The 144,179-nt window shown below is 45.7% G+C and overlaps 1 protein-coding gene, 1 long non-coding RNA gene and 1 pseudogene across 3 annotated transcripts; 2 read left to right on the forward strand and 1 right to left on the reverse strand.

Annotated features, from left to right (window-relative positions):
* Window positions 1–11,744: 11,744 nt before the first annotated feature.
* On the reverse strand, window positions 11,745–42,936 carry YWHAQ (tyrosine 3-monooxygenase/tryptophan 5-monooxygenase activation protein theta). The gene is made up of 6 exons (XM_086325552.1): window positions 42,842–42,936; window positions 41,976–42,348; window positions 16,425–16,548; window positions 14,492–14,655; window positions 13,762–13,857; window positions 11,745–12,823 (listed from the first exon to the last, which is right to left on the reverse strand). The coding sequence occupies exons 2-6, from the start codon at window positions 42,267–42,269 to the stop codon at window positions 12,764–12,766; spliced, it is 738 nt and encodes a 245-aa protein (XP_086181678.1). The 5' UTR covers window positions 42,270–42,348; window positions 42,842–42,936; the 3' UTR covers window positions 11,745–12,763.
* Window positions 42,937–43,281: 345 nt separating this feature from the next.
* On the forward strand, window positions 43,282–68,037 carry LOC147362698 (uncharacterized). Of its 2 annotated transcripts, none has more exons than XR_015136402.1 (2): window positions 43,282–43,408; window positions 66,545–66,760. It is a non-coding gene; the product is annotated as an uncharacterized LOC147362698 (long non-coding RNA). The 2 variants fall into 2 exon arrangements; XR_015136401.1 differs by lacking the exon at window positions 43,282–43,408 and adding an exon at window positions 44,621–44,701 and having other exon boundaries at window positions 66,545–68,037.
* Window positions 45,179–50,727, forward strand: LOC147362699 (large ribosomal subunit protein eL42-like; annotated as a pseudogene).
* Window positions 68,038–144,179: the final 76,142 nt, after the last annotated feature.

Below are 144,179 nucleotides of genomic sequence, written 5' to 3' on the forward strand. Positions count from 1 at the left end.
TTTTCATAGTTGATTTACAATGTTGTGCCAGTCTTACACCGTGGGAACTCCTTAGGCAACTGAAAACAGGCCCCAGCTGAGACAGGCCAGTTTCCGATTTCCATCTGACCCAAGAACGTAATCCAACAGTTGGTAGTAACAGGATCATGCACCCAGCAGAATACAGGAAAAAACAGCTGGAAGACTCGTATTCCACCTGCTGTCATCTCCAATGCCTCCATAACAGGCACTTAAGTTGAGCACTTAATGCAAAATTCAAACAAACGAGACATCTATTTTGAGAGACTGAGAGGGTACGATGCTCTCTTTACAGTTCGTAAGAAGAGAAAGACAGGGAGGGCAGCCTAATCTTTTATTCTGGTTTAACCTGTAAAGAACTAAGGACAAAGAGACTCAGTTCAGTTCAGTCACTCAGTCGTGTCTGACCCTTTGTGACCCCATGGACTGCAGCATGACAGGTCTCCCCGTCCACCAACTCCTGGAGCTTGCTCAAATTCATGTCCATCAAGTCGGTGATACCATCCAACCATCTCATTCTCTGACGCCCCCTTCTCCTGCCTTCAATCTTTCCCAGCATCAGGGTCTTTTCAAATGAGTCAGTTCTTCACATCAGGTGGCCAAAGTACTGGAGTTTCAGCCTCAGCATCAGTCCTTCCAATGAACACCCAGGACTGATCTTTAGGACTGACTGGTTGGATTTCCTTGCAGTCCAAGGGACTCTCAAGAGTCTTTTCCAACATCACAGTTCAAAAATATCAATTCTTTGGCACTCAGCTTTCTTATAGTCCAACTCTCACATCCATACATGACTACTGGAAAAACCATAGCCTTGACTAGACGCACCTTTGTTGGCAAAGTAATGTCTCGGCTTTTTAATATGCTGTCTAGATTAGTCTTAGCTTTTCTTCCAAGGAGCAAGCGTCTTTTAATTTCACGGCTGCAATCACCATCTGCAGTGATTTTGAAGCCTAAAAAAATAAAGTCTGTCACTATTTCCATTGTTTCCCCATCTATCTGCCATGAAGTGATGGGACTGGATGCCATGATCTTAGTTTTCTGAATGTTGAGCTTTAAGCCAACTTTTTCACTCTCCTCTTTCACTTTCATCAAGAGGCTCTTTAATAATTCTTCACTTTCTGCCATAAGGGTGATGTCATCTGCGTATATGAGGTTACTGGTATTTCCTCTAGCAATCTTGATTCCAGCTTGTGCTTCATCCATCCTGGCATTTTGCATGATGTACTCTGCATATAAGCTAAATAAGCAGGGTGACAATATACAGCCTTGACGTTCTCCTTTCCCTTAGCACACTCATTTCTGCTAAGAAGTACTACCTCCCCAAAGTCATAAGGAATCTTCTGCACTTTAAACTGAATAAGTTAGCAATGAGTTTTCTCTAGCTATAGCTGAGTAAAACAAGGTTTTGAAGAACAATAGGAATTTGCTAGGCAGAAAGGGAAGGGAAGGATGTTCTAGACACGGAGAACAAGACTTACAAAGATACACAACCATGGTCCTTGATGTGCTGTGTCATGAAGCACACAGCACAATCACAGGTTTCTTGCCAGGAAAGTTGAACGTGACTCTCATAAAGCCTCTTGAGCTAACTTCCACTTACAGGAGATGTGGATGAGGGCAAAGAAACACCAGCTACATAAAACTACAAGCAGCAAAGGGAGACATGGATAGAATAGAGGGACCCGCTACATAAAAGTACAGGAAGCAAGAGACAAGTCCAAAATGGGGACATCTAACAGAACCTGACTTCAGCACAAGATGACGCTCCCACCCCTCAAAAAAGAGGAGCGTGCTCCACATTAAGAAACATAAGACCCCCTGCAAACAAGCACAATGTGTAGACCCTTTTTGAACCTAGACGGCAACAAATCACTACAAGTATTTTTTCAGACAATTGGGGAAATATGAACTGAATAATAAATGATGTGAAACAATGAATGTAGTTTTGTTAGGTGTGATCACTGTTATTATGAAAGGAAATACTATGTTTAAGAGATATACACTTAAATTTGTATAGTGAAAAGACATAATGCCTGTTATTTGCTTTAAAACACTTAAGAGAAGTAACTTTATTTCATAATAAAGAATGAAAGCAAAATGGGGACAACAGAGGGTAAGATGGTTGGATGGCATCATTGACTCAATGATCATTGAGCAAGTTTCGGGAGATGGTGAAGGACAGAGAAGTCTGGTGTGTAAGCAGTCCATGGGGTTGCAAAGAGTGAGATGCAACTGAGCAACAAAAGCAAAATGATATAGCGACATGAAACACTAAGGTAGACATCTGTTAGGTTCCTACTCCTGCCTGGATCAGGCCCTTGTCTGTTCTGTTCACTTGGCATAATGCATGGCATATCATCATCAGATGTTAATAGTTGCTATACACAGGAGGTGTAAATTACTGCACTGACTCCTCTAAAAATCCTTTGAAGCATTATCTCTATCCTACTTTATTTTCCAGCATTATTCCCAAGGTCACATGGCTACAAAGTGGTGGAGGCAAGATTCAAATCCAGAGTCATCTGACTTTACTTCCTTCACAACAAGAACTATAGGAAATCTAGCGTAACTTCAGGCGTGATCCGTATCAGCAGGTGGTACCAAAAGATCCTAGACGGCATGGGCTATTTGCATCACCTTCCTTTCCCCACATCTCTTCCACACTGTGCTCTCCTCCCACTCCGAAATGCAGACACACCACACACATTTCATCCACTGGGATTGACTGAGCTGCTGCATGGAACAGGCACTGTGTTTCGGTATGTCTGGTGCTTCATATGTTCATTATGCCTGCCTCGTCAGATTACAAACCTGACAGGTGAGTGAGGCCAGCTCTGTATGTCTTCAGAGCCTTTGTTGCCAAATACAGGATTGGAAATATACTAGGTCAGCAACAACTTGAATCACTTCTTTGAAACATTATTCCTTTCACTATCTGATCTATTAGAAGTTTAAGCAAAATTTGTAGAGCTAAACTCAGAATACCTGTTACCCTGCGAGAAACACCTGTGGTTTGGTCTGAAATAAGCATTCTGATCGATAGCTGCAGCCCTGCACCTTACAAGCAAATGAAATACGTCAACACAACGCAACAGTAAATGCCTATGTAATACTTTTTCCATTTTATCTTTGAGAGAGAAAGCTCATTCAAATTTTACTTTTGCCTTGAATCAACAATTTGAGAACTAGAGGGATTAATAAACACAGAAGGAACTCAACTGCTCTACCCCGCAAGAGAAACATCAGGCCTCTAGTTTGATTCATGACCCACAGAGCTACTGATCAGCTCATACGAGGCCCTAACAAGTTTCTAGGCTTCCGGCCCATGGTTGAGATGTTAATACATCCCTGGCTTCCTGCCTCAATCTCCCAACACTGATCTCCCATTAATTCTGAACACAGACCTCTAACCGCATGTCCACCAGCCAGATAGATCCCCATTACCTAAGACCTTCAGGATCAGTTCTAAGTCACCCTCTCAGCAGCTTGTCAAATCACACAATCTGCTTGCTCAGTACTAGACTATAACTGCATGTTTACTTTAATACAAAAACCATTAACATGGGCATGAGTGCGAGGGTCAACACAGAGTGAAACAGAACCTCCTGTGCTCGTCTGCCTATCAACGCAACAATGTCTGTTGCTGAGAGGAAGGCCCTCATTCATCTGCCTCGGGTGGGCACAACTCTCAAGTGTGCTGCTAGATTTGAAAGTGACTCCTTTTTATTCCCCTGCTGTGAAAATCACCTGACCTTTTACTTTGGCCTTATTGTCCATGCTTCCTTAAAGCCGTGGTCTCCTAAGAACCAAATCCTGAGCATCACCATCAGCATGGCATGGGAACTTGTTAGAAAGGCACATTATCTATGGGCCCTACCTCAAACCTACTGAATCAAAAACTGTTGCAGTAAGCCCTCCAGGTGATCATGATGCATGCTAAGGTTTGATAATTATGGCCTTGTGGCACTACAATCACTTACCACAGTTAACTCTTGAGAAACAAAGGCATTTCTTCTTGGTACTTGTTCTCTGGGTCTTTATTCTCTACCTATTTCAACAAAATGAGCTTTCCCCATCTTTTCCATCAGAGAATGCTAATTAGAAGCAAAACCAATGCTTAATAGTTTTTTTTTTTTTAATTTGCATTCCCAAGTTACACTGTCATTTTCTTTTTGTGTCTGCCATGTCCTTGAAAATCTAGGGCAATAGGTCTGGTCCAAGTGTGGTTGGTTTTCTCTTCCACAAGACTGCTTTCACCTTATTAGAACTTTTCAATTCTCAAATCAGGCTGTCCTGCTACTGCATCAAAGTAGTCCTCATCTATGCATCCCACAAATATTTACACCTAGAAATACTTTCATGTATTGGCTCAGAGGCAAGGAAGGTATCTATCTTTCATAGGCAAGAAAACTGAAGCTGAGAGAGATGAGGCCTACAACTAAAAAAGTGGCAAAGCTGCAAGTTAAACAAGTGAATAAAAGAATGAATGACCACGTAAGCTAGATCTCTTTCTGACAGATCGTATGTCTCTCACATGAATCGACAAGTAATCTTGCCCCACTTATGCTCCTAGCTCCTAAGTGGTGGTATTGCTTCAGTCTCAGAAAACAACAGTCTTCAGAAATCTTTCCAGTGAATCCTCCAAGGTTCTAAGTTCCAGAACAGCTGAAAGAACACCACCTGTTACAGAAATGGCTCTGTTTAGACGCTCAGGGCCATGTCTAAAGACCTACAGGTCTCAGCACTAATTCCAAATGGGCAAAAAACCTGGCAACACCAGCAGAAAATGAGAAACAAGTAGTCTGATCTCCTTCATGGGCCCAAGTTAAAGTCAGATGGTGTGGAGTGGCACTCACAAAATGAGGGAGTTTTTTCAATAAATGCCAATTCCTCATGTATACATGTCCTCAGAAATGAGGTTAATCTGAGCCTCAGAGTGGATTTAGCTCCCCTATATTTCCATAGTGGAAAGAAAACCACTAAGTTTTCTTAGTGTATTCTAAGTTAAACTGGCCTTCAACAAACCTTTTCTAGTTTTCTGCTGCCACAGAATGAAAAACTGTGATCCTGTATATACAGGCAAATTTCTACTATTAATAACTACATCAGGGCATTTCCCAATAGCCTAGGTGACAGTGGACACTAACCTCAGGGGCACAGACCATCACAGCCAGGAGCAAAGTGAACACCCGAGTGAGAGAGACAACTAAATCCGCGTGCCACAGCGCAGCATCCCAAACAAATCAGTCTACAGTATATAATTTCATTTGTCTAAATTAGCAAAGAAATTCCTAAGTCTTTAGTTCAAATTACAGTCATTACACAACTTTTTTGATAGGCACTTGGATAAGAACCTCAGATACTCCTCACAGAACTGTATTTCAGCTCAAATAAAAGAACTTAAGAGCCTAGAGTAGTAAGGCCTATTGTACTGATTTTTACTTGGGACTCAACCCAGTTTGAAATCCATTTAATAACTGATGTCTCATGAAAGCCCTTAATAAGCCTCTTTACTAGTGGTTTAAGTGCCTCTTCGATGGTCTTAGGCCAAGGCTTCGATATGTTGCAGAATCAGTGTCTGAGGACAACAAAAAGACAAAAGAATTAATCTTTACAGAATCCCTCCAGCAAGTGAAATAAAAGTATCACTCTCAAAAGGAATCTCCTTTTTTTTCTTTAAAAGGGCATCAAGGGACTCACTACTCAGCACAGTCTAAAGCAGAAAGTGCGCCATTATCACAATACTGTTTAGTGGAAGGGACCCAGCAGTGCCACCATTAAAACTCTGACACCATTAACCACAGTGAAACTATGAGCAACTTGCAATCCTAGGACATGAATCTTGTCAAGAAACCTTTAAGCTCATCTAGAAGAAATCACTCTTAAATTCAGTTGAAATCAATTTTACATCACAACCCACTGTTTACATAAATTGAAAATGATTTCAAACTATTACCCTTATTAACATGCCCCTATTTCTATTAAAAAAGGGGAGGGGATGGCTGTGACTCACTAGGTTTCCATTGTCCACTAATTGGTCATATCTAGTTTAAAAAAAAATCTCACTTTTAATCTCAAAAAAGGGCAACATTAACACAGTAGCAAGTGTACCAACTTTCAGGTAGATTACCCAAGTTTGAATCCTGATATGAATACTCACTTAGCTATGAGACTCAAGTCCTAGAGCATGTCATTAGCTTCCATGCCTGTTTCCTCATTCAAAAATCAGGAGAGAAATCTACCCCCCAAATTTTATGAAACTGAGTTGAATTTGTGAAGATGCTTAAAAACATAACCCGTGAAGATGAGTAAGTCTAGCTCCCAATACAGTCACCCAAGATCACAGGCAGCTGTCAGTGGGGACCCTGGGATAGAACCCTGTCAATGGCCTTACTGCCATACTACAGCGTTAGTATATGATTAACACTGATTATACGAGGGCCTTCAGTGTGAACCACGCGAAATGCTTGGTGATGAACATTATTTTTCCCCTTACTTTCTGAAAATCATTAGATGACTCACACCTTTTAAAAAGACTTATGAGAGAAATATAAACTAAAGCCTTCAATTTCTAAATGTGAATGGCAAAAGAAACAATTTTCATTGAAAATTCTTTTCACTTTACGCAGCAGAGAACTACTGTAAATCGAGCTATTTTCACCTGTTTTTGTCTACTTTGGTCTAGTTTCAGGTCAGACATTAGCTGGGATTTTGGGAAAGTCAGTTGATTTTTTTGGACTTCTTTCCATAACCATGGGTTAGGTTCAGAATGTCCTAATACTGCTTGAGCTGGTTTTAAGGTCCCTCAAAGGTAAAGCTGACAGATAAAGGGGTAAGTTGGGCAAGAGTTAAAATAACAAATCCTCCAAATACGGGAGAAAAGAAACTAATTCTACTTATCTGCCACAGTAAACAAGTAGAAGCACCCACAGCTGGCAACAGTGGCACAGAAATGAATTTGGTCTGATTTCAAACTATAGTTCTGCCATTTAAGACACATAATTTTGGACAAATAACTTCATTTTTTTTTCTGATCAGATGTCCTATTGGTCAAAGGGAAATTTATTTGGCAGGGCAGCTGAGAGGATTAAATATGAAGGTACATGACCCTGCACTAGAATGATTTCAATCAATGTAGATTCCCTGTAACTAAAACAAAAGGGCCAGACTACTTATGGCCATGCTCAAGGTGCTATAATCTGACAATGGTTCAGTCTCCAGCTTCTTCCCTTGTCTATTTATTATTACTTACTCCCTTTAAGCATCAGGTCTGAGGCTTTTGTAAGTAAATGTGGCTAAGCAGTAAGTGGCAAGTCTGCTGTGAACTGGACTTCATGATGGTCTGGACTCATCTTCAGGTACTACAGGTTTCTTAAGCACCTGTTGAATGGATGAAAAATGTTATTGTGGCAGGTTGTTCATACTGATACTTAACTGTGATGGCCTCAAAACTCAATAGTAATGTATATGATATTCATACATGGTAACCGTCCTCTTGCAAAGCTGGTAAAACACAAACTATACAAGGCAAGATGATACATGGCAGAATAAAACAGACAACATAATTGCCTTAATCACTGTAAAACAGACGTCTTCCTAAACCATAAGAATGAGGAGTTTAAGTGTTAGTCTTGTATGTATCAAATGACACCTATCTATAATCAGTACAAATAAAACCTGGCTCATATTAGTAGCTTAACAAAAATTATCACATTTGTTTCCAAGGCAAACGATTCAGTATCACAGTAATCCAAGTCTATGCCCTGACCAGTTATGCTGAAGAAGCTGAAGTAGAAAGGTTCTATGAAGCCTACAAGACCTTCTAGAACTAACGCCCAAAAAGATGTCCTTTTCATTATGGGGGACTGGAATGCAAAAGTAGGAAGTCAAAAAATACCTGGAGGAACAGGCAAATTTGGCCTTGGAGTACAGAATGAAGCAAAGCAAAGACTAACAGAGTTTTGCCAAGAGAACGCACTGGTCATAGCAAACACCCTCTTCCAACAACACAAGAGAAGACTCTATACATGGACATCACCAGATGGTCAATACTGAAATCAGTATTAAATATTAAATATTTAATCAGTATAAATCAGAATATAATATACTGATAATATTCTTTGCAGCCAAAGATGGAGAAGCTCTATACGGTCAGCAAAAACAAGACCAAGAGCTGACTGTGGCTCAGATCATGAACTCCTTATTGCCAAATTCACACTTATATTGAAGAAAGTAGGGAAAACCACTAGACCATTCAGGTATGACCTAAATCAAATCCCTTACAATTATACAGTGGAAGTGAGAAATAGATTCAAGGGATTAGATCTGATAGAGTGCCTGAACTATGGACAGAGGTTTGTGACATTGTATAGGAGGCAGTTATCAAGAGCATTCCCAAGAAAAAGAAATGCAAAAAGGCAAAATGGGTTGTCTGAGGAGGCCTTACAAATAGTTACGAAAAGAACAGAAGCAGAAAAGCAAAGTAGAAAAGGAAAGATATACCCATTTGAATGCAGAGTTCTAAAGAATAGCAAGGAGAGATAAGAAAGCCTTCCTCAGTGATCAGTGCAAAGAAATAGAGGAAAACAATAGAATGGGAAAGATTGGAGATCTCTGCAAGAAAATATGAGATACCAAGAAAATTTTTCATGCAAAGATGGACACAATAAAGGACAGAAATGGTATGGACCTAATAGAAGCAGAAGATATTAAGAAGCAGTGGCAAGAATACACAGAACTGTACAAAAAAGATCTTCACGACCCAGATAATCACAATGGTGTGATCACTCACCTAGAGCCAGACATCCTGGAATGCGAAATCAAGTGAGCCTTAGGAAGCATCACTACGAACAAAGCTAGTGGAGGTGATGGAATTCCAGTTGAGCTATTTCAAATCCTAAAAGATGATGCTGTGAAAGTGCTGACTCGATATGTCAGCAAATTTGGAAAACTCAGCAGTGGCCACAGGACTGGAAAAGGTCAGTTTTCATTCCAATCCCAAAGAAAGGCAATGCCAAAGAATGCTCAAACTACCACACAATTGCACTCATCTCACATGCTAGTAAAGTAATGCTCAAAATTCTCCAAGTCAGGCTTCAAAAGTACATGAACTGTGAACTTCCAGTTGTTCAAGCTGGATTTAGAAAAGGCAGAGGAATCAGTGATCAAATTGCCAACATTTGTTGGATCAAAAAAGGAAGAGAATTCCAGAAAAACTAATTCTAATTCTGCTTTACTGACTATGCCAAAGACTGACTGTGTGGATCACAACTGTGGAAAATTCTGAGAGATAGGAATACCAGACCACCTGACCTGCCTCCTGAGAAATCTGTATGCAGGTCAAGAAGCAACAGAACTGGACATGGAATAGACTGGTTCCAGTCTGGAAAGGAGTACATCAAAGCTGTACTTTGTCATCCTATTTATTTAACTTACATGCAGAGTACACCATGAGAAATGCCAGGCAGGATGAAGCACAAGCTGGAATCAGGATTGCCAGTAGAAGTATCAATAACCTCAGATATGCAGATAACACACATATGGCAGAAAGCGAAGAAGAACTAAAGAGCCTCTTGATGAAAGTGAAACATGAGAGTGAAAAGGTTGGCTTAAAGCTCAACATTCAGAAAACTAAGATCATGGCATCTGGTCCAAGCACTGTATGGCAGATAGATGGGGAAACAGTGGAAACAGTGTGAGACTTTATTTTGGGGGGCTCCAAAATCACTGCAGATGGTGACTGCAGACGTGAAATTAAGACGCTTGCTCCTTAGAATAAAAGTTATGACCAACCTAGACAGCATATTAAAAAGCCGAGACATTACTTTGCCAAAAAAGGTCCATCTAGTCAAAGCTATGGTTTTCCCAGTAGTCATGTATGGATGTGAGAGTTGGACTATAAAGCAAACTGAGCGCCAAAGAATTGATGCTTTTGAACTGTGGTGTTGGAGAACTCTTGAGAGTCCCTTGGACTGCAAAGAGATCCAACCAGTCCATCCTAATAGAAATCAGTCCTGGTGTTCATTGGAAGGACTGACGTTGAAGCAGAAACTCCAATACTTTGGCCACCTGATGCAAAGAGCTGACTTGTTTGAAAAGACTCTGATGTTGGGAAAGATTGAAGGCAGGAGGAGAAGGGGTCAACAGAGGATGAGATGGTTGGATGGCATCATGACTCTATGGACAGGAGTCTGAGTAAACTCCGGGAGTTGGTGACGGACAGGGAGGCCTCGTGTGCTTGTAGTCCATGGGGCTGCAAAGAGTTGGACATGACTGTGCAACTGAACTGATCGCATTTGTGCTTAAAATAAGCCCTCAAATATTTTTGAATGGTTGCCTTAACTCCATTAAAAAAAAAAAAAGCAATCTATTTAAGTGACTAGAATTCTGATCTTCTCGAATTGTTTTACTCTTACTAGAATTTTTACACTTTACATGGGCTTTCCTACTTTTCACGGTTTTTAAAAAACTGAGTCTCTACTCGTAAACTCATAAAGGTGTAGACATGAATGTAGTCTACCAATCCCATCCCAAAAAAGTACTGTTCTTTCCCAATCTAAGCTCTAATAATCAAGGCTGAATGTTGGAAGAGAAATCCCTAATGCTTCGATTCTGGATAATCAGCATTAATATGCAATCCCCCCTTCATTATTTCCAGTTATTAAAACCTAAATGACATTTTAAAGGGAAAACTGTCAATGAAAAAGTTCAACTATTGAGGAATACCCTGGAGTCCAGATGTGAACCCTGGTCAGGGAATGAAGATTCCTGCATGCCACACAGCGTGGCCAAATAGACAAATAAAGAAAAATTCTAACTACAAAATAGATGTAACATTTAGATTTTCTGAACTATCTCAGAAAGTAATTATAAAAGTTAAGAAAGCTTAAATGTGGCTTTAAACCCTTCCTCTATCCCAACTGAGTTCTCTGCAGTACTCTATAAATATTCTCTATTCATCTGGAGGTAATACCATAGCCTGGGCCCACTCTTAAAGATGTTTACTTCTGCAGCAACGAGATAATCTGGGACTAAGCTGCTCTTTAAGAAGGAAGGTACTTTAATAACTCACTAAAGTAGTGGAGTGATTACTTTATCCAGTACTTACAACTTGGTTAGGACTGATAACTGTTGTATTCAATTCTGTCTTTTCATTTTCCCTCAGAAAACAAATCAAAGGTAAATGAAACCTTGTTTCATAGTCACAGATTATTTCCTGACTTTAAATTCTCAGGCCAATACTCAAGACAGGCTAGTGTAATAGCCATGGTGATATTATAAAACCAAAATTATTTGGAATTCATCAACAGTATAACTGTTTACAAAGAGAATCATTTGAAAACTAAAGGTACTCTTAAGCTTTTAACATTCTGCTGGAATAGCCACTGAAGCATAATTCTAACACCAGCCAAAGCACTCACAATTACTTAATTTTAACTTGTCTGGTTTTAAAATGCCCACTTTAACAGTTCACTAATACCCTTTACGTCTAAGGAAGAGAGTGAGTGTCCACAAAACGGATCTGAGGTAAAACACCAACTCGGAAGAAATGCAATCCAGCTTCACACAGGTCCAGGCTCCCCAAGACAAGTGATCGCAACACAGAAAACCGGGCAGCACCGCTCCATTTCACAGAAGCAAAAAGGAAGCAGCAGTAAACTTCGGAAGGCAGTACACTTATCTGTCCCTTAAATGTGAATATGCAACTGTTACAAAGCCAGAGTAAATGGTTTATAAAATGTAATTTTATTTTATGTTACTCTGCTGTTACATAGGGCATAACATTTTCACAAGGCTTTTTTGGGACTACAGTCAATGATTAGCAACATACAATAGTGGTCCAACTCTCTAAATAACAATCACTAGACAAACTGGACACCCTCTCACATGTGCACAAATCTGCATGGAAAAGTACTAATGTTTTAGACTGGACTGTGTGCTTTTTTCCCCCTTTCTAGTGTATTAAGAAATGACATGCACTTTAATTTGCCAAAAGCAATGGTTGTATTCTGGCAGCAACATGCTACTTCTATTACATAGTAAAGTGAATACCAGAACTACAAAGGCAGGAGGTGTAAGTGAGTTTTTATTGGGAAGGGAAGTTGTCAACTTAAACAGCAGCAAATGAAGAGTGAATAAGGAAACTCCCTGTTGTCACAGATACACAAGACCTCCATCACATATGATACAGGAGGCATTTAATCTGTGATTCCCCCAGCCCCAAAATGTTGAATGCTTTTCCATTCAATCTAATACTTCTGGATTCCTACTAAAAAGGAATACATTAAGAGGATGGAAAAGTTGCTCACTGAAAGGAAATCTCTGAAGAAGAGTAAAGGAGGGAATGTAGAAATTAAGAAGTTATGTAGAACACTCTTTAAATTGTAATTAGCTACATTTTCATATCTTCACAGTAATACAAAACACAGTCACTTGCAGAACTGGTTCAGATTACTTAAATACCAGATACATTTTTAGTCTTCTACATAAGTGTTTGGAAGTTACTTATGTTTGTATGAAATGAAGCTATTAATACTTTTCTACAGCAGTAACTGCACACCAGGAAGGCTAAGACAAACACAAATCAAGGAATGGAGTTTTCCCAAAGCTGCAGTGTGAAAAGACTATAAACAGTTGATTCCATACACATGAATGGGTTTCTTTGCTATAGGAAATCCAAATGGAATAAGGAATGGAGATGAGTAAAAAGGTTTCAAGGGGAAGAAAGATGACACCCTGTATGCACTTAGTTTTCTGCCCCTTCTGCCGCATCACATTCTTCTCCTGCACTGTCTGATGTCCATAACTGGAAAGAAAAAAAAAAATCACATTAAGTTACTATTTCTAGATGACAATTATTTCAGGTCCAACTATTATATTAAAATATAATTGTGAAAGCAGTAAATTATTCAAATAGAGACTATGACTAAGATTAGAAGTTATATTTCTCAAAACCTCAAATATCATCAACTCTTCCTAAAGTGTATTCTAGGAGACCTTTCACTGTATATGTGCAAAGTGATATACTCTGAGTACATTTTTAAAGCTTACTGTAATATCAGTCAAAAAGAAGGTAACTAACATCCTTAGAATTTAATGCTAGTTTCAATTCCTGACAGCTCAATGCTATTCTTAAAAAGCATTACTGAAATATAATTTATGAGAGTAATAAGGCCAAAAAATTTTATCTAGCAGAAGAAAAAGCATCAAAACTGGGGCAAGGGGAGGGGCCACAGGAGAACTACATTTATATTAAAAGGTGAATTCCTTCTTCCACATTTTGTGTAAGATGTTGACATACCAAATGTTCTTGAACCTACAAAAGTTAAGTAAAACTCAACCTGTACTTTTTTCTCTATTACTTCTTCCTTGATGCCCTTTCTATACAAGTAGGGTGGAAAACTAAAGAAAAAAACAAATTAAAACAGACAAACTCTCCATATTAACATAATTTATCAACATCTTCATACCAGTGTAACAATAATGTTAATGAGTCCCTAAAATCTTAGTGTATTTTCTCAGGAAGGTCTTGATAAAATGCCTATTCAACTGCCTACAAAAGAAGAGTTGTCCTATACAAAATACTAGCGTGTATTTAACATTTTTGTGTAATTTTTATACATCTGTTTTCTAAGACCAGGTGTAGTTCTACTGTAGCTTCCCTGGAAGACAGAGAGCCTGAATAGATATTGACACTTTTGTCCCTAAACAGGAAATACAAATGAGAAAAAGGGGGACGCTCACTGTGAGGTTGTCTCTCAGCAGCTGCATGATGAGGGTGCTGTCTTTGTACGAGTCTTCATTCAGTGTGTCGAGTTCTGCAATAGCCTCATCAAAAGCCTGACAAATATCAATATCCATGATGAACAATACTTAACATCAACATAAACTGATACTCTACGATCACAGACCATTTTTATGTAATATATGAACAGCCACCTTACTTTCTATTATCCATTAAAAAGAAAACTCAAATCACTTTCTCAGATTCTCAACATAAGAATTTTTGAGGATGACTTGAAATTTATAAAGATATATATACTTAGTCAGTTACACAAGCATTTCTTAGTTCTTTCATAGGACAGACAGCACAGTAGCTATGCCCAATATATTTCTTACAAATAAGAACTAGTATTTATTTGCCAAAATCCCTCTCAATGCATCCATTTTAAAATACTTTGAGGAGTGCAGAAATTCTAGTAATCGCACTTGGTAGGCATTACTTTCTGACCCTCTACATTTCTTTCATACTTTTTTGATTACTCTGATCAATATGCTCTTTAGACAGATCTTACTGCTTACAAACAAAGCTGGGAGAGTAAGGTAGTGGTAGGTCTCATGATGGTAAGAAAAAGGAGATAATCAAATAAATGTAGGAGAAATCATACCTGGCTATCCAAGTAAAATGCCTAGAAATTAACATGCTTGCTATCTCAAATAACCTAAGCAAGGTATTTCTGGATGCGCATCTTACCGTTTTAGCCAGTGTGCAGGCCAGTTCCGGGTTATTGAGGATCTCATAGTAGAACACAGAAAAGTTAAGAGCCAGCCCCAGCCGGATGGGGTGTGTGGGTTGCATCTCTTTCTTGCTTATATCGAAAGCCTCTTGGTAAGCTCCTTGGGAATTATCTATCGTTTCTGTGAAGCGAAAAAAACGAAATAAAAAAACATGGTACTGAAAATATCCCATCTGGTATACAGTCACACCTTTAACACACGCTACTAAGTTGGTAGAACCAGTCTTTGCTCTGCAGCATTCTTTTGAAATCACGGTAGTAAACCCAAAACATTATCTTGTACCAGGTTATTAAAAAACACTAGTTTATAAGGCTGCTTGCTTATACTCAGCTTAGTTTAAAACAACATCAACAACGACAACATAAGAGACTCTATTTTTGTTACTTATCTGTAAAAACAATACTGATCCTTGGTTTCAAGATATATTAATGTGAAAGCAACATAAAAGTGCCAGTATATAATCACAATCTGATCTGAGTTTGATGACTGGCCTAATAAAAATGTCACCTTCCTGAAAAAAATCTTCAGGAAGTACTACCAACACTAATCTGATGATGTCATATCTTGAAAAGGTTAGCTTTTCTGAATGAGGCCACCACGCCCATTACAAGCTCTAAAAAGCCTGACCTAACAGAAATTAAGTTATCCCTTTAGAACCCAAATATTCACTTTTTTTTTTCTCCTCTGAAATGGCACATTTACTGATCTAAACATAGCTGGTATAGCCCTCACACTGAACTAAGGAGCTTGCTCTCTCGCACACAAGGAGGTGCTGCAATGGGAGCACTGAAGTGTCTCAGTTTCCAGACTGTAAATACAGACTATTTACAAGTCCCAGACTGCTGGAGTGTTCTACGTTTAGGACGAGAAAATCCCAAAAAACCAGCAAGGGTTAGATCAGTTAATGCTGGGGCTATGGCCCAGTCTCCAAAGATATCCCTTGATGAGCTGACATTTATAAATGTTCAGTCTGTGCAAACATCTTTCACATACCAGTTTGCTTATCTTTGTGGCAAAATAAATTATACATTGGTAACACAACAGTTTAAGTGTACAGACTGTTACAGCAAAGTACAAAAGCTTTCTCTATCTTCAACTACACTGATATAGGGATAGTAAAACTCACATTTACTTAGTAACTCTTTGTAGAAAAGAGAAGAAGAAGCCATAACTACCATTTTCAGGGGCATGCCTTTTTCGGATGGGGTAAAATTAGGAATAAAATAAACTAATTGAAAAAAAAATGAGTTATGTGATACTTGTACCTAAAACTTCCTTGATAAATTTAGCAGCAGGCACATACATAACATACTACAGTATACTCAACTACCAATACTCCAGAGACTGGGTTCACTACTAATAAATTCACTTCAGCTTTTTTAACAGTCAAGTTAGGAAATTTGGTTCCTCTTTTCCCCATATCTCTGCTTTCTGTGATAAATTATATACCAGCAGTAATACTCTCATCTCATTTCTCCTCTGTATCTGGTTATGGGTAATTAGTCAGTGTTATGAGCCCTCAAAACAGGTAGTAAGAGTTAATAAATTAATATGTCAAGCAGAAGTAAAACGTCTTCTGTATGTAATTTTTAGTCATCTTAAGTTTCAAGATACAAGATGCTGAAGACCACATGACATAACAGAATCACCCAAAGCATATGTAAAGAACTCTGGGGCTAAAAATATGGTGAACCAAATTCTAAAGCCTGAAAGATTATGTTTGTTTTTAATAATATCAGATTATAATCAGAGTTTATGAATTTTTCATAAAGAGCACATAATGTAAATTCATGACTGTATTTTCATTTTTGAGAACATAAGATAACATTACAAACTTATTCTCCTTTCCTTTTATATTTTAGCTTTACCCATAAACCGAATACACTTACGCTTCCGATCATCACCACAAGCAACTTCAGCAAGGTACCGGAAGTAATCTCCCTTCATTTTCAGATAGAAGACCTTACTCTCTGGATTAGTTGCATTGGCTATTAAATACTTATCCAACAATTCCTGAAAGAAATAAGTTACAACATTAGGCACTAGTAAAAACAACTGCCACAGTAATCCACACCATACCACCCTGGACTGGAAGCATGGCTAGAAAGCAGGGGTCAGGTGGTTATCATTAGTTGAATGCTTTGGGATCACAACAAGTCATAATGGTAAAGCTAGATTACATCAAACACTAATTAGAAAGAGCCTGTCTGTCTACTCATCCATTCATTTAAGCAAGCATTTCCTGATACTTGGGCCTCCCTTGTGGCTCAGCTGGTAAAGAATCTGTCTACAACGAGGGAGACCTGGGTTCGATCCCAGGGTTGGGAAAATCCCCTGGAGAAGGGAAAGGCTACCCACTCCAGTATTCTGTCCTGGAGAATTCCATGGACTGTATAGTCCATGGGACTGCAAAGAGTTGGACACAACTGAGCGACTTTCACTTTCACGATACTTGCTGGGTGCTAGGCACTCTACTTGACCAGAGGGGATATAAAGATAAAGTCCCTGCCCTCAAAAGAGTCCACAGTCTAATAAGAAAAGAAGTGAGTACACCATTAACAGGGCAGCTCTGTAAGAGGCTATGGAAGCACAGAGGGAATGTCTCGCTCTATTGCAGATGGTAATCGTTAAGACAGGCTTCCCTGGAGACGGGGTATCTGACTTGTCAAGAAGTTACAGAGGGAATGCAGCAGTTAGAAAACAAGGATGTGCAATCATTTTAGAGAGGAGAAATAAAATATTTAAGACATAGAGTATGAAGAAGACTACAGTCCCAGAACAAGTAAGTCATTATGGCCTAGAGCAGGGCTACTCAGTGTCCTCTGCAGACTAGAGCTCATCCAAAAGGGGGAGAAGTACAGGGGTCGAGAGGAAGAGCTCTAGAAATGTTTCAAGCAATACGAGAGTCATGTCCCTCATGTGGAACTATTTTTTTAAATTGGGTTAATATTTAAGTCTTTTATTAAGACTTAAGATATGACTTAATATATTAAGTCATAATATTTATGTCTTTCTTTCCCTCATTTTGTACTAGGAAATGCCCACTTGATCCAATGAGCCAGTGCCTCTCAAACTGAGGTATTTGCACAAGGTGCCCCTAGGAGTATTAAAAAGTCACAAAAAACAAACATGATAGATCTTCTTGGACTATCAATTTTGCTTGATGTTAAGTAATTTAAAAATCTTTCTGTAATAAAAAATATTATAGAGAATAAAATTATTTTAGAAAATTTAAAACAGTAACACACCTCAGATTTGTTTTGGGAGTAAAATTAACAGATAGTGAAGAAGTAAAAAATGGCTTAGAAAATATACCTTTAACTCAAGAACTTTCTTGTTTATGTGAATAAAAAGCACCTAAACAAAATGCAGTGATTATATGCATGTTAAAGGAAATAAAAACATTTTATATCTTTAATGAAAAATATGTTTAGGTTAAAAAAATGTATTTTAAAAGGGTCTGAAGCTCAAGGGAAGTTAAACTTAGGATTACAGTTAAATTACCTAATGAAGCCCCAGAACCATATACATTATAAAAGTGGCAGCTATCAAAAGTGTGGCTTACATCTGGAAAGCTGCTGGGCCAAGGCCGAAGTAACAGAGGGACCACACCCAAACACTGAAGTCAACTGAGACTAAATGTTGCTTCTTAATTGAAGGCTCATGTTTTAAGAGTTTTCTGTTGCCGGACATCACTAATACAATTTTAATAGTACTGAAACAAACTTGAGGAAAAACTCTTTCCCAGAATTGTACAAAATCATACTACTGTACTCTTGCCTGGAAAATCCCATGGACAGAGAAGCCTGGTGGGCTGCAGTCCATGGGGTCGCTAAGAGTCAGGCACGACAGCAACTTCACTTTCACTCTTCACTTTCATGCATTGGAGAAGGAAACTGCAGCCCACTCCAGTGTTCTTGCCTGGAGAATCCCAGGGACAGCAGAGCCTGGTGGGCTGCTGTCTCTGGGGTCGCACAGAGTCGGACACGACTGAAGTGACTTAGCAAATACTACTGTAACTTATCCCTCGAATGCCATTTTTACATATCATGGATGACTTTTAACTTTAAAATTACATCTATGGGACACTGAAATTTAGGTCTTTTTTTTTTTTTTGATAGGGGTGCAATGGTAAGACAGCCACAAAAAAGTTCTCTGAGTTTCTAAATCTCAAACTGACTCAGTCATCCCTAACTTTAAAAAAAAAGTAAACCAAAAGTAGATTCTGAGAAGCATTATCAAACAACGCCAACACAATATTTCTACTGTGGTAACCAACACCGCTACTTGCATCTGAACTAAGGAACTACAATGTAAAATGAAGTGCCTCTCACTTTTCTTTTTCTCCAAGTGAGATTCCACAGAGGATCTCCAAAACAGTGCCAGCTCTGGAAAACACAGTACTTACAATCAGAAAAAGAAAAAAAAAAGCTACTAGGAACATTTAAGACCTAGATCTCTGTGACTAAGTTTGGCAGAAATGTGGGAGCAGAGGCTCAGAAAAGCCTGACTGGAATGAGGATATGGGGAGATGAGAGAGAAACGTGATTCTAGCTCTCATCACCCCTCCATCACTTGAGGCAATATATAAGAGTGCTCATGAGGACTGTCTTACTGACACACTGGCCTTCCAAGGATTCAGAAAGCTGCTAAACAGCTACTGCATTAGTGGTTACACAGCCACTTATTAAGCAAACTGTACACTCTTCCCTTCTAAAATGATTAACTTTGATCACTAGTTTGCATATAGCCATTACGTACGATTTACAGTGTTGGCTTTTATTAAGTGACTTGTGCATTACTTCCATCCTGGAGTTCAGCCAGGTCATGGTTCTTTGTCAGATGCCACTAGCTCTCTGTGAAGGAAACAACAGGTACAGAATAACTCTGTCTTTTCACGTGCTGTCAAGCAGTAGCCATGCAGATTTTAGCCCAATTAAAAAACATTGGATTCTGCTTTATGTCTTACCAAAATGATCATGGCTATATCAGGTATTATACATACCAGTTATTCATTATTAATACCACATAGAGTAAAGGTTAAACATACTTATGGTATATAGCATAGATATACATTTTTTTTGTAAAAAAAAAAAAAAAAATTAAATTATAAAGAAGACTCAATACAGGTTAGACAGTAAAAACCAAAATGACAAGTGGCTCCCTGGAATGAGAAAATCTTCCTAGATAAGGTCATTGGTAAAAAGTCAGTAGAGAGGAAGTGAATCAATTTTTAACATTAACGTATTTAAAAGTCCCTTCCACTAATTTGTCCTGTCATTACTCTCGTCAATAAAACAGGCGATCCCCTTTGTAACCCTTCAACCAGCAAATTTTATGATCCTGGGAGGCTTGGAGAGCTAAATCCGGGTTCCCTCCAGGGCTGAGTGTCACTTGACCAAGAGGCAGAACCAAGAAGTTACATGCCTTTTTGAGAGACATGTGACTAAGTCAGTGCACTAACTACCCAAAATTACAAGATGTACTAGAAACAGAACATTCTAGACCAAAGAAACTCAAATACGAGCAAAAGTCAGAGGAAATAGCCATTATTATAGAAGTCATTTCAGGAGACACTGACAGACCTTAGAATAAACTTAATCTCAGAAAAACAGGATGGGGATAACAATAAAGAGGATTGTATCATAAAAGTGGTAAAGAACCACTCAAGAAATGGAAACTGTCAAGAAATAAGTGATGCAAATTTAGTACAGTAACTAATTCCTCAACCCCATATCTTAGAGAAAAGATTAGGAATAACCAAACTCCAATACTAATTCTATCTCTAGGAGTGAATTATTTTTACATACAATAGTCCAACCATCACTTCAATTAACTTTTCCAAAGTACTTCATTAGGCTGCAGTGGTTAATAGTCTGTGGCATTCAACAAATATTTTTACCTTAAATTTACTTATAAGTGATTTGTTTTATAGACAAAACATATTCCTCATTATATAGTTTATACACCAAACTGATTTTTTAAGTGAGCAAATAACCAATGAAGAATCTTAAAACACAAACAAAATAATTGACAGGAAATAAAAAAATGTTCTAAGGAGTTTCAATTTCCTATCAGCTTACTGAAATTCATTAAATAAAAATACTACTAATATGTTCAATTTCTAACTTCAGGGTATATATACTAGTAGTCACTATCTGTATATTTTTATCAGCACATTATCACAAAAGATTACATTATTCATTCAACAAATATTTAAGCGTTCAATATGTTAAACTGTGTTTAATAGTTTAACACAGTATGTTAAACTGTGCCAAGCTGTATCTTAACCACTCATGTATATGTTATTTATATAGAGAGAACCATTATGATAAATTTTAAAAATGAATAAAATCACCAAGGAATCAAGAAACTTATACAAAGTCATATAATAAATTAGATGGGACCAGAATCGGAAAATAAAGCTAGCATTCTAAGCACCACCCTATAAACAATGGAGCATATCTATCAGAGATAAGGCTTTGGTCTTAAACTATTCAATTAGTAAATTAGCAAACAAAAGAATATAGAGTAACATAACTGTTCAACAAATGGAACATTTATCTAAGCTATTTATCTAAAGCTATTTTTTTTAATAAATCCCAACTTCAAGAATTATATACAGTATAAAGAACCACTGACAAGTAGGAAGAATTAAGTCTCTAGAAAAAACTGTTAGGTTTAATTCCAAGAGACCAAAATCAAAGTAAAATTCAATACTCAAGAAGGAAGTCATATTTCATCCAGGAAATTCTATTGGATTTTATAAACAGGCAGAAACCATGGAGGAAGAGGACATTTCCAAGGCAGAGCCCATGTCACAGGAAAAGGCACAACTGTACAAACAGGTAGAAAGTCACTTGAAGATGGTAAAATCTTAAAACAAAAAGTAGAAAAAATTGCCCAAGATACCAAAAGTACATTTTAAAAAGGAATCAAATCTCACAATATTCATCATAAATTACAACTGAACCTCAGTTGAACGAATGCTGAACCAAAAATCTGGTTTTCCATCTATAACAAGTTCCTTAATTTCTTCTACAAAATAATAGAAATATTTTCTAGTTTTAATAATCTATGCTAATTCTAAGGTACTAAATCAAAGGAGCAACCTGTTAAGTAGAGCAACTTCCAGATAAAAATGTTTCCTTAATATTTTTCATTCACAAAATTCTGTAAATACGGTATGTTAAACATTTAGCACATTGCCTACCACACAGTAAGACTCATTATTTGTTAAATGAACATTAACCATGACATAGCCACATGGTAATGAAATGGATGCAAAGCAAAAAAAAGTCACACATAGTACAAGTACAGGGCTTAAAATGGCACAGGACTTTTCTTGAATAATTTTTCTAATTCTCTATTTTTATCAAAGTAATAATGTACAATCATTAATTAACCAGAATTCTAAATTTTTTTTTAAGTCCCTCCCATTCTTTTCTCTGTTTAACTCCTTCAGCAAATGTGTGTGTGTGTGTGTGTGTGTGAGAGAAATCATGATCTCATACTAATATATCCACAATTCCAATTCAACCTCACAGGATTCTTCTTCCTTTACTTGGATCTTCACACAAAGACAGACTCTGGTTTCCATTAAAATAATATGTAATACATGTCATCACCTAAAACTCAAAAGTGAAAAATAAACTCTCTCTCCCTTCCCTGGATCCTGAGACAGCCAGTTCTTCCCCTCCCAAGGCAACCATCACCATCATTTTCTTCTACGTTCTTCCAGATATTTTATACATTTTAAATCCACATACATTCCCATTCTCATGTTAGTCTACTATGTACACCTTGCCTTTTCCATATAATCATTCCTCTGAGATCATTCCCTATTCACATGTTATAACTGTCTCACTCTGTAATACATAATAACATTGAAGAGCACTGTGTATGCCTACTATAATTTAGTCTACTCTGATGAACATTTAAGTTGCTTCCCATCTGGTGGTATTTCCAACAATGTACCAAATGTACACTTGATCCTTGGAAGAAAGATGCTGAAGCGTCCTTCCTCAGGCAATTTTAATTTACATCCCCACTAGCAATGTGTGAGTGTTCCAATTTCTCAGCATCCTTCTGAACCCAGGGTATTATCAAACATTTTTTATCTTTTCCAATCTAATAAGGAAAAAATCTTACTATAATTTTATTTACAGTTTTCTTAAACAGTATGTTTAAATCCTTTGCCATTTTCCCAAAGAGTTTTTTCCCTTACTGTTATGTACGGATATATGTTATGTTATACTGTTATGTAGAGATATATGTTCATTTTTCAGATGTATCTCATATAACTTCATGTATTCCAAGATTCTATCTAGCAATAAATTATATTAAATCAGATGTAATATTACCAACATTTCTGACCCATAAATTAACGACTATTTGATTCTAACACAAACAAAATATACAAGCAGAAGACTTAACTGAAATACAAGTCTGAATGTGTGTTTAGGTTCTGCCCACCTGACCAGATGAAATGAGAACACATATTAAATGTGACCTGAACACTAGCATATCAGATTAAAAGATACACACACACCCCTCTCACTCACTCCTATATGAAGTATTTAATAAATTTATAACATCACCTTAAATAGACAGGTAGAAACGTAACTTTCTAGTTGGGCAATACAGTGAGACCAAGCACTTTCCCTTCTAAAAATAATCAAAATGCTAAACAGAAATAGATAAAATAGTAGAAAAAATTATAGCAAAGTTCCAAAGGAAGGAAGGGAGATACTCAAGAGCTAGATAGGAAGATGAAACAAAGTTAGAGCAAAAAGCAAAACTTTGTCATTGCTGAGAAGTAGCAAGAAAGCAATTTCCTGGACTTCTAGGGGTTATGGGCATAGTTTCCCACGAAAAACTAAAAACCAAACACAATCTGTGCAGGTGCTATTCAAATTTTTATCTCATATATGATGTTTGACTCTATAAGCTGAAAGTGTGCGTAAAAGTGGGCTGTGGCTTATTGTGCCCAGCAGAAACAAATCATCAAAACCACTTCCATAATCCAAGGTACCCACACAAGTTCCATAGGAAATACCACATCCAAAATTTTTAAAATAACAAAACTAATCAAGGAACAGATACACCATGATGAGAGATCAACAAACAGATGGTTAGTACCCAAAAACTTAAATGAAACAGTGTGCATTAAAACATAAATTAAGAAAAATGTTTATAAAGACTCTTGAAGAATCCTTTAAGGATATATATTTTAGTATTTACAGATTAAACAGATGATGCCCAGGACTGGCTTCAAAATAATGGATGTGTGTCTGTGGGGATATAAACAAAATTCATAATTGCCAGGGCAGGGTAATGGTACACGGGGAGTTATTACAACATTCTCTTTATTTTTGTTAAGTTCGAAATTTTTCTTGATTAAAACAGCCAAAAATATTGGAGAGGAAAAAAATAACAGAAGTCCAAAGATAGGATATAATAATTCAAAACCGTAATTCAAAAAGATACATGCAGCCCAATGTTCACTGCAGCACTATTTACAATAACCAGGACATGGAAGCAATCTAAATGTCCATCAACAGAACAAAGGATAAAGAAGTGGTACATATGTACAACGGACTATTACTCAGGCATAAAAAGGAATGAAATTTGTGCCTACGTCCTGCAGAGATGTAGATGGATCTAGAGACTGTCATACAGAGTGAAGTAAGTCAGAAAGAGAAAAACAAATACCGCTTATATATGAAATCTAGAAAAATCATACAGATCAACTTATTTGCAAAGCAGAAATAGAGACCCAGACATATGAATACCAGGAAGAGAAGGTAGGATGAATTGGGGGACTGGGATTAACATATATACACAGCCGCTGCTACAGTTAGTCACTTCAGTCGTGTCTGACTCTGTGCGACCCTAGGGACTATAGCCCACCAGGCTCCTCTCTAGACAACAAAACCAGAGCGGGTTGTTATGCCTCCTCCAGGGGACGTTCCTGACCCAGGGATCGAACCCAAGTCTACTGCACTACAGGCAGATTCTTTACTGCTGAGCCACCAGGGAAGCTCCATATATACACTACTATATATAAAATAGATAACTAATGAGAACCTACTGTACAGAACTGAGAACTCTACTCAGTGCTCTGTGGTGACCTAAGTGGAAAGGAAATCCAAAACAGAAGGGATATATGCATATGTAAAGCTGAATCATTTTGCTGTACAGGTGAAACACACACAACATTTTAAAACAACTGTACTTCAATTTAAAAAAAGAAAAGCATCTTGGAGATGGGGGAGAGAATTTTTTAAATTAAAAAAAAGGACTTCTCTAGTGGTCCAGTGGATAAGAATCCACCTGCCAATGCAGGGGACGGGGGGTCTGATCCCTGGTTTTGGAAGATTCCACATGCATCAGGGTAAGTAAGCCCATGTGCCATAACTACTGAACCTTCGCCTAGAGCCTGTGTTCCTCAACAAGAGAAGCCCCTGCAATGAGAAGCCCGTGTACTGCAACAAAGAGAAGCCCCCGCTAACCGAAACAAGAGAAAAGCCCAAGCAGCAATAAAGACCCAGTGCAACCAAAATAAATTATTTTTTAAAAAAGCAGTAAAAGAGAAGGCATGTTTGAAGAAACTCCTCAGAATGCAGAACAAAGAACCAGCAAGATGAAAAAATGTGGATAAGTCAAAAAGATGCAAGATAATATGCAACAGAAATTCCAGGAGAAATTAGAATGAGGAAGAAATGTTACGTAGAGATAACGGCTGAGATTCTTCCAGTTACTAGTATAAATAATCCTCAAAGTGGAAAAGCACACTAAATCCAAAAAAAAAAAAACAAAAACGAATTCATATGTAGACCAGCATGGGAACACTGAGGAATGTCAAAGACAAGAAAATTCTTAAAAGCAACCGAAGAAATGACACATTACCTATAAGGAAAGAAACAACAGTATGGCTGACAAGTTGATTTTTTATGAGAAAACAATCAAGTATCTTAAAAGTGAGGAGAAAAAAACTGTCAGCTAAAATTTCATAACCAAATAAAGTACTATATAAAAGCAAGTGCAAAATGAAGACGTTTCCAGACAAAGAAGTTCCTGCTTAGACCTTTACTGAAGAACCCCTTTAGTTAGGAAGAAAGTAATGGAACAAGAGAAGTCACCAAGTAGAGTAATACAGTAACTAAAATATGTATTTTAGAGTAACTGGAAAATTCCTGGTCATAATCTATGAAAACAACTCTTCCAAAATTGCAATATAGACTCATTACAAGATGCTGAATAACAATACATATGTGACACCTCATGTTTGCAGAGGATAGTATTTCAGATTATTTATAAGGCCAAAAGTTCTTTCATATTAAGTATGTGCAGAGGATTGAGTTGGCTGTTAAGAACATGTGCTTTCCAATCCTCTTTTAGAAGATTATCTAAATTTTTAAGGATAGTTAATATGTTCCCCCTTGTTTAATCCAACAAGTGTCTGGCTTTAAGACTACACTTTGTATTATCATAGTTCAATTGGCTACTAGAAGGAAATATTTCACTAGGATAATCATGGATCTGAAACATTTCAACAGCTCACTATCTATTTTAAGGTAACTGACAAGATGTGGACTCATTTTAGATATTTATTGGCAGGAATTTAGCCAATATTTATATACTAATGCTCACAAAATCTGCCTTTTATCTAGCTAGGTAATTTACTTCTGTAGCTCCTACCTCATTTTACTGCAATTAATGACAATCCCTACTTTGCAGCCTGTTGTGAAGACTGAATGACTCAACATAAATTACTTAGAACACTGCTTGGTACACAAATCTCCATCACCGCGCACCACCACACAAGTCTCTTTAAGCACCGGGCACAGTGCTCCTATCTGTATTTATGGACATTGGGATGGGCCATTGGGACTTCACTCATCCTAAAACATATTAAATTTGCCTTCCAAACACATCTCCTATTAATTCTCCTCCCGTACTAAATTTTGTTTTCAGAAAAGCACTCCCTTGCCCTAGTTAGAAACCTGAGTGTTATCCTAGTGCTTCCTTGGCCTCACTCCTCGATCAGTGATCAGTGAAAAGTCGCTCAGTCATGTCAGACTCTTAGTGTCAGACTACACAGTTCATGGAATTCTCCAGGCCAGAATACTGGAGTGGGTGGCCTTTCCCTTCTCCAGCGGAATCTTCCCAACCCAGGGATCGAACCCAGGTCTCCCATATCGCAGGCAGATTCTTTACCAGCTGAGCCACAGGGAAGCCCAAGAATACTGGAGTGTGTAGTCAATCCCTTCTCCAGCGGAATCTTCCCAACCCAGGAATCGAACCAAGGTCTCCTGCATTACAGGCGGATTCTTTACCAGCTGAGCCACAAGGGAAGCCCAAGAATACTGGAGTGGGTAGTCAATCCCTTCTCCAGCGGATCTTCCCAGCCCAGGAATCAAACCAGGGTCTCCTGCATTGCAGGTGGATTCTTTACCAACTGAGCTATCAGGGAAGCCCTCATATCACTCCCCTAGCACCCCATATTTAGTCACTCAAGCCTATGGATGTAGTATTTTCCAAGACTTTAGAAACTTTCTTGAAGAAGCACAGTATACTTTTGGAACACACATCTCCCCTCTCTTAACTATAAACCACTAAAGAAGACTTTATTTGATCTAGAGTCACACACACACACACACACACATTTGTATAGTAAGTTAACAAAAATGTAAGACAAGTGTAATATGACAGTATGTAAATATACTTTAAAAATAAGGATGAGTCAATCAGACTGAACAGTGCTCAAAGGCATGGAAACAGAAGAAGGATACAGACACTGAAGGAAAAGGATACAATATACAGTCATAATCAGGAAGTTGCTTACTTGGAGGACCAACTGTACTTATTATACTACATCGTTTTATGTGACAGACTTGTATTTGCAGATTTTGGTTTCATGGAGGCTCCTGGAAATCAATCCCCATGATACTAAGGGATAACAATTAATTTATAGTCTTAGGTGAGTGAAAATCCCAATCAATTCACTGACTAATCCATGCCCTACCCAGGAGATGCCAGCCATTAAACATGTGAGCAGCCATGCAATTTCTCATGTCATAATGCCACATTTCCTAAGCAACTCCCTCATTATGACTTGATTCCTATGTGAGCCTGCCTCCTGAATGAGTACTTACTGGTCACACCACACGTACTTCAATCTTTGTGCTAGTTATTCCTCACTGTAAATGAATAAATGAATACTATCTGTTTCATACACCAGTTACATGAGCCTGATTATCACTGGATCTATCTATGAAAAATAGCTCCACCCTGATGTGTTTGAGTCAACAAGGCTGAAGGTCATACAATAAACTCCCAGAGGTAACACACCCCCTTCCCACCACTCCATCCACAATCTTACTTCTCTGCAGTGTCACATGGATGAGTATTCTAACACCTTTTGAAATATGAATAGCCACTAGATCTCAATATGCCCTAAACAGAAATAAATTTCTAAACCTGTTTTTATATTTCCATTGCTTATTTCTACTAGTCATCGCACCATCACTCCTACCCACAGCTCATCACAACCTCTGATTTTTCACTCTCCATTTCCCACCCTACCACCAACTGTTCAGCCAATATTTTCACCTGTCCTCTCAGTCTCATTCCTATTTCTACTACCCAGAATTAACCATATCATTTCACTTCAACTAATCCAATAATCTAACTGATCTACCAGGTTTTAGGTTTTCTTCTTTCTCTAACCCGTTTTATACCCTGCTGTAAGATTAATAAGCATAAATTCCATTCTGGGTATGTTAATCCACTGTTCAAAAAATCCTAATGGCCTGTTAAAGAATAAACTTAAAGCCTAGCGCACATGGTCCTCCAAGATTATACTCCAAACCTAGAGCCTTTGACTAACGTAAGTGATAAGTAAGGGCTGATGTCCTCGGCCATCACAGCAGCGGGTGAAGCTGGGGGAGAGATCCAATTTCCCCAGTGTGCCATACACTATGGCTCTTCCTGTATGCCACAACACAAAGAAGCTGGGAAGCACTGTCTCGGGTGACTGACATCCAAGACATATCCATTATCACCGCTCCTGCACTAGCAGGTTCAGGTTCACTTCAGTTCAGTTCGGTCGCTCAGTCGTGTCTGACTCTTTGCGACCCCATGAATCGCAGCACGCCAGGCCTCCCTGTCCATCACCAACTCCCGGAGTTCACTCAGACTCACGTCCATTGAGTCAGTGATGTCACCCAGCCATCTCATCCTCTGTTGTCCCCTTCTCCTCCTGCCCCCAATCCCTCCCAGCATCAGAGTCTTTTCCAATGAGTCAACTCTTCGCATGAGGTGGCCAAAGTACTGGAGTTTCAGCTTGAGCATCATTCCTTCCAAAGAAATCCCAGGGCTGATCTCCTTCAGAATGGACTGGTTGAATCTCCTTGCAGTCCAAGGGACTCTCAAGAGTCTTCTCGAACACCACAGTTCAAAAGCATCAATTCTTCGGCGTTCAGCTTTCTTCACAGTCCAACTCTCACATCCATACATGACCATTGGGAAAACCATAGCCTTGACTAAACGGACCTTAATTGGCAAAGTAATGTCTCTGCTTTTGAATATGCTATCTAGGTTGGTCATAACTTTCCTTCCAAGGAGTAAGCGTCTTTTAATTTCATGGCTGCACTAGCAGGAGGAGCAGAGAATTACGAGGTAGCTCTGAAATACAGCAGCACGCTAAGAAACAAAACAGTAGGTATGGGCACATGAAAAGACAAACGCTGTAAGTATAGTATCTCCAGCACTATGCAGAGAAGATGGTCTTGGGTCTCTGAAGAGTCTTCAAGTAGCAAGGCTGGACACAGCAGAGTTGAGAGTTTAGTCATTAAGATAATCCGGCCTGCTGCTTCTTGTTGGTTTCTGTGCTCATCAAACAATCTTCTAATGCTAATTTGGCTTCTCCAATAAATTTGTCTTCAAACAGTAAACACTGCTAGACAATGACTGCCTCACCTGTAGCTCTGGCAGCTCCCCTATCTGTGTGCCAATGAACATCTGGAGCCCATGAGTCCAAGGGGACAAACGCTGGGCTGTAAGTGTACATTGCTGTGTTGCTCATCTGGCACCCTGACAGACAGACCAACAAACAATTCTTCCTTATCCTGACCTGAGGGAGGGAAATCTGTAAAGATGTGTTATCAAGTCTTCATATCTCCCAATTTCTATTTACTAAAATGTAAACAGCTCTGGAACATTCATGAATGTGAACATGCCATTCTGGGAGAAAGGGCGTAGACTAAAAACCACCTTGTATAAAAAGTGTTCAGACTTTTGAGATATGATTCTAAAAGTAATAAAAGATCTAAAATTCAATGCTGGTTGAAATATATGTCAAATTAATAATCTAAAATTAATATGAATTAATGTGACATGATGACCTGTCATCGTGGTCAGAGAAATTAATATAGATTCCTCAGATCCAAAGGGATATGTGCTACTGTAGTCACAGTGAAAGCAAAAGAAGCCAGGGTGGTCCAAGCAATTGTGTGGTTAATTATTTTTGTGGGCAAAAGGAAACAAGGAGATAAAACCCAGAAGATAAATAGGGGAAGAAACAAAAAAAGAATTCACGGTTCTCAGAAAAAGAGAAAAAACTTTACTATGTCCCTGTCCCCAGTTATTTCTGAAGTCTTTCTCCTGGCCCACAAGCTGTTGCGCATCCCATGACGCAGGCGAAACGAGCACCAGGGACAGCAGTACCGTTGCCAACATCTACTGGAGCACAGTGGCGCTTTTAGGGGCCCTTTTGTGAGGACAATACCCCTCTCTCCTCTCCTAAACAATGAGCACTTAAAAAATAAAAATACTCTCCTGTAGAAGAAGTTTGTCTTATCTTCCAACTCAGCTACAGAGCTGTTACAATGCAGTGGTGAAGACACATAACAGAAAGAGTTTTAGCCTCAGACAAATAATGAGGCTTGTGTAAACTACAACGTTAAAGAAAATCACGATCTTTGTCCCCTTACTTCACCCAAAGCAGCCGAGCCAATTCCAGATACGCTTAGAAACAAGTGTAGTGTCCAGTCCTTTGTCTCTGACCTGCTGTTTCTCCATGTTTTAGCAGCTGGATACTGAGTGGCCACAACAGCAAAATAGGAAATGTTATCCTTTCACCTCAAAGTTCCCAACTTTCTGGCCAAAATACAAAGGTCTGGAAGGACAGTTTAATACATACACTGGCAATACTAATACTGCTTTCCAAATCTGCCAATCTGCATCAAAAACAATTACACATACACAGCCACAATTTGCCAACATTTACAGATCAGTGCTACCAGAAGAACCAAGGCGAAAATCAATGTCCATACTTCCTTCCCCTTAGAGACTAAGAAACTATGTTAGCATCCAAAAACTATTTTAGCCCCTGCAATGTGCAAAGTAAAACAAGACAAATGATAGTGAGAAAACAAGAGTGTTCCTTAAAAGGAAAAGAAAAGAAAAGAAAAAACGAACAGAACAGGAAGTCAAATCTTAGTTTGGTCCTAAGTAATCCAACTGGACAGACATCCTAAAAGAAAATACATTCAAGCAATTAAAAATAGGTCAAAATTGCCTTCCTAGCTTAGTAGATGGGTCAAGTTTTGCTACATCCTAGGAAAACTACCAAAAATGGATAACGGCGAAGATACCAGTGTACTTTCACATGAGCTTTGTCTTTTGTGAGTCTACGCATTTCTACATTATAGAAATTACACAATTATTTGCAGATTAACTTTCCCATCTATGGCTAAATCGCACCAAACGCATTCATCTCTGCAGCTGTACTATATACAACCCTCTGGTCTAGCCTTTAGTCTACAAAATCTATTTCAGGGCATAAAGAGAAGAACAGGGTCAACAGGAATTTCAGTTCAGTTCAGTTCAGTCGCGTCCGACTCTTTGCGACCCCATGAATCGCAGCACGCCAGGCCTCCCTGTCCATCACCAACTCCCAGAGGTCACTCAGACTCACGTCCATAGAGTCAGTGATGCCATCCAGCCATCTCATCCTCTGTCGTCCCCTTCTCCTCCTGCTCCCAATCCCTCCCAGCATCAGAGTCTTTTCCAATGAGTCAACTCTTCGCATGAGGCGGCCAAAGTACTGGAGTTTCAGCTTTAGCATCATTCCTTCCAAAGAAATCCCAGGGCTGATCTCCTTTAGAATGGACTGGTTGGATCTCCTTGCAGTCCAAGGGACTCTCAAGAGTCTTCTCCAACACAGCAAACATATAGGAGGATGTTCAAAGCTTTAATGTCTAACTGAGGATACTTTACAACATATATTTAGCACCAGACTATGGCAAATCCATCTGGAGCAAAACGTGCAGCAGACTAAAGAAATCATGGAAAGTGCTGTTCCTATGGATGGAAAGAATGTAAATGGGTAAGAATAAGAAAAGAATGGATAAGAATAAGAATGTAAATGTCAAGGATCTGTGCAAGTTTCATTAAAATGCTTCAACGCTGGCTAACAGCTAACCTGACTTCCTATCTCCAAGAGCTGGTAACTTTCAAACCTAAATGCAACCAGCTCCAAAAGCCATTATCTACAAATTTCATTCATGCCAACTCAGCTTCTAGGCTGGGTACCGGGGAGTGAAATCAGATTAACCTTCCTTAACCATTCTAACATAAGGAAGCAGAAGCCATTCCAAATATGAGTTCTTAAGTAAGTTTTTCAGGAATTAACCAGGGATTCTTTCTTTCCCAATACCTAAAATAAATTTTTCTTTATTATCAAGTCTGTGATTTTTCTGTCTCCAAATCTATACTCCTAGAATAATCTGGGGGGTAGAGGGACTGGGCAATTAGAAAGGAGGGGAAGGTGTTACAAATTTCATTATCACCACATAATCACAACTACTTAGAAACCTGCTCAATCACACAAAATGATCCAAGTACAGCAATTTTCAAAGCGTGTTCTAAGCACTCCCCTGTTGTTGTTCAGTCACTCAGTCATGTCCGATTCTTTGCGACCCCACGGACTGCAGCACGCCAGGCTTCCCTGTCCCTCACCAACTCGGGGAGCTTGCTCAAACTCATGTCCATCCAGTCAGTGATGCCATCCAACCATCTCATCCTCTGTTGTCCCCTTCTCCTCCTGCCTTCAATCTTTCCCAGCATTAGCATCTTTTCCAATGAGTCAGTTCTTCACATCAACTGGCCAAAGTATTGGAGCTTCAGCTTCAGCATCAGTCCTTCTAATGAATATTCAGGGTTGATTTCTTTTAGGATTGACTGGTTTGATCTCCTTGCCATCCAAGGGACTCTCAAGAGTCTTCTCCAACACCACAGCTCAAACGCATCAATTCTTCAGCGTTCAGTCTTCATGATCCAACATCCATACATCACTACTGGCAAAACCACAGCTTCAACCAGATGGACCGTAAGCATCGAAGTAATGTGTCTGTTTTTTTCTGAGAACTCCGATCCCTCCCCCCATTTTCTTTGAGTGGGGTGGGGCACAAGCACAAACTGCTTTCATAATACCTATTAAGATACTATTTGCTTTTTCACTGTCATGCTCTCACGAGAGGAGTTTTCCACAAGCTACAAAAGGTGTGATATAACAAATAAAACAATGCCACCATTCTCAATTTTCTTTTTAAAAGGTGTTATTATTATACTTATATGACATATCTAGAGTTGTCAAATTCAGACAAAGTAAAACGGTGGTTCCTGGGATGGGAGAATACGGAGTTAAGTGTTTAATGGGTTGAGTTTCATCTGGAGAAGATGAAAAAGATCTGAAATGCTGGTGATGACTGTGCAACAAAGCGAATGTACTTAATGCCACAGATGGCATGCTTAAAATGGTAAATCTGACATCTGGTTTAAGTGAAGTATAAGTGAAGTTGCTCAGTTGTGTCCAACTCTTTGAGACCCCATGGACTGTAACCTGCCAGGCTCCTCCGCCCATAGATTTTCCAGGCAAGAGTACTGGAGTGGGTTGCCATTTCCTTCCCCAGGGGATCTTCCCGATCCAGGGATTGAACCCAGGTCTCCCGCATTGCAAGCACACTCTTTACTGTCTGAGGCACAAGGGAAGTGACATCAGGTATATTTTACCACAATTAAAAAAAAAAATACAAGTAATGTTAATTTCTAATGTTTTTATTATTCTAAAATGGGTTACAAAATCTTCAGTTTAAAATTTTAATAATATAAATATCTATAGGTATAATCTATACAAACAAAAAGTTTTAGATTCCACAATTTTTTGTTGTTGCTGTTCCACAATATTTTAAAGTTTGTGCAAAGGGGTCTTAAGACCAAGAAGTTTGAGAACCACCACGCCAGAGTATAGTCAATTATGTAAGTCTTCCATTGCATTCTTTACCTCCATTAATCTACTTAGCACTTAAATAAAAGCAAAAGCAATGGTGCAGAGTCTATCAGTCCAGTCTTCTAAGTGGACAGCAATACCTTTCCATAAGTTCTCCTATCTTGAGGTCAACAAGACATGGGCTTCACTGTTTTGGGTTTTTTTTTATTTTTTGGCAGTAAAGGCATTCAACCACAGCAATGTAGAATTATACTGCTAACATGGCAACAGTGAGCACCTACTTACCCATTACCCATATCTTACCAATTAACCTTTGACCAAATTGCTTTATCATATATCTATACAATTCTACTTGTTTTTGTGTAAACTGAAGGTATCAGTACGTGACTGTCACTAGCCAATGTTTATTTTCTTTTGAAGTAAAAATTTATATACAACAAAATGTACAAACATTAAGCACATTCTTGCCAAGTTTCCACAAACACATATACATGTGTCATTCAAATCTGTATCAGCACAAAGACCGTTACAATCACCAAAGAAAGTTCCTCCATCCCCTGAGGTCCCCACTCTTCTGATTTTTCACCTAGAGACTACTTGTGCTTGTTCTAGAATTTCATGTAACTAGAATGACATTATGTACTTCTTCACTTAGCATGTTTTTGAAATTCATCTATATTACAGTATGTATCAATAGTCCATTCCTTTTTACTGCTGAGTAGTACTCTATGAATATACCACAGTTAATTCATTTTCCTAATAATGGACTGTTTTCAGTTTCCTGATTTTAAAACAAAGCTACTATGGTCATTCTTGTACAGGGCTTTTTCTCTAATGTAAAAACTTAAGAGCGGAAAATTTCTAGGGGAAAAAAACCTTTAAATCATGGAAAATCTCAAACATATACAAGAAGAGAGAACAGCATGATGAGTTCTCATTAAAGCCAGCTACTATTATATTAATTCACACACACACACCTGTTTCACCTTAACCCCTTCATACTATTTTGAAGTTGTAGATACCATCATTGTGTCTTTAAATACTTCAACATGTAAACAACACTTATAATCTGGTCCAATTATTTATTATGAAATAATCAAGAAACCTTCATTTGATTTACCCATGGATTAAGTGTTTAATTATTAAAGTAGAAATGAACTATAATTTTTCTTCTTTTCACATCTTTCAAATGATGTTTCTCTACCATCCCTCCTTGATACCTAGAAAGTCAATGGTACAAAGAAACCTGCTGTTACTCTGAAAGAACTAGTGCTAAACACAAAATCTGGTATTGATAAATATCATAAAGAAATAAACATCAATATGATCAAGCAGATTTCCCAATTGTCAAGCACTCTGAATTACCTAATCTCATGACATGGTTATCATTTTATAAGTGAAACTGGTGTTGTTCAGTCGCTAAGTAATGTTCCACTCTTTGTGACCCCATGAACTGGCTTCCCTGTCCTTCACTATCTTCCTAAGTTAGATCAAACTCATGTCCATTGAGTCAGTGATGCCATCCAACCATCTCATCCTCTGTCACCTCCCTTCTCCTCCTGTCCTCAATCTGTCTCAGCATCAGTGTCTTTTCCAAAGAGTCAACTCTTTGCATTAAGTGGCCAAAGTACAGGAGCTTCAGCATCAGTCCTTACAATGAATATTCAGGGTTGATTTCTTTACAATTAGTGGGTTTGATCTCCTTTGTTGTCCAAGGGACTCTTAAGAGTCTTCTCCAGCATCACAATTCAAAAGCATGAATTCTTTGGCCCTCAACATTCTTTATGGTCCAACTCTCACAGTCATACAAAATACTGGGAAAATCATAGCTTTGACTAGATGGACATTTGTCGGCAAACTGATATCTCTGCTTTTTAATATGCTGGTCTAAGTTTATCATAGCAAGTGACACCGTATATGAGAATTCAAAAAAAGTCTGATAACTAGCCCTTTGTGAGAACAAAGGTAGTCCTCATTACATTCTTAGGAGGTGAACAAGGAGGTAAAATTTCAACCCTTTCAGTAACTAGATTTTTGTTAACCTCAAACAACTATCTGTGCTGGAGAGGGTAATGGGAAATGGCGATTCTCAACAACAGCTGATGACAGTATAAACACACATAATTTTTTCCGAGGGCTATCTGGGAAAAAGCTGGAAATTTCATTTCCAAAAACTTAACTAAGTAAACTCTTGCATAAAGCATGCAACAAGGATGTTTTTCTCAGTGTTGTTTGTAACAAGAGAAAAATTGTTTACAATCTAAATGTTCAACAAGAGAAAAATTGTTTACAATCTAAATGTTCAATAGGGCATTAGTATAATTATATAACATCCAAATAAACACACTACAGAGTTTACATCTAGAAACACGTATGCCGAACTATTAATGGCAGTTATGAAAGGGAGGGAAATACTTGCCACTCATCAGTTCTAACTTCCACTTTCTAAATAGGTTTCACTATAATTTCAGTTGGATCCTTTTTCTCTGTGCCAAGGTTGGTTTTTTGGGTTTTTTTGTGTTGTTGTTGGTTTTTTTTTTTTTTTTTTTCTTAAAAAAAAAAAAAAAAAAGCTCAAGGCCTTAGAGGTAATCCTAAGGTGGAAATTCGAAAATACAGGGTCCCCTGAGTAACTGCCAGAAAGGTGAATTGTAGAGTTAAACAGCATACAGAGTGACAAAGAAATAAAAAATAACTGAGATCTTAGACAAAGGATTCTGACAAGATGCCAATATATTAGTAAGAACCTAAAGGACAGGTGTCATACAATTCAATACAACTTAACACTGCTTGTTTTATTTATGACCTAACCCAGAGTTCCTCAACCTTGGCATGCTATCATTCGGGTTGGGTAATTCTCTGTGGCAGGGGACTGATTCTCCTATGCGTTAAGTGATGATCAGCAGCATTTAGGCTTCTATTTACAGTATGTTAGTAGCACCTCCTCACTCCCACCTCAGTCTTGACAACCAAAAAACCTCCCTCCCACCCTAGTCTTGACAACCAAAAACACTATCTCCACAACTTGCCAAATGTCCCCTGGTGGGTAAATTCACCTGACTGAGAACCACTGATCAAGCCTTATATATCCGTATATACAATATTTCATTCCATTTCACTCTTCAGAAAGAACTCTTTAGCTTCAAGGAGTTTACATTTTAACAGCAAAAAAAATGCAAAAGTTTTAAAATGTTATTGCATTTTATTGAGGAGGGCATCAAAATTAAAGATCAGGTGAGTTTTGTTCACGACAGATCTACCCTCCCTCCCTCCTCTAACTTACATTTATCAAACTGTACAAATTCCTCAAAACACTGATCTTTTAGTCAGTTACTATGTTATTTAGAGCTAAATGTGTTTCACACAATTTCATCTGGAGTCACACCACCTGGATTCCTTGCTCTTCCAAACTCAGTTTTGTGACATCAACCAAGTTACTTAACTTCCTCATGTCCCTGTTTTCTTAACACAGTGTGTATATCAAGTTCTTAAAGCAGTACTTGGCATATAGTAAAAGCCCAGTAAATGTCAGCTATTACCTATTATCTTAACTACAAGCCTATAAAGACAAGCATCATCTTCACCAATTCACAGATAAAGAAACAGGCTGAAAGAAACTTGCCTAGAATCGCAAAATTATAAGGTTACAGAGCAGTGATCCTAAAATAGTCGGTCTTGACTCTAGAGCCCATGATTTTTCAGTCATGTCAGTAAGCTTACGTTGAGACTAACTATCAAGAACATACTGGTTTCTTACTTCAAAATAATAACTAGTACTAGACACATTTTCTATAAGACACTCATTTAGAACACAACTGAATTCAAATGTATTATGGAATTAAGGTAATAGGATTTACACACCAACAGAAACAACTTTCAGTTTCTATATATTTTAAGATCAGTCTTATGGACTCTGTGGGAGAGGGAGAGGGTGGGGAGATTTGGGAGAATGGCATTGAAACATGTATAATATCATGTATGAAACGAGTCGCCAGTCCAGGTTCAATGCGCGATGCTGGATGCTTGGGGCTGGTGCACTGGGATGGCCCAGAGGGAGGGTATGTGGAGGGAGGAGGGAGGGGGGTTCAGGATGCGGAACACCAGGTATGCCTGTGGCGGATTCATTTCGATGTTTGGCAAAACTAATACAATACTGTAAAGTTTAAAAATAAAATAAAATTAAAAAAAAAAAAAAAGAACACAGACCTTAACTCCTGAAATTGTTTAAACATTATACTGAAGCAATCTACTGAAATCAGTCTAATAAAAGACCATCAATACAGAAGGACAACACGGGGTTGTGAGACAGAGGTTACCTTGTATACTGCATTCGCTGAAGTGTCCTGTTCTTACTCCAAAGTAATAGAGTAAGAGTTTGTAAGAACTCCAAAGTTCTTACAAAGTCATGGACTTTGTACATGATGTTTGTTCCCAAGTCCGAGAAGGGCTCTGTATACTCCTTTGGTTTCTTCAATTTGCCCTTACCTCACACTCAAGTTCTTAATGACTCGTGAACACCTTACTCAATTTGTTAACCACTGCCTTGCTGTCATACAACTTATTAATCTTTTTTACTTAAACTTTACCATTTCCAACATTTAATAGGATCACCCATGACTTTTTCATCACCTCTTCCTAAAGGCATTTCACTGCAGTTGTCAGCTTTTCAACACTTTTTTTGGGGGGGACTGTATATATTGAATGTGTTAATTACTGCTTACAGCAAAGCGACTTATAGATATACACATACATTCTTTTTCCATGTCCTTTTCCATTATGGTTTGTCACAGAATATTGAATATAGTTCCCTGTGCTATACAAAGTTGTTTTTAACATTTCTTTAACAACTAACGACATGTTCTTCAACCTGGACTATAAAAACTACTCACATTAGAGTTGGAAGTCAGAGCACAGGTGGAATGACTGGGAGCATATAACTTTAATAGTCCGAGAATACCAGAATTGGAAGAAACAGAAATTTTAGCCCAACTCTCTGGTTTCACAAATGACAAAGACAGATAACTTGGTGACAGCTTCCTCTCTAACTTCTCTTAGATTCTACAAAGAACTTGGCCTTGACCATTTGGGTCCCGTTATTTCGTTTGCTCTTTAGATTACTTGCATTTCAACATTTTTTACTGCCTCCACAATTCAATATTCTCTCTCAATACAGTGATTATCAAAAAGGTTGAGAGTTGTCCACCATGTTCATTTTGAGTTAATAGTCCAAATAATTCCACCCAAAACTTACTCTATCAAAGAGAAAGACAAGACTGAAAATATCTACTTATGACCAAAATCCTGCCTATCTTCTATGTTACTCTTTTACTACTAGCCTCCTATAACACATCAGTGTCATCTACTTCCTCCACACCAAATTCCTCTTCCTGTTTACCAGAGGGGGGCAAAAAGAAAACCTAATCTTAGCACTCATGTTCAGCAATTTTAGATTTCATTTTTCTTTCCCCATTATTTAGATAGATTCCTTATTAAATCACTAATTTACCAATCTTCAGACTTGTTCACTAACCAACCCCTTTCTTATCTATCAGTTCAGATTACAAACTGGTAATCAGCACCCAAACTATGAACTAGATGCTGCCACCTACACATCATTCAAAAATCCACTATCAAATATGGAATATTCCCTCTGACATTCTCTTACATAGTTCCTACCCTCTTACGGGCTTTTCTACTACAATAGCTCTACACATACCCTGCTCTTCACACAAACCCTTTTCCATGAATAAGGCTGATCCTGTATATTCCTTCTGTCTGTTCTGCCTGAAATATTGACACTCCCATTCCCATCCTCCTCCTCGATGCTCATTCCAAAAGCCACTCCTTGTAAAGCCTTTCCTGAGGTTTCTTCTTCCTTCAAACGACAGAGCATTTTGTTCAGAACTGTCTGCTGGGAATTACATATTTACATTTGAGTACTTTCACATACACTCCTTTTTATAAATTACTGGAGGGCAAAATCTCCGGTTCTCAGCTTTGTTCTTCCCCTGCTGCTTAGCACAGTGCCTTGTACATGCTAACCTCTCAAACACAGCCAACTTGAAGATGGGCTTTCTCAGGATTTTTTGGTAAGTTGGCCAATAAGTCACAATTGGTTTCTTAAGCCATTTTACTAATAAAAATGTTTTATTTATACCCTGGCATCTGAACTCTTTCACTTAGTTTAAAAAACAGAAACAAAAAACCTGTCCTAATTTCAGGGGATCTGGCCTATTGAAACGATCTTCTTGGTCTCTCTTTGAAGTCACTTATCAACTAAGCAAACTCACCTTTACTTAAGCCATCATAAAAACTAAAATTTATAGGAGCCAGAAAATAAAACAAGTATTCCCGGTTAATTTGCTAGAGAACAGGAAAAATTCTGTGGTCATTCTGAATTGCTGCAGGGTAAGTAACAAACTCCAAAGAAGTAACAGCACAGAACAAGAGACTGAAATATGATGTGAGAGCGCCCCAAAGTAACACCTGTACAGAAATGCTTCTTGTTAACAGAGGGAGTTCTTACAGTCTTCCTTGATGACACGGTGGATGTTGCCAACAACTGCTACCACATGCTACTGAAGTCTCCAATCACTTTTATTTCTAAGTTGGCAAATTTTTTTAATGTAAGCAATTCAGTTTAAAAATCCTACATGCCTCTTCTACGCTAGGCAGGGAGTGGAAGACAGAGATGAACTATGACTTTCATAAAACAAAAAATCTCAGTATGGTTTTCTCCACTTTGTACACACTCTCAGCATTGCTTCCTTTCCCCCCTTACCAGCTATCTTCATCAGCCCAATTTTGTTCAGATCACCTATTATTTGTACTGGAAAAGGAGGTGAAAGAAAAAAAATCCTGCCCCATGAATTTGATGGAGCAAGGAAAAAAAGGTTGGGAGAGCAAGAGGTTATTATCCCCTCTTGTCCCTCTTGAAAAATCACCAATCTACAAGATGTGTCTTTCATAAGCCCATCTAAAACATGTGTAACAGTCACATCAAAAATTAGTAGCCCTCTTGTAAAAGTGGCACTGAAAACAGGTAACGACATCAGGTATTTCGTATTTTACTAGCAGACCCTTAAAAACATTCGGGATACAATGCTGGTACTGAAATTTTAAAATCTTACCTTACTAATCAAAAGATCCATACAATGACAAAGCTAAAATGTTCTTTCTCAGTAATAAGCGTGAATCATAGCAGTCACCCTGCTCCACCCAAAAGCCACCCTAGCTAGGACCGGACAGTTCAAAACCTGCTTACTCTATGCCAGATAGGAATTCATTTCAACACCTCAGGGTTTAAGTGTGGCTATGTAGCAGCAAGGAAACGTTATCCCGTACTGAAATTAACCAGGATACTTCATTCTTTTTATTTAGCTGTGCCTTTTCCACATTTAAGAAACTTTCCCCCTTCCCCGTTTTTGAGGAAAAAGCTCAACAGCTACTCTACTTGAAAAATGAACAATCTATTCAGATTTTCGAAGTAAATTTGCATTATTCCTAGGTTTGGGAGGAGAACCGACTTCACACTGTCACTATCCAAAAGGTCCCGCACTTTCTTTCAACGGAAGCCTGAGCCTATGAATTGATTAAATACATGTGAAGAACGGTTCCCAGATAGCCTCTATAAGCTGAGGAACGAGTTTCAGTCTGGTACCAATCTACTCGCACGTTTCAAAGTTACTTGGTGTGGAGCAACCCACTATCTAGGAAAGATCTACTTACCACTGGGGAGGAAGAAAAAAAAACCAAAAAGCTTCTTGATCTCAAGAACTGAAATGCACCAACCCACTATCTAGGAAAAGATCTACTTACCACTGCTGGGGGCGGGGAGCTTCTTGATCTTAAAAACTGAAATGCAACAACCCACTATCTAGGAAAAGATCTACTTACCACTGAGGAGGGAGAGGTGGGGGAGGAAAAAAAGCTTCTTGATCTCAAGAACTGAAGTGACACATCAAAGAGGCCAAAGCTAACCACCTCAAACACAGCGGCAGACCATCAGGCAAGCCCCGGCCCCCATTCCGTTGCCATGAAAGTCCCAGGGAGGGCCTCACACAAAGCTGGAGGGAAGGAGGGGAGGCCGCCGCCCCCCATGCCCCCAACTTCTCCCTGCACCCGGAGAAGGTCCGCGGGACTCACCAGGACCGTGGTGCAGATGGACCTCAGCTCGGACTCCACTTTCTCCCGGTAGTCCTTGATCAGCTGCAACTTCTTGTCCGAGGTGTCGGTCTTCTGCTCGATGCTGGAGATGACCCTCCAGGCGGACCGGCGGCCCCCGACCACGTTCTTGTAGGCCACCGACAGCAGGTTGCGCTCTTCGTTGGACAGCTCGGCGCCCTGCTCCGTCACGGCCTTCATGCAGGTGGCCATGTCGTCGTAGCGCTCGGCCTGCTCGGCCAGCTTGGCCTTCTGGATCAGCTCCGTCTTCTCCATGGGGGCCGAGGGAGCGGACAGCGAGGTCGAGCGCGGACCCGGGGGGCTGGCGCGGGGTGGGGGGGCGCGGCGAGGAGGCCTGAGGGCGGGCGCCGGGGTGGGGGGGGGGCGGCAGGAGGGCGGGGGCGGCGCCGTCAGACAATGCGCCCCGCCGCCCGGCCGCCCCTTTTGTCCATCCCCGCGCGCGCGGCCCAGTTGAATTTCCCTCCCCCCGCCCACGCTCCCCACACCGCGGGGCGCCCCAGAGGGTCTGGGGGGTGGGGGGGACGCCCGCCGAGCCGGGCTGCGCGGCCTGAGATAGAAGCTGAGGTGAGGTGAGGCGGGGGTGACGAGGAAGGGCCGCTCCCGCGCCCGCCTGGGGCCCAAGATGGAAGCGGCCGTTGGCCCGCACCTTCCCGCCGGAGCCTGTCCCTGAGAGCGGGCGTTGAGACCCGCCGCTCTCCCTCCCGCCCCCCCGACCCCACCCCGGGGAAGGCCTCCCGCCGGACTCGCAGGCCCGGCCAGACCCCCGAGGAGGGATTTCCCCGTCCCCCCAACCCGGCCCCGCGCCCCGGGGCGACCCCGGCGCTCACCTTCACGTCTCCGCGGCCGCGGCGCGAGTCCCACCTCTTGGATCCCTCTTCTGGCTTTAGCCGAGGACCCTCCCGTCTCAGCCTACCTCGGAGCCGAGAGGCGGGGCCGCCGCGCGGCCCGGCCCCTCGCGGCCGCCCACCCCCGCCAATGGCGCGCCGAGATGTCCCCGAGAGTTCCGCCTCCCTCCCCGCCTCTGGCCAATGAAGACTGAGCGCGCGGAAACGGGGGCGGAGGAGAAGGGGGCGGGGCGGTAGGGGGGAAGGGGAGGCTAGGAGGGTGGGTCGGCTTGGGCAAGTTCGGTTGGCCGGCAGGCTGCGGCTTCGGCCACGGGGTTTCCTCCAATTAGATCCAGGGTAAAAGGACGTCACTGTTACCATGGCAATGCTGTTACCAACGCCCCTCATCCTCCCAGCCACCCCCGGCACTCGTGGGCGCGGCACGGGAGCGGGAGGCTCGCACGACCTCTTCTGCGGTGGCCGGGTTCTCTTGCTGCTGCGGCGTTGCAGACGGTTCACTGCATCTTGTTGGCTCCCCATGCAGCTGCGGCTCTCGTCGGCCCGGGTGAGGTCGGACCTGGGAGGGTAACACCATTGGCTGTTTTGTTACCCAAACTCCTGTCTTTCCTCCACCTTCCTATTCGTGACAAAGGTTTGGAGCTCGAGACACTGAACACAGCCTTTAATGACGTTGCGATGGGGACCGTGAATTAGAAATAATCCCATCCCCATTAAAGAGGAACTAGTTCCTGGAGAAAGTGGCATAAGCTTGGGTTTTACACGATACGTTCTTTTTCAGACCGGCACCTAAAACCTGAAATTCCCTTGGAAAATTACCCCCCTCCTCCAAAAAAGTCCAGGCAATGCCAGATATTATGATTTTCTTTCAAGTGGGAAATAACCTTAGGGATAATTGGAAGAAAAACATACATTTAATCCTGCCTCCCCCCGCCAAAGCAACTGTTTTTGTATTTCTTTCCAGACTTTCCAGGTTACGCGTTTAAATACTTATTTTTCACATCACTGCTGTCTTACATGTACATGCTTTTTATCTTCTAGTACTATTTTTGAGAGGACAATCGAAAAGCTAAACTTCTCTCCCTAGATGTTGACTGCTGACTCCCTTGTGAACACCCCTCTGAAATGAGAGCGATCGCCTCAGATGGCTTCTATTCAGGGTCATCACCAGCCCTTTCCCTTCCCTTTAAAGTGGGCGCTCCCCTCCTGCCACTCCCTTCTCTCCGGAATGTTCCCAGTACCAGACTCCAAATAAGGTGGCTGTCCTGGGTGTCTGGAAAGTGGTCTTTGTGCCATCTGGGCTCACACAGCCGTGATTCCAGTTCCAGCACATCCAAGGAAAAACAGATCATTGAGAGCAAAGAATGCCACAGCCAAGAAAGAATTTCACATTCTAAGTGGAGGTCTTAGAAGCAGATCTGGAGACTCTCTAGAATGGAAGATCTGAGCACTGACAGATAGCAGGAGAAGGTGCGAATTTTCCAGAAATCTAAACTCCCTCCCAGCTGCCCCTCCCTATCCTGACTTGTAAAGGTTGCTTTGTGCTTTGACAGACAGGAGAGGGCTGGGCTGGAAAGGGCTTGAGTCTTAGTGCAGAAATGCCTTACTATGTTGCAGGGTTCTAATGGAGGGCCCTGCTGTTATTTCTGGAATCCCTGGGGCCAGGCTGTAGACACACGAGTGTTTATGGCCATGTGGGCTGGGGTGGAGCCGGACACCAAGAAATCCCCATGGAAAGAATTTGCATGTGCAAGGGCAGATAAAATGCTTTCTGTATGACCAGTGCATTTCGAGCTTACTGGAATTAGAGACAGTTCAGGCGAGAGGAGAGACAGCCCAGCAGAGGTGAGTGGGGGATGGAGACCCCGAACAGGATGGTCAGGGGATAGAACCTCTGGTAGGGAGGGAGGGTAAGGGCAAGAACACTAATTCTTTATCAGAAAGCCTGGACTGTACTGCCATCTCCCGAGGTGACCTTGGGCAAGGTTTACTTCTCTCTGTAACTCAGTCTCTATAATTTCTGCTTTCATCCAATCAGATATTTATTGAACACCAACTCATATAGTTACAGTCACCTGAACTCATGGATAAGAACTGCTTGGAAGCAATGGCACACTATAAAATTATATTTCATCAGGGACCAGAGGGGTAGGTTAAATCTAAAGTCCTCTGCCCCTGAAAGAACTCAGAAAAAATTAAAGCTCTGGGGACTTGAAGCCCCTGGACACATAAAGAGCTAACACTTATTGAGTGATCACATGTGTCAAACACCGTTTTAAGTCTTTTGCAAGTCTTAACGCATTTAATCTGCTTAAAGCCACTATGAAGTAGGTAGTACAGTAAGTCCCCTGCCTACAAACCTTCAAGTTTCAAACTTGCAAAGATGTGAATGTGCCTTTGACGAAGGTCAGGTGTGAGTGACACTGCAGCTTGTCTGCCATCTCATATTGACGATCCTTCAAGTCTGCCACCTCCCTCCTCCAGTCAGTAACTCTTCTTGGCTGTTCCCACGATGCCAGCCCTTGTATGCCAGCTGTTGTACTGTACTAATGTACTTTTCAAGGGACTGTCCTGAAAGATTAAACATGTTTTATTATTTGTTTTTGATTTGTATGTATTATTTGCGTGAAAAGTATTAAAACCCATTACAATACAGTACTATACAGCCGATTGAGTTCGTTGGGTAATTGGGCTAACTTTGTTGGATTTATGAACAAATTGGACTTACAAATGCACTCTTAGAACAGAACTCATTCATATGCAGGGGACTTACTCTACTCTTATGATCACCTTCTCCGTTTCACAGATAAGGAAACTGAGGCACGATGCTTGGATTGAGCATAGAGTGGAAGAGCTAGCAATGGCAGAGCCTGGATGGATGTACCCCTGTGTGCACTGCCTGGTGACCAAAGCCCGTCCCTGTAATGGCTCTGCCAGCCCTCTGCTCACCACTGTAGGGATGCTAGGAAAGACCGCACTAGTCTCTGTTCTCTAGGAGTTTCATCCTAGCTTAATATAAAACGTGTTAAATGTCCACATTCAACGTGCTGGGAAGAATTCTAGGGAACAGAGAGCTAAGAAAGAAAGCATTGAGTTCTTACTTTATCTGTTTGATGTTCTTGTTATTTTTTCTAAATTGCTTGGTGAGAAGAAGCTGCTGGAGGGAATACACTGAGCTTGAAGCCAGAAGATCCTAAATCCCAGCTCTGTTATTTATTTGCAGTTTGACCTTGAACTTCCCAGGTGGCTCAGTATAAGAGACATAGAAGATACAGGTTCGATCCCTGGGTCAGGAAGATCTGCTGGAGTAGAAAATGGTAACCCACCCCAGTATTCTTGCCTGAGAAGTCCCATGGACAGAGAAGCCTGGTGGGCTCCAGTCCACGGGGTCCCAAAGAGTGAGACAAGACTGAGCCACTAACATTTGACCCTGAACACCATGATCCTCTCTGGACCTCAGTTTTCTAACCTGTAAAAGCAGTCCTTACCCCAAAGACGTCGTGGAGCTATCCCACAGGAAACGTTAGGCATACAGCAGGCGTTCATTAAATATTGGGGTTTTTCCCCCTTCTTTCCCTCTGCTTGGTGGTAGAGTGCAGGGGAGGAAGGGAAGTGCCAGTTCTGTTATAAGCCTCAGAGCCTTATAAAAAGTTAGTGAAGGCTTATCTCTTGAATCACTGTTGTAATTAGTGGAGTTAATGGTCTGCAGAATGGCTACACTCAGTGTACACTTCTGAATGAATGAGTCCTTCTGGTTGAGTTTACTCTCATAAATTGTTTCAGTGGTTTATTTGCCCAGAGCACTGGGTCGTCCCAAGGAACTTCTTCCTCTCCTGCCTTGTGGCAGGTATTTCACTGACAAACATGTGAGTGGGACTTTTCACTGCAGATTTCTGTATAATCACCATCAGTGCTTCTGTTGAGAGGGTGGTTGAAAAACTGCCTGACTGTCCACTCCACTGGGAGGGGCTGAATGAGAGTCACTGAGAGCCAGGACAGTTTGGTCAGGGCAGGGTCTTCCCACACATTTCCTGGCTGAGGGCCTGGGTCAGGCCAATGGAACTCAGTCTCCCATCAGCCCTGCAGCGGGCAAAGCTCATTCTTGCCATCTGCAGGCATCCGTCTGTGCTTGTGGGTGTCCCATTTCTGGCACCTCCTGGACACCCATGGGCTATTTATTGTTTTCCAACTCTCACTGTGTGTTCTCAGGGAGAAAAGTCTAATCAAATCATTACATCATTAAAAAACAGATAAGTCTTCCGGCAATAGTTCTTCTGCTACGATTTGCATTTTAAAAGAAAGAAAGCTCTTATATTTGAAGAATAAAAGTTCCCTGGTAGGGGAATTTCCTGGTGGTCCAATGGTTAGGACTCATGTAACATGGCCAAAAAAAGAAAAAAGTTTACTGGTAGAATTTCATGCATTCGGAACCAACATTTGGTCCACTAGCCTTTTGGGGAAGGACTTCAGCATTCTGACATTTCTCCAGCATTTCCTATATGTCAGTAAGGTACTTTAAGAAAAAAAAAGATTGCTTTTGTAATGATAATAGTGATGATGACAGTATTGATTAAAAGTGTAACAGCACACATCATGGCTTCCCTTGTAGCTCAGTGGTGAAGAATCTGCCTATAGTACAGGAGACCTGGGTTCAATTCCTGGGTCAGGAAGATCCCCTGGAGAAGGAAATGGCAACCTACTCCAGTATTCTTGCCTGGCAAATCCCATGACAGAGGAGCCTGGCAGGCTACATACAGTCCATGGGGTCACAAGGGTTGGACACGACTTAGAGACTAAACCATCGGCACACATATTAAAAATGAAACAATACATAAATGTACAAAAGAGAGTATAAAAAGAACCGGTGAAGCTGTCTCCGCAAGGGGACCATTGCAGGCATTTGGGGGAACCTCCTGCTAGACACAGCTGCTGGTTTCATGTGGAGACATGCATGTCGTTTTACATGCGTAAGATTACATTCTTCACTTTGTTCAGGGCAATGGTTAATTTTATGTGTCAGCTTGGCTGGGTCACAGTGTGCCCAGTGTTTGATCATGCATTATTCCAGATGTCTCTGTGAGAGTGTTTCAGGGAGAGATTAACATTTAACTTGGTGGACTCATACATTATTCCAGATGTCTCTGTGAGAGTGTCTCAGGGAGAGATTAACATTTAACTTGGTGGACTCTGAGTAAGCAGATTGCCCCTTCTAATATGGGTGGGCCAGATCTACCAGTGGAAGGCCTGGATAGAATAAGAAGAACGGTCTTCCCTGAGCAAGAGAGAATTTTCCAGCAGACGGACTTCGAACTTGCTCTGTAATGTCAGCTCTCCCTGGGTCTCCCACCAACTTCAGACTCTAACAGAAATACAGTTTCTCCTAGATCTCTGCCCTACAGGCTGATCTTGGAAATTTTGGATTTGCTAATTCCTTGTAATAAATCTCTCTATATATCTATCTTATTATTATCTTATATATGCATGCATGCGTGCTAAGTCACTTCAGTCATGTCTGACTTTGAGAATTTATGGATTGTGGCCTGCCAGGCTGCTCTGTATACGGGATTCTCCAGGCAAGAATACTAGAGTGGGTTCCCATGCCACCCTCCAGGGGATCTTCCTGACCCAGGGATCAAACCGGCATACCTTAGTTCTCCTATATTGACAGGTGGGTTCTTTACCACTAGCGCCACCTGGGAAGTGTATGTATGGTGGTGACAACGCAGGAGACACAGGTTCGATCCCTGGGTTAGGAAGATTCTCTGGAGAAGGAAATGGCAACCCACTCCAGTATTCTTCCCTGGGAAACCCCATGAACAGAGGAGCCTGGCAGGCTACACAGTCCACGGGGTTACGAAAAGTCAGACATGACTGAAGCGACTTAGCATACCTGTATATCTTATGATTTTTCTCTGGAGAATCTTGATTAATACTTTCATTCAACAAATGATATGATATCTTTAACTGGCTTTAAGTGTTTGTCCGTGACATCAGATTCACCTCTGAGCTTCCTGAGAGCTAGGGTTTTCTTCTTTGATCTTGTATCCATAGTGCCCTCTCAACAGAGGTGAGCCACCCTCCTCTGCGGGTGAATAAACTGATGCCCAGGGAGGTTAAATTACCAGTCTCAATTGCTAAACTACAGAGGTAAGATTAAAAAACAAGTCTGGGTGATTTCAATCTTCTTCTACAACAATAAACAAGACTGCACTACCGGCCATGGAAGATGAAAACTCCAGTGTTTGCTGGCCTGGGAACAACGTTTAGTTATCTGAGGCTCGTGGGTGGCTAAGTATATATCTGCTGGTGAGTCAGCGGCTGATTTTATTTTCATGTGGAAGTCTCTGTTTTTACTCTCAGTGTCTCTGCAGGGAGAGGGTACCTCTTCATCCTTTATCTGTCTCCTTTAATTAATTACATGTCTGTCTCTCCTCTCTTCTCCCTGTGCGCCCTTAAGTCTGTGACCTTCCAGCGGGCAGAGTTTTATCTGCTTTCCATATCCCTGGTGACTGACTGATGGAAGACATTCATAGAGGGTTTGTTTTGGGGCTTCCCTGGTGTCTCAGATGGTAAAGAATCTGCCTGCAAGGCAGGAGATACGGGTTCATTCCCAGAGTGGGGAAGATCCCCTGGAGGAGGGCATGGCAACCCACTGCAGTATTCTTGCCTGGAGAATCCCACGGACAGAGGAACCTGGCAGGCTATGGTCCATGGGGTCGCAAAGAGTTGGACACACCTGAGCGACTAACACGTTCACACTTCACACTTTTGGGCCGTTAAGGGGGACATTTCTGATACCAGCAATTGTTGGTGCTCTGTGCTTACTTTGTTTCCAACCATATGCGAAATCACTAGAAGGTTAGTAAATTCACAGAGGAAAGCATGTAAAGCAGAGCTGTATACCCCTCAGAGATTCTATGAATACGGAATTGCATCCGCTTTGACAAGCACACCAAAAACCTTGAGGTTGACCCCGAAGGGACCCGAACATCAGAAATAGTCCTAAAGTTTCCACACTGATGCTCACCCATGGAGGAGTGAATGAGCTCTCCAAGGAGTTGCCCACCCCTGACTCAGGCTCAACTTCCTATCTGTTCATTCAACAAAATATCGAAGGGTCTATCCTGGGTCAGACATGACCCTCGGGGCTGGGATTCCAAAAAGAATAAAGACACAGCATTTGCCTGGTGAGAGCCTGATGGAGAGCAGGGAGGTGGGACAGCTCAGAGGGGCAGCAGGGAGTTCTCCCTGGCTTCTCAGTTCTCAGTTGCTCGACGACCTGACTTCCCAGCCACAGCAGTTTCGAAGTGACTGTTCAGAAAGTAGAATTAGTTTCAGAATAGAATTACTCCTGAAAGCCCCTCTGAAATCCACTCGACCTTCTTTCTCATCCAATGATTCAGAGCAGAGGAAGCGCTGGGGCTCCAGGGCCAGCCTGGGCCTGTCCCTGTGTCTGTGTGGAAGGTCTGTGCAAGGCAATCAGTTGACAGATAGAGACGACAGGCCTATGAAAAGCTAATGAGCTCGCCACGCTGACAGCACGCTCGTGAATGTGGTGAGCTTTCCTAAAGCCCACCAGACTTTCTGTAAAAGGTGTGGCAAGCACCAGCCCCACAACGTGACCCAGTGCAAGAAGGGCAAGGAGTCTGTATGCCCAGGGAAAGCAGCGTTAGGACAGAGAGCAGAGTGGCTGTGGTGGGCAGACGAAGCCGATTTTCTGGAAAAAGGCTAAAACAGCAAATATTGTACTAAGGCTTAAATGCATTGAGCCCAACTGGCAGATCTGAGAGACTTCAGGCTATTAAGAGCTGCGTGCATTTTGAGCTGAAAGGAGACAGAAGAAGAGTAAGGGCCAAGTGATCCAGTTTTGAGCTTCCTAATTTTGTTTTATTATGAAAATAATAAAAATTTGAGATTATTTAATTTAAAAACAAATTAGAAAGCCCAAGAAGCTGGTGCCTTTTAGTGGAAGGGCACACAACCCATATGTCTTAGGCAGGTCTAGGTAAGCAGCAAGGAGCCTCAATCACCACCAAAAATGCTCATTATGTTATTTTTTTTGCTGTTGTTGCTCATGTCAACTATATATATATATATGTATAGATATTAAAAATATAAACACTATGTGTATGTGTATACAGCGTTTAGATATTTTTTTAAGTTTGGGTACATAAAGCAACACATCTTCAACCATCTCCCAAATTATGACTCATCTGCAGACAATTCAGGACAGTTGAATGGATGAATGAACACAACAGCCGGAGAACAATGCACACAGCATTGATTGTGTGGCTCTCACAATGAGAGCTATGGGAGTGGAGAGCAGGGAGACATGAGTGTGGGCCAGAGCCGTTGCAGAAGACATCAGGGCTCAGAAGGCTCCAGAGAGAGGGGGATCATGGTAAAAGGGGGGGTGCCACCCAGATGATGATGGTGTGGATACCCATCTTCCGCTGTCCTGGTGGAGGCCTCTGGAAGGGCAGGAAGGCCGTAGCATCTCCTCTTTGTGAGGGAGTCAGCTCTGGATGGGCCTGAGCCCTAAGAAGGGGGTTCTGGACAGAAGGCTGGAGTTCAGACCACCCGAGGAGGGCTCAGCCTCCACAGTGTGGAGGTGGACCCTCGTCAGTCTCTTAAATTCCCTCTGCATAACAGCCCAATCACACAGGCAGCTTAACAAGTGCACAGCAAGTTGGGGAGACTGGTTCCATTAATGTCCTGGGCCGTTGGGCAGGGCGGATCTCATAAAAATGCAGGTCTCTGCTTTACTTTCCTGCTTAAAACCCTTCAGCTTCGTTTAACTGCAGCTCAACATGGTGGTTGGATTCAGAAGCCAGATGGCCTAGCTCCGCTACCCACGGGATAGGGGATCCTAGGAGGTTAGTTAAGTGCACGGAGCTTCACTCTCCTCACTTGTAAGACGGGATGATGACCTAGCTCTGAGGTTGTTATCAGGATTCAATGAATTTATAATAGAATGTGCTTTGAACAGTGACATGTAAGTGGCACTAGTGGTAAAGAACCCGTCTGCCAATGCAGGAGATCTAAGCGATACAGGTTCCGCCCCTGGGTAGGGAAGATCCCCTGGAGAAGGGAATGGCAACCCACTCCAGTACTCTTGCCTGGAAAATCCCATGGACAGAGAAGCCTGGTGGGCTACAGTCCATGGGGCTGCAAAGAGTCAGACACGACTGAAGCGGCTTCGCACACAGCACACTCACATATGTGTTTGTTAGATGAATACTACTACTACTACTAAGTCGCTTCAGTCATGTCCGACTCTGTGCAACCCCACGGACTGCAGCCCACCAGGCTTCTCCGTCCATGGGATTCTCCAGGCAAGAACACTGGAGTGGGTTGCCATTACAATCAACTCTAAATCCTTAAGATAACTCACAAACCCCCCAGTGATGGCACGCCAGTTTCTCTTCTGTCTGATCTGTTGCTTCACCTGTGCTTTGGCTTCTTCTGAGCTCTGCTCCTTCCATCCCCTCTTTCCTTACATCTTCACCTAGTTCACCCGTCATCTCCTGAGTCTGCAGAAATGGCCGCCTCTCGGGGCTGTCCTTGGGTTCCTCTCCCCTCCCAGCAACGCAAGCTCCCCTATCCTGTGCTCTGCAAGCAGGAAGCATGGGACATCACCTCCCCACCCCCTGCACCAGGAAGGTGGGGATATATCTATGTAACTATGTCTCTGTAACTTGTCCAGGTAGCCCCAGTGCCCAGCAGAGTGCTTGGTGGCTAGACTGGGTACCAGGAGATGGACAACTGAAGAGACAAGTCGACAACCGCTGGAAGGAGGAGTCACAGACAAGTGTACATCAGCCACAGGACAGGGCGAACTGAGGGCAAGGCTCAGGATGGCCTCAGGCTCTGGCCAGAGCCCAAACCCCGGCTGGAGGCACCTGTGACTCACTGGGAGGGGCTGGAAGCCCCAGGCAACCCCTGGTGTCTTCCCCTTCCCTCCATCCTGTCCAGCTCTATAGACAAATTCCCAGTTGCTCCAGAAGGATGGTGATTAAGAGAACCCAGTGACGAAACTCAGGGAGACAGTGAAGGACAGGGCAGCCTGGTGTGCTACAGTTCATGGGGTCACAGAGAGTCGGATATAGACTTGCTGACAAGTGAAGGAAATGTTGCAGAGGGAAATCCCTTTTGAAAATGAATAACCCCCTGATTTATTTGGACAGTTTCTCTTCTGGATTTCCTGAAAACCCAGGTAAGAAATTTAGTGATATCGTGGTGGTGGTGGTTTAGTCACTCAGTTGTGTCCGACTCTTTGCGACCCCATGGACTGTAGCCTTCCAGGCTCCTCTGTCCCTGGGATTCTCCAGGCAAGAATACTGGAGTGGGTTGCCATTTCCTTCTCCAGGGGATCTTCCCAATCCCAGGGATTGAACCCTGGTCTCCTAAATTGCAGGCAGATTCTTTACTGACTGAACTATGAGGGAAGCCCCCAGGGACGTCATATATCTAAACAAAATACATGAAAGCCTGTTCTATCAAAAGCCACCCCTGGAAGGAAGGAGCAGATGCTGCCTTGCTCTGTTTTTAATGGACCACGAAGCGCTTGGAGGCGGCCATCATTCTAATCAATGTGAATAAGCGAATGATCCCCAGCCGCTCTCCCTACTCCTGGTTCTGAAACTCAGAGACATGCCAGGCAGACTGATGAGCCCAGGACCACTTTGAAGGATCCTATAGCAGCCAAATTGCCGAAATGTGTTCAAACAGAATGCGGTAGCAGCAGCTGCTACAGCTGTCAAGCAAGCTTCCTGAAATAAAGGGGAAAAGGCAGCAACAGACTATTGCTCTTGAGCCAATGCATTTAAAACACGAGATCAAGTAAGAGCGATGGAAAAAAAAAAAAATACAGGAAGTCGGTGAAATGAGAACTTGGCTCACTGGGCCAAAGTAGGCAGTCTGGGGTCATGGACAGAAAGTTTTAGCTGTCACATAAGCAGTCCCTGAAGGGTTAGGGATTGGGGGGCTGATGCTGAAGCTCAGCCAGGATGTGATGATGAGGGGGCAGGAATCTGACAGCCATTCTGCTGTCAGAAGTCTGGCCAGCCCAGACGGAGTCATGAGAGGGCCACCAGGGTCCTTGGAGCCTCCGCACATAAAAGCACATTTAGTCACAAGGCTAGGAGGTGCTCAGAAAATGCATGCTTCCCTTTCCCTTCCTGAAGACCAGGGACGCAGTTTGGTCAAGGTTAATTTCTGCATCAGAGTCCTTAGTTGTAAATAACAGAAACTGATTCTGACTTAAATGTAAGACCATTACTCCTTATCAATTGTGAAGAAGGCTGGGGAACCAGCCAGTCAGTCAAGATGGGTGGGTACTGGGGACAGTGTGCAGCCAGAACCATGGCCAAAATTTCACCGCAGACTTCAGCCAGAGGGATTCCCGTTGCTTCTGCGGCTGGACCCCAGACCTTGATTGGTCCCTACTGCACTGACTCCATGAGCACCAGACCCTGGACCCTGGATACTGGGTTCATCTTCATAGAAATCCCAAGGCAGCTTTACTACTGCCCCCAGAAAGAACTCTCCACAAGCCCTGCTTCTTTGAGCCACTCACCTGAGATTCAGAATCCCAATGTGGGGTTGTCTGGCCAGGCCTAAGTTAAGTGCTGTGTCATGCTACAAGACAAGCTAGGAGGTTGGTACCTCAAGTATACGTCTTCCAAAAAGGAAAGTGGGCTATGCCTCCACCTCCCCTCCCCCATAAGATTCATAAAGTGAAGAATTCCTCCAATAAAAGAAGAGGCTTCAATGCTGGGTGGCTCCCAAAATAGCCCAGTTTCTTGCAATTACACTGGAGCTTCAGGTCCACATGATGAAGAAAAGCAAAAGCTGTTGGGGGTGGGGGGCTGGTACATGAAATTAGGAGCCTGAGAGAAGCCTTAGCCTGCAGGGATCTCATCTTTCTTTCTCTGGAAAAAAAGGGGTGGGGGGGTTGCTTTGCTGTCATCATTATCCCTACCTGGAAGGCTTGTCCCCATTCAAGCTTGACCTCCTCCCAGATCCACAAAGATCTCTCTCTGGTCTAAGATGCTATTTCACCTCTAAATTGCATCATACTTTTTAGAAATGAATCACTTCATTTATATATGACTTATAAAGCTCCTCTAGGATGGAGACAAAAATCTTATTCATTTAATAGTCAACAAACATTTATTGAGTGTCTGTGAGGCCTTGGGGAGCCCGAGGGGACAAAGACAGGGCCTGTGCCTTAGAAAAGAAGATCATTGCTGGTGCAGACGTGGAGGTGTAAAGCCTCCTGACCTGGTTTAAATGGATCTCCAAGATTAAGATGTTCTCGGCCATTTGGCGGGTGGGGGTAAGTAGTGCCTTCCAGACAGAAGGAACAGCGTAGACAGAGGCAAGGAGTCGTGAGAAGTTGTGGTGTGTTTGGGAAACAGAGTGGGTGGGACATGGGACGTGTGCAACTCAGCAAGGGAATGGGGGATACGGTTGCCAGTGAAGAGGGGACCACATTCTGAGAACCCTTGAATGTCTTTCTCAGGAAGGGCGGGTGGTATCCTGAGACATCAGGGATCATCTGATACTCTCTTTTTTTTATTCTAGTAATTCATATATACATAACATAAAATTGACCATTTTAACCATTTTGCAACTTAGGTTACATTGGTATTAAGTACATTCACATCTTTGTGCGCCAGCTGCCACCGTCCATCTCCAGAAATTTCTGATCTTCCCAAACTGAAACTCTGTGCCCAATCGACAACAACTTCGCATTCTGCCTCCCCCACCCCCCAGCCCAGGCAACTCCCATCTACTTCCTGTCTATGTCATCAGATACTTTTATTTATTTGTTTTAAAATATTTATTTACTTGGCTGTGTTGGGTCTTCAAGGTGGCACACAGGATCTTTAGTTGTGGGCATGCAGACTCTTAGTTGCCACACGTGTGATCTAGTACCCTGACCAGGGATCAAATGCCAAGCACCTTGCATTGGGATCATGGAGTCTTAGCCAGTGGACCACCAGGGATGTCCCTCATTAAATACTTGTAAGCAAGAGAACGAACTGATGGAATTTTCTAGAAGGATCCCTCTGCCTACGATATGAAAGACGGCTTAGAAGACTTAAGGTAGAAAGCAGCTGCAGAAAACTCCAGAAGAACCAAGAAGGCTGAATGGAGGCAATGCGATGGTGACCAGACAGGCCGGAAAGACTAAATTTCAGAGATATTGATTAGATGTAGGAGTTGATTATTCCAAGGCATCTTTTTCTATTTTATTCTCTCTATATTGACCCCCACATCCCTTCTTGTGTGAGGAAGAGAGAGGATTTATGATCCTATAAAATTGATTTTTAAATAGCCCCTCTGACCCTATTGGCTCACAAATATTTCAAAATTACAGCCTATGTAGATGGCAGACTACTTTCCCACATCATTACTGTAGGATACGTGCTGTGACTTTGGAATAGACCTTGATCACTGCACACTTTGATCAATTTTATTAAAGAGAAATAATTTACAAGAATAGTTTGTGATCATTAAATGTTCAGTGGCAACTCAGAACAGTTTCTGTGCTAGGAAAAAATTATCTGAAGCTTGCATTCAAAAGACAGCTGACTACTCATAGAGTCTGGAGTGGATCTCAAAAAAAACCTGGATTTCAGCCCAGCTCTGCCATTCACCAGCAGTGTGGCCCTGGGCAATTTACTTAACCTCTCTGCATTTCTGTGTCCTCTTTAGTAAAGTGGTTGTTGATTAAATGAGCTGATTCGTATAAAGCACAGCAGCATCTGCCCTACAGTAAGTGCTCGGTTTGTGTGGCTATTGCTACAATCCTGATGGTGGTGATGATGATCAGCATCATTGCTTCTGAGGCCTCTTGCAGTGCTGAAACCCTGTGCCTGGCAGCTGTTCTTGGACGGAGATGGAATTGTCCATTCCTTGTGGTTCTGAAAGGAAGGACTTGCCCGCTCCCTGCAGGGTCTCCCTCCCTCCCTGAAAACTCGGGCTTAGCTGTTCTGCAGGAGAAAACATTGCACATGTTGCGTCTGCGAGCCTCACTCTCCAGCTTCTCATTTCTTCTTCCAACTTGCTCTGGTTCCAGTCACCCTGCCCAGGTCTTCTTTAGCAGCTGAGATGTTTCCTTTCTGGTCCGGAGGATGTCTGTATCTCCTGCCGGGTCTGGGAGCACAGGAGGTGGAGGACTCAGGCCCTCCTCGCTCTCTGCTGTCTTGGACCACAGCCGTCTGTCTTCCTCCGCAGCTCAGCTGTCCTGCTGGTTCTTTCTCAGAGCCTGCACACAGCCTCTCTCTGCCTTCCTTGGCTTTTGGAACTCCTCTTTGGTGCCCTTTTGAAAGGTGTATTCTGGGCACAGAAACTCATCTAAAGCCTTGGATGATGGGGCTTTGAGCTCTGAGCCAGCTGATGATGTGTGAGCAGGTGCTAGACCACATCCAGGACAAAGCAGGGGCCCGTGTGAACTCTGCTGAATGAGAAGATACTGGCGAGACGATGGATGAGACATGAGCTGGAGGCAGCTTTGAAGCTCACAGCAATAGGCAATGGCTTCAGCCTTGTTTGTGCACATAGGACCGGGCTCTTTTTCTGAGGGAGACCTGTGCCACCTTCTTCATGGTGTGTAGATCATTTGTTTTGCAGGCAAGATCCACAGGGCTGGGCATGTACCTAACTGACCGATTGATTAGAGAACCAAACATTTGTTGATGGAAAAAGCTTTAAGGTGCTTTTAAAAAAATTTCTCCTTGAGGTTAAACATCACAGATCTGAAAGCACTTCGGCTGTGAGGCTTGAGGTTCTATATCCCCCTATGTAGTTTAGTTTTCAGGTCTTTACATCTCTCAGGGTCTTTAAAAAGTACTTTCACTATGTGCTTTGATGCTTCCCCAACTTGAGGGTAGGGGCAGTGCTTATCTCTCTCCCTGCACATAGAAGGTATTCAATAAATATTAATCTCAGGAATCTTTTATCGCAAAAATTATTCATTCCAGACAGTTTACCTTAGACTCTCCTTCACGTGGTCCCAGCCACAATCTGAGTCTTTGATTCAAGCAAGTGAGACACCATAAGTGTTCACTGGCATTCTCCTTGATTCCAAGGTAGCTGACTAATGGCTGGGGATATGGTTCAGGTATTAAAGGGATCGACGCTTCACCAGAAGCCCTTTTTTGCACCTGCCTTCACTTTGTAACCATTTCCTTGGTTTCTTATGATAGCAAGTATTTGTCTTCTGTTCCTGATGCAAGATTCTAGCCTCCTGACAAGCTTTCAGGAAAAATTCAGGCAGGAAAACCATGACACTTTCCAGAGTTCTTTTAAGGTAAATTTCATCATAGGCCAGAATTTGGAGAACAAAGACCTATTCTTCTGGTTTGTAAGGAAGAATATTTCCAACAAACAGGAGTTTCTTCCAACTCTGCTTTGCTGAGTCTGGCTTGAACTCTGCTTCACTCAGACCAGGGCCCTCACTGTCTGTTGCTGGGAGGAGCTTCAGTGAGCCTCTCTTCCAGGTCTCCATCTTGGAACCCTGAGGTTATAGCAGGTCACATGGGGCCAGCCTCAGTGAGTGTGTGTGCTGCAGGATAATGGTGTAGATTATGGACCTATTGAAGCATGTCTGTCCCCAGGAGTAAGTAGCTGTGTTGTCTAAGCCTTCCGAGCTTCCCAGGCGGCGCAGTGGTCAAGAATTTGCTGGCCAATGTGGGAGGTGCAGAAGACGCGGGTTTGATCCCTGTGTCAGGAAGATCCCCTAGAGTAGGAAATAGCAACCCACTCCAGTATTCTTGCCTGGGAAACCCCATGGACAGAGGAGTCTGGCAGGCTACCAGACTCCTCTGTCCATGGGGTCATAAAGAGTCAGACATGACTGAGCAGGCACACATGCTAAACCTCCCAAATGCCCCCTGTTGCTCCAGCTTCTCTCTGGGACTCTACAGATTCTCCCATACCTCTATCCAGCCACCCCTCGCTCCGCCCTGGGAGGTGGGGTGGGGAGAGGGATCCAGCCTGGCAGCTAATGGGACCCCGACATGCTGGCTGGCTAAATACTTTGGATACCATTCCTGGGCAATGTGGTTTGATTCCAGTGCACCAGAGAGCTGCATTCGTGAGTTCACAGCAGTGGAAACTGTGCATGACAATTGCTTTAGGAGAGTGAAGTTGGCTGCTGCTGTGGGCTAATCCTTAGAGATGGGCTAGCAGCAGGGTGAGGACCTATTTGATGCTCGAGTAGTGTCTGTGAGAAGCCGTGGCTCTAGCTGCAGAGAACTGAGAATCTGCGGCAGAAATGATTAGAGAAATGGAGAGAAGAGAGAATGATGCTCCCTCTTTTAAACCTCTCTGCAGCTCTCCATCCCCTAGGATAAACCAAGCCCCTAGGTGGGTAGCATCAGCCCCTCGTCCTGCTCCTTGCCTCCTTTACCCTCACTTCTAGCCAACCTGCTGCCCTCAGCCACCCCCTACCCCAGCATTTAAGGGTGGGGAGAACATAACCGAGGATTTCAATCAAGTACAGAGCAGAGAGATGAGAGATGGGGCTGAAAGGGAGGTAGGAGTGAGCAGACGAGAGGCATACGCAGATTTTATATTTACAGAGAGATCTATGAGTTACGTGTTACAGTAACTCATCATTTATTGAGCTGTTTCTTTTTTTTTTTTTTTGACCCCATGGACTGCAGCCTACCAGGCTCCTCCGTCCGTGGGATTTTCCAGGCAAGAGTACTGGAGTGGGGTGCCATTGCCTTCTCCGTGAGCTCTTTCTATATGCAGGATATTTATCTTCTGATCTTCTTGGCAATCCTCATATACTTCCATTACTACCTAGTGGGGGTGTCATAGACACCACACAGTCTAGACCCATTTTATAGATGAGGAAACTGAACTCAGACTAGTTAATGTGATGTCTGAGAGCTCCCAATTAATGGCAGCAGCAAGACCAGAACTCAGCTCTCCACATTTCCCAGTGTTGGGTCCCAGTCCCTCGGCCCACATGTGCAAAGCAAGCCCTTGAGAACTGACACAGCTCCTTGTTTATTCAGGAACGAAACGGGCGATGAAAGGATACTCAGGATGAAGCAATCAGGATCTTATCTGAAGTTCAGAAAGTCAGTGGAACCCATGACTTGTTTTTTTTTTTTCCTTCTTTCTTTTAAAAATAATTTTATTTATTTATTTTTTATTGTACTGGGTCTTAGTTGCTGCACAGGCTTTTTCTCTAATTGTTGCAAGTATGGGCTACTCCCCAGTTGTAGTGTGCAGGCTTCTCCCGGCAGTGCCTTTTCTTGTTTAAGAGCATGGCCTCTAGGCGCGAGGGCTTCAGAAGTTGCGGCTCTCAGGCTCTAGAGCACAGGTTCAATAGCTTTGGTGCACGGGCTCACTTGCTCTGCGGCATGTGGGATCTTCCTGGACCAGGGATTGAACCCATATCTCCTGCATTGGCAGGCGGATTCTTTACCCCTGAGCCACCAGGGAAGCCCCCCCATGGCTGGTTGAACAGATTTCCACTGTATAGGCATAATTTTTATTTTGGAAAAACAAAAAGTGCTTAGAAGCACCAAGCCTCCTTCCAGGCGTCTTCCAAAGTCCACTTCTGAGGCCTCCCGTCATTGGCTCGAATGTATGTGTCAGTTTGCACACAATCCACCAGCAGGGCATTGACTCTTCTCCTGAGTCTCCTGCTGACCTCACCGTCAAGAGTGCACTGCTTGAGGTCCACTCCAGTTCTTGTTCAAAGTCACCCTCAGACAACCATCGATCCCATCAGCATTCTTTTCAGGCTGCAGCATTATTGGTCTGCAGAGAAAGCAAATATTGGGGGATTAGAAGCTGTGTGCTCCTGGCTTTTCTGGAAAGTGCTGAGCCCTGCCCCAGGTGGGGTTTGCAGAGATACAAGGAAGGGGCAGATGGAGGCTGATGGTTGGGCAGAGCTGGCAAGAAGGCCTTGCCTGTGTGAGTGGTCTCGGATGACAGCTTCAGCCCTTAGAGCCTCGTTGGCTGCTGTCACATGAGTCCTCCCCAGCAGCCCAAGGATGTAACTGTACTTTCCTGCCCCTGGTTCATTCATCTCTACCCCTATCCCAATACAGGAGTCATCTTTTTAACTGGAAGTCAATGGGCACCTCTTGGCACCAGTCCCAGATGTTGACTTTTGGGCATCCTAGTTGTGGGAGGCTGTGGGCTGTGCCCAGGTTGGGTGTCAGACAGGTAAAGTGCAAATCTTGGCTCTACAGTTGCTAGCTGTGTGACTTTGAGAAAAGTTACCTGCCTTTTTTGAGCCTTTATTTCTGAAATGGGTGTAGACTCAATGTCCAACATGGTAGCTGCTAATCTCATGAATGGCTTTCCCTGATGGCTCAGCAGGTGAAGAATCCACCTACACACCAGGAGACATGGGTTCAGTCCCTGGGCTGGGAAGATCCCTTGGAGGAGGTCATGGCAACCCACTCCAGTATTCTTGCTGGGAAAATCCCTTGAGAGGAGGAACCTGGTGGGCTACAGTCCATGGGATTGCAGACAGCTGGACATGACTGAAGCAACTGAGTGCAGTATAGAACACTACACAACCTCATGAGCACTTGAGATGTGGCTGGCTCAAACTGAGATGTACTGACAGTGTAAAATACACACAGGATGTCCTCCCCTGCCAGATCCACAGTGACTGGAGATGCTGATGGGAGGGCTATTTTTCTTGCCCCAAGGAAGCCTGGGATGGATGCCTACATAGCTCTGGAGAGGCCTTTATGGAAGGCCCTCCTCCCTACCAGTCACACGTATAGGGGCACCAGAAGTCTGGGAGGCCAAGTGCATGCTGCGGCTGGCAGCCTCTTGGGGCCCAGCCTCCCTTGTACCGGGTGCGCCTGTGGCATGGTATGAGAGAGAACATACTCGTCATGGATTGGGGGTGCCACGCTGGGGAACAATGAGGTGTAGATGGTGCCAATGAAGTTTCTGGTTCTGGCTCTGCCACCCACTGTCTGGGGCACCTTGGATAGGTACTCCTTCCAAACCTAAACTTCCTCATTTCTGAAATAGACTAGCCTCCCAGGGCTGTTGCTAAGTGATCTCCAGGCCTTTTTTTTTTTTTCTCCCTCCACTAGATGGTCCCTGGTTTATAGATTCATCATTCCAATCTCTGCCTCTGTTATCACATGGCCATCTTTTCCCTGTGTGTCTGTCTTGACATAACATTCTTCTCGTGTATAAGGACACCGATCATAGTGGATTAAGGGCTCATCCTAATCCAGTAGGACCTCATTTAATTAATTACATCTGCAAAGACCTTATTTCCAGATAAAGTCACATACTGAGGTGCTTTCAATATGTCTTTTAGGAGGACATGATTCAACCCATAACACTGAAGCTGAGGCTCCAATTCTGTGGCCACCTGATGCAAAGAGCCGACTCATTGGAAAAGATCCTGATGCTGGGAAAGATTGAGGGCAGGAGGAGAAGGGGATGACAGAGGATGAGATGGTTGGATGGCATCACCAACTCGATGGGCATGAGTCTGAGCAAGCTCCAGGAGATGGTGATAGACAGGGAAGCCTTGTGTGTTGTGGTTAATAGGGTTGCTAAGAGTTGGACATGACTTCGCAGCTGAACAATCCAACCCAGAACTTATCAGGAGAAGCTGAAATCAAGGTCTGTTCTTTGCTCCCTTGTGTGGCTACTTCCCTCTACTGGAAGTCACATCGTTCTCTCCTGTCAGCTACTCTCTCTAGGTGCTGGTAATCATTCTTCTCCTTTGCCTTTGAACTGCATCCATCTCTTGTTGATTGTCCTAAGCCCTTGCTCGTTACTTTGTAAATAGTTCTTAAGTAAGCTCTCCTTCAATTTCCTAATTCGTACATCTGTTTCCTGACACAGAGTCTTACTACCCATTCACCTGTCTATCCATCCATCATCCATCCATTCACCCACCCATCCACCCACTCACTCATCCACCCACCCATCCATCCATCCATCCATCCACCCATCCATCCATTCACCCACCTACCCATCCACTCTTCCTCCTGTCCATCCACCCACTCCAGCTTTCTGCATAGCACACAGTTCACTGTGGATGCTCCACATATTCAGCAAACACTGAGCCTTAGCTCTTCGGAAAGTGCCAGGTCCTGTGCCAGGAATGTAGTAAGTAAACCACAGTCCCTATTCTCTGGAAGCTGGTGATACAGTCCAGGGATAAGAATATAACATACAGACCATATTTCCTAATAGTTATCTGCATCTAGCGGGGGTGGAGGGAGCATAGAGGGGAAAAAATGCCTGGAGAATTACTCAGCAGGATTAGGAGACAACTGAGGAGGTACATTCTCGGCTCTGTTGTTTTTAAATTTTGGAGCAGTTTGGGTCTGAAATTTTCTGTTTGTCTTGTAAGAGACAGAGGGAGAGAGAGTGCAGAGTTGATCATCAACATCTCCCTCTGAAAGAGGCTTCTAGATAGCCAGCTGTCCCCTGACTGTGTCCTTGGAGGACTGCTCTCCCTTGGGCCCCTGAGGCAGCTCTCTCTTTGTTCTTGGGAGGCAATTTCTGAGAACAAACACATGAACAAGGGAAAGGGGTACAGCCAGAGCAATTTGGATTCATGGTGAAGCTCCGACAATGGCTTCTTTGAACAGGCGCCGTGTAACCTGTAAGGGGCTGAGCCGGTGGGTGGGAGAGTGTCATAGAAGCCCACCAAGGAGCTGAGCCTCCTCCAAGGATGAGTCAAGTTGAGTCAATTCAGCGGGCCTCAGCTGAGTCCCTGGAATAGTGATTCATCCTTTCAGGCTTGGTGATACAAAGACAAGGTCCCAGCCTGCCCCCTGCAACTTCATCATCTAGCTGTAATGAGTGATGCCCATTGGGGTCCAGGAGATGTCCTCAGGGTCATACAGCCATCAGCGGGTGGTAGTTTTGAGACAGGGGTGAAATTTGTTCGATAAATATGTAATGAGTGCTGACCACGTGCCTGGCATTGTCTGGTTTCTAGGTGTACTGGACAAGAGGGCAGAGAGGGCCTCTAATTCTGGAGGGCTTTCCTTTTGGGGGGCAAAAGGGGAAGGCTGTCGGAGGAGGGGTTCTAAGAAGATCGTGTGATTTCACCCTCCACAGGCTCCAAAAACTGCCAAGGACTGAGCTGGGTGTGAGCTCTTGGGGTTAAGTACTTAGAAGGGACTCTGTGAACTGCAGAATTTAATTGATTCTGTCAAGAGGAGGCCCTACACAAATGAAGATGTAGGGGACAATCAGCATTCAAAACGTGTTACAGTATGTGTTAATACAGGATATGTGTTTTTCTCTTTCTGACTTACTTCACTGCAAAAAAAAAAAGAGTGAGAAATACTAAAAAAAAAAAAAGTTACAGTAACAAGCAATCAGCAGAACTGCCCAGTGACAAGGCTTCTCCCTCTCCCCTCTCTTCCTGTCTGTCTCTATGGTGACCATTACTAGGACTGGTCAGGGTCAAACATGGTCAGTCAAACAGCAATACTCCCCGGGGACTCCAGCAGCTGCATCTTGGGTTAAACGATGGTATGAAGGGCTTTTGTATTTCACATTATGAATTTCTTTGCACGATGGCAAAATCTTTTGTTATGGGACATATGATAAAAACATTAAATACATTTTTTTAAGAAAGAAAAATAAACCAGCCGTTGGCCACAGGACTGACTTAATTTTCACATTTCCCTTCCAGCTTTTGTCTATATGCAGCATTTTTAAACTCATTGCTAATCACAGTGGACAGAGAATTTTGTATTCTGCTTACAAAGCCTTTTTTCCCCTAAAAGCATTTGTTCTCTCGTATAGATGCTGTACTTGAGGCCAATCTTTGATGGCACATCGGTTTTCCTCTTAGAAGCACGAACGCGTCACTGAAATGACGATAAGAGATGTTTTCCTCGCTTGATTGGGTGTCTGTGAAATGCTTTGTTGTTCAGAGTTTTACAGACGAAGGGGTTGACACAAGAACAGAACAGAACAGACTTTGCTTAAAGATTATTTGTATTGTTATCTAAATGGGGTGTTCTCTCTGTGTGGGAGAAAATTTCCCACGTAAATTGAGTAGACGCAGCATTGGTGGTATAGCACAAGATACCAGGCTTGGGACCCTCGCTAGCCATGTGACCTTGGGTCACTTACCTAATTCTCTGGTCCTCAGCATCTGTCTCTGCACAGTGAGGACTGTAGCATCTATCTCGCTGGGCCGGGGAGAGGATTCCACGAGATACAGGCTGGGCTTTGACCCTTAGAGTGTATAGTCTATGTATGTGTCTGCATTAACTATAATATGTTTCCTGTGTGATGCTGGGATTGACCTTGAGCAAGCTTCTCCGAGCCTCTGTTTATACATAGTAAAAAGGGAGAACAGAAGTCCCAGTGAGACTAGACAAAATAATGAAAACAAGAATGCTTTGTTATGTAAGATGTGTCTGTCCATTGGCCCGGCCGTCACTCCACCATCTTCCTGTGTCTCTTCACCCTGGTTCTAGGATGAGGGATGGAAGTTCAGGGGCTATTTCTGAGGTATGTCCCACAACCGGAACCAGAGCCAGAAGCTTCCAGGGACTCCCTGCCCAGGCCTAGCTCCAAGCCCGTGGGCTCAGGGGCATGTGCTTCGGCTCTTCACTCAGTCATCCTGCACTGCTCAGCCTCCAGGGCCCCATTCCCTGGGAGCTTGAGCAGAGATGCTGAGGACTCCATCAGGAGTTAGCCTTCCCCGAACAGCAACAAATGGGCATGGAGTGGGGTCCCGGGGCCGGGATAGGATGGCCCAGCGTCTCGCAGGTGGGCGGGGGAGGCACTAGCAGCAGCTCCGGTAGGAACACTGTGCAAGCGCTGCTGGCAAGTCATTGGTCCCCCCTCCTTTCTTATCTGACCCTTTCACTTTCTTTCCTCCTCTCCTCTGCCCCATGTTCTTCCTTGGTTTCACAATCCTGATTATCTCCGGACCCCACTGATATAGCCAGCCTCCTCCTCTGCCATCTGCAGCCTGGGGGTGGGACATGGTCCCCTCCCCAGTTCTCAACATTCATTTTGGAAACTTTTAGAACAAAGCAAAATCAACAAGTAGGTTTTGAGCCACCTCTCTTGCAAAGATAAACTTTTCAAATGAACTGCTTCTTCTGGGAAAGGAAACCAGGGGGAAAAACCATTTACAGATGATCTCAGAGTTTGACGTGAGAACCAGCCATCTGACCTCGGTTCCCGGATGGGGTGGCTTGGGAAGGCTGGGTGTGAAACGGGCAGGCACCTGGTCACACACAGCCCGGCCCCTTCCCCTGCACTTGCCTTCCTCCTTACCTCTACAGAACCCACAGAGGCTAGCCAAGGCCGTCCCATCCACCATGGGTGCTCAGTGACTTTCCTTTTTGCAAGTTTTCATATTGAAGTGCCGCTCAGCACGCTTCTGACGGCCGGTCCTTTGTGAAGCGTTCCCAAAATACCACCTGCTCTCTCTCTCTGTTCAATTTCTAACCACCCAGTTCTGCTTTTTCTAGGAGTTCTCAAAACACCAAATAAAACTCTTTGAGTTTATTAGTTAGCAGAATGTACAGATATCTTAAAAATCAGAAATCAGATAGTTTTTTTTTTTTGTCTCAGACAGGGCTTTAGAAGGAATGTTTTACTGCAGTCAGTTCAGTCAGTAATGGGCTCCCAGCTGGTGGAAGGTATGGCAGTCAACACCTTGTTTCTCTTTTCCAGATAACAAATCCAGTGCTGCTGAAGGGCTTCCCGTTGGTATCCCTAAAAGAAGAAACACTTCTTTCCTCTTCTCACACTCACACCAACACTTCTGACACCTAATGTGTCACCAACAACTTCTCTACCTCCTTGGAAAATCAACTCTGAATATTCATTGGAAGGACTGATGCTGACGCTCCAACACTTTGATCACTTGATGTGAAGAGCAGACTCACTGGAAAAGACCCTGATGCTGGGAAAGAGTGAAGGCAGGAGGAGAAGGGGATGACAGAGGATGAGATGGTTGGATGGCATCACCGACTCAATGTATATGAGTTTGAGAAAACTCTGGGAGATAGGGAAGGACAGGGAGGCCTGGTATGCTGTGTCCACGAGGTCACAAAGAGTCGGATGTGACTTAGTGCCTGAACAATAACTGGACACCAAGTGGGTATCCTGCAGTGCATTTCTGACACTAACTAGGAAGTTATCACTGACCCCAGAGGTTAAGAGCTCAATATACAAGATTGCCCCCACTTCAGATGTCAGTGGCGAGATACCCATACTTCTGTTTGACTTTGCTACAAGCTGAGGTCCCCACAACCCCCTCTCCAGGTTCAATAACGTGCTCTAACAGCTCACAGAACTCAGAGAGATGCGTACCTGTGTGACTATTACATAATAAAGGACACAGATGACAGAAGAAGAGGTACCTAGGGCAAGATCTGGAAGAGTCCCAAGTGTGGGAGCTTCTATCTCAGTGGAGTTGGGGTACATCATCCCCTCAAAACATGGATGTGCTTACCAACCTAGAAGCTTTCTGAGTCACTTGGTTTAGGGATTTTTATGGATGCTTACCATGTATTAATAGGAATGATTATTTATTCCTATACTCAGTCTTGGTCCCCTTCTCTTCTCTGGAGGATGAGGGTGGGGTTGACAGTTCCCAAGCATGGCTGGGTCTTTCTGGTGATCAACCCCCTTCCTGACGCTATCCTGGAGCCACCAACAGCCACCTCATTAGAACAAAGGATGCTCCTGTCACCCAGAAAATTCTAAGAGACTAAGAAGCTCTATGTCAGGAACTGGGAATTGAGACTACGGCAGCCTACCAGGCTCCGCCGTCCCTGGGATTCTCCAGGCAAGAACACTGGAGTGGCTTGCCATTTCCTTCTCCAAAGCATGAAAGTGAAAAGTGAAAGTGAAGTCGCTCAGTCGTGTCCAACTCAGCGACCCCATGGACTGAAGCCTACCAGGCTCCTCCATCCATGGGATTTTCCAGGCAAGAGTACTGGAGTGGGCTGCCATTGCCTTCTCCGATATATATATATATTTCACCATTAACCATGTAGAAGTGAATGAGTCACTGCTACAGAGTGACCATCTATGGCTTGTGTTGTCACTGAACTCCTGAATATGCAATGTTTCAGTGCTTTGCTTCCTTTAACTCACACGATTGTTCCAGTCACTTTGGACATGCAGAAAAGCTACTCAGTAAATGAGCAGTGAATAGATCAATGCTTCTCTGAGGCTATTATTGCTTTCCTTCTTTCTTTCTAAATTTAACACTGGATTATAGACTTTTTCTTTACACAAGACTAGAGAGATTGCACATTAACCACCATACACCTATCACCCAGCTTCAGTAATTACCATTTTGCTACTCCTGTTTCATCCACATTCCCACCAACACTCTTCTTGCTTGAGTATTTTACAGCAGACCTCAATCATCATATGGTTTCAACCGTAAAGACTGCAGTATAGATTTCAAATAGGAAAAGGCTTACACAAACTCAGCTACATGCCATTTGTTGTTAAAAAAAATTAACAACAATCTCTTAATATCATTTTAGTACTGAGGCTGGATTCAATTTTCCTTGACTGTCTCAAAAAGTTTTTTTTTTTTTTTTGCAGTTGCTTTGTTCATTTTTGCCACCTCTCAAGTCTTGTGGGATCTTTAGCTCCCCAACCAGGGACTGAACCCATACCCTCTGCAAGGGAAGCCTGGAGTCCTAACCACTGGACTGACAGGGAATTTGAGGATACCTAAAAGGACGTGGAATTGGATTGGCATGTCCTTATGTCCATTTTAATCTCTAAGTTTCTCTCTTTTTATTTATTTGTTTTTAAACAACCATTTATTTGTAGAAGCCAGATCATTGGTCTTGCAGACATTGCCCAAGTTTTGGGTTTGGCTGATTGCACCCACCTGGTGACCCTGGGCATGTTCCCCTATCCCAGGATAGCAGATGCTGGTGATGAGCAGTGGCTAGATTAATGCTTCTCTGAGCCTAATATTGCTTTCCTTCTTTTTTTTCTTCCAAATTTAACACTGGTTTATAGACTTTTTCTTTACACAAGACTAGAGAGAATTGCACATTAACGGCCATATACCTGTCACCCAGCTTCAATAGTTATCATTTTGCTATCAGGTGGCCTAGACCCGCCTGATTTCAGTGAAGCTTAAATGGTGAAAATTGTGGTCCCACACGAAACTGCAGCTGTTACTCTGCTTAACTGCTTTGTGGGTTTCTCCCAAATAATTTTTTTGGGGGAGGGGAGGTAAAGATGGTGGGGACTAACATTCATGGGAATCTTTAACCAATGGTAGATAAATTCCCTGGCTTCCCCATTTGCTGGTATCACTTTGAGGCATGCTCAAGATGACTTTCAGAGGGTCCCCAGTTATCTGTCTTTCATTGTTTCTTGGTTACTAATTTATTAGTAAAGGGTGCATAACCACTCATTATTATTAGCACACACACTTTATCGTCCTTTATCCCAGGTTTTATTTTCTTTCTTTCACTTCTTTCTGAGACCATCTCCCAAATAAGCTCGTTGTTGTTTAGTTGCTAAATTGTATTAGAATTTTTGCCACTGCAAGGACTGTAGCCCACCAGATTCCTCTGTCCATGGGATTCTCCAAGCAAGAATACTGGAGTGGGTAGCCATTTCCTATTCCAGGGAACCTTCCCAACCCAGAGATCCAAACTGCGTGCGTCCCCTGCATTGGCAGGTGGATTCATAAGGGAAGCCCCCTAAATAAGCTCCCTCCACCCAAATACTTGTCTCAGGTCTTTTTCCTCGTGAGTCCCAAACTAAGATTCCTCCCTATTTCCTGTAAATGATGGTTACACCTAGATGCTTAGCTAGATTCAGGTTCCTTATGTTTTCTTTTTGGCAAGTTGGCTTCTTAGAAGGTGTTGTGTGCTTTGCTGTACCACACCTGTCACTGGCATCATGTGGTCGAGGGCCTCAAAATAGTAGGGCTATTAGGGATCTACCTCAAAGACTCAAGAGCTTTCCTCTAGTGTGTCCCTTGACCCATTTTGGAGCTACCCTCTCTGCGTCTGCATCTGAGCTCTTCCAAAGTGAAAGAAAGTGGAAGTGACAGTCGCTCAGTTGTGTCCAACTCCTTGTGACTCCATGAACTACACAGTCCATGGAATTCTCCAGGCCAGAATACTGGAGTGGATAGCCTTTTCCTTCTCCAGGGGATCTTCCTAACCCAGGGATCGAACCCAGGTCTCCCACATTGCAGACTTTTTCTTTACCAGCTGAGCCACAAGGGAAGCCCAAGAATACTGGAGTGGTAGCCTATCCCTTCTCCAGCAGATCTTCCTGGCCCAGGAATCAAACCAGGGTCTCCTGCATGGCAGGCGGATTCTTTACCAACTGAACTATCAGGGAAGCCCCAAGATGGATATTCTTCACCTGCAGGTAGCATGCTGTTTGTTTAATTGGAGGAGACATAAATGACTCCCTCTGATACACAGCTCTCAAAGCAGCAGAGTTTGGTTCCCTCCACCTCTCCAGAGCCTCCACGTGTGAGTCATTTCTGCTGGGTGTGTATGTTTAAAAGTCTTCATGGATGGAACACTAGTATCACGAAAATAGAAGCTCATCAAAGGTGTGTTTTGCTCAGCTGGGTGGCCGTTAACCAGTTCCTATGAGGCTTAGCATCTTGTAATGGAAAGTGAGGGGTGGGGGGAGACATCAGCTGTGTGAGTGCATATGAACGTATGCGCAAGTGTATGGATGCACAAGAACTCTTTCCCCTTAAGTAGCACAAAACGTCACCTGTCTGATACAATTTCTCCATCTGAGAAGTCTTCCCCCTTCTCTGTTTCCTCTCCTGGCCCTCAGTTGGTCCCTCCTGTCTGAAATACCTGAAACAGAGGACATGAAGGTTGGAGGTGGCTTAATGAGTGAAGAGAGGTGGAATTTCAAGTTGAAAGACTTTGAAGAGTCACTGCATAACCCTGGGTCAGTCACTGAACCCCCATGGGCTCTATATTTTTTATCTTTAAGTTGGATATAATAAAAAAACATATATTAAAATGCTTTGACTTAAATGAGAGAGTACATCACGAAAGAAGAATTTTTAAAAATAGTTTTATTTGTTTATTTTTGGCTGTGCTCTGCAGGCTTTCCTCCAACTGTTGCGAGTGGGGACTACTCTCCAGTTGCAGCACGTGGGCTTCTCATTGTGGCGGTTTCTCATTGTTGAGGCTCCAGGGTCTAGAACACAGACTCTAGCAGTTGTGATACACAGATTTAGTAGCCCCGCAGCACGTGGATTCCCCATGGACCAGGGATCGAACCTGCATTGGCAGGCAGATTCTTGGCCCCTGAGCCACCAGAGAAGCCCTGAGTGAAGAATATTGTAAGCAGTAAAGACTTTGGACAAACGAGAGAGGGTATTTCTATGCCTCAGTGGGAATGAATTTTCAATTTTTTCTTGGACAGGTTTCAATAGGAATAGAGATGAGGATTTTGCTTAGTTGCAAACAACAGAAACAGGCTCAGGCTAAATGAAAGAGAAAAGAGACTTACTGACAGGTTATTGAGTAGCTTTTAGATTTGCCAGGAAGCCACAGAGCCAGTGTGCAAAAAGGTCAGGAGTGAAGAACTCTGCAAAATGACCATGGTCACGGCCGAGACCACACCGTGGAACTGGGTCACTGGTATGGTCACTTTTAAACATAGGACAGCACTGCCCAGAATGTCCATACTCTACAGCCTCTGTGCCTCCTCCTTCAGCCTGTTCTCGGTGGTCCCTGCTCCTAGGCTTGCTTCTGGCCAGCATCTGGTTGGGCATCTGAGGCAGGCTGGATCACCCCTCAGCAGTGAGAAACGGGGGAGATCTTACATCAATAGGCAGGAGCAGCAGAGGGATTAGGCAGGAGGCTGACAAAGGCCAAGCTGAACACTGATAATGTTGTTTAGTCACTAAGTCATGTCTGACTTAGTGGACTGTAGCCGGCCAGACTCCTCTGTCCATGGGATTTGACAGGCAAGAACACTGTATCTGGGCTTCCCTGATGACTCAGCGGTAAAGAATCTACTGGCCAATACAGAAGACTTGGGTTCAGTCTCTAGTCCAGGAAGATCCCACATGCCCTGGAGCAATTAACCCTGTGTGCCACAACTACTGAGCCTGTGCTCTAGAGCCCAGGAGCTGCAACTACTGAAGCCTGCGTGCCCTAGAGCCCGTGCTCTGCAACAAGAGAAGCCACTGCAGCGAGAAGCCAGCACACTGCAACTACAGAGTAGCACCCGCTCACCGAAACTAGAGAAAAGCTCATGCAGCATTGAAGACCCAGAGCAGCCAAAAAAAAAAAAAATACTGCAGTGGGTTGCCATTTCCTCCTCCAAGGGATCCTCCCTACCTAGGAATCCAACCTGCATCTCCTGCAGGCAAATTCTCTACCACTGAGCCACCTGGGAAGGCTGCTGTTGTCATACTATTGGTTATTGATCAGATCCAAGACTTCCTGACAGGTGTTTGTTGAGGATCTCCTGTGGCTGAGTATCATGGGAGCTTTATGTAGATAAAATACAGCTCCTGCTTTGAACCCAAAGCAAAGATTGTGTAAACTATAATATGCCACATGATGAAATCGTTTGTGGCCATTATTAATGACCTTTATGAAAATGCTTTTGATACACTGTTAACGAAACAGAAGAGGAGAATACCAAATTGAACATACACTTGATCACAAAGTATGTAACAAGTGTGTATGTGTGGAAGGTCATGTGTAAAATGGGAAAGGGTTGTTTTGGGGCTAGAGTTAGCAGAATTATGGATGTTTTTTATTTTTAAATATTTTTTCTTTTAAGAAAATTGAAGAGAAATGTGGCAAACCTTTTAATATATACACTTAAAGGCAAACTAAGAGCTTTGGTGGTCTGATGTTAGCAATACTCAAAACTTTAGTAGTATCCCCTTATCCTCATAAGGGATGAGCCTGAATAGTTCATTCCATAGCATGGGCACAGTGTTCTTCAGCTGAACCCTCAGATCCCAATGCAGAGTCCAAAGTGCAAGAATCCTCTGTACAGACTGTTCTGGCGAAGATACATTGTGGCTACTACTTCCTTTTCTGGAGGGGGGACTGGGAAGATTAAATCTGTTGGAACAGGCCACACCCTGCCCTTGTTCAAGACTGACAGGTATCTGCTCTGCTGGGGCTGGGGCCAGCTCATGTTGGTTTGCTCACTGGCAGGTCCTTCTTGAGGGCAGTTGGCAGAACTTGAGGCCTGGGTGCAGGTGCTGAGGCCTCCCAGACTGGCTCCCTCCAGGTCATGACGACTTCAGCCGGAAGACTGGACAGCTGCCTGGAGTTGTCTCTTGGGTTAAAACGTGTAGATTCAATAGTACCGTCAGCAAATTTGTACTCTATGCCCTGCTGGCTTTAACACTCTAGGATTTTGTTTACTCATAAATACAAAAGGAGATATTAACTCTACTTGAAAAGTAAAGAGTTTCCTGCAGCCTAGAAAACACCAACAGAATATTTCACACGCTCTGGTTGGCCCCAAAGACTCTCAAGTTGAAACTCTTATTTTACAGAAGGAACTGCGAGTCTCATGAATGAATGAATGAAGTCTATCTTGAGCCCCTACCTATTCTTCTGAGCCTCCTCTGCCTTGGCTGGACTTCTTGGCTTCTGCAGTACCCCACTTTCCATAACACCCCCTCCTACAGGCAGCCTCCCAGCTTCACCCTGGTTCCCAATTCAGCTTCCATTCCCTGACTTCAGGTTTCTGACTCTTTCTGAGACTCTCTCAAAGCCTCTTTGTCAGCACATAGAGATGTAAGTTTTCATTTTCTCATCGTGACAGCTTTAAGGCACTATGAGTCTTGAATTAGAATCACTCCCTTGATACTCTTTAATGCTTCGTAATACTCTTCTGGGCAGCCATCGTCGTGGGGACAAGGCCATTACTTATTCTCTGGCCGTGACACAAAAGAGCTGATGGATTTCTCACCAGCCCTGTCTTTTTTTTTTTCCACTTAAAGGACTAAACATCACTGCTAGTAAACATCTATACGAACTTTTACTTTGTAGAAGCTCAATCGTTTTAAGTGCAACTTTCCTAAAATGTGCAGGTTTCATAAAGTGAGCTGCACCAGCGTTTTGCACGCTGGCCTGCTGAGTAAAAGAGGGCCTTCGTTCAGGGTGCCTGAGGCAAGGCAGGGCAACTGGCAAGTGCCCTGACCCATAACCAGGTCAGGACTGCTCAGCAAGGTCACAAAACACATCCACTTGCATGCAACCTAGGTTTCCTTCCCCTGGAATTCGTGTTTCTATATTTGTGTCAGACCATCTTAGTGTCACTGATACTGTGTGTGTGTGTTAGTCGCTTAGTTGTGTCTGATTCTTTGTGACCCCATAGACTGTACCCCGCAAGGCTCCTCTGTCCATGGGATTGTCCAGGTCAGAATACTGGAGTGGGTAGCTGGTTGCCTTCTCCAGGGGATCTCCCCCACCCAGGGATTGAACCCAGGTCTCCTGCATTGCAGGTAGATTCTTTACCATCTAAGCTACAAAGGAAGTCCATAACTGGTACCATTTATCACTTAATGCTTTATAAGGAAACTTTCTATCAATACTATGAATGCTAACAACATTTATTCTGATAGACATAAAGATGTCAGAATAAAATAGGTTCATTTGTGTACCACCTAAAATCGTTTCACGTGTTATTAATACTAATACTACTCACGCCTCAACTGGATAACAGTGTGGTCATTGCAACAAGAAGTTTGACCAGGTGTAGATCTAGCATAGAGGTAGGAGAAAGATGATGCTACCCAGAGTCCTGCTCCTGGATTTCACTTTTATTTTGAGAATGATGTAGCTCCACCCCATATCATATCCCATATTAAATAACATGGTGCTAAGTCGCTTCAGTCGTGTCCGGCCCTGTGCGACCCCATAGACGGCAGACCACCAGGCTCCCCCGTCCCTGGGATTCTCCAGGCAAGAACACTGGAGTGGCTTGCCATTTCCTTCTCCAATGCATGAAAGTGAAAGTGAAAGGGAAGTCGCTCAGTCGTGTCTGACTCTTAGTGACCCCATGGACTGCAGCCTTCCAGGCTCCTCCGTCCATGGGATTTTCCAGGCAAGAGTACTGGAGTGGGGTGCCATTGCCTTCTCCGATTAAATAACATATATACCCTTTATTTTTCAGAGCAGTTTTAGGTTCACAGAAAAACTGGGAAGAAAGGAAGAGATTTCCCATAGGCCCCTGACCCTATCCCCACCCCCACACTCAACCTCCCCCCATTATCAACATGCTCCACAGAGAGTATGTTTATTTCCATTGATGAACTTACACTGACACATCGTAATCACACAAAGTTCATAGTTTATGGTAGGGTTCACTCCTACAGTGTTGTGTGTATTATGGATTTTGACAAATACATAATGACACGCATCTGTCATTATGTATCATATTTTCACTGCCCTAAAAATCCTCTGCGCACTGCCTTTTCATTTCTCCCTTCCTCCTGACCTTTGGAAAACGCTGATTTTTTTTTTTTTTTTTTACTGTCTCCATAGTTTTGCCTTTCCCAGTGTGTTATACAGTTAGAATTATGAAGCATGTAACCTTTTCAGATTGTCTTTTTTCTTTTAGGAATATGTATTTTGGCTTTCTCCGTGTCTTTTTGTGACGTGATAGCTCATTTCTTTTTCTCCCTGAATAATATTCCATTGTCTGATTGTTCCACAATTTATCTATCCGTTTACCGACTGAAGGGCATCTTGGTTTGCTTCCAAGTTTTGGCAATTATGAATAAAACTGCTCTAAACATCTGTGTGCAGGTTTTTGTGTAGACATAAGTTTTCAACTCATTTGAGTAAATACCAAGGAGTGTGGCTGCGAGACCATATAGTCCAAGTGCGTTTAGTTTTGTCAGAAACCACCACACTGTCTTCCAAATGGACTATGCTGTTTTCCATTCTTACCAGCAGTGAATGACAGTGCTTTTGGCGTTATATTTTTGCCAACCTTTGGTGATGTCAGGGCTTCAGATTTTAGCCATCCTATTTGATGCATTGTAATATCTCACCACTGTTTTAACATGTAATTCTCTAATGACATATGACAGTGAACATCTTTTCATATACTAGTATTTGCTCTTCGGACATCTTCTTTGGTGAGATGTCCATTTAGATCTTTTCTCATTTTTTAATTGGATTGTTCATTTTCTTACTGATGAGTTTTAAGAGTTCTTTGTACAGTCCTTTATCAGGTATATCTTTTGCAAATATTTTCTCCTAATCTGACTTGTTTGCTCATTCTCTTAATGATGTCTTTCACCAAGCCACTTTTTTAATTTTGAGTTTTGTTAAGACTATTTAATTCTTATAATTTAAACTTAATACAATTATATCTCTGTAACTTGAGTTGTGGATGACCAGTTGATAATAATGCTATGCTTTAATTAAATATTTAACATTCTTGATTTTGTCATCTTCATGAGTCAATATCATTTTTCTGGCGGTACACATTTTTATAAAACCTTGCAGCACATGTTGACCCTTTGAGTGTGGGCCCTAACAGGTAAATTGGTTCTGTCTGACAGCAGTGGTACTCTTGGCTTAATGCTTGGTCAATGCTATACGGCAACCCTCAGAGTCTTTTAGGACTGGCACTGGTGGTGATAAATGATTTGAACTGGAAGAGCTCTTAAAGCTCATCAAATCCGATTCCTCAATTTTCTAATAAAGAAACCTGAGGCCCAGGGAGAGGCAGCGACTTGCTGTGTCATTATTACCATCACCATTGTCTCCATCACCGTCTACCATTTATCTAACACCTTCCAAGTGTATGTATCTGAGGCCACAGAGAATAGTAAGACAGGTTCTTGCCTTCAAAGAGGGCTTCCTGGCGGCTCAGACGGTAAAGAATCTGCCTGCAATGTGAGAGACCCGGGGAAGGTGTCCTAGAGAAAGGAATGGCTACCCACTGCAGTATTCTTGCCTGGCGAATTCCATGGACAGAGGGGCCTGGCGGGCTATATAGTCCATGGGGTTGCAAAGAGTTGGACCCAGCTGATCAACTAACATTTTTATTTATTTATTTATTTTTGCCTTCAGTGAGTTTGCAACCCATTAAGATGATTGGTCAGGTAGTGAGTTAGTGGTCCAGCTCCGACTAGAGTCCAGGTCTTTCTCTGGATTCCCAAGGCAGTGCATGGCCCATACACTGTGGCCTCTATCACCATGGTCACATGGGGGTGTGCATGCTTACTTAGCATAGCAAATTAGCACGGTAGACCCTTACAGGAAATGATTATGTTCTTGATAGCAATGGTGATTCTGGCTCAATGTACAGGTGTATGGGTGTGACCTGGACTGGATGCCAGACAAGATGAGTCATAAAAATGCCTAGGGAAGGATTCCATAGGCCTGGCTTGGATCAGGTGTCCCTTTTGGGGCCAATCATCTATGGCCATAGAGTCAATGAGAGTATGGAAATGCCTACTGGAATCAAGTGGTTGGAGATGCAGGAGCAGTCTTCAAAAGGAGGGTGCTTTTCCCAGAGGAAGAAGGAGGAGCCAGGCAAAGCAACAAGCCAACCTCCTCAATCATAGAAGTTCGTTCAAAATGATACTAAAGATGTTTAAAGAGGAGAGAGGCTCTGCCCCATTGTGGATCAGCAATGGAATACTAGTCATGGCATTTCAGATGGAAAGTGATGGAGTAGGCATTGGCAAAGGCCCAGGGGGAAGCAAGCAAAAGGCAAAAGGGAAAGCCACATGTGGAAGGTAGTTAACTTTGTCTGCAAACTAAACTGGATAGAAGAAAGATGACAGTGAGTGGGAGGTGAGGTTTCAAAGTCAGTAAGGGGCTATATCCTGGAGAACCAGATACCAGAATCTGGGCTTTAATTTGTAGCCATTGGAGATATGGTTTGCCAGATAAAATATAAGATGTTTAGTTAAATCTGAATTTCAGATAAATAGCAAATAATATTTGCATAAATATACTTATATTGCTGCTAAGTTGCTTCAGTTGTGTCCGACTCTTTGTGACCCCATGGACTATAGCCTGCCAGGTGACTCTGTCCATGGAATTCTCCAGGCAAGAATACTGGTGTGGGTTGCCATGTCCTCCTCCAGGGGATTTTCTCGACCCAGGGATGGAACCTCCATCTCTTAAGTCTCCTGCATGGGCAGGCTTATCCTAAACAGCATTAATTGTGTATCTGAAATTAAAATTTAACTGGCATCTAACATTTTTATTTGCTAAATGTGTCCTTCACAATTGGAGAGCCAAAGAAGGGTTGTGAGCTAAGACATGCATGAAGCTGTTGATGGAGCCCAGACTCCAGCATCTCTTCTGTCTGGGTCTCAGAATCCAGGCCAGTGAAATCCGAGGTCCTTAACAGTGAGACAGGCTTTGCCAGCTATCGGGTTTCCTTGGGTTCTCTGACTCTCCCGTTGTGGAGCGGGTGTTAAGTGCACTCTTTTTAATGTCTTAATGCTCTCGGCTCTGGAACATTTATCCTTTGTCACTGTGGTAACTCAATTGGAGCCCTAGAATTCAATTAGCCAGATGCCCCATTCCCTGGAGGATGACTCAGGAGTCAAAATCTGGAGGCTTGCTGACGTCACCCACAATTTATTCCCTCAGGGAGCATCTGGATAGAAAGTCAGGCAGAGATGAAGAGAAAGGAATCATGCATTTGCAAACGTGTCGCCTGCTCTCCTACCCCTCGCATCCTTCCTCCATGGCGGTGTGGTCACAGGCCCGATCCATATGGCCTGGGCTCCCTGCACAGCTGTGAAGAAGGAGCTCATCAGCCTTCACAGCCAGGCCCCTGGGGGAGCTGTTATGAGCGCACCCAGGAGCTGACTCACTCGGGCAATTTTCACTTACAACAGCACCAAGTCAGCTGGGAAAACACATCCTCTTCAAGGAGTAATTCAGGTGCCCCATCCCAGCTTCTCACTCCTCTCTTCTCATCCTTCACACCCTCCTCACGGCAGTACAATTAAAAAAAAAAAAAAAAAAACCAAGAAAAAGACGGCATTTGGGATCTTGCTCCAACAATCCTAGTAGGTGCCAGAAGCAGCCAGAAACTTCTTCTCTGAAGCCTCCACTTTGACTGCAGCTCCAGTGACTCCTTCCTCAGATGGCTGAGGTCCCCTGGCCCCACGTGCCCCGGCCCCTTCTCCAGCTGTGCCTCTCACCACATCCCACACCCATAGCATCCTGCCCATTGGACTCCTGTGAGCACTCTTCTTTCAGCCTGGGGTCCACCACCTGCCCTCACCCACCTTCAGATCTCAGCTCACCCACTGGCTCCTCCAAAAGGGGGCCTTCTCTTCTACCCCCCCAACCCCCAGAAGGCTGTGCCCACTCTGTCACCCTCAGAACATTGCCCGCCCCCCAATCTGTCTGTTTACATTCCTGTCCTAGGGGTGGGGCTGCTCAAAGTCAGCGTGTGACCTTCATCTCTCTTCTCCAGGTGCTCAGCACCAATTTCAGACTGCTTTTAAAAATAATTCCAAGGGTCTTCCCTGTTGGCCCAGTGGTGAAGACCCTGAGCTCCCAATACAGGTTCCATCCCTGATCAGGGAACTAGGTCCCACAGGCTGCAACTAAGACCTGGTGAAGCCAAGTAAATAAATCAGTTCAGTTCAGTTAAGTTCAGTCGCTCAGTCGTGTCTGACTCTTTGCAACCCATGGACTGTAGCACGCCAGGCCTCCCTGTTCATCACCAACTCCCGGAGTCTACCCAAACTCATGTCCATCAAGTCAGTGATGCCATCCAACCATCTCATCCTCTGTTGTCCCCTTCTCTTCCCGCCTTCAATCTTTCCCAGCATCAGGGTCTTTTCAAATGAGTTGGCTCTCACATCAGGTGGCCAAAGTGTTGGAGTTTCAGTTTCAACATCAGTCTTTCCAATGAATATTAAGGACTGATTTCCTTTAGGATGGACTGGTTGGACCTCCTGGCAGTTCAAGGGACTCCCAAGAGTCTCCTCCAACACTACAGTTCAAAAGTATCAATTCTGCGGCACTCAGCTTTCTTTATAGTCGAACTCTCACATCCATACATGACTACTGGAAAAACCGTAGCTTTGACTAGACATACCTTTGTTGGCAACGTAAAAAAATCATTCCAATATTGCAGAAGAGTATAAAGCAAAATTGGAGGAGGAAATGGCAACCCACTCCAGTATTCTTGCCTGGAGAATCACTTGGACAGAGGAGCTGAAAGGGCTATGGTCCATGGGGTCGCAAAGACTCTGACACAACTGAAGCAACTGAGCACTGAGCATAAAGCAAAATAAATAATGCTGTCTGCCGCTTCTCAGTCCTACTCCTCAGAGGCTTCTCTGGGTATTTCCTGTGTGAAGGAGCATGGTATGTGGGCAAACCCCAGGCGACGTGATGCTCAATGTCCCAGGCTCTGCCTCTCTCTCTTTGTCAGTTTATCTTAGACAACTTCCCACATCAGTACATGTGATCTGCCTCAGTTTCTATTGACAGCGTAACATACCATAATGTAAGTGTAGAAAAATGCATTTGCACAATCCTGTGTTCATGAATGTTTATTTTTCCCCCCTTGATGTTTAAAAGAATGCAGTATGGATATGCATGTGGTAGATGCATAAAGGTACATAAAGTAATATGCTCCTTTCTGCTTTTGTGCAGGGGTACTTATAAGTTAAATTCCTAGAAATGAAACTGCTAGGACACAGAAAAGGTATTTGGAATTCGTCAGATGCTTTGCAAAAAGATGGCAACATATCAAATTCCTATGTACAGTGTTTTCCTTTTTCTAGAAACTCTTACCATCATGAGGCATAATCAACCTTTGTGATTTTTATCTGTAAGAAAAATATAATTCACTGTTCTGGTTGGAACTAGTTTGTGTGTGCACTCAGTTGCTAAGTTGTGTCTGATTCTTTGCGACCCTCTGGACTGTAGCCCATCAGGCTCAGACTCTGTCCATGGGATTTCTTAGACAAGAATCCTGGAGTGGGTTGCCATTTCCTTCTCCAGGAACTAATTTAATTATGACTAAAGTAGCTTTTTTTTTTTTTGTAGTTTGATTATTTATATATATATTTTTTAATGAACTGCTGAGTTACAATGTCCTTTGACCACTTTCATATTTGCTTATTTTTCACTTTGACACTGATTTGTAGAAGTCTTTTATATTTTGAGGAAATCAGTCTGTTTTCATATATACTATAAATTTCTTCAGTTTGTTGCTTATTTCTTCTTTCTTCCTTTTTTTGAGCTCTCGTAAGTTATTATTTTTTATTCCTTTCTTGTTTATCTTTGCCACACAAATTTTTAAAAATAACAGTGAAATCTGTTCATCTTTTCTGGCTTCTGAGACTATATACTCACTAAAAAAAAGTGAATAAGGGACTTCCCTGGCTCTCCAGTAGTTGAGATTCCTCGCTTTCAATGCAGGGGACACAGGTTCGATCACTAGTCCGGGAACTAAGATCTCACACGCTGCTCAGCGTGGCCAAAAAAAAAAAGTGAATACATGAAAGAAAAAGCACACACCTGTGGCACTCACTGTGTGTATCCTCCACATATAGTGAGGGTTCTGAGCATGAAGAAGATGCCAGCCTGGGCCTCAGGGCCAGTCTGGTTAGAGGCCAGAGAGTCTGGGGAGTGGTGGCCCAGTGCCCAGGCCTTAGCCCGCGGGGACTGTGACATCACAGGGGCAGACACCTGGTGGACTTTCACCGACACCTCCTTCTGGCATTGCTTACAGCCCCCCGCTCAGGGCTGGGAATGGGGGAAGGGCACTGCGCTCTGCCTTCAAGTCCACGATGGTAGTGTCATGGCCGGGGCAGCACACGGTGGGTCTGGCAACGTCCAGGGCTGCTGCCCACCCAGCTCTCTTGTGTCCTGGGCCCGGGATCTTTCCTGCCGACCTCCCTCCTGCACGGGTACCATCTAGCCCCTCGTCTTTCCATCCCCATGGGGGCTTTGCGGCGTCCTGACCCTAGATTTGCACCTGGAGCCCCAGCCCCTGCCAGCACCACACTGCTCTTGCCTGCCAGCCCCCAGCCTGCCTCCCCCCACCCCCAAGGTGTCAGGTCCACACTAAGACCCCAGGGAGACTCCCCCCACATTTTCCTGGTAAGTGTATATTCTTCATACGATGAAACTACCACTGACTGGCTGTCTGCCATGTGCTTGATGCTGTACACCTCAGTTCAGCTCAGTCGTGTCTTTGCGACTCCATGGATTGCAGTACTCCAGGCCTCCCTGACTATCACCATCTCCCGGAGTCTACTCAAACTCATCTTCATTGAGTCGGTGACGCCATCCAACCATCTCATCCTCTGTCATCCCCTTCTCCTCCTGCCCTCGATCTTTCCCAGCATCAGGGTCTTTTCAAATGAGTCAGTTTTTCACATCAGGTGGCCAAAGTATTGGAGTTTCAGCTTCAGCATCAGTCCTTCCAGTGAATATTCAGGACTGATTTCCTCTAGGATGGACTGGTTGGATCTCCTTGCAGTTCAAGGGACTCCCAAGAGTCTTCTCCAACACCACAGTTCAAAAGCATCAATTCTTCCGTGCTCAGCTTTCTTTATAGTCCAACTCACATCCATACATGACTACTGGAAAAACCATAGCCTTGACTATACAGACCTTTGTTGGCAAAGTAATGTCTCTGCTTTCTAATATGCTGTCTAGGTTGGTCATAACTTTCCTTTCAAGGAGTAAGCGTCTTTTAATTTCATGGCTGCAGTCACCATCTGCAGTGATTCTGGAGCCCCCTAAACTTAAGTCAGCAACTGTTTCCACTGTTTCCCCATCTATTTGCCATACCAGATGCCATGATCTTAGTTTTTTGAAGGTTGAGCTTTAAGCCAACTTTTTCACTCTCGTTTTTCACTTTTATCAAGAGGCTCTTTAGTTCTTCTTCACTTTCTGCCCTAAGGCCGTAAGGGTAGTGTCATCTGCATATCTGAGGTTATTGATATTTCTCCCAGCAATCTTGATTCCAACTGGTGCTTCATCCAGCCCAGCATTTCTCATGATGTACTCTGCATATAAGTTAAATAAGCAGGGTAACAATATACAGCCCTGACATACTCCTTTTCCTATTTGGAACCAGTCTGTTGTTCCATGTCCTCCTTTACAGTCATCAACAGAGTTCTCAGAGCACTGTATCCTCATTTCACTAATCAGGAAGCTGAGGGTCAGGCAGATTAAGTCAGCCTAAGATCTCATCTCCTTCAAGGGACGGGTCCCAACCCTGACCCACTCTATCTCTGCACCTGGGGAACTGAGGCTCCTTCTGGCATCAAGCTCCACCTGTAGAATGAACTTCCGTCCAGGGCCCGCTGTGAGCCCGCCCCCAGGGAGACCCGTCAGTCCAACCATTCTGGGCCACCCCTGAGCCACCCACTGCCTTCTGGTAGGAGGTGGAGGTTGGAGGGTTACTTCACTTCTGTTCCTACAGCTTTTGCAAATGTTGTAAACAACAAGAGGGAAAAAGCATCCAGTTCTCTTCCAATGGCTTGACTCCTCCCCAAAGTGAGAAATGCCAGACCTTTTGTAACCCCTGAAAGACAAAGTGCTGCACCACCGGCCCCTCAGAGGCCCTCCCGGGGGGATCACAATGCTAGGAGACCAGCTCTTCATCTACCACCCACCCCCCGGACACTTCATCCTCCGGAAGGAACAGATGTGGGGAGATTTCCCGGGAAAGAGCTGCTGTAGCATCTCAGGTGGGCCTCCCTCCTGAGGGCTGCCAGACTCAAGGCCTTCTGGAGGTGAAAAGCTGAGATAATGAGCTCCTTTCCCAGCTTTTGTCTTAAAAAAGTGTTTCGTCATGGAATGAAGCAACGTGTGAATACATTATTATGAAAGAAAGTGAAAGTCTCTTAGTTGACCCTTTGCAACCCCACAGACTGTAGCCCACCAGGCTCCTCTGTCCATGGGATTCTCCAGGCAATAATACTGGAGAGGGTTGCCATTCCCTTCTCCAGGGGATCTTCCTGACCTAGGGATTAAACCCACATCTCCTGCATTGCAGGCAGATTCTTTACCATCTGAGACTCCAAAGATGCACTACATTATTATAATCAACTCAAATATCAATAGAAACTTAAAGCTTCTCAGAAGATATTACTGATGGTATGGTATGTATCATACATCTATAACTAATTCTTATTTATAACTTACGAATTTCAAATTATAATTACAAATAGTGTAGTTGTATGTGTCATATACATTGTACATATTTTTTTAACATAAATGCAATCATGCTGTAGTATACAAAATATTATTATTCTGTGACTTTTAAAATTTTAATTTTTACATGTTAAACTTGAATTGGAAAAAATTCTACGTGAGAATATGCAGTTCTTCAGTTTTCCTAATGTTGTTCTGGCATATTTTACAGTATTATTAACCATCATTTTGGCTTCCTAGGTGAGTCAGTGGTAAAGAATCCTCCTGCCAATGCAGAAGACGCAGGAGACCTTGGGTTTGATCCCTGGGTTGGGAAGATCGCCTGGAGGAGGAAATGACAACCCACTCCAGTATTCTTGCCTGGAAAACCCCATGGACAGAGGAGCCTGACGGGCTACAGTCCATAGGGTCACAAAGAGCTGGACACGAGTTAGCCACTAAGCACACACGTGACCATCATTTTAAAAAATCTTAGCTTAGTGGCTCTCAAATTGTGGTCCTTAAATCTCTAGGGAAATCTGAAAAGCTGCAGGAAGCCCTTGAAATCAAAATTATTGTCAAACCAAGACTAAGATATTCTACTGTTTTCTCTGTGCTGACAGTTGCCCTGAGGATGCAAAAGCACTGCTGGGTAATGTGCTGGTGCCTTAGCACAAATCAGAGCAGCCAGAGACCCCAAACTGTTCTGGTGGCTGTTGTTTACCACCCTGCACTCACAGGGAAAAAATAAGCCACTTTCACTTCAGAATGTCCCCGATGTGGTAGTAGAAATTATTCATTTTATTAAATCTCAATCTTTAAAGACAGGCCTTTTAGCATCCTGTGGGAGGAACTGGGAAATAACGGTAAGGCAATTTTAGACATACTGCAACACGGCGGTCATCTGAAGAAAAGTGTGTGTGTCATGGAGTTGCAAGCTGAGTTAGTGGCCTTATCTACGGCAGATCATTTTTACTTGAAAAGAACAACTGACAGGCAGGGGATGATTATTCTGACTCGGATGTTTGGCAAACGTTTCCACAAAAATGAACAAAGTGAGCCTGTCACTTCAAGGAAAGCAACAGGCAGTATTTGTGACGGTGAGAAGATTCACGTTTTCAAGTGAAACTGAAATTAGAATTTGGAAAATTTGTATCTGCCACCTTAAGCTTGATAGCCTGTCAGTACTTAAACACTGATGAGCTGTGGTTAAAGATTAATGTGAGTTTTTAAAATATTATATGTTGAAATACGTCAACATTAGGAAAGAGCTGTGTAACTCAATGAACCAATATTTTCCAAACAACAAATGGATTGTTACAAAATCATGCATGGATAGAAGATCTGTTCAAAGTACAAGACAGAACAATGGATTTTCATGTAACAGAGTATAAAAGGGATATTGATACGGATTCAGAGTCCACATGGCAACTATCTGTAAGAATCCAGCACTTGTTCCCACTGGCTATCTATTTTACATACGGTAATGTGTGTGTTTCCATGCTACTCTCTCAATTCATCCCACCCTCTCCTGCCCGCACTGTGTCCACAAGTGTGCTCGCTATGACTGCGTCTCCACTGCTGCACTGAGTAGAGGTTCATCAGTACCGTCTTTCTAGACTCCACATACATGTGTTAATACACAATATTAGTTTTTCTTTTTCTGACTTACCTCGCTTACGTGCAGTAGGCTCTAGGTTCATCCACCTCATTAGAACTGACTCAAATACATTCTTTTTTTATGGCTGCGTAATATCCCATTGTATATATGTAGGGAACACAAACCCGGTGCACTGTGACATCCTAAAGGGATGGGATGGGGTGGGAGATGGGAGGGAGGTTCAAGGAGGGGACAATTGTATACCGATGGCTCTCTGGTAGCTCAGCTGATAAAGAATCCGCTTGCAATGCGGGATACCTGGGTTTGATTCCAGGGTTGGGAAGATCCTCTGGAGAAGGGAACAGTTACCCCTGCAGTATTCTAGCCTGGAGAATTCCACATATGGAGGAGCCTGACAGGTTACAGACCATGGGGTCGCAAAGAGTCGAACACGACTGAGTGACTTTCAGATGGCTGAGTCATGTTAGTGTATGGCAGAAACCAACACAACATTGTAAAGCAATTATCCTTCAATTAAACATAAATAAATTTTAAAGATGTAATGGAATATACATGAACTGTATTTCCTAAGAGAAAATGAGCCAAATTACAGACTCAAATAACCAAAGAAAAAAAGTTAATGAAAGAAAATATACTAAATATAGCAAATATACCAAAATGATACTTCTGGTAGTTAGTTTATAGACAGTTTCAGTATTCTTTTCAGTGTTTTATATATATGTATGTATTCTCTGTTAAAATGTTTTCTTAACAGAGAATGTGTTGCTTATATAATCAGAATGTTTTTGCACGAGCAGTGATATTATGCCAGAAAAATAGAAAATACACGCAAGCACTAAAGAAAAAAATGCAAAGTAAAATTATCCGTAATCCTACCTCTCAGAGGCAATTATATATATAAAAAAGATCCTACCACTTTTTGAGACTTTAAAGTTGAAGAATATCCACAATTATCTGGAAAAAACGATTAACATATTCCTCTTTTTAAACTATGTATCCAGCTATTCTTTAAATAGTTCAACCAAACCCATATATCACGATGGATTGAATGCAAAATAGCATGAGAATCAAGCTGTGAATATAAAACAGTGACACTTTCCCACTAAATATTTTTGTTTGAGGTGTGCAATTCTTTTCCACAAAAACATTTACATTCACAGTAATGGATAACTATTATTTAAAATTTATTAATAGATATTTTAAAACTTTACCAGTTTTAATTTCCAATAGCGTTAATATGGATAGATGAAACCAAAGTGTTCATCGCTCAGTCATGTCCGACTCTTTGCGACCCCATGGACTATAGCTTCTGTCCATGGAATTCTCTAGGCCAGAATACTGGAGAGGGTAAGCCATTCCCTTTGCCGGGGTATCTTCTGGATCCAGAAATCAAACTAGGGTCTCCCTAATTGTGAGCAGATTCTTTACATCTGAGCCACCAGGGAAGCCCATGGATATGTATGATCCACATAATTTAAAGCTCTGTGGATTTGTTGATGATTTTTAAGAGTGATTTTTAAGAGCATAAAGATGTCCTGAGACCAAAAATTGAAGACTGTTGCTGTATATAACAAGCTGTTAGACCTGGAGGCTAGTTGCTTCACTCAACCTTCCTTTGGCCAGAACAGGCAGCTCAAGGTCATTCAAGGACCAAAGATCTATCTGTCTCTGTATCTGGCAGATTCTCCTCAATACCCAGCACACACGTACTCCTGACTTCCTCTGTCCTGAAAAACCAGATAAACACGTTTGACTTAAGTGTAAATCTGAGTTCCCATGGTGGCCCCAACTCCCTGGAGCATGGTGGCTCTGAGGGGGCCTGGGGGCCCTCCTGAATGAGACCTCAGTCTGGTGTCACTGTGCTCATTCCAGAAGGCAGAGGGGAATTTCATGGAAGAAACGTGGCCCACGGGAGATTCAGAATTTACATTTGTGCAGATCTGTCCAGACCCACCTGGGAGGAGAGCAGTGGAGCTTCAGAGAGAATCCTGGTGGATTCCTGTGAGGAACCTGGAAGGGACGCCAGCCTCTGTGCGGGCTCAGAGGAGCTGCTGCTCCAGCTGCCCAGGCCTGAGCTGAAATTCAGCACAATTTCAGGTTTTTTTCCTCTCTCTCTCACATATACACACACACCCACAAGACTTAGCCACATAAATACATATGCACATTTAAATTTCACCCCCTCCCCTACCATCAGGTTTAACTACACACACGTGGACAGACACACCTGTGGACAGACAGACACACGCACACAGAGTTACAGTTGTAAGCTCAACACACACACACCGCTATTCCAAACACTTGTCATTCCCAGCTTGATCGTGGGGGACCAGCCAGGAATGACAGGAGGAAACAGGCCTGGGGCCACTCCCTGCCCAGAATAGTGGGCACACTGTCCAGGAAGCCGAGAATCTGTAAGCTGTGGTCTCGCTATTCCTCGTGGAATCGACGTATGGAAGAAACCACATCTTTTTCTCCCTGAAGAGCCAAGTGCAGTAAGATCTGTTTTCACAGGAGCTGTAACTCGTCCATTCCACTGCACTGAGCTCTGGGTGGGAAGTGCAGGGGCAGCCCATGCCCCGGAAAGCACAGGCTTTGAGGGCAGGTGCGGGTGAGGAATGACGAGAGAGCTGGAGGAAGATGCTGAAACTGTGAGGTGGGGAGAAGGGGTCACACAGGATGGACCAGAAGGCAGGTCTCCCCAGCCTGGTGCCCAGCACTGCCGAGGATACAGACCCCACTCACCACGTCTTCTGGCATCCTCATGACCCCTGACCTCATGATCCAAGAGAGATACACCCGGAACTTGACACACAGGTCCTGGGAGCCAGCGAGAAGCTGAAAGGCTGCTTCAGGAAGTTCAAATACAAGAGAGAAGCTGCTAGATTAATAAGGTTGCCCTGTCCTGTGAAAGGGCTACGTGGAGATTCAAGTCCTTGGCATTAAAAGGAAAATTACCGAGTACTTCTGTGCAGACTCATGTGAGGCAGCGGGAATGGTCTGGGCTTCAAATATCGAAAGCCCCAAGATGGACACCTCTGTGGTCTCACGTGGCAAACAGAGGTAAGGTTTACAAGGATCCAGGCTCGCTTTGTCTCTCTGCTCTGCTATCCTTTGCCCTCAGATGAGTTCCTCGCGGTAAAGCTGTGATAGATCAACTGTCACATTCTCATGACAATGTCCAGGGAGTTTTCTTCCCACGTGCTTTGTTTTTTCCTTTTAATCCTGGAGGAGCTTTCCCTGGAAGCCCCCAGCAGACTTCCTTTCGTCTTTTATGTATATATTTTAAATATTATTTATTTATTTGGCTGTATTGGGTCTTAGTTGTGGAGGCAGGATTTTCTTTGCATTTTTTGTTGTGGCACGGGGTTCAGTAGTCGTGGCACACAGGCTTAGTTGCCCCGGGGCATGTGGGATCCTGCCCAACCAGGGATCAAACCCGTGTCCCCTGCATTGGCTGGTGGATTCTTAACCACTGAACCACCAGGGAAGTCCCCCTTTCCCCTTTTATTTTTTTATTTTTAATTTTTTTTCCCCTTTCCTCTTTTATTGGTCAGAACTCCCAGAAGACCTACATTGAACAGTGACTAGGCAGGAGAATGACATCATTACCATGGTCCTCACACCCTCGGGGTTGACCGCTCACGAGGGTGGGTACCTGACACCGTCTAGTTCTGCTGGAGGGAGGAAGGAGGGGCTGGAAGCTTCCAAAAGGGGCTCCCTCACCACCTTGCACACCTTCTTCCTCCCAGAAACACCCCGAGGTTGATAGAGCGGGAAGTTGTGTTTACATGTTGTTTCCTTGGAATCTCACAAAAGCCATAGTAACATCGTCATCTGAACAATGGGCATCACAGAAAAGTAAAGAGATGGATCCACAGTCCCCAAGCCCAGGGCTTTCTACCTTCCCGTGTGGCAGCTGCAGGCTCCACACCCTGCCCTATCCTGCCCTCGAGAGGAGACGGGGCAGGAGGCTGGGGCTGGGGGTGGGTTGCAGCGATGAGCCTGGCTGGGTCCGGGCCCCACCAATGCTCAGATGAAAGTCCTCTGCTCTCAGCCTTGGTGACCCCATTCACACAGGGAGGGGTCACACTCTGAGACCTGGAAGGTTCCTTCCAGCTCAAACATCCTTTGATTTAATACCCTCTAAAAGAGATCAGGGGCCCTCCAAAAACAAAAACAAGAAAAGAACCCAGTGCATCTGTGGCTTGTCAGCGTGGAGGCCCCACGACAGGCCTCCAAGGGCTTCAGCTCCACCTATTTTGGGCTCATGATTTCATTCTGAGGCCCGTGCCAGGGCCTGTGGTTTCTCATCTTTCCATCCTGGTCTGGATGACAAAATGACTAAAAATACTGAGCTCCCACAGGCCCGCCACCCAGCCGACGCCCTCCCTTGAGTCAGTCGTGTTCGGTGCGAGGTGTGCTTTGGGGGTAGGGGCCCAGGACCAGCCCCATGTGGCGGTTTTGATGCCCGGCAACCCCACGCCAGTCCCTCCGTGTGGCAGGTGTGGGGCGGGGGGCTCTGCTGTATTGCTTCTCGCTCTGCAGCTGGGTGAACTTGGCCTGTCAGGAGCTCCTGGACCTCAGCTTCCGCATCTGGAAGATGGGGATAACGTTTCTAATGTATAACACTGTTGTGAGAATTAAAGAGAGGCTGGGGGGAGAGCCCAACCCAGACCGAGGGCTTGATCTGTGCAAGACCCCACTTGCCCTGGCTGTCCTCTCTGCTAGGTCCCGCTTGGAGGGTTCAGACCCCGATACCTGGCTCTCCCTCCAAATCTGATGTGAGCGAGGCGGGCTGTGGACAGGAAGCCCCTCCCTTAGCTGCTCCCTGAGCTGGTCTCAGATGAACTATGTGAGGGGGAAGGTACCGAGGGCAGGCAGCCGATGGCTCTGCTGGGGTTTGTGCACACGGTCTCCCGTGCCAGAGCCTGGACACCTCACCTCCCTCCTCTCTGCTGAGGGTTCTGGGAGGCCTGCTGGAAGTGGGAATTAAAGATGAAATAAAAGGAGGTAGGATGCCTGAGCACAGGTGAGACCCAGAGTAGGGGAGTTTGGGAATATCTTCTCAGGCTCCACAAGGAGCCCCACGGCCTGGGGTTCGTGCTCTTAACCTCTCAGACTCTTGGTTTTGTCTTCTGGGCAAAGAGAAAGATTAAAACGCCTGCCTTATACATCCCTGGGGCTTCCCTGGTGGCTCAGATGGTAAAGAATCTGCCTGCAATGCAGGAGACCTGGATTTGATCCTTGGGTTTGGAAGATTCCCTGGAAAAGAGTACAACAATCCACTCCAGTATTCTTGCCTGGAGAATTCCATGGTCAGAGGAGCTTGGTGGGCTACAGTCCATGGGGTCACAAAACATCCTTAAAGGAGGTGAGGATCAGAAGGGGTGAGTCTGCAGTGAGAGCATACTAGGGACATATACATATTTATTTTGTCACTTACAACCTGAAGACAGCCTTAAAAAGACTTACACACACACACACACAACAGGTTTGAGATCAAATTTAGTCAATATTTTGTCCATGACACTAATCCAACAAATGTTCAGAGCACCCAAAGCGTGTCAGGCCAGGGAAGTTGGGACCTGGGGCTGAACAGGTGTGTGTGACCACTGTCCATAAATGAGGCCGGGCTGGAAACTCACCACTGCTTACCACTGAGCTCTGCTCATGGTCCTCAGGGGTGGGACTTGAGAGCTTTCTGCGTTCTCAATGGTCCCAGGCCTCTGCGCTGCAGGATCCCTCCAAGAAGCCTGTAATTTAGCATCTCAGGCTCCAAAAGAAGACTCCAGTCCACTGCCTGTGCCCCTGCGTGCTGCCCAGGGCTCTCCATGTGGCCATCACTCACTAGGGCAAAAACGCTCAGCCACCCCACTCTCCCCAGTGCTTTAAGTTTTATGCCCTGGATCTACTAAGGGGTCCAGTCACTCTGGAGCCGCAGTCCCCAACCTTTCTGGCACCGGGACCGATTTCGTGGAAGACGATTTTTCCACGAGCTGGGGATGGTTTGGGGATGATTCGAGCACATTACATTCACTCTGCACTTTATTTCTATTGCTGTCATGTCAACTCCACCTCAGATCATCAGGCATTAGATCCCAGAGGTTGCAGACCCCTGCTTCTAGATGGTTGGTTGTGAAAACACAACAGGACTCCCGGCCCCTCTCCCAGACAGCCATGCCCAGTCTCGTTCCCCAAGGATTTGGTGTGGCCTCTGTGTCTCAGACACACACATGCACACTCACTGTTTCATTTTCCAGCCTGGACACTGTCTCCTGACTCACCACTCACTGCTCCGCCCAGACATGGGAGCCCTCCCCACACTCGCTCTTCCCCATTGACCTGTGATGCAATTTTACATAGATCAAGCCACTCTTAATATTATTAGACCACAGAGACACTTTCTATAGCTAAAAAAAATATGTGGTGAGCTATGACTCTTTTTCCTTCTTTACAGAGTGCCATTATCCTTGAAGTTAATCACTGTCTTGTTTCATAGCCTGATTTTCTGTATGTTTATTGCCAATTCCACTCCAGGCGTTTTGCCAGTCGCTGAAGGCCCTCCTGAGACATTTAGGTGTGTCTGGGGCTCTCTTGGATTCATCTTCATGGAGAAGCCCGTCTCCCCAGCACTTCCTCACCCCTGAGACCAGGACTCGCCATCCCATGTCTGGAGCTCAGCTGTTGCCTGACCTCTGTCTTGGCCTCTTTGGGGAAACTCCCCTGGCTGCTCTTCTCTCCTGTCTTCGAGTCACCTGTTTCCTGGGTCCGGCAGCCTCTTCCTTCTTGGGTTAGTCCTCCTTTTAAGAGGGACCACATTCTCTAGAGGTTTCTGAGAAGGGAGTTCTATGGGTATTTTTGAATTCTTGTGTGTCTGGAAACTTCCTGCGTTTTAACTTCTCATCTGACAAAGAGTTTCACTGTTTACAGAATTCTAGATCATATCACCACCCACCACCTCTTGAATTTTGAAGGGTCTTCTAGCTTCCAGTGTCTCTGTAAGAACCTAAACTTGTGCCTCCCTTTGTGAAGGCGGCTTGCTTCTCCCGGAAGCTGGCAGAAACTTCTCTTGGCCACAGTGTCCTGAAACGTGGCGGTGTCCTGAAACGTCATGGTGATGGGAGTGGTGAGATCTGAATAAACAGGTGAGAGCAGCCAGCTCACCAGAGCTCCTTTCTCCAGAGAAGACATTTCCGGTCCCTCCCCACCCCACCCCCACCCCCAGGGCAAAGACTCAGCTCTCTGCTTCAGGCAGTGGGTGTGGGGACAAGCCCTCTGCATTAGGCATTTGGAATTTGCACATTTACTTAATCCCAAAGTTTGTGATGAGACCTTGGAGCCTCTGGTCCAAAGGGTCACTCTCTGCCTTTTCCAAGGGTGTACATCTCCTATCTCCCCTGTGATGGGAGAGGGCAAGTGTCCACCAGTGAGGTGCAGAAGGGACCTCAGGACCCACCTCCTTCTTTGGCTGCTTTAGGTTATCCTTCTCATTTCTGCCACTCCTTTACCCTGAGTTCCAAAGGGTCAGATACTTCTGGTTCCTTGAGAGTTCTCTCTCCGCTGGTTGGTTCTCAGTTTTCTTCCCTGTGGGTTTCAGATTTCACTTTTGGGGATCTGTGAAGTTAGTTCCACTCTTCCACTTGCTTTCTAGCTTTTCAAACATTGTTGTGGTCTGCTCCCCTGGCGCGTGTGTGCGTGTGTGTGTGTGCATACACACATACGTGACTCTCTTTACTACAGCTCTGGTGGGGTTTGGGAGGGATGAGACTAGATGTTCAATCTGCCATCTTTCCCAGGTAGTCTGGTTTCAACAATATGAGCAAAGTCTAGAAGCCTCAGGGCGTGGCATTCACGCTGCTAACCACACAGGGGTTTTTCCACCCCAGAGACAGTGGGATCCTTTTGAGGTCAGGGAAGCAGTTTGAAGAGAATCTGAGAAGGAAGGAAGTGTGTAGCTGTTGTTGGTCTTTGAGAAAATCCTGGCGGGGTGTGAGTAGGAGTGGCAGAGACCCCAGGCAGACTGGGGAGAGCCTGCTGGTGGAGCCCACACTAGAAAACCTAGCAGAGCCAGCCCCACCTCAGGCTGAGGCCAGCGGGACAGAGGCCGGCCTGGAGTTGGACAAGTGGGATGTAAGCTCCCCCGGAAGGTCTGTGACCCTCAGAGAGAGGGGAAAGGGAACTCCAGAATCAGAGTCATGAAGCTGTCAGGGCTGGAAGGCCTTTAAGAATTACCTTCTTCAGTGTCCGCATTTTAGGAAAGGGGATTCTGGGGTGTGGGGAGGGAAAGGGACTTGTCCCAGGCCATCTGGTCAGGGCAAGACAGTGTTACTTCTGCAATGCCTTTAAAGACAGTTTAAAAAAAATTTATATATGGACCATTTTAAAAGTCTTATTGAATTTGTTACAACATTGCTTGTTTCATGTTTTTTGGGGGTTTTGGCTGCAAGACACATAAGATCTTAGCTCCCTGACCAAGGATGGAACCCATGCCTCCTGCATTGGAAGGCAGAGTCTTAACCACTGGACCACTAGGGAAGCCCTCAAGACAGCTGATGGAGAGTCTTAACTGTTTATTCACCCAGAAGTCCTGTCCTTGACCAACTGTTCCCCTCCTGTTCTGATCTGCTCAGCTAGAGCTTCCTTGAAGCCTTTTGAATGAAGCTTATCTTTGCCACCAACTGTCTTGAGCTTATCTCGGGGTGGTCATGTGACCGAACGAGGGGCTGTTTGAAGTGGACGTTAAGGTTGAAGGAAGAGTTCACCACTCGGAAGAGAAAGGACATTCTCAGCAGAGATTGTACCAAGATGCCCAAGATGCCCAGATGCGGGTGCAGAGATGTAATAGGTTTGCTGAATGACAGAATAAATACAGGCAGAACCGAGCCACAGGGTCGGCCGCTTAGGAGGCGGCCAGGGCCCTCCGCACCTGGTGGCAGCCGGCAGGCTCGGGCCTCAGACCTCAGTCCTCCGGGCCGCCAGCTGCGGCACCCACTGGCTGGTATTTGTGGAACAGGCTCCACGAAGTTGCCGGGGAAACGAGGCATCCTGTCACCACCGTTCACCACCACTGGGCCGCCAACACCCACCACACCCAGCTCGGAGGCTTTACTTGGCCCCTTTCTGCCAGAGTCACATGTACATGAGCTTTTATGTCGTGGGTTTGCTCACTGGGGTGGGGGGTGCTGCCCAGAGTGAGGGCATTACCTTTGGTGTCTGAGCGCCACCCACCCATGGCTCTTGGCACTGAGTTCCGTTCAGCTAGTTCCAGGGACTTCCCTGGTGGCTCAGACAGTAAGGAATCCGCCTGCCAATGCGGGAGACATGGGTTTGATCCCTGGGTTGGGAAGATCCCCTGAAAGAGGGCGTGTCAACCCACCCCAGTATTCTTGCCTGGAGAATCCCATGGACAGAGGAGCATGGCAGGCTATCATCCATGGAGTTGCAGAGAGTCGGACATGACTGAATGACTAACACATGCACACAATTTCAGGGAAGATTTGGGTCATTGACTGTCAACACCCATATGTTGGGGCCCCCAAGCACCCCTTACTTCTCCCTGTTTTGACTGACGCCCTCTCTCACCAGGATACAGACACAGACGACCTGCCTGCACGGGAAGAGCAGTGGGAAGGGTAACTAGCAGATGATCCCCAGAGCTGGGAACCTAAGTGCTCTCTGCAACCTCCCCATCCCACTTGGTTCAGCTCACTGGTCTCTCTGGAGCAGCCTCATCTCTGCCCAGCGGTCAAGGCCAGGGCAGCAAGAAGGGCCAGACCTGGGAGTCTGGAGACTGGGGTCAAATCCTGGCCCACCGCTGAGAACCTGCATGGCCTTGGGTAGATGGAGGGGCTCCTGAGTGCCGTCTACCATCTGCCACCCCTGGGCTCCAGGAGCAGGTGAGGATCAGAGAGGGGGGCAGGAAACCTCCTCCAGAGACACCCTGGGATCCTGGAGTGGGACGGGGAAAGTAGCTCTAGGGGGAGTTTGCTGACATTTCTAGAAATTCTCAAGTTTAGACAGACTCAGATTGGGAAGGTGGGCCTGCCCTGCTGCTGGGGAGGATGGTGGCTGCAGAGTGGGAAGGAGAGACACGAACCCTGCTTCTTGCCGAGTGTTGTCCCAGCGAGGGCCCCACTCCTCAGCGGCCTCCCGTCTGTTCAGGAGAGGGCCTTGTGTGTTGCCTGTGCCAGGCGCAATCGTGATGTGTGTGTTCCCAAAGCAAATCCCTCCCAACTGCCATGCGGGGGAGGCGGGGGCACACTGTGAGTTATTCCTGGGTTATATCCCATTGGTTATATCCCAACTGGTTATATCCCAGTTATATCCCCCACCCCTCAAGGTGTAAAATCTACACTGGGTCGGGCTGAGACGTCCCCTGGCCCAGCTGCACAGCCCACCCTGAGGCCCCGCTGCCTCTGAGCCTGCCGCCAGGGGCCTGGGACCTTGAGGCCAGCCTCCCTGGATGCCCCCTACTGAGGGTGATGGTCTTTCAGCAGGTTCAGAACCCCACAGTCCTATGACCTGGCTCTCCACCTCACCCTGGCCTCCAGGGTCCCCCTTCTCTTCACCCACCTCCAGACTTAGGGTCCCCAGGAAATAGACTTAGGCCCCCACTAGGGGCCTGTAACGGAGGCCTTCAGAGCTTGGGACCTAGGAGGCTGGCTTTTCTGCTGGGGAGGGGCATGGGGGTCATGCAGGGGGGACAATCCTTATATTCAGCCCCAGAAACTCTTTCTGAGATGCTGCTCCAAAGGCCACGGGATTTAGAGACCAACTCTCTTGCCTCTTCCACTTTATAGCTCTTTTCTAAAAGCTTTTAATGTAGCTTTTGTCTCACAGAACCATCAAATACCACCATGCAGCCACCATGGAGCGAGATGTTCATCCCTTGCACTCGTTAGTTTATTCATCAAATAGGTACTGATATCCGTCGGATACCGGGCAGGGAGAACACAGAGAAGGAGAGGCAGGGCCTGCCCTTGGGGAGCTCCTGGTCTAGACAGGACACAGGTAAGTCATAGGGGAGTTTGGTGAGTTTGGGAGTAGCCTGTCCATGTGTGTACAGGTGTGTGTACAGGTGTGTGCAGGTGTGTCTATAGGCGAGTGCAGGTGAGTGTAAGCAGGTGTGTGTACACATGTGCAGATGTGTGTGCAGGTGTGTGTACAGGGTTGTGCAGGTGTGCTACAAGCGAGTGCAGGTGTGTGTGTACAGGTGTGTGTACACACATGCAGGTGTGTGTGCAGGTATGTGTGCACATGTGCAGGTGTGTGCCCAGGTGTGTGCAGGTGTGTGTACAGGTGAGTGCAGGTGTGTGTACACATGTGCAGGTGTGTGTATGCGTGTGTGTGTACATGTGTGCAGATTGTGTACACGTGTGTATGCAGATGTGTGCAGGTATATGTACAGGTGTGTGCAGGTGTGTGTGCACAGAGAGAAGGTGGATGCCTGTTACGTGAGGGGGATCTCAGGAGGACGCTGTGGTGCTCTCTGCCCTGGCCCTCTGAGGATGACCTCTGGGGCTTGGCGGCTGCCCTGTTCATCTTCAGTGGGAAGGAGGGGCGGGTGGGGGCTGAGGGATGAGGAGGGAGGAAATGGCAGAATACTGCCCATTAGGAGCACATGCCTGCAGCAGGATGTGAAGTGGCTCGTTGTCCTGTTGATAAGCGGTGCTCAGGATGTAAACTTGGTCCTCAGGCTTTTCTCCACAGTTCCATTTGGAGGCTGGAGGGGCCTGGAGGGCGGAGGGGTGCGGGAAGGGAAGGTGTTCCACGGAGGAGACACAGCCCCCCCGGAGGAGGCTGGTCTGCATCCCCAGGGAGCCTTCACGCTGCCCGCCTGGGGGCCCAGGTCGCCTGTGAAGGAGGCTCCGCGCCTCCAGGATGAGCCCCCTCTGCTCCGCCTTTCCTGTGCTAATGAATCCCGGATCCTTTAACCTTCCTCCCCAGCCTCTGTCTCTGAGCAGGTAAATCATTTTAACATGCATCTCTGCTCCCTGGTTTGCCTGCTCCTTCCAATAACTCAAACCTCGAAGAGCTGGCTTTGGTGAATGGCAGCTGAAGTGGGGAGGATTTGAACAACATTTTCAAATATCTGAGCCACACGTGTCGTAGCATTTCCCACTAGGAAGGGGCCCCTTCTTCCTCTCCTTCCCGCCCCATCCCAGCCATGCAGGCATTCCCATCACGACACTATTCACTCAGTATTCAATAGTCACTCACTGAAGCTGTGGAAGAAAAGTTATGACCAAACTAGACAGCATATTAAAAAGCAGAGACATTACTTTGCCAACAAAGGTCCATCTAGTCAAAACTATGGTTTTTCCAGTAGTCAGGTATGGATGTGAGAGTTGGACTATAAAGAAAGCTGAGCACCAAAGAATTGATGCTCTTGAACTGTGGTGTTGCAGAAGACTCTTGAGAGTCCCTTGGAATGCAAGGAGATCCAACCAATCCATCCTAAAGGAAATCAGTCCTGAATATTCACTGGAAGGACTGATGCTGAAGCTGAAATTCCAAAACTTTGGCCACCTGATGTGAAGAACTGACTCTTACGAAAAGACCCTGATGTTGGGAGAGAATGAAGGAAGGCGAAGGGGACGACAGAGGATGAGATGGTTAGATGGCATCATTGACTCAATGAACATGAGTTTGAGTAAACTCCGGGAGTTGGTGAGGCACAGGGTGGGCTGGCGTGTTGCAGTCCATGGGGTTGCAAAGAGTCGGACATGACTGAGTGACTGAACTGAACTGAAGCTGTCCTCTGTGACCATGAGAAGGAGTGAGGCTGCATAGGGGAGACAGAAGAAAACAGATCACGCATAGTGGGACCAGGGCTGGAACAGAGGGGCAGACTGATGATAGAATAAGAAGGTGGCAGAAAAGGGGACATTTGGATTGGGATTGAGTGATGAGTAGGAGTTCACCAGACAAACACAGAGCAATGAAGAGAACAGAGTGAGCAAAGCCAGAAAAGCAAGGGCTGTGTTTGGAAGACGTGAGGGTAACCACGTGTGTTGCAGCTCCGGGTCATGTGAGTTAGGAGAGGCAGCAAAGTCAAGTCTGCAGAGGCCTTAAGTGCTGAGCTAAGTAAATGAGAGCCCTGCAGAGTGGCCGAGAAGGGCCCAAGCAACCCCTTTCATTTGGACTTCACTGTGACTTATCATTCCTTGGTGATGACACATTCTGTTTGGAAAGGAGATGAGTTGGAAACACACATGTTCAGAGGCCAAATCACTTTATTTAAAAACATTTCAGCTGGAAACCAGTTGCAGACACCCACTGGAGCATCCACGCTCCCGCAGCCAAGCGGCCTCTGCTCCCAGCAAACCAAGCCTGCCGCGGGCCTTGGGACATGCATTTGGTTTTATCTTTGATGACACCTTGAGCGAGGCCTCCCATGAGTCCTGCAGGGCTGAACCACCTCCACTTACACAACCGTTCAATGGAAAATCTCAGAGGATGCCTGGTGAACACACTCATTCACACCCCCACGGTGGAGAGACAGAACATACTTTTCCTGAATGCCTGAATATTCTCTTTTTTACAGGCAGGTGTGTGCTCTGGTAGAAAGAACAGTGTACTTGATATAAAAAAATGCCTGGTTTTGAATTTTATCCCCACCATCACATTTAAGGTCTCTGACAAAATAGTGAACTCACTAAGTCTGAGCTTTCAAATTTGTCAAGTGGAAATGGGAGGGTTGTTATGTTAAACTGGACAAGATCACGTATGGAGGACCAGCCCAGACTCGTAGTAAGTAAATAAGTAGCATGTTTGTCCTTCCTTAAGAAACTGATCTTCTGGTTTGGGAATTTATTTTGGAAAATATTGGTACTTGACTCCTTCATTCATGCGTACATTTGGTAAATCTTAATATTTATCCATCTCCTGCTTCATGATCGGCCATGACATGGTATTGAGGAAACAGGAAAGGCCTTGTCTTATCTTTGGGGAGGCTCCAGGTCTGAGGGGAGGGCAGGAAGAGTGAGTGTCTCCTGTCCGGGTCCCCAGGTCCAGCCGGCACTGCCCTTCCATGCAATAGTCCTGAAATGTGAATCTGATCCTGCTTTACTGCTGAGTGGGTCCCTGGTGTCTAACGGTAGGTAAGCCCCTGCTGACCTCAGTTCCCTAGAGCTCTGGTCCCAGCGGCCCCTCTAGACACACATCCTATACCTCCTCCTCCTGCCTCTTTGCCCTGCAGCCTCCAGCCCGGACTGTGCCTCTGGGACACACCTGTGTCTTCACATCCTATTCCCTTTGTCCATTGCCTGCTAGACCTCTGACCGCCCAGCTTGGGTACCTCCTTGCCACGTGCTCCTGCCCCTTAGACCCATCATAGGCACTGATGTCTGAGTTTGTTACAGACACTCGTCTTGCCCAGGGGCCCCTCAAGGGCAGGGCCTCTGTTTTACTCATTCTGATTCCCCAGGGGAAAGTCCTCAGCCTGGTTGCAGGGGCTCAATAAGTTCAGCTGAACTGAAGGTTTAAGATGCAGGCTGCTTCTTTTCAATGCGCCTTATTAGTTAGCAGCTTTGGAAAGAGAGGTCCCCCAAAACCTGTGACCCTCTCACCTGGCCTGAGGCAGGAGGTGGCACTGGGGAGGCCAGGCCACTACTCAGGACCCAGGAGCCACGGGGACACAGCCAGGAGCCTGGCCGCTCCCAGCACATGCCTGTTGAACCAGCGTAACCCATCCGCCCCCACTCCTCCCGCCCTGCACCTTCTATTTCCAGTTCTGTTTTCTGCATCTTGCTGCCTGGGCACTTCTTGGAAAGTCATCTTGATCTCTTTGGAAAGAGGAGGGGGGTTTGTTTTTGAAAGTGCTTACTGATATTCCCAGAGGGCTGCGAGGAGCATCTGCAGAAAGTCAGTGTTGTCTAAAACTTATTCATGCACAGCTCCGCTCCGGTCTCTCTACTGCCTGGAAGCCTTTAATAAACAACAACAGCAGCAACCGCAGCAATAATAAAAGCAGGCTGCCATTTGAGTGCCTCCCATGTTGCTTGAGGGCTTCCCTGGTGGCTCAGTCTGTAAAGAATCCACCCGCAATGCAGGAGCCCCGGGTTTGATCCCTGAGTTGGCAAGATCCCCCAGAGAAGAAAATGGCAACCCACTCCAGTATTCTTGCCTGGAAAATCCCATGGACAGAGGAGCCTGGTGGGCTATGGTCCATGGGGTCGCAAAAAGTCGGACACAACTGAGTGACTACACCATGGCCATGTGGTTTCTTCACTGTTACTTTGAGGGGCTTAACACAGCCAAACCCAATACCCTAACCAATTCAGGTTTGAATCTAGGCTTAGTTGACAAAGCTCTAGATTTTAAAGCCAGGTTTTAAAGCCACAGCCTTGTGGAAGGCAACCCAGCAGAGAGGGAGGTCACAGACAAGAGGCAGAGGGCACGAGGGTTGAAGTGAGCAGGAAAGGGGAAACACCATCTGCTGTGGTCTGAGAGAGGCAAGAGCCTGAACTAGGGCCTCAGTTCAGTTCAGTTCAGTTCAGTCACTCAGTTGTGTCCGATTCTTCGCAACCCCATGAATCGCACAGCACGTCAGGCCTCCCTGTCCATCACCAACTCCTGAAATTCACCCAAACTCATGTGCATCGAGTCGGTGATGCCATCCAGCCATCTCATCCTCTGTCATCCCCTTCTCCTCCTGACCCCAATCCCTCCCAGCATCAGGGTCTTTTCCAATGAGTCAACTCTTCTCATCAGGTGGCCAAAGTATTGGAGTTTCAGCCTCAGCATCAGTCCTTCCAATGAACACCTAGGATTGATCTCCTTTAGGATGGACTGGTTGGATCTCCTTGCAGTCCAAGGGACTCTCAAGAGTCTTCTCCAACACCACAGTTCAAAAGCATCAACTCTTGAGAGCTCAGCTTTCTTCACAGTCCAACTCTCACATCCATACATGACCACTGGAAAAACCATAGCCTTGACGAGATGGACCTTTGTTGGCAAAGCAATATCTCTGCTTTTGAATATGCTATCTAGGTTGGCCATAACTTTTCTTCCAAGGAGTAAGCATCTTTTAATTTCATGGCCGCAATCACCATCTGCAGTGATTTTGGAGCCCCCCCATAATAAAGTCTGACACTGTTTCCACTGTTTACATGAGTAAAAAACAGTATGTTGACAAGACAGCAGGAAAAATATGCATGTGTGCTCAGTCGTGTCCAACCCTTCGCAACCCCATGGACTGTTGCCTGTCAGGCTCCTCTGTCCATGGGATTCTCCAGGCAAGAATACTAGAGTGGGTTGTGATTCCCTTCTCCAGGGCATCTTCCAACCCAGGGATCCAACCCACATCTCTTGTGTCTCCTGCACTGGCAGAGGATTATTTGCCCCTGAGCTACCTGGGAAGCCCAGCAGGAAAAAAAACTCTCGATCAGCAGAGGTGCTTTCCCAGCCCCATAGGGGAAGTCTTCCAGGCCCCGCAGTGAGCACTGTCTGCCCATGACCTTGAAGGCCCAGGAAGCAGAATTCAACCACCACGGTTTAGGGGTCTGGGCGGGCATGACCCCTTCTGCACCCTGTGGGCTGCTGGAGCAAGGGGACTTTCTCATGGATCCCAGTCCCATGGGAGCATTCTGGGCTGCAGCCTTCCCCTCCTTGTCCTGGGTGCACTTGGAGTCAGGGGCTCAGCACCTCTGATCTCCCATCCTGCTAGAGAGACCAGGGGGACAGATGAAACCAGTTGCCCACCCTGGCACTCATGGCTCTTTGCAACCTGGGGCACCCAGATTTCATGTGCAGCCTGATGGATTTCTCACCATTACCCCAAACCCTGGCTCTATCACTGGCCTGTTCCCTCGGCCTCCCTCTGGCTAGCTACCCCTCAGGCTGCACTGCCCAGGCCCAGTATCACCTCTGGGAAGCTGAGCCTCCCCTCCTCCTCCCCTCTCTCTCCCAGGGTCCTGCTCACAGATGTCCTTCACTGGACAGAAAAGCTTTGGAAAGAGCAGGGATTTTGCCCATCTTCCCACGAGATGCTTGGCATGGGAAAGGGTTTCAATGACTTTCTGATGGATGAATGAAGATTTGAGCCACTTTTCCACAAGCCCAGAGTGATGGAAAGGAAGCAGATGAGTTTCTCCACAGGCTCAAGCAGAAAATGATGGGAGCCACACAGGGACATGAGTGACAGAGGTGAGAACTGTCCCTGTGATGACCTCTGGGAGGCTAAGGTGGCCTCATCAGCTCAGGAGCGGGCAGTTCTGCACCCAGCTGACAGTGCCTGCTGGACCCAGGGTCCTCCAGCCCTTACTCCCCTATGGGTTTCAGCTGATGCTGCAGAAATAACACAGATGGGAAAACTGAGGCCTCGGAGCTGAAGAATCAAGTCGCCTGCTTTCTAAAGGCAGCTTCTGACTTCCTGTTCCTGGTTTGACATGGGCCACGAGGCACTGCGGGCTGGTGGAGAATATTCCAGACTTGGATCCAGAACATGTGGGTTTAAGTGTGGTTTCCACCTCTGATAACCTCACATTGATACCCACCCCCCCGCTTTCCGGAGCCTCGACTCCTCATTCGGGGAACAGGCATGGTTTCCTTTCTGCTTACTTCACTGAGATGTTGCACCAAGGAAGAAAAGAAGTGAAAAGTTTCATAAATGATAAGGACTTCCTTCAAACATGGATTTTATTCTATATTTTTATCTAAGGATTGCAAATTAGATGAAAGACCAGTAAAACCATGACTTTTTTTTTCTAAGATTTTTTTTTTTGATGTGGACCATTTTAAAAGTCTTTATTAAATTTGTTACAATATTGCTTCTGTTTTATGTTTTGGCTGTGAGGCATGCAATCTTAGCCTGACCAGGGATTGAACCCATACTCCCTGCACTGGAAGGCAAAGTCTTAACCACTGGATCACCAGATAAGTCCCTAAAATCATGACTTAAAAAGAAAGCTTACAGGAAAGACAATCACCACTATGTGATTAAATCTGCTAACCAGTGTGCACTGACTTTTGCTTTATCTTGTGTTTGCCTTCTAAAGTATTTAATCTGACTTGGTGACCTAAGGAAACACACACACACTTATTACCTACTTCTAAAAACAGAAGTGGTAAGATATTCGATAAATACTGGGTTTGTATACTTAATGTAAAAGAACATTTAAAAAAGAAACAAATCAGGAAAAATATCCCAATAGAAAAATGGACAGAAAGTTCAAGGTAGAAAATATAAATGCCCAAATAAGTGCTCAAATAAAACCTTAACCACATCAGAGACAAAACAACATACGTTAAAAATAATGAAAGGATAGTGTTTTGCATATAAAACCAAAAGTAAAAAATATGACAATATACATTAAAGTAACAAAAGGATATTTCACCACAAAATTTTACTTCTAAGAGAATATGCTAAATAGTTAAGAATATACTCAAAGATTTAGTTACAAGAATGTTCCCCCCGATAGTGTTGACTATTGCAGTTAACGATTGGCTACAACCAATGTAATGGTAGGGGATTGGTGGTCTTTCAGTGGGCTACTTAAGTGCCAGCAAAAGCGATATTAGAGTACACACACACACACACACACACACACAGAGTTCTAGTGGGGTATATTCAAGCAAGATACATGGTTAATCTCTAGGTGTGAAATTATGGGTAAATTTTATAGTTTTTGTTGATGTTCAGTTGCTAAGTCGTGTCTGACTCTTTTCAACCCCATGGACTGCAGGACGCCAGGCTTCTCTGTCCCTCACTATCTCCTGGAGTTTGCTGCTCAATCTCATGTCCATTGAATCAGTGATGCCATCCAACCATCTCATCCTCTGTCGCCCCCTTCTCCTCCCGCCTTCAAACTTTACCTGCCTCAGGGTTGTTATCTTTATTTTTGTATTTGCAGTGAACATGCAAAATCGCTGTAAAAAGAAAGCACTTGTGGGTGCTCTCATTGGTGGAGTGGTCTTCCCGCCCATTGCCTTAGATCCTCACTAGAAGCGTGGAGAGGGCAGGGGGGCTACGAAGGTGGCATCGCTGGCCACAGCCGCAGGGGAGCTGGGGGAGGACTCAGTCTCGCCTACCCCCAAAGCCGGCGCTCCCCGAGCGCCAAGTGACGTTTGGGAAAGGGGCAGACTCTCTGATGCCCTAGAGAAGGGTGCTTCCCTGTGGGGCGGCGGCGGGGTGGTGGGGACTGTGGCATCCCTCTGGCTCTCTTCTTAAACCAAGCTCGGGAATTCCCTGGTGGTCCAGTAGTTAGGACTCAAGCTTCCACTGCAGGGGCCATGGGTTCGACCCCTGGTCGGGAAACTAAGATCCCATAAGCCATGAGTCACGGCCAAACACAAATAAATAAATAAACCAGCCTCATCAGAACTCATCAGACATGGTCCTGCCACCAGGAGCTCTGCAGCTCCTGGAGACCTGAAGAAGTCCACACTAGCCTCCCAGTTCCTTCATGTGAATCTGCAGGGCCCTACGTTCTCTGGGAGGCTTAGCTCTAGGTAGGGACCTCGGCCCTCCCTGCCTGTACCCACCATGAGCGGGAGATGCTGGCAGGTCCGTATGCATCCCCGAGCCTCAGTTTCTCCAACTTCACAATGGCTATGGCGTCTTCTATCCAGTGGAGGCCTTGAAGGCCACCCTAAAGAACTCAGGTTTAGTCAGTTGAAGAAAACTCCCCACATGATTCTGCCAAGCCGAATCCCAAAGGCCTCATTCTCCTGACCAGGGTCCACCAGGCTCAGCTGCAATGAGCAAGGCTAAGCTGGAGGGATTTGTACCCCAGAGAGGTATTCCCTGCTCAGAGTGCAGGGGGTGGCATGGCCCTGGGTCAGTGTTGTGATGACCTTAAGGTCAAGGGTCACTTCAGCCTCCCTCCCACAAGTGGTACCTTGACACAGGAGTCTGACAGTGAGCAGGGAAGAGTGACATCCACACCTGCGTGGTTAGCAGGCGCCTTGCTGAGCCCTGAAGATTTGGAAGATGAAGACTGTTCTCTGAGGAAAAATTTTCCAGATGTTTTTGGAGAACAGGCGCTATTTCTGAAAGATGAGAGACTTCCTTTCTGTAGCTGCCAGATGTTTTCTCTCGTACACTGTTGTCCTTCAAGGAACTAGAGAAGTTTATCATTATTCTCCACCAGTGAGATATGGAAAGATGGGTTTATTATCCCATTTTATGAATAGGTCACACTGAGGCTTGGGCAGTTCAGTGGCCCTCCGCTAGTCAGAGCTTGTTTGTGGTGGACCCAGGAGTTCAAGTTCTGCCTTTTTAGCTAGTAACTTTTTCACTTCCTGCCCACACCCATGATGATATTTTTTTTTTAAGCTTAAAGCCCTGAGTGAAATAATGGTTTTTCCACATACTGGTTGAATAATCTTGAGTTGGTTATTTGTAGCCAGCTAAAATACAGGATGTCCAGTTAAATTTAAATTTCAGGTAAACAATGAAGTTTATTGCATGGAACATGTAATATTTGTTAGCAACTTAAGTGTCCACCACAGAGGAATGGATAAAGAAAATGTGGGATAGATAGATAGATAGATTTAGATATACACACATATACATACAATGGAATAGTAGTCAGCCATAAAAAAGAATGAAAGTTTTGCCATTTGCATCAGTGGGGATGGACTTGGAGGGCATTATACTATATTATAACACATAGATGTGGGACCTAAAAATACAACAAACTAGTATGTGGTTAGTCAGTAAGCTGAGTCCGACTCTTTGTGACCCTATGGACTGTAGCCTGACAGGCTCCTCTGTCCATGGGATTTCCCAGGCAAGAATACTGGAGTGGGTTGCCATTTCCTTCTCTAGGAGATCTTCCCAACCCAGGGATTGAATCCATGTCTGCTGCACCAGCAGGCAGATTCTTCACCATTGAGCCACCAGGGAAGTCCACAGCAAACTAGTAAACAAAACCAAAAAAGAAGCAGATTCACAGATCTGGAGAGCAAATGAATGGCTACCAGTTGGGAGAGGCAAGAGGGGAGGGGCAGAATAGGAGTGGGGGCAAAAAGGGTTATTTTGAGATTATAGGAAATCCTGTGTGTGAAACTTTTGAGAATGGTAAAGCACTATATAATTTAAAGAACCTTTAATTAAATTAAAAAAAAAAAAAACTAGGCAGGGATAGATTTGGCGAGGGGAGTTAGCCTGTTAGCATGGTGGTAGCTATTAGCCTGTCAAGTGATTTGATTCCAACTTCTGGAGGTATTTTCTCATCAGTCACTGATTGCTAAGCACAGGTATTCTGCCCTCAAGTCTCTGAAAACCGCACACCTAGCTGTGAAAACAACAGGCTTGGGTCCAAGCTCCTTGGGGGAGCCGGCAGCACCCTTGTCTCCCAGTCCCAGAGTCCACGGACAAGGCTGTTGTTACCCAGCAGCTGCCTTTTCCACCAGCACAGACAGGAGGTTGCAGTTACGGACTCCCTGTCAGGACATTGCCATGGTAACCTCTGGCAGCTGTGTCTCCAGCTCAGAGCTGAGAGATATGCAAGCAAGAAAATGAAGTCCTGGAAAAAAACCAATCGACTTCAGCAATCTAAAGAGCAGTCATCGAGCCCAGGAAGCCGTGGAAGGAGTGGAATGGAATAATACAAGACCAATAATAATTATGCTAACAGAAGTATCAAAATTATCTGTTGTGTTCATACAGCACTCCGCATCCATGATCTTAATTTATGTCCACCATCTTCAGCATTTCCTCTAGTCATTTATTCATTCAGCACTGACCCTGTGTCAGGAACTGTTCTAGGCCCTGGAGTGTCAGTGATGAGGCGGAGTCTGCCCTCAAGGACCTTAGAGTTTAGTGTAGGGTTGTGGGGAGCCACAGAAATAAAGAAGCCAAATCATTACAAATTGTGACAAGTCCATGAAGGAAAAACACAGGTGCAGAGTGAGAAATGAATGTGTCCCTGGGGTAAATCTACCTAGATTGTAGGATAAGTGTGGGTTGCTCAAAGGAAGTGATGTTTCAGCTAAAGGGCTGAAAGGTTAGAATGAGTCACTGAGGAAAGAATAGGGAAGAGGGCGCCTTAGGCAGTATGACCAGCATGTGCAAAAGCCCCGAGGCAAGACTGGTGTGTTCCAGGAGGAGTGGAGACTGGTCTGACTGGTGGACAAGGAGTGAGCAGGAAGTGGTAGTAGGTGAAGCCAGGGGAAAGTGACTTCAAAGCACAAAGCACATTTTGTTCTCGGTAAGTGTGTCTGTCAACACCACAGCCTGAATGTTTGTGTCTGCATCCCCAAATGTGTGTTGTTGCTCAGTTGTTCAGTCGTGTCTGAATCTTTGCAACCCCATGGACTGCAGCACTCCAGGTTCCTCTGTCCTCCACTGTCTCCCCGAGTTTGCTCACACTCATGTCCATTGAGTCTGTGATGCCATCCAACCATCTCACCCTCTGTCCCTCCTTTCTCCTCCTGTCCTCAATCTTTGCCAATGTCAGGGTCTTTTCCAATGAGTCAGCTTGTTAGGGGAAGCACACTGATTGAAACCACCCACCCTGGCCAGGCACCATAGTAACAATTTGCATGAGTTGTTTTATGACAGGACATCCTGATAAGAAGTATGGAACTAATAAGCTACCGCCAACCGGAAGAGTTCGGGAAAGGTTGAAAAGAGACACCGCGTGTCCGTCCACTAACCAGAATCCCTCTCGCTAGTATCCATCTCGGCTGAGAGATGCATGCGACACCAGGAAAGACTCTGAATTAGAGTGATTGGCCACCGGAAACTAATCCCATCACCATAAAACCCGAGACTGCGAGCCACGCGGCAGAGCAGTTCTCCTGGGTTCCCTTACCACCCAGGAGAGTGGTGCCCTTTCCCAATAAAATCTCTTGCTTTGTCAGCAGATGTGTCTCCTGGGACAATTCATTTCCGAGTGTTTGACAAGATCCCAGTTTCGGGCCCTGGAAGGGGTCTCCCTTCCTACAACAAGCTCTTTGCATCAGGTGGCCAAAGTGTTGGATCTGTGTGTGGAATCCCTAATCCCCAAGTGATAATGTTGGGAGGTGGGGACTTTGGAAGATAATTAGGTTGACACAAGGTCATGAGGGTGGATACCCCGAGATGGGATTAGTGCTCTGATAGGAAGAGAAAGTGACTGGAGCTTTCTGAGGACACAGTGATTGTTCACAAGGCAGGAAGAGCGCTCTCACCAGAACCTGCCCGTGTTGGCTCCCTGAACTTGGACTTCCCAGGCTCAGAATTTTCTGTTGGTGAAGCCACTTGCTCTGTGGGGTTTTGCTACAGCAGGAGCTGGCTTAGCAGTGTTAGGGAAGCAGAAACGATTCTAGGTACTTCCTGTGTGTGCTCAGCCCCTTCAGTCGTGTCCCACTCTTTGCAGCCCCATGGACTGTAGCCCACCAGGTGCTCTGTCTATGGGATTCTCCAGGCAAGAATACAGAGGGAGTTTAACACAGGGAATTGACTACCACATGTCAGAAGGGTTAGAAGAATGAAAAACAAAGGGGATGGTGGTGGGGGGCGGGGGTGGAGGAGAAAAAGAAAGAAAACAGGAAATGATTGTTACCCAGAGTCTAGTGAGATGCTTGTGTACCTGTACTGGGTCCCATGAGCCCACATGGATAACGAACCACGCTCCCATCCTCATCCCGCAAATGAGCAAATCAGGGCAGAGCTTTTCAGTGAAATTAAGGACACCATTTTAGAAAATTATTTTTATTTGGCTTCACTGGGTCTCAGTTGGTGCATGTGAGATCTAGTTCCCTGACCAGGAATTGAACCTGGGACCCCTGCATTGGGAGCTCAAAGTCTTGGCCAATAGGCCATCAGGGAAGTCCCAAGGACACTATTTTTAAATTCTTTTTTTTTTAATATATAAAAGTTTTAAATTTTTAATTAATTTATTTGTTTCATTTTTGGCTGTGCTGTGTCTGTTGCTCCGTAGGCTTTTTTCAAGCTGCGGCGAGCGGAGGCCACTCTCTAGTTGCAGGGAGCAGGCTTTTCATTGTGGTGGCTTCTCTTGCTGCAGAGCATGGACTCTAGTGCACTCAGGCTTCAGAAACTGCAGCACATGGGCTCAGTAGTTGCAACTCTCAGGCTCTAGAGCACAGTCTCGGTAGTTTCGGCACACATGCTTCATTGCTCCAAGGCATGTGGGATCTTCCTGAATCAGGGATCGAACCTGTGTCTCCTGCATTGGGAGGTGGATTCTTTACCACTGAGCTACCAGGGAAACCCAAGAACATCATTTTTTTTTTTTATCATTTATAGAAAAAGAAAACTTAAAAAATAAGTAAAAAACTGGGCACCTGAAACCATCACAATCTTGTAAATCAACAATACTTCAATTTTAAAAAACTAAACAATTGGTATAACGAATAAGTGCTAAAATAAATCAATAAAGAGTGCCTACAAACCATGAAGAAAACAGGTAACAAACAATAGGAAATTAGGTAAGGGGTACTCTTGCCTGGAAAATCCCATGGATGGAGGAGCCTGGTGGGCTGCGGTCCATGGGGTCGCTGAGGGTTGGACACGACTGAGCGACTTCACTTTCACTTTTCACTTTCATGCATTGGAGAAGGAAAGGGCAGCCCACTCCAGTGTTCTTGCCTGGAGAATCCCAGGGATGGGGCAGCCTGGTGGGCTGCCGTCTATGGGGTCACACAGAGTCGGACACAACTGAAGTGACTTAGCAGCAGCATTAACAACCAGTTCCAGAAAAAAAGAAATGTAAATGTATCCTAAAATAAGAGAAATAGAAAGCAAACTTCAGAGGACACCATTTCTCACTCATCAGGTTGGTAAACATCCAAGAGTTTGAGAGTGCCAGGATACAGAGAGAGGGACCAAGTTTCTGAGCTGCTGTGTTTCTGAGAGTGGGACTTGGTCCTGCATCTCAGGGGGTCAGGTGACCACCCCCACCACACTTGGGGTGTGACCTGCCACTGTCACTTCGTGTTTATCTATCCTCCAGCTGAACTCTCACTTGGGGAGGTAACGTGTGCAAGGGTGCTCACCATAGCACCATCTGTTATCAAATGTCTGGAAACGAATTCACTGCCTTTGGTAGGGGGCCGGTTAAATAAGCTAGAAAATAAGATGAGGCAGAAAAAATTCTACATGTACTAAAAAGGAAATTTCTCTAAAAATATCTGTAAGGGAGAAATATGATAGTTCAGCAATGTTATTGTTCTGGTCCCACTACAAGCCAATTCCAAGATGGAGTTAGACATGCAAAAGACTTATCGGGGGAGGGATCGGGGAAGGTGGGGGTGGGGCAGCCATCAGACTGGGTGCAGGTCTCACCCTGTGCAAGGGGAGCAGGAAGGAAGGAGGGTAAGAAGTCAGGAAGTATCTTTTTTTTTTTTAATAGTATGAGTCTTTTCTTTTAATTTAATTTATTTGTGGCTGTGCTGGATCTTTGTTGCTGCACAGCCTTTTCTCTAGTTGTGACGAATGGGGGCTACTCTCTAGACGTGGTGCACAGGCTTCTCACTGCAGTGGCTTCTGTTGTTGCGAAGCACAGGTTCCGGGGCAGGTGGGCTTCAGCAGTTGCGGCTCCCGGGCTCTAGAGCACAGGCTAGATAGTCGTGGCTCATGGGCTTAGTTGCTCCACGGCATGTGCAGTTCTCCTGGATCAGAGACTGAATCCGTCTCCTGCACTGGCAGGTGGATTCTTTACCATGGGAGCCACCAGGGAAGCCCAGAAAGCATCTCGAAGGCATCGCAGGGCAAAAAAGTCTCCACCAGGCTGATGAGGGGGGTCCCCAAGCTGAAGTGGCCTGTCAAGGTGGGTTTCCTGTCTCGTGGAAGGAGCAAGCCTGCCGTGGTGCCCCTGTTGGAGGTCACCAGCTGGAAATACCTTCAGCAAACCCGGCCTCGGTGAAGCAGGTGGTAGATCCAGAGGGCAGCAGCCGAGCCGTCGGCCAGCTATGCTCCCTGCACCAGCTGCTCCTCTTGGAACCATCCTCAACATCCTCACAGGGCAGCTTCCTCTTACCTCCTCAGGGAGGCTTCGCCCTCTGAAGCTGAATCCACGCACATCCTGTTTCCTAGCTCCTCCACTCCTGGGCAGAAACGTGCTCCTATGTTTGTGAAAAGACATGCAGGAGATTGCTTGCAGCACGCTCTTCATAATTTCCCTTCAAGTCTCTGCCAGGCCCAGGGTAAGATCAACCGGAGTTGGCCTTCCCTGGGGGATCCAGTGGTTAGGAATCCGCCTCGCGATGCAGGGACACAGGTTTGATCCCTGGTCCAGGAAGTTTCACATTTCTGTAGAGCAAGCAAGTGCATGCACCACAACTTCTGAGCCCAGGAGCTGCAGCTACTGAGGCCCGCTCACCCCAGAGCCCGTGCTCCCCAAAAAGAGAAGGCGCTGCAGTGAGAAGCCCGGGCACCGCGCCTAGAGAGCAGCCCCCGCTCACCGAAACTGGAGAAAGCCTGTGTGCTGCGACAAAGACCCACCACAGCTAAAAATGTAAAATAAAATAAATAAACCTTTTTGCAAAAAAAAAAAAACAAAAAAAAAACAGGGTCAACTGGAGTTCATGGAGCACATGGTCTCAGAACCTCCAGACCTGAGTTTCCAGGGAAAATGAGCGGGGGCCCAACAAGCTCTGTTCTCCTTGCGGAAGGTCTACCCTCCACACAGCTACCCTCCACACAGACTTCCAGAAGTGGAAGTTGGCACCGAATCTTTCCCTCTCCTCGATTTGTAGGTGGGACAAGCTGATGCCCAACGAGGGTGGGAGAGGCGATGATTTTTCCCAAGGTCAGACAGTAAGACAATAGAATTGAAGCCTGTTGACTCCCTGGTCCTGGGAGGAGAAGGGGAATGACAGAGGATGAGATGGTTGGATGGCATCACCGACTTGATGAGTTGGTGATGGACAGGGAGACCTGGCGTGCTGCAGTCCTTGGGGTCACAGAGAGTCGGACACGACTGAGCGACTGAACTGAACTGACTCCCCGGTGGCCTGCTCCACTGTGCTCTGTGTCTTATCTTTCCTGGCATCAGAGAAGGTGAGGCCTGGAAGCATGGAGGTCTTGGGGTTCTGGCTGCCCTTTAGAATCACCTGGGAATGCCCAGGCCTGGACTCCGCCCTGGACCAGATGACTCAGAGCCACTGGGGGTGAGGCCTGGGCTCGGGTATTCTTTTAAAACATCCTGTGTGGTTCTAACATGCAGCCAGGATAGAGAACCACTGTTCCAACCCCAGAGATGAGCGTGAACCCTGGAGATGGGCGTGAACCCTGGAGATGGGCAGTGTCCAGGCCGCAGTGATACAGTTATTGAGACCAGAGTGGATACCACGCCCTCTCTTTGGACTCAAGCTCAGGGCTCTTTCTAATTCAAGACACTAATACCCCTCTGCCCCCACAAACCCTCCAAAAAGGGTCTAATATCCAGTCCACATCATGGTGGTGCTAACCCCGGTAAGGAACACATCACACTCTATACCTTTGGAGCATAATTCAGGTCAAATAACAAGCAAGTTTAGAATTCTGGTGCCACAATGGCAAAATTCGCTCGTTTCCAGTCGTTGAGAATTTCAGCCACCCCACTTTTCCCTGAGCTATACTGTCCACTCCTCCCCAGAGCAAAGCTTCTATAATCTCTGTTCTGACAACACACCTGCAGCATGTATCGTTAGTGTCACTGAACAGATTTGCTACATGAGGCCTCAGGGAAGATGAATGAATTCTTCAGGGTCACAGAACAATGAGGTGGTCTTAGTCAATAATTTGAACCTAGGTTTGCAAAAATCCAAGAACATGCTCTTTCTCTTGTCTTTTGCCAACTCTGCTCAAACTCTGGCCAGGCTCAAACTGTTAGCCACTTTGTGACAAGTCGCCGTGTCCTCGATCTCACCCTGGGTTCAGTTCAGTTCAGTTCAGTTCAGTGGCTCAGTTGCCTCCAACTCTTTGCGACCCCATGGACTGTATGCAGCATGCCAGGCCTCTCTGCCCATCACCAACTCCCGGAGTTTACTCAAACTCATGTCCACTGAGTCAGTGATGCCATCCAACCATGTCATCCTCTGTCGTCCCCTTCTCCTCCTGCCTTCAATCTTTCCCAGCATCAGGGTCTTTTCCAATAAGACATTTCTTCACATCAGGTGGCCAAAGTATTGGAGCTTCAGCTTCAGCATCAGTCCTTCCAATGAATATTCAGGATTAATTTCCTTTAGGATGGACTGGTTGGATCTCCTTACAGTCCAAGGGACTCTCAAGAGTCTTCTCCAACACCACAGTTCAAAAGCATCAATTCTTCAGCGCTTAGCTTTCTTTACAGGCCCCCAGTTAAGTTCTCTGACTCTTTCTTTCCCAGAAGCCACTGGCTGGACTGTGTTTCAGGGGCCCATGAGGCCTGTCGGGGTCTGAGACTGAATCTGAGACTTGTGGCTGGTCAAGAACTGGCTTTGGCTCCAAAATTCTGCCTCCTTATCTCTACAAGGGTCTCCGGAAGGCTCTCAGAAACTGTCCTTGGAAAGAGAAACATTGAAATTAGCGCTGAGGTTCAGGGAAACTTGTGTTGAAGCAGAGTCTGTCATCTGAAGCCTGGGCTTTCCTTTGTAATTTTCATTTTAAATAAGGGTGTTTATGCAAATTTGTCATGAAGGTTTAAAAATCTTGACTTGCCCCCGGAGCCAAACTCTGCTTTCCTAATTGGATAGGGAGTCATTGTTAAAGCTCAAGACCAATGTTCTTCGCCAAATTGCATGTTTTACAAGAGCAGCTCTTGAAAACATATAATTCTGATGTTGTGAAACTGTTGCATCAGTGCAGAGTTTTGAAAAAATGGAAATGTTCACTCCCGGAACGGCGGGGGTTGTATTTGAGATTGTAACTGTCTAGAGTACTGTCTGCCTAGCGGGGGAAGGAGACAGGCATCTGTGGGCTGATTTCTCAATAGTGCAGGAAGATTGGGAATTGAGTGCTATGAAAAGAAGAAGGGACTTCAGATTCGGAGACCTGGTCACCCTTTGCCCCAGGCAGCCAATTGCTCAAGGCCAATCATTGAAACTTGCCGACCTGGTTTTCTCAGTGGGAAAGTGAGTGAGTTGGAGGTAGATGGCCCAAGTGACTTGGGTTCCTAAGGACCTTACTTCTCTGGGCCTGCTTTTCCCACTTGGCAGGAAGAGGTGTCAAATGGGGTGACTAATGGAACAGCCTGGTCCTAAATTCCATAAACTCTGAAATGTTTGCCTGGTGACGACTCTGATTGTCCCTGGTAAGTCCTGGTCCCCAGGAGGCCTCTCCGGGCAGCCACCTTCATCATGTCTTTCTTGCAGTGAGGTTAGTCGAGTACTTCTTCACTAACCACTCTTGGGTCGAGTCTTTCCAATGCCAGAAATAAAGGAGGATTTAAGGAAATTTCATTGTTTTCTTTCAGATCACTGTTTGCTGTTGAGAAATGGAACGTTTTCCACCATATCAGTAAACAAAAATGTCACAGTCCTCAGCCCTCCAATGTGAGCCTAAGGGCACTCAGGAAGGAGAAAAATATCTGCAATCTAACAGCCATCAGATTTTAGCCACTCCCAACGGTAAGCCTGAGGCAGCTCAGGACCTGATACTGTCCTGGGATAGCTGAGATGCAAATGAAAGAATACTGTCTGTGAGCCCAGACTCTTGCATCTTCCCATACAGAGAAAACTGCTAAATTCCTTAGCTTGGGCTATCTGATTTTCTTTGATTAGCAATGATCTTTATATGTTCAGGCTACCTGCCCTTTTTTTGCAAAACTTCCATGTAACCTGGCTCCTCCTCTTGCTTCCTCTGAGCTGTTCTCCCAGGGTCATTTGAGATTCTGCCTCCCGGGGTTGAAGTCCTAAAAATTCCCATTGAATAAAACATAACTCTCAACTTCTAGGTTGTGACTATTTTTTTTTAAGTTGACACCCTATGTATACACTATAAAGTGATTGATCTGTTGGGGAGAGAACAAGGGTACAGACCAGGAATGAGTCATATTTTCCTCCTTTGCCTTGAAAAGATACAAAGCTCAAGGGACTGCTTGAACAACACGTATCTCCCGGAAACCTCTCTGCCACTTTGGATGGGGGGCGTCTTGAGTCTAGGGCTGGCCTGAATCACACAATGGGCTGGGGAGTGGCCTGGCTGCCACTGCAGCTCTTTTACATTGTCCTGTCTTCTCCTGTGGTCCTAGAATGGCTCCTCAAGTCCATGACTACCTCCCCTGCCAGCTCTGTGGCTGTTGGGGACTCAACTTCTGTGGCTCCTGTCCCCAGGAGGGTTTCTCACTATTTAGTTCCTTCTGGGTCGGTCCTTGTAATCAGAAGCTTTCCCCTTTGCTCCCAGCTTCCCTTCTAGTCCACCTTACATCTCTTCTCATATCTCAAGGCCAGAGTATCTCTCTCAGGTCCCTGTGAAGGGAAGTGATAGTCACACAGTTGTGTCTGACTCTTTGTGATCCCATGGACTGTAGTCCACCAGGCTTCTCTATCCATGGAATTCTCCAGGCAAGAATCCTCGAGTTGGTAGCCATTCCCTTCTCCAGGGGATCTTCCAGACCCAGGGATTGAACCTGGGTCTCCCACATTGCAGCCAGATTCTTTACCAGCTGGGCCACAGGGGAAGCCTGAAAACCAAGGCTTTTTTGTTTGGGCCCCCACCTCTTATTCTGGCTCCAGCTCAGCACTGGCCATCCCTACCCCCAGCCCAGTTCCCTAGAGTCCGGGGTGTGCTTATGGGAACAGCCTGTGTGATGACTTCTGCTCCTGTCTGATCTGATCTGACCCTCTGTGCAGAGGGAACAGGTCCCGGCCAGCAGTGCCTGCTCCCCATGTGTGCCCAGGATGGTCCTCTGCTACTCCTCATGTGTCACTCTACCACTGCCCCTTACTCGACCCCCTGCCTCTCAGGGTCAGACTCTGTGCTTTGAGAAGCTCCTTCGATTATTTTTTGCCATTTTTACACACAAGCACACATTCCTTCGGTCCAGTCAGTAGTGGAAACAACGGCTCCTGATTGAATGTCTACCAAATGCTCAGTGTTGACGCATTAGGATGCTTCCAGCTGCAAAAAGCAGAAAAGGCTCCAAATGACTTGTGATAACAATGGCCAACATAGGAGGTCTTATAATCCTGCAACAATCATAAAGTAGATACAGTTACTTTCTCTTTGTCTATTTTATAAATAAGACTAAGAAGAGAGAGAGAAGCATACCAAAAGTTATAAGTGGTAGAGCTTGGATCTGGTGGTCTAACTCAGAGCTTATACTCTGGGCCACTACACATATACTGTGTATTGAACCGTAGGATAGAATTCTTTCATTTAACAAGATGTCCCAAGGTGGGAACATTTGAAAACAATGAATGGTGGCTTAACTTTGCCACCAAGTACCGGGGTGGTTCTCATCTTTATGCTCTGCCATCTTTACCTCTTGGCTTTTTTGTTCAGTATTATCCTTTTATGTTGGGCTTCCCAGGTGGCTCAGTCCATCTGCCAAGCAGGAGACGTGAATTCGATCCCTGGGTTGAGAAGATCCTTTGGAGAAGGAAATGGCAATCCACTCCAGTATTCTTGCCTGGGAAATCCCATGGACAGAAGAGCCTGGCAGGCTATAGTCCATGAGGTTTAAGAGAGTCAGAGAAGGTTTAGCAACAACAACATCAATCCCTTCATATTATATTATTGCTGCAGCAACTCCAGGCATCACATCCTCACTCAACAATAACCAAAAGGCAGCAAAAGAATAAGTCCTTATGGTTCTTTTTAAGATGAGGGAAACATTCCTTAAGTTCCCCCAGACACCTCCTTTCATGACCCCTTAGCCAGAATAAAATGACATGCTCATTCATGAACTACTCACTGAGAAGAAATGGGCTTGCCACAATCAAGACCAACCCCTGGTGAGCTGGGAAGAAGCACTGCATCTTCTGAATACAAGGATGCCTGAGAACCTGAATGAAGTTGGTTGGTTTCTGGTTTATCAACAGGGAAGGGGAGCCCAAGGGGTGAATGCCTGCCAAACCCACCTTATTTCTTTTTCTCATCATAACCTTACCAGATAGGGATTATTATCTCTGATGCTGGGAAAGATTGAGGGCTGGAGGAGAAGGGGGCGACAGAGGATGAGATGGTTGGATGGCATCACTGACTCAATGGACATGCGCTTGAGCAAATTTAGGGAGATAGTGAAGGACAGGGAAGCCTGGTGTGCTACAGTCCGTGGGGTCACAAAGAGTCGGACATGACTTAGCGACTGAAAACAGCATTATCATTTTATAAGTAAGGAAATTAAGACTCTGAGGGAATGAGTTGGTTGGCCAAGGTCTGTATCCTCAGGTGGTAAGGCACGACTGGAAGTGAAAACCTCCTTTCCCATGGTACACCAACTGCACTGAAAGATGCACTGTCAGACAGATCTCGCTGTCCTGTTCCAGTGACTGCATCTCTGATAACAGTTTAATGACCAGAGGAATCCTCACGTTTTTTGCCTCACATTACTTTGCCAATATAGGTCAGTCTAGTCAAACCAGTCCATCTACTGGTTTTTCCAGTAGTCATGTATGGATGTGAGAGTTGGCCCATAAAGAAAGTTGAACACTGAAGAATTAATGCTTTTGAACTATGGTGTTGGAGAAGACTCTTGAGAGTCCCTTGGACTGCAAGATCCAACCAGTCAATCCTAAGGGAGATGAACCCTGAATATTCATTGAAAGGACTGATGTTGAAGCTGAAGCTCCAATACTTTGGCCACCCGATGGGAAGAACTGACTAATTTGAAAAGACCCTGATGCTGGGAAAGATCGAAGGTGGGTGGAGAAGGGGATGTCAGAGGATGAGATGGTTGGATGGCATCACTGACTCAATGGACATGAGTTTGAGTAAGATTTTGGGAGTTGGTGATGGACATGGAAGCCTGGCGTGCTGCAGTCCATGGGGTCGCAAAGAGTCAGACATGACTGAGTGACTGAACTGAACTGAACTGAATCCTCACGTGGTGTTCATAGTCCTCAGGATAGCGGGGAGCAGTGCACTGGGCAGCAGTGGGGAGGCAGGCTCTCCCAGCTCCCTCATGTGGGGGCACAGCCAGGAAGCACGGCATCTCTGGGCATGGGATTCTCTCTTATCTGCAAGCCTGGTTCTGTAGATTAGAGACAAGCCTTTGCTGCAGGTGCCATTCCAGAAAGCCCCTGAGGAGAGGTGGCCCCAGGGCCTGCTTTTACAGACCGCCTTTCTAATTCTCTTCTGAATGCTGCCACTTTTGATTTTCCAAGCCCCAGGACAGGCTCAGCCCTCTCACCACCCCTGTGCCCCTTCCTCTAAGATGTGGGGCCTGCTCTCGCCCCAGGGCTCCCTCGCCTCATCCTGTGATCAGAGCACAGCTCGGCTATTTGTGGATGCTACTGGGGACTACTCTCCAGGGAGGTGCGTGTACAGGAAGCTGCAGCAGCCCGAACTCTAGGCAGGCCTGGGGGGCCAGGTAGCTGTTTGTATACATGGATGGTTGACACTATTAGGAAAGTCCTGGGATCTGCTGTCCAGGCACATATGAGGTGGCAGGTCAGGAGCACCATGCTTCTTCCTTGGAAACAAGCAAGAACACAGACTTTGATTTTCCTCTCCTTTCTATTTGTGAATTTTTCACTCTATTCATCCATCCACCCCTTCATCAAACATTTCTGAGCCCTTGCTGAGGGGCAGGCAAGGAGTACAATAACTCACACGTGGTTCCTGCCCCATCAGTTCAGTTCAGTCACTCAGTGTGTCTGACTGTTTGTGATCCCATGGACTGCAGCACGCCAGGCTTCCCTGTCCATCACCAACTCCTGGAACTTGCTCAAACTCAGGTCCATCTAGTTGGTGATGCCATCCAACCATCTCATCCTCTGTCGTCCCCTTCTCCTCCTGCCTTCAATCTTTCCCAGCATCAGGGTCTTTTCCAATTAGACATTTCTTTGCATCAGGTGGTCAAAGTATTGGAGCTTCAGCTGCAACATTAGTCCTTCCAATGAATATTCAGGACTGATTTACTTTAGAATTGACTGGTTTGATCTCTTTGCTGTCCAAGGGACTCTCAAGAGTATTCTCCAACACCGCAGTTCAAAATCATCAATTCTTCAGCACTCAGGTTTCTTTATGGTCCAACTCTCACATCCATACATGACTATTGGATAAACCAGCAACCTTGCATTCTAGGGATTAAACTCCCCTACCAATGAGTATTTAAAGTTGTAACCCCTCTCCCTCCATGGGCATTTGGGTTTGAACTTTGGTCTCCACAAAATGAATACACAAATATGGATAATTTAGTGGTGGTCTCTCCAAGATTGAGCAAAAGTGAATCCAGAGCATTCTTTTTAAGAAGGGGCTCTGCCTTTCCAGTATTTTTTAAATCTCTTGAGGGTCGGTTAGACCACCCCTCTTCCTGGGGGTCTTGAACACCTACTTCTGAGCTGCATACCTCAGGAAAGATTAGTGATTCAAGCCTTGAAAGGGCCTCAGGGAAGTCATAAGTGAGCCCTGAAAGAGGGGCTCGGGTGCTTGTTTGGGGGGACCAGTTTAGCTGGCTGGGGGCTTCCTCTCCACAGGGGTCTGAGTTAGTTGGGAGCTGCTTGGGAACCTTAAATGTACTGCAGGTCTGGACCTGCCCTGGGGACAGAGCAACTTCAGCCCCCAAATGCCTGGTTTGGAGCCCTGGTGGGACCTGACGGTGGGTGATGAGTTTGACACCAGGTTCTCTTCCCGAGGGAAGAGACTGACATGTTCGAGGGATTGGTATATTTCCAAACCTGGCTCTGTACTTATTATTTTAAACACATCTGTAGAAGCTGTTGTGTTTAACAAAAGGTAGCCTTTTAAAGGCATTACTAAATTTTTAATGGCTTTTCATCCCTGCACATTTTCTCAGATGGTAAAACCAAAAGCATAATCATTGTCACTTTGGGGCTTTGTTATAAAACAGTTGTCGAATGTCTCAAAAGGGTCTCCACACTCAAAATGTGGAGGGCAGGGTGATGACCTCTGGGACTCCCGTGCTCTTTCCCCACCCTGGCAGGAAGCCCTGTGGGCTGGGAACCTCTTCTCCATGGCAGCCCCCTCCTCCATGGCAGCCCCCTGCTCCATGGCAGCCCCCTGCTCCATGGCAGCCCATGTGCTGTCACTCTGGCTTTGGACAAAGCCTGAAGTCACAGCGGGCCTGACTGCATCCAGGTCACTGCAGCCAAGTCCCCCTCCCTCCTGGATCCCACCCCACCCCTTGCTGTGAATTTTGCTCCCACAAAATCATGCTTCCTTTTATTATGTGGTATGAATTCTATTCCCTTAAAACTAAATGGGAGAAGGCAATGGCAACCCACTTCAGTACTCTTGCCTGGAAAATCCCATGGATGGAGGAGCCTGGTAGGCTGCAGTCCATGGGGTCGCAAAGAGTCGACTGAGTGACTTCACTTTCACTTTTCACTTTCATACATTGGAGAAGGAAATGGCAACCCACTGCAGTGTTCTTGCCTGGAGAATCCCAGGGATGATGGAGCCTGGTGGGCTGCGGTCTTTGGGGTCGCACAGAGTTGGACACGACTGAAGTGACTTAGCAGCAGCAGCAGCAAAACTAAATGACGGTCCCAGAGCAGGGCAAATAGGTTGCTTCTTTTTAAAGCATTCATTGGGAAAAATCCCTGATGCTGGGAAAGATGAAGGGCAGAAGGAGAAGAGGGTGTCCAAGGATGAGAAGGCTGGCTGGCATCACTGATGCAATGAACATGAACTTGGGCAAACTCTGAGTAATGGTGAGGGACAGGGAGGCCTGGTGTGCTGCACTCCATGGGGTCGCAAAGAGTCAGACACGGCCTGGCTACTGAGCAACAACACCTTTTCAGTTAAAATTAGGTTCATACCGTATTTGAATGTGCAGCACTGCTCTTTATTAAGTTTCAAATTAAAACACCTGACCCCTTGATTTTAGCTAGTAAGACCTATGTCAGACTTCCAACCTACAGAAATGAAAGGGAATAAATCTGTGTTATTTGAAGTCACTAAAGGTGTGGCCATTTGTTCCCATAGCAACAGGACTAATACAAGTACTCAAGAAATCTTGGGTTTCTCAGTTGCTTCTGGGAACGGACAAGAGTGAAAAAAGCATACCATTTAAAATTTTTAACTATGTCAATGTGTTATTTTAATGCACATGAAAATGTTTTGAATGTTTGGGGAACCACTGCTGTGACCTTCAGGGGCACTCCCTTAACCCACTGTGGACTGGCCTCCACACACCTGTGAGTGTCCAGTCTTCTCTGCAGCAGAAGACAGGATTCAGGAGGGAGTCAGTAGAGATCCCAATGAATCCAGGAACCCCAGGCAGGCTGGGCATCCCTCTCCTACCTTCCTACCCTTTCTCTGACCCCTCCTGCCCTGTGGGAAGCAGCATGATACAATGGAAGGGCCACTTAGAATCTGAAGACTTTGGGTCTGAATTCCTTTTCTATCACTCACTAGTTTTGAAACTAGGCAAATTCCTATACTTCTGACTCTATTTCTTCATCCAAAAATGAGATGAGTAGCCCCCTTGCAGTGTTTTTGTAAGGATTAGGTGCATGGTATTTAGTAAGTGCTTCGTAAATATTAGATAAACCTGGATCCTGTTAAAGTTCATCTTGTTTACCTTTGGGAGAATTTACACTGCTCTTAGCAGACATGAGATTCATATTTCCCTTGGCCAGAGAGCCCCTGAAGAAGATGAAAATGATCACCATTGCCATTCTGTAGGGCTTCCCTGGGGGTGCAGTGGTTAAGAATCCGCCTGTCAATGCAGGAGACATGACTTTGATCCCTGGGTCGGGAAGATCCCCTGGAGGAGGAAATGGCAACCCACTCCAGTATTCTTGCCTGGGGAATCCCCATGGACAGAAGAGCCTGGTGGGCTACAGTCCATGGGGTTGCAAAGAGTTGGACACAACTTAGCACCTGAGTACACACGCACATAATTCTGTAGCAAATCACATTCTCCGATCTGCCTTCACCTGGAGGATCCCAAGCACCCCTCAAAGACGCCCGTCCTCAGCTACTGCCAGAGGTCCTTAGCTATGTCTGCCTCTGCCTGGGCATGCTGGGTGCACTCGGGGGTGTGCCCGCCTCTCCTGGGTGCTTGACGCTGCTAATGGTCGGGTACTGAGAAATCGGAGGCTGGTGTACTACCTATTGATCCACAGTTTATTCTCTCCCACAGTTTCTTTTTTTAAAAAAAATAATTTTATGTATTTTTTTTTGGCAGGGCTGGGTCTTCGCTGCTGCACAGGCTTTTCCGTAATTGCAGTGAGTGGGGGCTTCTCGTTGTGGTGCCCCCTTTTGCAAAGCACAGGCTCTAGGGCACTCAGGCTTCAGTAGTTGTGGCTCCTGCGTTCTAGAGCACAGACTCAACAGTTGTGGCACATGGGCTTAGTTGTTCCACAGCACGTGGGATCTTTCCGGTCCAGGGATCAGACACATGTCTCCTGCACTGGTCAGCGGATTCTTTACCCCTGAGCTACTAGGGAAGCCCTCTCCCAGTTTCTGAGGGTGAGGAGTCCAGCAGTAGCCTAGCCACATAGTTCTGGCTCAGGGTCACTCATGAGGCTAGTCAAGCTGTTGGCCAGATAGATCTGCATCATCAAAAACGGTGAAAGGGTTCAAGGTTCCCTCTCCAAGAGGGCTCGCTTCACGTGGCTATCAGTTGGAGTCCTCAGTTCCATACTGACTATTGGCTGGACTGACTCCAGGCTACCTTCTGGGCCCCTCCAGACTCCCCGTAGGGTCTCTCCAGGGCAACTGGCTCCTCCAGAGTGAGATATATGTGTGCACGTGCATGCTTGAGATGGGGAGAGAGAGCAGAACAGAAGCCACAGTGTTTTCTATCACCTAACTCAGAAAAAAAAATGCATTCATATTGTCCCTAATCTCAAACTGAAATTCGGCATTGCTTTCAATTAGACATGTAGGCAACAAACTAAAGCACTTAAGAGTGCGTTACTGGTTTCTTTATCATTGATGCAATCACAGACCAGTTCATATCATGTGACAGTTAGGGACATCTCCAGATCTAGACTAAATGCATCATCACACAATCAGACCGAGGCTGACTGCAGGTCCAATGCTGTCTTGCTGTCCTAAGTGTTCCCAGCGATGCGCCTGGGCTGCCCTACCACACATCTTTATTCTCTGCCAACTGTTTTTCAATATCGTTGGTTTTCTTTTAAATCCTATGTATTTTACTTCATTCATTCAAAAAATAATATTGGCTTCTAAGGGGGTCCCGGGCACAAAAAAGGTCGAGACTGCCACAGCCAGGTGATCTGTCTCCTCTAAGACCTGCCTCTGCATGGGCAGATCAGGCCTTCCACGTCTACTGCCAACATGGAACAGGAACAGGCTTGTGCCTTTCACCCCCATTAATCCCATGAATGGCTTCCTCGTGGATTTGCTGTTGTTTGCTTTTCAGTGATGGTGCCTGTTGTGTCCAGGCCTGGCTGGTGACTCAGCGCCTAGGGCCTCGATGGGCTGCAGGTGGGTCCCTCCAGACTCTCTGTTCTTGGAGAAACAGCTGCTGAGAGTTCCCTGAATATGTATCAGGAACTGATTTCACTGGGGGAAAAAAAAAAAAAAAACCTGTGAAATTTTTTATGCAAATATGAAAACACAGAGGGGAACTTACCTTCCCTGGCCAAATCCACCTGCCTTCTCCTCAGCTGCTTCAGACGGAGCTCAGCCAATGGACACGTCTCTACAGAGGGAAGTGGGGAACATTTGTGGAGCTCTTACAAGCATCTCCCCATTTACAGCTCCTAGCACGTCTGGGAGGTGGCCTCCTATCCCCATTTAATAGATGAGGAAAGTGAGGCCCCCCGCACTTTACAGGACTTACTCCAGTTAACCCTGTTTGCAAGTGATAGAGCTAGGGCTTGACCCCTAAGCCAGCAGCACACTGTTCTCACTGCCTCAGTGCTGGTGAAAGTTGGTGGCCTGGGGTTGGTGGGTGCCAGCTTGACTGCCAAGTTGAGCAATTATTTCAGCAAGTTTCTGAGTAAGTGAAAGTCGCTCAGCCACATCTGATTCTTTGTGACTCCATGGACTGCAGGCTGCCAGGCTCCTCTGTCCATGGGGTTCTCCAGGCAAGAATACTGGAGTTGGTAGCCATGCCCTTCTCCAGGGAATCTTTCTGACCAAGGGATCGTACCCGGGTCTCCTGAATTGCAGGCAGATTCTTCACTGTCTGAGCCTTGCTGGGAAGCCACAAAAGGTTCTTGAGGTAAGGAAGTGAAAGAGTAAGAGTTTCACTTTAAGAAGTGAATCGGGAGCTGGAAGGTGATTTATGGGATCACCAGCCTGGAGACAGGTAAGCTGGTTAGGAAGATATTGCAACTGATCAGGTGAGACAGGCTGAGGGCCTGAAATAAGGTGATGGTGTTGGGGCAGGAAGGTGAGCCTGCAGGGATGGGGGCAGGGCCGGACATCTGACTGCATGTGGGGGTGGGGCTGGGAGGACCCCATGGAGCATCTGGACCAGGGTGAGGTCACAGGAGCTGCCACACAGATGTGGGGGTGGCCATGGAGGTGTCTCAGCTCCTTCACCTTCGGAGGAAGCCAACCTGGCCTCTCTGGAGCCCAAGCTCCGAGACCAGCCCTTTCTCGCCCCATGCCTGCTGTCTGATTTTCTCCTCTTCTGACAGTTTAGCCCCATAAGTTATGGGAGCAGATGCTGTGACAGCAAGCTGGAGCCGTGAAGCTAATTGTGGTTGCACAGAATGAGCCACCCCAGACGTGGGGGAGGGTTGCATCACTTTACGGGAGATCATCCGAATGGCGGAGGCACACATCTCCTCCTTCCACAAATGGCCAATCACAGCAAGCTTTCTACTAAAGAAAGAGCAGTGGGCCCAAATCTCACCAGTTCCTCACCAGGAGCCTCAGGCAATGACCTCATGTCTCTGTCCCTGAGTTTCCTCATCTGTAAAATGGGAATAATACCAGTGCCCACTTCAAAGGATTGTTGAAGCTAGATGGGTTAAACCATGATACTAGTGCCTGGTGTGTAACTGGAGTTTAATAAATAGGTATTGAGTGGATGAGTGTTTCAGAAGGAGCAAATCAGAGGTTTTTTTTTTTTTTTTTTTTTTGCATGTGAAATGACAAAACCTTAGATAAGAAAGTCCTGGCTTTGTTCTAGCTACTTCTCAATATAGTCCATTAAAGGGGGTGAGGGGAGAGTTAGTGGAAGAAATAAATTTAAAACCCATGAAAAATTATTTCCTTTCTCTGCTTATTGATATTCTTCCAGGCCCAGTATAAATGCCACCTCCTCCGGGGAGCCTTCCCTGGTTGCCACCCTTCCCCACTACCCTCAGACATGGCTTTCTCTTCTTTTCCCAGGCACCATACAGCTTGTGGGCTTAATGGTAGCACTTACTTAATTCTGCTTTATTTTAGCTGCATTCACAGCCTTCTCCTCTTACTGAACAGGAAGCTTCCCCCTGAGGCAGACACACATGGGAGCTTTGGGTTGGGTCTGGGTCCCGGCCTCCTACTACTCACCAGCTGGGCTAGTCTCACAGAGAAGAGACCCAGGCCCACCTGTCAGGAGCTCTCAGCTTGGCCCAGTGCCTTCAGCCCAAGGTGAGCAACACGCTGAATGAGCTGGACTCCCGGGATGAGATCACAAGGCAGCTTCTCCTCTCTCTGCCCCTCCTCCCTGGCCTACACTGAAAGTTCCAGTCCTGTGATTTTTCTGGTTGCTCTTAGTCCAGGAATTTTAAAGGTCCAATCCAGAATTTGATTTAAATGGAGACCTCTTGCCTGCCCCCTGCCCCCCTCCATCTTGAGCTCTTGCTGCAGGAAGGAGGCCTTCAGCTGGGGAGGCGCATGGTTAGCTTTCTCCTCCCTCCTCCCCTGACTCACTGTCTGCATCTCCCTCAGAATTTCAGGGGCATTTGCCCCAGCTGGCCTCTGCTCCTCCTCTGACCCCCCGACCCCAGCCTGGTTCTTGCTCCTCCTGAGTCTGCCATGTTGGAGGACAGGGTTCAGGGCAGGACTTGCCATGGAACCATGGGACGTGCCAATGATAGCACATCTCTCTCTTCAGCCCAGACCCCACCCCCTCCTCCAGCTCCAGACTCTCATCTCCCAGGTTCCACCTGCTGCTGGACCATCTGCTCCAAGTCTTTCTGAACTTGGTAAATGGCACCGCTTAGCAGCTGAGAACAGAAAGCTAGAGTGGGCTTGTTTTCTTTTCCCCCCAGGTTCACAGCCAAACTGTCTCTACCTTCTTGAGCCCCGTTTTCGACCCAGAGCCATTTGTCCTCCAGGGCACCCTCCACCGTGTCTGGGGACTTGTTTGATCATCACGATTTGGGGGTCCGTGCTGGTGGGCAGAGAGGCCAGGGATGTTGCTAAACACCCCACGATGCCCAGGATACCCCGCCACAAAGTTGTTCAGCTCAGACGTCAGTAGTGCTATGGCTGGGAAACCGTCCTCCGGCCAGAATTTCAGCTGAACCACCCTGCCTCAGTACCACACCGGGTCCACCTGTGTGACGGCAGCATCCTCCTATGGGTCTCCTCGTCTACCCTGGTCCTCCTTCAACTTGACTCCACATAAGCAGCCAGGGGCAGCTTTCTAAAAATTCAGGCCATCCCCCCACCTTAAAACCATCCCGTGGTTTTCCACAGCCCTTAGAATGAAGCTCAGACTCCTCTCCTGGCCAGTGAGGTCCCTGATGGTCTTTGCTGCTCCTCACCCGTCTCTCTCTCTCTCTCTGTAACAGGCTGCACTGGCCGCATCTCTTGTCCTCCGAGGTACCAGGTCTTGGCTGTCTGCCAGGGGTGCTCCCCCAGGCGTTCCGTGGGTGCCTTCTCATCACTTGGGTTTCTGCCCACATCTGCACCCACTTCAAAGAGTCGGGTGGGGCTGCCGGAGGGCTGTGTAGTTGAAGGCGGGTTTGGTTCCTGTGATTTTGTGATTCACCGTGTGTTCACTTCTCTGCTCTGGGGCAGTGAGGACTAGGGTGTGTGAGGCTGCTTTTCGTCAAAACAGCTACAGAACTAGAGCAAGTCAGCTGTTCTCAGCATCTGGAAGCTTGCCTGCATCCTCTGATTTATGTGTTGAACAGCGGCTGACTTCTTCCTGCTCCCTTCCTAACTGGAGTGGATGAGGAGGAAATGGGACCCAGAACCCCAGGGAGCTCTCCTCTGCTTGTTAACTCGCAGCCTGCAGCTTACACAGCTCACACACCTGGCACAGCCTTCAGGGGCCACCGCTGTCTGGGGCTCAGCCCAGGCACAGCTCTTGTGACCCACCTTCAACCCCGGGTTAGTTCGGGGCAGATCCTCTGCCTGGAGTGACTGTCCCCCTCCCACCCTTCCCCTTCGCCTGGCCCAGGGACAAGGGGCAGGGCGCCAAGACAGGAGGCACAGGTGGGAGACAATTTACTTAGGTGACGGCTTGGTGCCCAGCTCAGGGAGGCTCTTTACATGCTATTTCTCTTTTAACATATTCATCGTGCCAGACTGTCAGGCCGCCTTCATTATGCTCATTACCCAGACAAAGGACTTCCCTGGTGGCTTAGAAGATAAAGCATCTGCCTACAATGCAGGAGACCCAGGTTCAATCCCTGGGTCAGGAAGACCCCCTGGAGAAGGAAATGGCAACCCACTCCAGTACTCTTGCCTGGAAAATCCCATGGACAGAGGAGCCTGGCAGGCTACAGTCCATGGGGTCACAAAGAGTCAGACATGACTGAGCGACTTCACTATCTAGACAAACAGTCACAGAAATTTAGGTAACTGGCCAGGATTACATGGGGGAACAAGGTTCAAACCCAAGTGTATGCTCAGCTGACTCCAAAACTCCTAGACACCTCCCTCCACATGTCAGCCAAGGTGTGCAGTAACTGAGACCAAGAGAACAGACCATGAAGGTGAGGGGCTGGGAGGGGGGTGGTATTTGGAGCTTGACGATCTGGTCCACCAAACTTCCTCAGCCAAAATAGGTGCAAAAGTAGATGTTCTGCCTTTTTTTTTTTCTTTGCCAAGCTGTGTGGTTTGCACGATCTTAGTTTCCCAACCAGGTATCAAACCTGTGTCCCCCCACAGTGAAAGCGCCGAGTCCCAGCTTCTGGACCCCTAGGCACATCCCTGGATGGTCTGCCTTTTTGAAGTGTTGACCTGAAAACGAAACTCCTGTGAATAGAAAGTGAAAGCTCCGGGACCCACTTCCTCGGTGAACGTTTGCTGAGCCCTGGCTGTGTTCTAGGAGAGGAGACCTGTTCACAGCCCAGGGTGGAGGGTGTGAGTAAAGATGGGGCAGGGAGGGAAGAGGAGACAGGGCCGTGAGAGGCCACTATTGGGAGGGTTCTGACGGTGGAGCTAATCTGAGAAATCCTTGCTGTGAGATTTTGACCCTGCCGTGATTCCAAGTGGGGGGGATAGTTTATCCCAGAGGTGTCAACTCTGCTCCTTTGGGGTCTGGTTTGTGTGTGAAGGGGTGTGGCTTTGTGGATTGAGAGGAAAGCTAGCTGTGTGTGGGGAGTGTGAGTGTGTCGGGGTGGGGAGTGGTTCCCAGGGGCTCCTGGGAGCTGCTCGCTCCTTTGGCCCCCAGGTGGCCCCCTCTCCTGACTCATAAGAGCCTCTGACACCAGTGGAATCTGAGGTGTGTCTGAGGGGAAGCAGCTGAGGAGAACTTTCTACATCCTGAGGAGACGTGGGCCGGGTGCATCCTGAGGGGCTACAGACTCAGGAGGGTCTCCGCAGGCCAGGCCACCTGAGTTGATTGGGAGGAGGTGCAGAGGGGAGGGAGACCCCAGGCGTGGGTGGCCCTCAGTGTGCGCAGCCGTTGACAGAGGGAGGAGGCAGGCCGCCAGGCTCTGCGCTAAGTGCTGACGTGCGTGTCACTTCTGAGGCCGGGAGTCCGGGATGGAGGGGATGGACGGAGCCTGGGACAGCCTTGGCCGACTGCTCTTCACCCCAGACAGATCTCTTCCAGAAACACGTGTGCTCTGGCACCGCAACATGGCCCAGCAGCTGCTCAGGGTCACAGTGGATGTACCAGCTCAGGAAACCAGAACTGAGCCACCGGGATGAAGGTGGTTTTGTCACTCACCGGCGGGTGACCTCAGGCAGCAGTCAAGGGCTCTGGCCTGGAGTTCCTCCCTCCTTGCGTACTGGGGCCAGCCCACCCAGCCCCAGGGAAGCTGTGGGGATCAAACCAGACAATAATAAAAGTGAAGCATCTATTCAGACTCCTGAGTCACCAGGGAAATGCAAATTGTGCATCATGAGAGACCTCCTCCTGCCCACTGGGGCGGGGAGGGGCTGAAATGAATGATACCATGTCAAATGCTAACCAGGACGTGGAGCCACTGGCAACCTCACACACTGCTGTCTAACAGTTTGGCGGTTTCTTGAAAAGTTAGACATCACCTAGACATCTCCAGGTGGGCTTCCGTGGTAGCTCAGTGGTAAAGAATTCGCTGCCAATGTGGGAAACATGAGTTCGATTCCTGGTTTGGGAAGATCCCTTGGAGAAGGATATGGCAACCCCCTCCCAGTGTTCCTATCTGGGAAATTCCATGGACAGAGGAGCCTGGTCACAAAGAGTCCATGGGGTTACAAAGAGTTGGACATGATGGAGCAACTGAAAAACAAGAAGACATCACTAGAGAGTCCATGCTGCACGAGTCCACTGGTAGGTCTCATCCCCATGGTTCATATTTCAGCTCTGCTATCTCCTAGCTCGATGACTTTGGGCACAGTGCTTAACCTTTCTGGCCTCTGGGAGACTGGCTGTTGTTCTCATTTTTTCTGAATTATCTATATTGTCTAATGTGGTCTGTGAACCAGACTAACGGATTCACTTCTTTATTCATTCGTTCATTCATTCTCACAAACACTCATTGGTCCCCTATCACATCAGACCAGCTCATTCCCAGGCCTATAGTCCTACTGACCCCCCTCATTTGCCTGTTAAACCTCAATTGTTGAACCCTATTTTGAAGGAGAAAGGGGTGGCAGAGGTTGAGATGGTTAGATAGCATCACCAACTCAACAGACATGAATCTGAGTCAGCTTTGGAAGTAGTGAAGGACAGGGAAGCCTGGCGTGCTGCAGTCATGGGGTCGCAAAGAGTTGGACTTGACTTAGTGACTGAACAATAACAGCAAATGGGAGATAAAAAAATACTACCTTATTAGAACTTCATCAAAGTGAGAGGTTTTCTGAAAGTGTATCAGGCCTTGTGCTAGGAGCACAGTTAAAGGACTGTCCTTGGGCTTCCCTGGCGAGTCAGTGGTTAAGACTCTGCCTTCCAAAGCAGTGGGTATTGATTCAATGCCTGGTTGGGGAACTAAGATCCCACATACCATATTCAGTACAGTTCAGTTCAGTTCAGTCGCTTAGTCGTGTCCGACTCTGCGACCCCACGGACCACAGCACACCAGGTCTCCCTGTCCATCACCAACTCCTGGAGTTTACTCAAACTCATCTCCATTGAGTCGGTGATGCCATCCAACCACATCATCCTCTGTCGTCCCCTTCTTCTCCCACCTTCAATCTTTCCCAGCATCAGGGTCTTTTCAAATGAGTCAACTCTTCGCATCAGGTGGCCAAGGATTGGAGTTTCAGCATCAACATCAGTCCTTCCAATGAATACTCAGGACTGATCGCCTTTAGAATGAACTGGTTGGATGTCCTTGCAGTCCAAGGGACTCTCAAGAGTGTTCTCCAACACCACAGTTCAAAAGCATCAATTCTTCGGCACTTAGCTTTCTTTATAGTCCAACTCTCACATCCATACCTGACCACTGGAAAAACCATAGCCTTGATGAGACGGACCTTTGTTGGCAAAGTAATGTCTCTGCTTTTTATATGCTGTCTAGGTTGGTCATAACTTTCAAGGAGCAAGTGTCTTTTAATTTCAGGGCTGCAGTCACCATCTGCAGTGATTTTGCTGCTGCTGCTGCTGCTGCTAAGTCGCTTCAGTCGTGTCCGACTCTTCACGACCGCATAGACAGCAGCCCACCAGGCTCCGCCGTCCCTGGGATTCACTGGCAAGAACGCTGGAGTGGGTTGCCATTTCCTTCTCCAGTGCATGAAAGTGAAAAGTGAAAGTGAAGTCGCTCAGTCGTGTCCGACTCCTAGCGACCCCATGGACTGCAGCCTACCAGGCTCCTCTGTCCATGGGATTTTCCAGGCAAGAGTACTGGAGTGGGTTGCCATTGCCTTCTCTGCAGTGATTTTGGAGCCCCCAAAAATTAAGTCAGCCACTGTTTCCACTGTTTCCTCATCTATTTACAATGAAGTGATGGGACTGGATGCCATGATCTTAGTTTTCTGAATGTTGAGTTTTAAGCCAACTTTTTCACTCTCCTCTTTCACTTTCATCAAGAGGCTCTTTAGTTCTTCACTTTCTGGCATAAGGGTGGTGTCATCTGCATATCTGAGGTTATTGATATTTCTCCTTGCAATCTTGATTCTAGTTTATGCTTCATCCAGCTCAGCATTTCTCATGATGTACTGTGCATATAAGTTAAATAAGCAGGGTGACAATATACAGCCTTGACGTACTCCTTTTCCTATTTGGAAACAGTCTGTTGTTCCATGTCCAGTTCTAACTGTTGCTTCCTGACCTGCATATAGATTTCTCAAAAGGCACGTCAGGTGGTCTGGTATTCTCATCTCTTTAAGAATTTTCCACAGTTTGTGGTGATCCACACAGTCAAAGGGTTTAGCATAGTCAATAAAGCAGAAATAGATGTTTTTCTGGAACTCTCTTGCTTTTTCCATGATCCAGCGGATGTTGGCAATTTGATCTCTGGTTCCTCTACCTTTTCTAAAACCAGCTTGAACATCTGGAAGTTCACGGTTCACGTATTGCTAAAGCCTGGTTTGGAGAATTTTGAGCATTACTTTGCTAGCATGTGAGATGAGTCCAATTGTGCAGTGGTTTGAGCATTCTTTGGCATTGCCTTTCTTTGGGATTGGAATGAAACTGATATTTTCCAGTCCTGTGGCCACTGCTTAGTTTTCCAAATTTGCTGGCATATTGAGTGCAGCACTTTCACAGCATCATCTTTTAGGATTTGAAATAGCTCAACTGGAATTCCATCACCTCCACTAGCTTTGTTCATAGTGATGCTTCCTAAGGCCCACTTGACTTCACATTCCAGGATGTCTGGCTCTAGGTGAGTGATCATACCATCATGATTATCTGGGTCATGAAGATCTTTTTTGTATAGTTCTTCTGTGTATTCTTGTCACCTCTTCTTAATATCTTCTGCTTCTGTTAAGTCCATACCATTTCTGTCCTTTATTGTGCCCATCTTTGCATGGGGTGTGCAAAACAAACAAACAAAAACCAACCAAACAAACAAACAAACCACAGTCCTGCTCAGGGCCATGGTGGATACATAACACACAACAGACATCTACAATGTAGGAAAGTATAGGGACAGTGGAAGCACGGAACAAGGACAACTAATAGGTGCTGGGCGTATCAGGGAAGGCTTCATGGAGGAGGTGACACCTGAGTTAAACAAAAGAAATGGAAGAAAGAAGTCCTGTGGCAGCAGAAATAAAAGCTATTTTTTTTTTTTTTTTTTTAAAGAAAGAACTATTCCCAAGCTGGGGTAATTTGTTCTCTGTCAAGAGAAAGCAAAGAAACCACAGTGACCGACTCTCAGGATCTCCTGAATCAGTCAAAAGGAAAGATTTAGAGCATCTGCCTGGGAGGGCAGCTGAAATCTCCAAGAAGGTGATAGCCATAGATTCTAACTGCAGCAGAGCTATGATTAAACTGCCCACCTCAGCTTCTGGCTACCCTCCCAGTAGCCTCATCTCTCAGGGGACCAGACAGAAAGACTGGGCCTTTTATGTGGTCCCCCCAGAGGCAGGCCTCCATACCATTCTCTGTTTAGGGAGCCCAGGAAGTAGGTGTCCATATCACAGGTGAGGAAATGAGGAGAAAACCCCTAGAGCTAAGATCTAGGTGACCTTTGGCCCAGGTGCATGGGTGAGGAGAAGCAGAGAGTCACCAGAGTCAGCAGAGAGAGGGCTTTTTATGTCCGGGTCTATCAGCCTCAGTGAATTGGTCCGGGTGGTGCAGGAGACAATGGTTAATTCCTATAAGAACTCCGGTGATCCTCATGTGCAGGTTGGATGGAGAAGCACTGACTCAGAGCAGAGGATTTGCGATGTCTCCAGGGGTTCTGGATTTGGTAAAGGGAACATAGGAGAGTAAGTTTGCGAGAGTCCAGAGAGACAAGCAGTTCAGAAGGAACTGAGCTGGATGAGTTTGAGGCATATGAATTAAGACAGAAAGATGTCAGCTGCTTCTTGTTTATTGTTTAAAGGATGAAGGTGAGAATGAAAAATTGGACATCTCGGTTAGGGGTTGCTTCTGAACTCTGTGCAATGAGGATCAGAGAGGGCTCCTCAGAAACCCTGTTTGCAAGGAAGTTGGCATTCAGGCTGAGCACCAGGCGGTGGGAAAAGGTGAGAGGCGTGAGCATGAGCTTGTGGAAAATCACGGAGCGAGCCGTGTAACAGGTGCTAGGGATGAAAACCGAGCCCTGTTTTTACTGTCTCTGCTTCCAAGTTTTCTTCTCTGCACAGCTGAACGATGCACTAACTTTGCTTCATAGCAAATTTCTTAATGGTCTCTGGCAGCACCGAGGCAGCCTTCATATTCCATTTGTTCCTTGGATAATGAGCCTAGCCTCAGAGCCAAAGGAGAAAGCCCCAGTGCTTGTTAAATCTGCTGGCATGGGCTGTCTGCTCCCTGGAACCTCCATCAGACTCTGTGCTGAAATCTCCCAGCTCAGGAAGGCCATTTGCATCTAGGAAAATGGCCCTTGGTGACTAATAGAAATCCAGTTTTATATTGATGGGGAAGGGCTTTGATAAGCAGCAATAATTTTGATTGCACAGTGAAATGGAGCTCATCTGTATTTCCTTTTGGGGAACCTGGTTTATGCTTCCCCCAGACAGCACTTCCCTGGGGCTCCCAGACAGTGGGTTCACCAGGTGTAATTAATCTCAGAGGCTCCCTGGTCCAGTTTTTGCACACGGCACACAATCTGCCTTATTTTTTTCACAGCCTCTCAGCTCGGAGAGAATTGTGATGATGGGGCAACCTGAATTCTAATAATGCTTCAAGTAGTCATTTGGGCTTGATGCATTTGGCCTGGTGCAGACAGAACCTGAACGGCTGGGAGGATTCTGTCTGGCTTTTCCTCCCCCCCAGGAGTCTGGAAATTAAGGCTGTTATTTTCCATTTGGAGTCCTGGGAGCTGGCTTGTTATTGCCAAAGACAAAGGAATGGGTTTCTAGAATGATCACTTAGGAGAACAGGGCACCAGAAAGGAACCCTAGATGCTTCCAGAAAGGTGGGCAGTGGGGATCTCGGCAGGGTAATTTAAATGTGGAACATCTCTGTCAGCTACTTGGGATCATCTCACCGTGGGGGGAAGACTCCTGGACATATCCCTACTGGGCATTCAGTCCATCTGGGAAGGCCGGAAAGACCACTTTGCCTTCAGGGTTTTACTGCGCCCTTTGGGGAAAAACTCTAGTTTTCCTGCATTTCTAAGACACCCATTCAATGAGGATGTGTAGGCTAAGGCTTCCAGAATGAATTCAGTTCAATGCAAACAAAAGTGTTGCAGACCTACTGGTGCCAGGAGGGAGGTGGGGGGTAAAGACGGGAAAGGATGCACTTGGTCACATAGCCCTTGTGTCATAGACAGTCCTTGATCGAGCACCGGCTTAGTACCAGGGTCTTTACTGCCATGAGAGATGCAGAAATGAAGGAGGGAGGCCCTGACTGCTGGAAGCACTTCTATTTGGGCAGGTAGATGCAGACTACCATCAGAGCCACAGAGTGACAAACACTGTCCTGGGAGCTTCGATAGAGACCCCAGAAAAGATGTAAAACAAACCCAGAAGACACTGGACTTGATGCTGAGCATGGAAACCAGAGAAGCTGGAGAGAGGAGGAATCGGGATTTCAACAAAGTGTTTGACCGTTTCTGTTCTTAGTCTGGTCAACAGTAGCAAGAGCTAACATGCCCACAGCATTGACCATATTCTTGGAGCAGTTTCAGGGGCTTTACATGTATTCATTTAGTCTTCATCACAAGCCTTTAAAGTAAGTACTATCATTATCCCCATTTTATGGATGAAGAAACTGAGACACCAAGAGGTTAAATGACTTCTCCAAGATGACCTCTAATAAGTGGCAGAATAGGATTTGGTCCCAGACAGTCTGACTCTAGACAAATCTGGTACAGTTAGGTAGATCTCTTCTGGTTGAACAACCCTACCCCAAGAGGGTGTTTCTTCATGCTTTGCTTGGTTTAGTCAAAATAATTCATGTTGTAAAAGCAATAAGGCACTGGAGAAAGTTTGGAGAAAAGACTAAAGCTTCCCCTTCAGGGCTGACAGGATGTTGGCATGAAGCAGTTGCAGAGTAACTCTTCTGACCAGTGGGGGTGTTTCCTGGTGTTACAGTCGGCAGTCACAGCCTCGCACCACAGAATAATGTCATTTCAGTGTGAAAAGTGGTAGTCACTCAGTCGTGTCTGACTCTTTGTGACTCCACTGACCTCACCAGACGCCTCTGTCCATGGAATTTTCCAGGCAAGAACACTGGAGTGAGTTGCCATGTCCTCCTCCAGGGTATCTTCCTGACCCAGGGATGGAACCTGGGTCTCCCATTGCAGGCAGATTCTTCACGATCTGAGGGCTTCACCAAATAGGGCTTCACCAAAGCCCTATTTCAGTGCAAACCCCCATAAGAATCATTGGTCAAGCCCAAAGCAATGGTAAATACCCATTTTGGGGAGATGATACAGTCAACAAAGAAAATCTGGACACTGGGCTCTTACCCCAAAGGGCAGTGCAGAGGGCTGCAGCAATAGACAGCCTTTCCCCGAGGAAAAGCCTAAAGCCAGTAGACGAAGGGTACAGAGAATGTCAATGGGAGACCTCAACCCACAAGAAACTACACGTAGAAAGAACCTGGCCTGAAGGACTGAGCTTTTGGCCTAGATAAACCATTTTCTGGGGCTTCCCTGGTGGCTCAGTGGTAGACAATCCTCCGGCCAATGCAGGAGAGCCAGGTTTGATCCCTGAGTTGGGAAGATCCCCTGGAGGAGGAAATGGCAATGTGCTCTAATATTCTTGCCTGGAGAATTCCATGGACAGAGGAGCCTTGTGGGCTCCAGTCCATGTGGTCACAAAAAGCTGGACACAACTTAGCAACTGAACAACAACAACAGAGCATTTTCTACAGTTAAAGAGTTTTCTATGGTGTCCGTTTCCTGAATAGCTCAAGTGGTCCCTGTGCAGGGACAGCACCTACAGACGTGCAGGTTGTCCACTGCACAAGAGCGCCCACCTCAGGGACGAGTGAGGACTAGAATCCCGTCTGCCTTCCACTCACCACACTATGTGCCCTTGGGGAAAATGGAACCAGGCAGTGCCTCGGGAGAAAATAACATAGATTCCAGGGGCCAACGTCTAGTGTATTTGTTGGCCAGTGGGGAGAGCCCAGCCAAGATGGTGAGTAGGTCACCCCAACTGCCACTGCTGGGTCCTGACCATCCTAGGAGAGCGGGCCAGAGGGGGTCCTTCTGCAGGTGTTGGAGAAATGCAGTGAAAAGAATGTCATCGAGAAGCACTCGCACACAGAGGGATGTATCTTCCCTTCCCTGGCCTCTGCTGAAACACAGACAGACAGACAGACATGCACACCCGACCAGGTGCCAGCACACAGGCAGACATCTCCCCCCAGAGGACCCATGACACACAATTAGGCATGGCCAGTGGCCCCCCGGCGCCCCACAGACTGGAATCGGATGAGCTGTTGTGCTTTCTACACCTGTGCCTATACACACGCACTCATACACCTGTGCACACCCCCCTGCCCCAGCAGGCACGCACACCCACACGCACACTGTCACTCTGGCCTGTGGAGGCAGGGTAGGAACGCTCATGAGCTCTGAGTCTTGGCCTGAGCAGGTGTGTGGGCGTCTCCCGACCCCAAACGGGTGGCCAGTTGCAGGAGACAGGCCTTGGGTTAGCTGTGCACAGTGGCCTCGCACGCGGGGGTGGTGAGTGTTGCCATGGAGATGAGAGCTGGAGATGCCACGATGGGAAGCAGGCTCCGTGTGGGTGGCCCCAGGGCACGGATCCACAGACTACAGGGATGGAGGGAGGGTGGGCATCCGAGGGTCTGGGCTGGGAGGAGGGCTCCCGGGGTCTGGTGGGGGTGGAGGGGGTCAAGGATGGCAGGACTAGCTGCCCGTATCTCAGGCCTGGGCATGAGGTGCTGAACTTGTTAGCTGGTCTCTGGCTGGCTGCATAGAACCAGACGATGAGCCCTCGTCCCTCACTGGCAGTTCTGGCTCACCCACAGCTGAGGTGAAGCCCACAAGGAGGGCAGAGCAGGCACTTAGATGAGAAAGATAACCGGCTTCAGGAAAGTAGCTGTACGGGGAAGGTCGTGGACAGACAGAAGTGGTCCAACTCTAGCAGATTTGATATCTGTTTCCTGGGCCATCACTTGTGAGCCTGGGCAAAGTACGTCGCCTCTCTCATGGTCTGATGGTTGCCAGGGCCACGCGAGCTCTCAGTCCACGGGCTGGACCCTCAATCGACTGGCCAGTGTCTCACCTGCATACCCAATGGCTTTGTCTGTGCTTCTGGAAGAGGGGCCGTCTACCCTCTGCTTCTCTATGGGGGAAAGTGGGGTCCAGACTGTCAGGACAGTGGGTAGAGGCTGGCCTCATCACCAGAGAGACCAGGGCTCAGATCCTGCCTCTACCCCTCAGCTGTGTGTTCTCAGGAAAGCCATGGACCTCTCTGAGCTTCACCAGCAAATGCCTCCATCCTTAGTGGCTCAGCTGGGACCCCAGGGCCGTCAGTCTGGCGCCTAACGGAGTCTGATGCCTGACCTGTGGTGCTTCTCAGGCCTCTCAGCTTCTGCCAAGGGTGCCTGTCCTAGGCCTTGGGGGAGGGCAGGTGTTGGAGGAAGATGCAGGAGCCTGTGTCTAAGGTGAGGGAGGGTGCTGGCAGATGGCAGTGCAAAGCCAGGGCAGGGGTGCGAGCCCTTCGCTTCCCCTCTCTGGGCCAGGAAGGAGGGACTGGATTCCCCGTGCTAAGAGCCTGGGGCCAGGGCACCCCTTCCTCCCCCAGTGAGGGCGTGGGGCCAAGGTGGCACCACTGGAAGCAGCCTTGAATAGGGAGGTGGCGAGAAACCCAGCAGGAGCCACAGAAGGAGAAGGGTTGGCTCTGGGCTCAGAGGCCTGGGGTGACAGCGGTGGGGGGTGTGCAATATGGGAGGAGGGTCAGCACCCACCACACTCACTGGCATCTATTGGGATTTTTGTGGAAATGTTTGCTTAGGCAGAAAAAACTCCATTGCCTTGGAAACCCAAAGTCTTCTCTGCCAAGCTGAGTCCCTTGGTGGGAGAACAATCTCAGGGATGCCAAGGATGGCAAACTTAGGGATTTGCCCTAACTTAAGGACCTTCCCAGGCAGGCCCCGGGGCAACCCGCAACCCTGCCCCAGGGAGCAAGAGGGCCACAGCCCTTCACTTACTCACTCACTCATTCAATCAACAAATACCTGCTGGTCTCTGTCAGGCCCTGTGCTGGGCCCTAGGGATGCAGAAATTCATCTAACATGGTCCCTGAACTCAAGGAGGACATGGTGTAATGGGGAGACAGGTGTGTATTGATAAATGAGAATGATTTAGTGGGTAAGGGCTTTCACAGGGCTGTGGGAGAATGCTGTGTAAGTACAGAGGGAGGGTGGGAGGGCTTCCTGGAGGAGGTGACATTTTTGCTAGCCTGGGGCAGGGAGGCCACCCCAAGCAGAGGGAACAGAAAGTGCAAAGGCAGAGAGGACAGAAGCATGGTCTCAGGAGGTGGACAAGATTCACTCACATCCAAGGCGAGGCCGTGTGCTGCAGTGGTCAGTGAGAGAACGAGGCTGCCTGCCCTTGAACTCCAGCTGTGCCGCTTCCCAGCTGGGTGACCTTGGGCAAGGTACTTCAATACTCACTGCCCAATTTCTTTATCTGTAAAATGTTGGTGGTAACACAACCCACCTTGAGGGCTGTTATGGGATAAACACCTTGGAATGTGTAAAACACTAAGCAAGGCTGGCCCCTGGTAATATTACTATTAATAATAGCTCTTCCCCACCCCACCCACCTGAGCTGCTCAGGGAAGGGACGATCCTGAAGGCCAAGGGCACTGGATGAAGAGAGATGACCTCTTCATCTCTGGGTGGGCTTCTCCTGGAAGGCACTTGGGAAACACAGCCCCCCGCCGGGCCCTCACCCATCCTACAGCAGAGAACACTGAGGTCCTCGGAGGGAACAGGGCTCGCCAGGACTCACAGCAAATTTGCAGCAGTGCGCTGGTGGGGTTAGCATTCACCGAATGAAAGGCTGTTATGTATCTGACCTGAATAAATAATTTATTCCTGGATTTTAATAATTTAAAAGCCTTCATTTCATCGGCATCTCATCAAAAATAGAAACTTTCTGCTTTTTTCATTCTAGATTTCTTTTTAAAGTAGCACATGGGAACAGGGGCCGGAGCCGTGGCCTTTGAAGGTTTTGTGGCAGCCGACCCTGGACAGGCCACAAACCCTGAGCATCTGTCTGGACAGGAGGCGAGTGGCCTTCGCTTCAAGCCTCTCCACTTCCCTTTGCTTTGGTCAGTGCCCGCCTGTCCTTGGGTCTGCTGCATGAGGGGACAGGGGCTGCTGGAGGAGCTGGGCCAGAGCCCCGGGGCCCTGGGTGCTATGGACAGCAGGCAATGGCCAGACTCCCATCCCCCATCCTGTGTCTGTGCCCAGACCTGGACCCACAAGCTATAGCAATGTCTGTCCCTGAGCAGGGGCAGGGGTGGGGGAGAGCTTAGAGAAAAGGTTGGGGAACCAGGTGGACAAAGATGCATCGAGGGAGGGAGCACTGGGGGAGGGGAGGCCTCCTCTCCTCCTGGGGGGTCTTGGGGCTTCTCTGAGCCCCACCACTTGAGCAGCTGGGGCTCTGCCTGCCCCAGGACAGCCCCTCCTGGTTCCCCTGTGACCTTGCAAAGCACAGCTCCCCAGAACCAGCATCCTCCAGGGAAGCTGGCTGGGGCGATGCATCGGCACAGGCCCAGCCAGCCTCGCGGACCCTCTCAGCTGCCGTCAGCAAGGAGGGTTTTCCCTGCTCACCCCATGGCTGTTCCTGTCTGCTTCCCTCCCTGGAGCTTCCCCCAAAGGGTAACCACAGCTCAAGGTCTCCTCCCAAACGGGAATGCACCCCCAGCTGGCCCCCACTCCCTCTCCCAGCCTTCAACTCAGACCCTGTTCTTAGCATTTGCATCTCCGAAGGTTGTCATGCCCTGAGCCTTTGTCCAGCCCTGAACATCATGCTCTATCTTGTTCGGCTTTTGGGGTCTTGGTACAATAACTCCTAACACAGCAACCTCTGGGTGAGCTTGGAAGCCTTCAATGCTTTCTATCAATTAACCCCACTGACCGTAAACTATCCTAGTGCGTGTGTAAAGTCACTCAGTCGTGTCCGATTCTTAGTGACCCCATGGACTGTAGCCTGCCAGCCTCCTCTGTCCATGGGATTTTCCAGGCAAGGATACTGGAGTGGGTTGTCGTTTCTTTCTCCAGAGGATCTTCCTGACCCAGGGATCGAACCTGGGTCTCCTGCAGTGCAGGCAGACTCTTTACCATCTGAGCCACCAGGGGAGCCGCACTATCCTAGTAGGTGAATAGTATTTATTATTGAGTAACTTTCATGAAGGGCTTCCCAGGTGACACTGAAAGTGAAAGTGACTCAGTCATGTCCAACTCTTTGTGACCCCATGGACTATACAGTTCATGGAATTCTCCAGGACAGAATACTGGAGTGGGTAGCCTTTCTGTTCTCGAGGGGGATCTTCCCTACCCAGGGATCGAACCCACATTGCAGGTGGATTCTTTACCAGCTAAGCCAAAAGGGGAAGCCCAAAAATACTGGAATGGGTAGCCTATCCCTTCTCCAGCAGATCTTCTTGACCCAGAAACTGAACTGGGGTCTCCTGCGTTGCATGCAGATTCTTTAACAGGTGGCCCTAGTGGTGAACTTGCTGCGAATGCAGTAGATGTAAAAGATGCTGGTTTGATTTCTGGATTGGGAAGATCCACTGGAGGAGGAAAGGGCAATCCACTCCAGTATTCTTGCCTGGAAAATTACATGGACAGAGGAGCCTACAGTCCATGGGGTCACAAAGAGTCAGACACGACTCAAGTGTCCTAGCACGTTAGCCTCCCGGGATGTGTTCATTTCTTTAACACAATTTCCTCTCTTTAAGTATTTAAGTACTTGTTGTTGTTGTTTACTTGCTAAGATCATGGGATTTCCCAGGCAAGAATACTGGAGTGGATGGCCATTTCCTTCTCCAGGGCATCTTCCTGATTCAGAGATCAAACTCGAATCTCATGTCTCCTGCATTGGCAGACAGGTTCTTTACCACTAGCACCACCAGGGAAGCCCCATATAAGCCCTTAGGTTCTGCCATTTCTTTGGGCCTTCATTTTCCTGTGAGGCCCCCATGAACAGGTACAAATCTGCACGCTTTTCTCCTGTTCCTCTGTTCTTAGGTCAGTTTAATCCTCAGGCCCAACAGAAGACCTCAGAGGAGAGAGGTCAAGCCCCACCTCCCACATGGGGGAACAGCCAGACAGTACGGGGGGAACAGCCAGACAGTACAGGGTGAACACGTGTTGTGTGTGCTAAGTCGCTTCAGTTGTGTCCGACTGTGCGACCCCACAGACTGTAACATGTGGTGCCTGTGAAAGCCCAGGAGTGGCATGCACCTCAGCCCCAGACTGAGCAGAGAAGAAGCAGACACAAACCTCCAGCCCCAGAAGTCGCGCAGGCTGAGTGGGGACTGATGAGCAGTTCACCACCCCCGCCTGCCCACCTGACTTAGTCTACCCACTGCCTGAACCCTGTAGATGGCAGGTCTCCGGCCCTTGGTGGATGGTCAGGAGACAAGGAGGGGCAGCGTTGGAGCTGGAGGGTGGGGTTCTTGGAAGATGACTAAGGCACCCCCAGAATGTACCTCCGCCTTTAATAAAGACCACAAACAAGCCTGTGCCATTTGGGATGATGGCTCCTACGTGGCATTGCCGTCAGCAAGCCAGACCTGCCGTAACACCAAGCCCCTAAAAGGCAACCAGAACTCCCGCCAAGTTCAAGTCCAGCATCTCCAATAAATGACACGATCTTTGGGCGATCAGCTCTCCTGAAGGGACTCATTTCCTCCTCCAGACAATGAAGAGTGGTGGGTTTTCCCTTTGGATCTGAAATATCCCGTTTTTAGGATGTCAGTCTAATACCGCTGTTAAAAAATAATCTCCTCAAATGGCAACATTCTCCCCCATTAAGTCCTTATAGAGTATAAAAAGAAAATTAGCCTGGCAAGCACGGAAATCCTGTTTTTAGGACTCATTTCCTTTGGGTTATAAATAAGCAGATCTTAGCGGAAGGGCGCCTCGAAGCTGGATCTGTGAGGTCCGGCTGCTTTGCCCTTCACCTGGGCACACACATTTCTGGTAGAAGGGACATGACAGGCCCCTGGGGAGACAACATTCCTGTTGACAGTTGTTGCCAAGGGAACATCAGGCCAGGCGACACACAGGTAGAAAGAGCTGGCTCTTCTTGTTCACCTTGGAAAGCACCGGGAAGCTGGTTACATTTTCTTAGAATTACAGTTGGGTCCCGAGAAACCTATCCTCCTTAAGCAGCTCACGACTCAGAGCTGGACTGAAAACGGGCTCGTGTCTGTGCCATGGGCATGCATCATGAATTTCACAGGGTTCCCTGGGGAGGTCACTTCTCTGTTTCCCCACCTGCAACACAAGGGGTTAAATCCAAGGAAAAGTCAGAGGTTTCAGGGTGCCCCTCAGGAGACAGCCTGGGCAGGAAGCCCTGTGTGCTTAGTTGCTCCGCTGTGTCTGACTCTCTGCGACCCCATGGACTGTAGCCCGCCAGGCTCCTCTGTCCATGGGGATTCTCCAGGCAAGAATACTGGAGTAGGTGGCCATTTCCTTCTCCAGGAGATCTTCCCAACCCAGGGATCGAGCCCAGGTCTCCTGCATTGCAGGCAGATTCTTTACCATCTGAGCCACCAGGGAAGCCCAAGAATACTGGAATAGGTGGCCATTCCCTTCTCCAGGGGATCTTCCCGACCTAGGAATCGAACCAGGGTCTCCTGCATTGCAGGCGGATTCTTTACCAGCTGAACTACCAGGGAAGCCCACTCTCATCCATTTTTTTCCCCAGAATGTAGAAATAGATTTATTTTTCACACGTTTCCATCTGGGTGTGTCCAAGTTCAATTACAAGTAACGGCAGACCTTTTGTTTCAATCAAAATGCAATACTTAACCCCATCTAACTCTAGAGGGTCAAATGAAGTGGAAATAATATATATCATAATGCTTATATTAGAATCATCCATCTTTGAAGAACCCTGTCTTAGGAAATATAATTTTATTACATTTCAATAAGAGTAGGTGTGGTGTCAATTAAAATAACAGTGACTAAACTAAAAAATGTTGACCAAAATTTCTCTCCCAGGAGAA

The sequence above is a fragment of the Bos grunniens genome, chromosome 11 (assembly GCF_055505025.1).
Source record: "Bos grunniens cultivar Pamir isolate PY7600 chromosome 11, Bosgru_T2T1.0, whole genome shotgun sequence".
Taxonomy (NCBI): domain Eukaryota; kingdom Metazoa; phylum Chordata; class Mammalia; order Artiodactyla; family Bovidae; genus Bos; species Bos grunniens.

Coding starts and splice junctions, on each gene's coding strand:
- YWHAQ (XM_086325552.1), bottom strand. CDS start 42,269: ATGGAGAAGACGGAGCTGATCCAGAAGGCCAAGCTGGCCGAGCAGGCC. Junction 16,549..41,975: donor CCATCTGCACCACGGTCCTG/GTGAGTCCCGCG, acceptor TATTTCTTTCAG/GAATTGTTGGATAAGTATTT. Junction 13,858..14,491: donor CCTGCACACTGGCTAAAACG/GTAAGATGCGCA, acceptor GATATTTGTCAG/GCTTTTGATGAGGCTATTGC.